Source organism: Manacus vitellinus, unplaced genomic scaffold, assembly GCF_001715985.3.
Source record: "Manacus vitellinus isolate BGI_N305 unplaced genomic scaffold, ASM171598v3 scaffold_10_pilon, whole genome shotgun sequence".
In the NCBI taxonomy this organism is placed as follows: Eukaryota; Metazoa; Chordata; class Aves; order Passeriformes; family Pipridae; genus Manacus; species Manacus vitellinus.
This window is the reverse complement of record NW_021938838.1, coordinates 16610210-16754388: the sequence shown is the minus strand read 5'-3', so window position 1 is coordinate 16754388 and position 144179 is coordinate 16610210. Positions and strand designations below refer to the sequence as shown.

At 40.3% G+C, this 144179-nt stretch overlaps 1 protein-coding gene across 1 annotated transcript; it reads right to left on the bottom strand.

The window, feature by feature from the left end:
• Positions 1–76319: 76319 nt before the first annotated feature.
• ADAMTS18 (ADAM metallopeptidase with thrombospondin type 1 motif 18) lies at positions 76320–127391 on the bottom strand. The gene is made up of 20 exons (XM_029965575.1): positions 127144–127391; positions 123283–123482; positions 122531–122614; positions 121439–121598; positions 120691–120796; positions 116789–116926; positions 115359–115512; positions 114242–114337; positions 113095–113243; positions 107334–107506; positions 105298–105428; positions 105035–105158; positions 103719–103963; positions 93264–93405; positions 91683–91809; positions 86658–86862; positions 84025–84216; positions 83461–83673; positions 81934–82081; positions 76320–78374 (listed from the first exon to the last, which is right to left on the bottom strand). Exons 1-20 carry the CDS (start codon positions 127244–127246, stop codon positions 78259–78261), a joined length of 3006 nt encoding a protein of 1001 aa, XP_029821435.1. The 5' UTR covers positions 127247–127391; the 3' UTR covers positions 76320–78258.
• Positions 127392–144179: the final 16788 nt, after the last annotated feature.

Here is a 144179-nt window from a genome sequence, read left to right as displayed (position 1 = left end):
TTAATTTCATTTGTCCCTGACTCAGCATGCAGTGAAAGTCATTACTGAGTTTGAAACGTCCCATTTTGGTGACAGGTTACTAGAAGATCTGGGAATGGTTTTCTGTTTTCTTATATAAAGACACATCCAGGAAGAGGACATAGACCTGATTTGAATTTATTCTGTTACTATATGATTAGCACTAATTCAAATACCGTAAAAAGCATTATAATAGAGTGTTTTGATTTAGAAGTGCTTAACAATTTACAGTAAATCACAAACTAAGCCACGAAGTTGCAATTCTCCGTAGGTGTGTGTGCCCATGCACACAGACTCACACCATTTGCAAACTATGAGATACTGGCATTAGACACACCATGCAAAGTCAGTTATAAAGAAAAGTAGGTTCCTCTTCTTAATTAAATAAACCCACAAATAAATAGAAGACAGCAGCACTACAACAGGCAAACTGTTCTTCAGCTCCTGAATAAGACATTCAGTGGGAAAGAACTGACAAATACAGCACAATATCTCTTCTCATTAAAAAAATGCATTTTATATACAATTGACAAGGAAAATTAACTTAAAATTTTATCTCCTACTCTATGGAAAGCTGTGCTTGCTTTCTGAGCAAACCAGCAATAATGCCTAGAGAACAGAGCACTCGGGTGCAGCAGCCTGGTTTTGCCCTGGGTTTTGTTTCTGTCCTGGGTTTTGGATAGGATCAGGTTATCAGCTGGTGATTGTATCTCCACCACAAAGCCTTCAGAGGTCCATCTTTAAATCGCATTACAGCTAGATGAAATCATGATTATTATGCAAGGAAATACATTTTTCATTGTCTGTTGCGCATATTTTCACACGCACATTAAAAAGGGAAAACCAAGTTGTTTGCCAATGTCTGACTCTGCTGAGAAACCTTATCTAGGGAAAATGAAGCTGTGTCAGACAGGTGAAGGACTCTCCCAAGCTATTAATTCATTTTGAATAATTCATTAGCTAACACTCTTAAACTCTGATAGTTCCAGGTAAATCCCAGAGAGGGGTTTTGTGGTCCCTCAGCCTTGCTCCTCATCAAATGCATTAAGTTTTACATAATAAGAGGATGCGTGAGTGTTTTTAAAGAGATATTTATTCTGGAACTTGTAATTAGTGCACAGTGCCTAATTGTGTGATAGAAGTGACTGTGTATGGTAATAGAGGGCACTCTGCATGGACTGACAGCACAAACCCAGGCGTGGTTTCTCTCGATAAGTGAGTTACTGTGTCTTCTTCCATCTGAAGGTGTCCTGTAGGTTTTACTCAGCACTCAGACTCCTGAAGTTTAATGCAGTATAAAGGAAAAGTCTTTTCTCAGCCGTGTGCTCCAGCACATCAGTGGGCAGTGAAGAGTCAGGGCCTTACCTGATGTAAATTGGTGTGTATTCACTGAAATCAATTAATTCACAGCCATTGTGAGCCAGGTGTTAGCAAAAGTCCCACTGAGTCACAATGAAGGAGGATCAGTCTTTCAAAAAGCAAAAGAGATGTGAATACAAAATTTACCTTTGAAATTCTCAGAATGTGCTGCAAACAGGTTGCCCAAAAGGGCCCTCTCCCTCTAACATTATTACAGGAAAACTGAATAGGCTACAGTCACTATTTTTCCCATCTTCTTATTGAACCTAAAATGGTCACTGAATTAAACTTTAACAAATAGATCTTTTTAAAACTAAATTAATAAACTTCCTTATTTCTCCACTATCTAAGTTCATAGCCTTTACTTAATGATGATGCACTTGATTAAATAAAATGAAAGAAAAATGGAAGTTCTTTCAGACATTAAAATTAATAATGAGTTTAGACTTAATCCAAAAGCAATTTAACTTTAAACATTCATATGAAATTAAATGAGCCATTGAATTTGCTATATAAGCAAGCATTAATCTTATCAATCTATGAAGACTGGGATGTTATACAGTGACCCATTAATTTCAAAGTCTAATACAAGGTCTGTTTAATGCCTTTAGTCTATTAAAAAGTGTGATCCTACAATATAACTGCTTTTCCATAAACGTTTAAACCCCAATTCATCCTGCTGCTGCTTTGATCATTTGATAATCTGTTCTGACAAGATTATAGTTCCAAAAAAATCTCCAAATACATAATTTCTTTGCATCTGCATTTGCTCCAAGTTTGAACTTCAACACCAACAAAGGATTTATTAGAAAATATAGGGATTTGAACAGTTGGTGTTTGATGTAATAAATGTTCAACAAAAAAAAATAGATTTTCCTTTATCAGGTGCTATTTAGACTAACAACCTTACCTGTATTCTGAACTCTGTCTTTTCCAATGCAGTAGAGAGTTGTGCCACAAAAAAATAAAAAACACCACTGCTCATTCAAAATATCTCTACAAGAAAAAGGAAGATTTTTGTTATGACTGATGCCTTTGGTGTGTTTTGTTTCTGTTCATAGCAGACATGTTGACTATAGTGCCTTATGCAAGCAGGGAGAAAGACCACAAAGTTTGCTTTCAAGGTTTCTTTACCAACAGTGCAAGTCATGGTGATTTGCAAAATTAAAATTAAAAAAAAAAAAAAAAAACAAACCTTTTTGAAAACTGCCCTTTTTAGTTAATGAGATGATTCAATATCAGAATTTAATGGCATGACATCTTAGCTCCTGCCATGGAAGGTCATGGTTTGAAATTTCTGTTTCTAATCAGTAGTTGCTCCCACAAAAACCAATCAAAGGGAAAGGTTGATATTTAAATATGTTTATGTTACTAAACAGGTGTTCCAGTTTGACATACTATACCTAATTCTACCTCATTTTCACAAATCTAAGGTCAATGAGAAATTACGCTTCTTAAAATAAGACAGAAACAGTTCCAGTGTGATTGTTAAATGTAAAGAATAATAAGTAGTTTGATGAATGCTCTGTTCCTGGAGCATGCACTCTAGAAATGTCTGCAAAATGCAACCAGCTTTTTCTGTGTAGGAGTATATTTTCTTTGTCTGTAACACCTTCCTTGACTTACATCTGCTTGCAGAAGCCTGAAATATGGATATAGTAGTACTGTATCCTTGTATAAATAAATGACTGCTATTAACTTTTAAGAGTCTCCACATTTTGGCCCTGTGCACTAATTAGGAATGCAAGGCTATGAGCAGATTACTTGTGTAAACTCATGGAGCTCATTGGAGCATTTCCCAATTTACACTGGAGACTGTATTAAAATCTGACCTGCTAAATGGTAATATATTCCTTCTCAAATACATTGCCGTGCATTAAGAACAGAGGGATCCTATTCCAAGGGCCAGAAGGACAAAATAAAAGGCTGGTACAGTATTTTTTGTTACAGTACAATGGTTTGAGTAAGAGGAAATACTGAACTCAAGAGATTACTCAAGCAGGAGCTGAATCCAGGTAATTACACATTTAATACAAAATCACTGATTTTCCTAAGGGTGTTCATGTCAGGATGTTACCAAAAAGACTTTAACAGTGGCAAGAGGTTGGGAAACTTCTGAGTCTCTTGGCTATTGCCCATTTGCTCTCATCCTCTGTCTTGCCTCTTGGAATCTTATCCACAGTTATGCTGGAAGGTATTTGGAGTGCAACCAACTGTGGCAGTACAGCACACAGAGCTGCAGCTGTGTCCAAGAGGGTCTGTTGGCTCTGGTATCTAAAAGGTGCAATATCAAGAACTGATTGCTCAGAAAATACCTAAGGTATTTTTTAAGTGTTTATTGAAAGTATTTTTTTTTAAATTTTATTGGGAAGTGCATTTTTCTCATACCTAAAGGCTGTGAAAGATCGTTAATTCTGTCGAATTTTAATTTTGGCAACAACAGGGGCATGGGCTGATGAAGCACTTTTTGATTTGCCCAGCTTTTATATTTTCTAACAATATTATTATTTTTTCCTTTCAAATGAGGTCTTCATTTCTATTTTGTATTCTGCACTAAAGTGCAGTTGCAACCAAATGAAGCATTTTGATTTTTGTCAAAATAAAATCTGTCAGTAGCTGGCCCAAGACAGTATTTTGGTTTGTTACGGTTGGAATCTTCTTTCATGGAGATTTTTGAAGTGATAGGATTTGCTTCCTGATGGGCATGAAAACAGTTTTGAAATTACAAATTCTTTAGAAAAATGAAAATGCCATTCTTGTCACAGATCTGGTGCCTTTTAAATTGTTCCCTGTTCACTTGCCACATGATAAAAATAGGATGTTGAGAACATTTGCCACAAGTCAGTGCTAAATGTTGAGCAGATTTCCTTCATGCAGTTCTGCTTCAATTAATACTGTACCCTGATATGGACTGGCTGAATTAATCTTCAGCATATAAATCTAGGCATCAGCATCACCATCAGCAGTCAGAACTGTCATCATTGGTTTAGAGTAATTAAAAGCCTGACAAAGAATCAAATTTCAAAAAAAAACCCACAACATACCCCACCTTGGTTATGTTTGTCTTCTTAACAACTCTAATCTAAAAGGCCATATCTCAGTTCTGGGTTTGTTTCAGGCATTTGGATAGAAGTTCTTGCCTCAGCCCCTCAGCAAAATACAGGTCACCAGATAAAGGTCTTATTCTCCATTTCATTTTCACTGTTGTATGCAAAAAGTATTAACAGGTTGTGTAAGCAACAGGTGATCTGCTGCAACCAGGTGAAAAGGGAAAAAGAAATCTTACCTTTGGATTCAGCCTGCAAAATGCTCTTGGTCTAGAGTTTCTGCCTCACACAGCAAGTTTCCAAAAGAAGTCCCAGACCTGTGTGTTTAGTCCCATCTGTCTAATAAAGGCTGGTATTCCTGCAGCTGGAATACGGTATTTGTTCTGCAGTGTTCACTCACGTGCCTTAAAAATGACTCTTTGGCAGGAACAGATTGAACCAGCAAGCCTATGAAATGAAACCTGTTTTCTGGAGGGATTGTGCAAAATACCAGTTGGAATTTGCCTGAGGCATTGAACTGGTTCTTTTACATATGAAAGAACTATAAACATCCTAAAACCCCACTGCTTTGTCATGTTCCCTTAGTCTTTCAGCTCCCAGATAACTGAATGTAGTTCAAACAGTACATCTCTCAGGATTGTAACCCTGGAGCTTTTACTATTCATTTATTTATTATTTGTCAGCTTCTTCTGCTTTAGGGGTGGATAAGTTTTCACTTATTTTTTTTGTATCCTTTCTTTCTGAGAAATACTGATGGCAGAGTCAGCAGCCAAAGTCCCACGGTCCACAGAGCTGGGAATTCCTTTCTAGAGTGACTCTTTGTGGTGCCTCATCAAAATTTCACAGAAACACAGGAAGAGTCTGGTTGGGAGAGATCACAAGAGGATTCCTGCTCCAACCTCCAAATTCAAACCAGGGCAGACTCGAGAACTTCCACGTTTAGAGACTCCCCTGTTTGACTCCCATTGCAGTGATAATTATCCTTCCTATGATTTTTTTTCTCTCTTATATCAGGTCAGAATTATTTGTGGATATGTCAGCTATGTCATGTTCAGGAACAATATTTCCAGACCAGTGTTAATAAGCAAGGAGTGCCCTAAAGAAGAAAAGAACAACAAAGGAGAAAACAGTCCTCACCTCTACCACCTGTAGGATCCTGAATTGTAGGATCACTTGCCTGGAAAACAGCACAATTCATCACACAATCAAAGCCAGATTTGGGGCCCAGCCCTTCATCAGACCCCAGGTTGTCACAGCCACAGCCCATCTGTGTTTCTGCAGCGTGAATGACCTCAAAAGTTGGGATCCTTTTCCCTCATGGCCAAAGTCCCTCATTTCCCCATGACAACATAAATTGGTGAACTGGGACAAGTAGCTAACAAAGGTTGTTCCCCAACACATGCCACAGCAAGAAAACATTTTTAAAAGTGTTTGTATCGTTTTGACTACTAGGGTTTGGATATAATAATCACTTTCAGACACATTCCTGTTTACTTCCATAAATGTATTTGCATAGCACACAAATTTGACAGATGGATTTGGGGAGTTCACTTTGCTCTGCAAGCAAAATGCATGCACATCATAAAACCCACTCCTTTTAGAGAAGCACTAAAATGAGAGAATTTTCTAAATAATTGATTTCTAAACCAACAATTGAACTCTCATAATAATTATTTTGAAGACAAGAGATAAGGTTCAGTTACTGTCTATGCTGGTTGATAATATAAAAAACTTAATGGAAGACAGTCTTTTTAATAAGAAAGTGAGAATTATAAGCAATAAAACCCAGCATGGGATGTGATTATCATGAGGCAATAATATCCTTGGGCATTTTGCTATATAAAAGCTGAGTGCTCCCCATAAATATGTGTACTTCTTATTAACCACACCCCTACAAGTTGTCTGATTGATACAGAGTTTGGGGGTTTTTTTTAGATTTAAATAGAGATACATCATTTTAGGAAATAGCTTTGGGCTTGAATATTGTAGCCATGAGATTAATAGAGTTCTAAGTTGGAGATGTTAATTGCTTTATTTCTGGTGGGTGATATTTGGACCTTCACACCTCCATTTTCAGGGGAGTAAAATGGTGGTGAGCATCACTTTGGGACAAAATTAATCAATCCCTTCTTAAGAATGAACAATCAATCAGTGTTAGAATTGTGGTAGTGCTGGTGTTGTCTCTCATTTCTTATTTCATTACTTACCTTGCCATTATGAATAACTGTCTTTGAAAGGCTGCACAGTGGCCTTTTTTTTCAAGTTAGTTCCCAAACCATGGCACAATTGGCTGAAGCCAAAAGCCTGTTGAGACTTTTCAGGAGGCACAGAGCATTATGAAGTCCTTTTAAGAGGAAGAGTGTGTAAATGTTATCCTAATGTACATCACCCATCATCCTTCATCTCTTTTATTCATTCCTTTTTGTCCCGCCTGACCCTGACCTGCTTTTTTCAATTGTACATCATCCCCCATTTCCACAAAACGTCTCCAGCTCTCCCTTCACCTGCATTGGCCTTAGGGAGTGGTAGTGAGGAACAGATTGTACATCTTTATCCTTTACACAGTAAGGACAAGATGGAAATGTGTGGCTTCACAGAGAGAATTTGTCCCAGAGTTTTTTTTCTAAGAAAGGTGTTTTTTTCACTCTAAGTAAGGATTATTCAGCCCTGTGACCTGGCCATCCTTTCTGCACTGAGGGAAAGAAAACTTACATTATTTTTAGCAGAAGTCTCCTGAGGCAGGAAGGAGAGTCAGTTCTCTACAGCTTGCTTTGATAGCATACAAATGGGGTGTAGCTTGTGAAGAAGCATTTCACAGCTTTTGCTTGAGGGTTTTTTATGGAGGAGGTACTGGTGAACAGCCCAGGAATTTGTCTTCTTCATCTCTCAAACCTGAGCCAGTGCTCGAGGCAGAGCCAAGCCCTGGCTGAGGTCACGGGTGACAGGACGAGGCTGCAGAAGGATGTGAGCAACCACTGCCAGTGCCAACAACTCTGCCTCCAGGGTGCTGCACACAGGGCTAAAATAAGCTGCTTTAAGAGTACTCCCCATATTCCTTGACTCTAATTTCTCCTCCACTGAGAATCTGACCTGCCAGATCCCAGACATCTGCAATTAGGACACAGAATTCCAGCAGTATTATATCACAATCGGTGTAATTACAGCTCAGTGTAAGTGCCCGCTGTCACATTTGTTGCTTTGTGCATATTAATTGGTTAACCTACTGATGCCTGGCCAAATTCCTTCCTTGATCAAAAGGCACACTGAAACACTTAGCAGAGTATTTAAACAATGGACTTTATTAGTACAGTGTCAGCAACTCAATTGTTCTTAGAAAAAAAAATTGTATAAGCAAACACAAGGCATAAATTCTTATTGGAAATCCTTCTGGAATAACACAGTATAGTGACTTACACATCAATTATTTTTTCACAAAAGCCTTTTTCTAAAAAGAGAGAATGTTATTAAGCAAGAAGAAATATAATTTCTTTAAATGCTTTTTTTCTCTCTCAAGACCAGTATTTTGATCAATGATGAGAGATGGAAATTAGACAATTTAATATTTTTAGAATTTTCTTTACCTTTTGGTATATTTATTTTACTGTTCATTAGAAAATCCTAGACTGACTAGCATCAACTCACATATAAATTAGCATTTCCCCCCCTAGGTATGTGCAACATTCATGGTTTTAAACAGAAAGAGAGCAGGTTTACATTAACTATTAGGAAGCAATTGTTCCCTGTGAGGGTGGGGAGGCCCTGGCACAGGTTGCCCAGAGAAGCTGTGGCTGCCCCATCCCTGGAAGTGTCCAAGGCCAGGTTGGATGGGGCTTGGAGCAACCTGGGCTGGTGGAAGGTGTCCCTGCCCAGGGCAGTGGATGAAACTGGATGATCTTTGAGGTCCCTTCAAACCCAAACCATTCCATGATTCTGTGTGTCTATAAGTTTAACACTTCATTAGCAGTATGTTTTTCGTGCCTGCTTAAGAAGTTCTGGAAGATTAGGTCACCAACCTAGTGGATATATACAATTATGGTATAGCAATACATAAACTTTTTAGATTGCATAATTTATTTTGTATTATAAATTATCTCAGAACAAAAATGGCAAAGAACATTTTATGGATTATCAAAATGAAATACAGTGAGCAAGCTGTGTGGAAAATTATGTACAGTGTACCACCCATTCTTTCATTGTATATCCATAACATCCATAGCATTCTCTTAATAAATGTTTAATTAGAAATAGGGCCAGTGGAGTTGTTCTAGATTTAGTGACTGTAGTGGAAACACTGATGTGCACAGATGTGCAGTAGCAGCAGTGGCATCTGGCCAATAGATCACTTCAGTCACTGGCTCTCAAGTTTAATCTCTGAGGCTAATGCTTGTGATTTTACTGATATCAGCAACTGCTGTTACAGACATAAATATCACGGGGAGGGGCAACACTTTAAAATAGTCTCCAGGCCTTCAATGCTCTTTCTGCTGTAGTTTCCCATCGTGTCATTTTCTAAAGTTTCCATTTCCCCGTTCCTCCCCTTGGACACTGGTTCCAGTCACCATCTCACACCTATCACCAGTACAAGCTGTGGAGTACTACAACAGGCCCCTAGGAATGAAGGTGTTCACCTTAAAAAGAGTGGTACTTTCCCATTTATGTGTATCTTACTAATGCTCAGGAACTATTTGAGTCCATGGCCCATTTGTAGAACTTCTTCAGTGTAGCAGATTAATATCATTTGACTCTTAAGGCTAAACTGTAACAGAATAATATATTAAGTAAAAATTATATTCAAAAATATCCCACTTTGCCACTTAAGGAAATGTTCAAGTTGTCAATTTTATTAATACCATTGAAGTGACTGTTTTATGGGTAGGAATTATGGACATGTGTGAAGTTATGGGGGCTCTGCTTTAGCTATGGGAAACTACATTTGCACTCTGGGGTTTCTGCACTGATGGAATATGTTCATTTTCAGCTGGAAAAAAGTTCTAAAGGGAAGCAAAAAAAAAAAGGTTCATGGTCCCATATTTGTTCTGTCTGTGTGTAGACTACCCATCAGCTTGGAAATTACACAGGTGTGAACAAAGCCAACCATTTCTCAACAGTGACATTCCCCTACTGTCTCCCAGCAACTTCTACCAAGCACACATTTCAAAATAAAGCAAAGGCATGTTGCTCATAGAGTTTTTGCTTTATGTGACAAACTTTGTATCATGTTTAATGGCAAAATATACATGTAAACATATATAAAAGATTGTCAGTTGCTTGCTTTGTTTAAAGATCAGGTAGCTTGTACTTGTCAAGGCTTTCTGCTGTTGGCCTCGATCTTGCCCTTCCCACCTCACCAGTTTTAACTTAATGGTATGTCTGGGCTAGATAATAGGAGCCATGGGAGTAACTTTATAAAGCCAGGAAATCAAAGGCAGATGTTAAACATAAATTGTACCAATCAAACAGAGCTTACAAAAGAGTAGAATTCTCTCCAGTAATTCTATTTGAACAAATGTGTCAAATACAGGGACTGGCAGAAATACCGTCTTCATCAGGTCCCACTCTCATCAGCTGCCCTGCATTTAATCCCTTCCCTGCTCATCAGTGCCATCCCTCCATTGCAAAAATCACCTGGAAAGACACAATCAAGTGTAATGATCCCTTCCAAAGGACAGCAAGCTCTGAACTGCCCACCAGCAGCTTTAGTGTGGCAATTTCCCTGATGGCACCTTCCCGACAGCTGACCTTGGGAGCACATTCTGATTTGCTTGTGTCCTCTTCCCCGTGCCAATCACCCAGTCAAAGCTGCAGAATGCTCCATGCTCTGTAGATGAAAATGTTATGGAGAGTGGGCATATCCAGATGGATTCCCAAACTTTCCTGCTGAGGTGACACCTGTGTTGGTCTGAGGCTGTTCAGGTGCTGTACCCATATACCCCCTTGACACAAGCCCTGCACCCCACTATCCTGCAGGGTAAAATCTCCTTCAGCACCTTTCAATTCCAAACACACTTCCCATCTTCTGGAAAGATAGAAGGCTCTGCCTACTCAGTGTGTAATCCAGCTTCCAGTCTGGCATTTCCTGATCTGTTAGTTTGTCTTTTTTTGTTCTGATAATGTTGAGTTTGCAGCAGGTTATTTATACCAAGAAAAATATTTCCCTAGAAAAACCTCACTAGTTTATTCCAGCAAAGGGTCCTAGCTGACCTGACTTAGGTGGCTTTTTCCACGGGGACTGCTGGTGTAGCCTTTAAAGGGCTGGTTTAAAGGCTACTGAAGTCCACGGAAAGATTGGCATTGTGTGTAAACAAAGCCAAGCAGTGAACTGCGCAAACATCTAAATATTATTAGAGCGTTCTGTGTTGGGGTGACTCCACCTGTAATATTTACAGCAGCATTTCTGAGGATGGTAATTGGGCCTGAGAAAGCCAAATAAAACAGACACAGCTTTTTAGCTGAAATGCATTGAAACTGGAGGGGGTTTGTGTAACCTGAAGAATTGGCCTAATCTCCTTTGTGTTTAGAAACATGAAGACAAGAGAAAGTCAAACCATGGCTGTCAGCTGCATTTACCAAGTGTAATGCCATTTGGCTGCATGGAATAGAAGAAAGACTAAGCTATTCTACATGTGTAGAGCTATAAAAATAAGATTATTGCTGTTCCATGGCCTTACATTGCATCCAAAACTTGAGTTAGTGTTCTTATAATGGTAATAAAAAGAAATTGTAAATCCAGTTGGTTTTGGTAATATGAATGATGCCTGTAAAACACTTTTGTTCTATTAAAAATATTTTCTAAAACAAACAGAAGGAAAATGCTATTCCAGAAAGGCCATAATAGGAAACTGATTTTGAACTCTCTTAAACTATCACTGCCAAAAATGTCATATCAGTAATCCCAGTTCTGATTCTACCTTGAATCTCTACAAGTATAACTCCATTTATTTTTGTGGAACTATCTTGTTTTGTTCTCACTATACAAATGTAAAATCTAGTGAGACAGAGAATTTTAGAGCTTTATTCAAAGCTCATTGAAGTCAATGAGACACTACCCTTTGACTAAAAGCAACCCAGATAATTTCAGAATTTGTTCTAATAGGTGATACTAGTTACACCAGTTGTATACCTGTTTAACTTCATTGATTTCAAATGCATTACTGAGTATTAGGTTAACTATTTTTAGAGTGAGGCAAAGCTTTCAAAATCACCATGGGAAGAATAAGTTCAAATGCAACAGAAAACAGTAGTTGAAGAACAGACTTCTCAATTTTCTTCAATTTAGCATCAGTCCTCATGTGACCCCATCCTACTGCTTAATCCACTTTAAAAATCCACTCTGGTTTCCCAGTGATGAAAGCAAAATAACAGCAGAGCATAACATTGTTTTGCTTTAGATCTGGTCAAGGGAAATATGTGTTTTTAAAAACTCTAAATGTGTTGTGTTGAACTCATTGCATTTTTCTTTTTTCCTCATTTCTGTTTTCAGTCTCAGTGATGCTCTCAAGCTAAACCCATGACAGCTCTCAGCCTCTCATCCTTTCAGATGTCCATAGGAAAAGCACTTCCTAGAACAAGGGTGTTTGGCTCAAGCTGTATATGAGGTAATCTGATCTTTTAGCATTTTATAGCAGTGGAAAGATGCCCCAAATATTAGACATAATTAACAACCACACCAGGACAAATTCGTGATGTGCACAGTGACAGCCATGTAGAGCCTGATCCTGTTATTAGGCTGGAACTACATCCCACAGTCTCCTTGATCCATGTCCTGGGAGCTGTTCTTGAGGTACTGCAAAGCACTGACCAACATTTTCAAAGGAAAGGATAATATTTCTGCAAGCCCAAATCTGCTCATATACACACCTCCCATCCTCGCTTCAGACCAGTACAAAACTTGAATAGATTGATAAATCTGCACAGCTGCTTTGCCTTTATATGAAAACATGCCTGAATTTTACTGCCAGGATTGATGAAAATTTGATTGAAAAACAACATTGCAGAGAATCTCCCCCAACAGCAGGACACAATCTCCCCTCCTCAAATCCTTTCCAGCCAACCAGCCCCATCCCGTGTTCTTATCCAGATATGCCTCTTCCTAAAAGTGTGTGCTGCTGTTCTTAAAGGGAAAACTTTTACTATAAATAACTGTAGATAGTGAAAATTAATGGCTTTGACCAATCCAAAATATGTCAGGCTGCATTTAGAGTGAGGTGTTTTCAGACTCCCACAGCACTGACCCAGCTCTAGCATTTGTACAGCACCTGCAAACAGCTCAGGTACATAAAATCCTGATTCTCTGGGCAGAGCAGAGCTTACCTTCCTGAGCCTTTTGTAGCTTGTCTAGTAGAAGGTCTCTAGATAATGAGGTAGATAACATTTCCCTTCATCATGCAAAGTTTGAAAGTTCTTCCTTGCAATTTGATAAAGGTAAACATTAGGTTGGCCTGTCTGACAGAGAAGAGTGGGACTTCTGTAACCTGTTCTCCATCTGTAACTTCTCTTGACTTTGGAAGTTTTTGTTGCACAGGCATCTTGGGATTTTCCCCTTAAACAACGAATTGTACTCTGTTGAATGTCAATTAATGGTACTAGTATTTAAATAATATATGGTCACGTTTTTAAAATTTCAAATGTGTCGTGCTGGTGACTCAAGATTTACCTGGCAGATAGTTTAAAGAAATTACTTTGCATGCACTGATTCATTTAAATTATAAGTACCCATTACTCTCTATTTCATTTTTAACAAGTTCATCATCCACTCAAAGAAATGCCAGACAGCTCAGGCTGGAAAACTGATTTATCTGGCATATGCAAAAATGGACTCCTTGCAGTTGGGGTTTCATAATCAGAGCAGAAACGCATTAAGGGTAGGTGTCATATTCCTTGATGTTTGCAAAAACTGTCAGAAGCCTGCATGCATTATGGACTCTTCTTTTGTTACATTGCAATCTTTCAGCTCCCAAAGCAATTTATGTGCATATGCAGGACCAGTTCCTGAGCTCTTAACTCAGGTAAGCCCTGTGGATTTCTGCAGCATCTTACCTTAATAAGGACTCCCAGATTCAATCCCTGAAAATAAAAGGAAAAATTCTGTGGAGTGAATATATTTTAGAGTGAATAATTATTCAGGGAATTCAATATTAAAATATTGGTTTAGAAGTCTCTGTACCACTGGAATACCAAACCAGGATCTGGCTAAGTAATATTTGTATTAGCCCAGCATTGCTATTTCTATACACTAAAGAGCTAAGTGGTACAGCCAGCCTTTCTTTCTTTCTTTCTTTTTTTATGTTTCCTCTAAGAATAGCTCGACTCAGAGGACATTAAGACGGAAGATATTTGTTTTAATCTTTGATAATATGGCCCTTTATGTTGTAGGTTTAGGGGAGTCTAAAATATTGAAGGAAGACTTTTAAAAGTGTTTAGCCTGCAAATGATGTTGCTGGGCCCCTGGTGGGGTTCTCAGAAGAACTGACTCAATGTTTCCTACATTTCTCCTTCTGGAATCCAAGTTTATCCTCTGCAACTTCCAGCTGATGGTAGGGTAGGTCCTGACATCCCATCACTGAAAGGGATGAAGTAGCAGAGTAAAACATAATTATTTTGGATTTGCAAAAAATGCCTGCTGTGATTTTAGGGGCACTTAACAACCTGCAGAATTCATCCTGTGTCAAGATTCAGGGAAAATAGTAGGCTTAACTGTCTGAGATGGACCAATAAAACAGTTATTGGTTAAAGAAAAAAAGAGTAGATTTTTCATTAAATTTTCAGTGAAGGAATCACCACCAAACTTTGTAAGTGCTTCTTCTGGCCAGGGGATCAGTGGTAGAAAAAATGACCACAAGAGCAGTAAACAACCTAATCAAACAGCTTTATTTGTAACTGGATATTGCAATACTCATAGGGTCAAAGAAATATGGAATGGTTTGGGTTGGAAGGGACCTTAAAGCTCATCTCATTCCACCCCTGCCATGTGCAGGGACACCTCCCACTAGCCCAGGTTGCTCAGAGCCCCGTCCAACCTGGCCTTGGACACTTCCATTCCATTGTGCATAATTTAAAAAACTGATGGCACAGAAGATTTAGAATTCTGCTGCTGATTAAGTTCATGGCCAGATTTCTGAGACTTAGTTATCCTTGCTAACAGAGTTTCTGTTTTTCCTGTCAATGACTTCCATGTAACTGCCTACTTACCCATGTAAATCAGTGTCCCAGGGTTCAAGTCAATGAACTATGCCAATTCTTTATAAATAAAAGCTTGCCTAGACTTTTAATTGCTTTGAAGACCCCCTAGGAGAGGATTAGCCACAAAACTCATGTAATATCCTGCTACCTTGGGGCAGAACACTTCCCATGCCTCCGCCTTTACTTTGCTGCTCAGCCATGTGCAATCTGGCCTTAAATTGGCAGCATGATCCTCATTTTCCCAAAGTGGAGGACTTTTGCAATCAGCTGCTTCTATTTATGTAGACAATAACAGACATGATCAATGAACAACACTTAGGCTCTCTTTTAAGACAGATCTATTTTCAGCTGTTGCACAAAGAACTGCTTGTCACCATCTTCCTGGCGTTTGCCTGCTCAGCATTACCCAGCCCGGGCAGCAAACAGGAAAGAGCACAGGCTTGTCCTGTTTGTGTCCCTGCACTGCTCCTGGTGGGAAGTTATTTACAGAGCCAGACCCACATTTAGTGGAAAACCACAAACACAAAAACATGAATTCTACAGTACTGAGGAAGAGCTCAATACATTTTCCACTCAGGATAGATTTAACTTGCAGGTAGCACTGTGGCATTAAGAGGCCCAGTTGGCTATAAAAGCCTATGTGTCACATATTAGAAGCAGCCTGAGCAGCCTCTGATTGTAGAGAGTTCTTCTAAAGGGTAAATTAATCCTGTAACAAAGCAAACTTGGGTACTTCTCCATTCCATGGCAATCAGGGTTTAATTCCAACCCTTGCACTGGTAAAAGGCACTGTGTGTCTCAGTGATTTATGGGTGTAGATGGTAGAACAAGCATGTTGTATCTTACCTGTCTGTCTATATACTTATCTTCTCTCCCCCTCCAGAGGAATAAGTCCACAATCTGTGCAGTATCAGAGATGAGCTGCAGTGTAATTCTCTTTTTTTTGCAATTATTGATATACAAGGCAGTCATTGCTCATACATGTGAGAGTGATGCAGAATGGACAGAAGGCACGTGGCTGAAAATGTCAGATTATATGATTTTGGTAGGTGTAAGTACCCATTCAGACTCATATTGTCTTGATTTCAGCTATGCCCAAAACATATGTATAATTCATTAGTCTTCATCTTACACGTTCAGCTACTGAGTAACTTGTCGGTTTTTATTCTTGGTCAATATATCAGGAGTAATGATGTTCTGTGCATAAGATTAAAACAGGATAAATGATATTTAATGGTAATTTAAAAAAAAAATGTTCTGTGGGCACAGCTTCTGTTCCAATCTGTTCTGGTTTTGCTTTTGGCAATAAAATTTTATTGTAGCTTAGGACTCCTGAAAGAAGTAGCTTTATTCGTCTTCCCTCCTATTGGCAGCACCAAAAGCAAGTTTAATGGCTAATGCAGAATGTTAATTTCAGAGAAGTTACTTAAAAATAAACCAGATGAAGGTACACATTAGCAAGTCAGTCCCACTTCAGGTCCTGTTGTGTAAAACCACCAGTTCAGGAGCCATCTCAAAACAGGGAATGCTGCTGCAGGTCTGCCCCAGCTGGCTCCATACCAGTCTCTCCTGTCACTCACTTGGAAGAGGAGACGTTTCTTGGTAGCTGTGTTCAGCTGCAGGACAGAGAGGTTGATGCATCACAAAATGCTGGGCGGGGGGGGTTCTGTGTTCTTCTGGGGTCTGCCCACAGGTTAAGCCATAGGAAGTCTGAGTAAAGGTGTCACAGGCCCACCCTGCCTCTAGGACTGCTCAGAAATTTTCTCAGCAGACTGAGAACCCTCATACTTGGATTCAGATAGATTTAATTTCATAGAATAAACAGAAAGTCTTGAGAATCCATATAGTTTTTGTGTGTGAACATCCAGGGAAACGTTAGGGAATAATGACTCATTTGTGAGGGCTCCAGACTGATTCAGTTCAGTTTTGGCAGAAGGTTCTTCTATCACTGAATACCCAACTCTCCATATCACAATTTCTGTGGGAGATCTGTTAACACAGTTGCTAATAAGATATTGTTCTTTCTTCTTTTTCAGTTTTTCAGAGAAAAGAGAGAAACTTGAAATTTTTTTTTTTAAAAAAAGATTTTCTAAGAGAGTACAAATTAATGTGGAATTTATCAAATGAGAGTGAAGCTAAAAAGGAATGAAGGGAGTGAAGTTAAATGTGCTCGGAATAGGTTTTCTTTTTCTTGCAAAGAAAGGTGACAGCTCGGAAGGGAATAGCTCTGGGACATGATCCTTGCAGGTTCTGTATGCAACACCTGCTCGTACACGAGCACACAGACATCATCTTGAACAGCCTGAATAAAGACCAGGCTGATCTGCAGCCTCTATGATAGACTGGCTTCAGTGTGAGCTATTTATAAATCATTCTTTCATTCTCAACAATGCTTTGGCTGGAGCCAGAGAGGACAGGACTACTGGCAGACAGGCCCCTTGCCTAGTGTGCTGTGACTGACACGTAATCTGTCACTCCCCATCATCTGTGGGGTGGTGATAGGAAAATAATGCTCCTCAGCTTGCCTTAGATCACACATTACTCTCCTGAATACGGCTCCCTAAAGCTGTGAAATGGCCTTTAGAAAGTGTCTTTGTTCATTTTTTTTTATATAGGAGAATGGGAATAAATGATAAGCAGGCTGGAGGGAAGGAAAGCAAAACACACATTAGAGACCTGATGAGAGAAATTGGCTACGACTGAGACTTCAGTGTGATCCAATGACCTTTCTGCCTGGAATACCCACAGTGTGTATCAGAGGCATGGAGGGTGCAAGAGCTGGGCTGGGCACTGACCAGGGCACTGGCTGTGAATGGCATTTCCTGAGCTTTAATTGGGGCTTAACCAGCCATGTTCAATATATCCCTGGGAAATCAGTCTCCTTCCATTTCTCCACTGTTTAGAAAATAAAATTCCCCATGTGACATCCCTCTATAGCAAACGTGGGGGATAACAGGGTCCCACTCCCATCTGGTGAATTGGGAGTTACAATAATACAAATACTATATAATAAATACATTGCCCACGGACACAAATCTTTTGCTAAAACAGATTTTTTTTGGATGACTTGAGGATCACAGTTCTTCTTTAAAAAAAAAAAAATTACACCAAATATTCTTCTTTCAGGTCACTTTATTGTGATGACTTGTTTACATTCCTTTTATGCTATGAAAACTCTCTAAGATTTGCAAAGATGCCAAATTAACTTCCTTCTCTCTCACTCCTTCAGCATCCCCCCAGTTTCTGGGCACCAATCCTCTTTGTTTCATGGTTTGTATACAGTGAAGTTGCTGATGATCTTTAGAATATTATAATGCTCTGCCTGAGGTCTAACCTTGCTGCTTCAAATGACATTTATGTAAATTGCCACCAGAAGTTTAGGGCAACTCTCTTTTCTTCCTTAATAACATGTCACACTGATGTGGCTTTATTTGTGTTTCATAAAGGGATGATTGATTAAAGAGGCCAAAATTAATTGAGATTGATATTCACTGGACTTCTCGTAGAGACACTGCAGTGTCAGGCCCTCATATTTTGCATTTTAATTTGCTTCTCAATAAACTTTATGTCTCCACAGTCTCACTGACCCTTTTGGTCAGTGAGACAGACAAATTCTTGCATGTGGTCCCTCAGTTTTCTAACCATCTCTCCCTTTTACCCAGTCGATGTGTAACAGGAGAACTGGAGCTCCAGGAGGTACATAAGATGCTGTATTTGCACCAGTTTGTCCCAGCAGAAATTAGTAGGTGCACTGTAGGTGATGGGATGTGTTCCCATTTCTCCCAGTACAGACAAGGCAGAGTTGCCAGTGACTGAGATGGAAACAAATCCAGACCAGACCCATTTTATTCATGCAGATGAATGCAATGTCTTCTGAAAACCTATCTCAATTATTCATGTTTGAGTCTACTTATCCTCTGAGCTCCTTTCACATTCTTTATTGTTCTCCCTGTGCAGTTTGCAAATACATTTTAGCTTAGATTTATACTGGCACAGACATCAAAGCACTGACCCAGGAAGCCCAGTGTAACAGGTTGTTTCTTTTGTATACCAATAAAAGACCCTGATTTATTCTCAATTTTCCTATTAAGAGAGAAGAAAATATGGAGGCTAGAACTGCTTGGGTGCCTTCCAAAAATGTGAATGACTCTACTCAGGTCAGTATCCAGAAGCAGTGCTTTAGATATTTTTATTTTATGGTCAATGTCCCCATAGCCCTGCATGGAGCTGAAGCATCTCAGGTGGTACAGCAATTTCCAAGATAACTAGAACCTTGTCTCAAAAACAGGAGTTCCCAGAATGGCTGGGAGCAGAAGAAATTCCATTTTAAAACTGGTCTGAATGATCAAAAATGTTACACAGAAATAAAATTCCCATAGAATAGAAGCCTGGCCATTTCTGGAAGGTGTTTATCATCTTTCCAGACACTTGACCACAGACAGAGGAGCCACCAGGGCAGTTTGTGCTTAGATTTGTGTCCTTTCCTCTTCATTCAGGAAAATTCTAGAAGTTTGCTAAAATGAGTATTTTCCCTGCTCCCTAGCTTATTAAGGACCAGTCTGTTCTCCATGCCATGAGTCCTGTCAAATTCTTGCTTTCTTTTATCCCTCCAGAACCTCGAGGTTCCCTTTTCCCTCCCTGTGTGAGGGGTTGCAGGGAAGAGGGACACACTCACTGCTGGAGACAGCCCTGAACACACGGACTGCAGTCATTCCTAATGACAAAACTGATCCCTGGGAATGTGGAAATAACTAGCTCCAATAACTAGTCTGGAGGCAGCCTCGGTAGTTGGCATTCAGGAGCATTCAGCATTTGTTCCTGTGATTTGCAGGATAAATCAAATACCTTGTTTTATGCTTCATTGTAAAAGGCTTTCTTTTGTGTACAGCTCTTCACACATAGTTCTTAGCACTATTTATGGATTATCTGAGGGCCCATTACCACCTCTGGGCAAGGTAATGAGGAGATGCTGGAAATTCTCACGCTTCTGTGCTCATGTGGAACAGAACAAAAGGGTCAGATAAGTTACTGTAGAGGGTTCCCCATGAAAGAGAAATGCGGGTTATAGGCACAGGATGAAAAAGGAGCTACCAAAAAGAAGTTATACATTTGTTCAGGCTCCTTTCAGTTAAAGAAAAAGACAAAATTCAGCTCTTTCCAGAGGCTTCAAGGCGAGGACCTACTTATTGTCATTAGAACCCACAGGTTAGTGTGGAGTTGCCTCATAACTAAGTTGTAAGTTTTTCAAGTCCAAAAACAATAATTAGGAATACGGTATACTTTCTGGAACAGAATTGAGGGGAGGGTGGTTTTGCTTACAAATCTATGTAGGAAGTGCCTGTTCAGGCCTGTGCTTCTCCACAGTCTTCATTTTTCTCTCTCTATACGCTTAGCTTTCCATACCCAGGAGGGAGCAGCTGTATCCTGCCAGGGACCACAGCTTTGCTCCCCCTGGGCTTTGTTCCCAGACATGTAAGGAGACCCAATTGCTCCTGATACCCAGCTTTCAGCAGGGACCACCTACATTCTCCATTTGGATGATGCGTCATCGTTCACTTCTGACAATTCCATCATGATCACAAGAGCTGGGGGCAAATTTAAGTCCCTTGGTGTCTGAATTTGAACTGTGTCACACCTGCAGTCCCAGATTTGATCTGGGTTTTGCTCTGGTGGATCTGAGTGACAGATTCACAATGCTCTCTCACAAGGACAGTGCTGACTGAAGCATCACGAACAAGAGTCTGTCATACACTCTGTTATTTCTTAATGGCAATGTTTTAATTGCATATTTCATATTTATGACCCTATAAAGAATAATTTTAATCTGACATTAACATCTGAATTTGATTGCCTGAAAGACAATAGCAGCAGTGATAAATACTGATATAAATCAAACCAAGTGATTTTCAATTTCTAATTAAAGATGACACTGAAAATTCAAGATAAGAGACATATGGAGACAAACACATTTCTTTGCAAGAAGAACCAAAACCATATGGAGAAAAAGTGCAAGGATATCAAGCTGAAATCTGAACTTCTTGGCATCTAAAATGTCTGTAAAGGGAATCCTAAACTGATCATCTTCCTATAAAAACTCATTTACCAGGCTCTTTCACAAGCCACTGAGTAAGACGTGAGACATCTCAAGCTGTTCAGAACAACTGGGAATTGATTGTACGTAACCTGTGTTGCAATTGTTTCACCAGTTGAGACCACGAGACAGATGGCACGCATATATTTAAAGTTGGGGACAAAGCTGATGTGACACTGAGCTGGCTTTCTGAAATGAACAGTGCGAGTCACAGATTTGTTATCGGATGAAAAGGACTCAGTTCAGAAAAAATGGGTGCCAGTGTAGCCAGTGGTCTCCAGATGCTGGGGATTGGGAGAATAGCCTGCTACTCCCAGAATCAGCCCCACCATCTGCAGTCCCAATAATCAAAACTTTTAACTGCTCCCTCTGTGCAAATAAGCCTTGGAATAGGTATGGCTTTCATCGTGTTACAAAGGGGGTTTGAAATGTGCACAGAGGGCCAATAAGGAACAGCCTCGCTACAGGCTGCCCATGCAACTGTTATATTCCAGGCTATTTCACAAGTCAAATATTGGGAATTGCCTTATTAAAGTGCCAGTGAAAGAGGGAGAGAAATTTTAAAGGTTTTTAGAGGCTTTAAATGATCTTGTGCAATATTGCAGTCTTAACTTGCCTGTTTGTAAAGAGCTCATACAACCTCAGAGCCTGATTTTTGTTGTGCATTGGCATAAAGCCATTTGCAGTATTGAGATTCACTTTTGCTGTGTTTATTGTATCATCAACTACTTGTTTATGTGGGGTGGAAGATGAAGTGGTTAGCTCTACTACTTGTTTGCTGGGCAGGAAAAAACTCTATCTGTAACCTGATGTCTCTCTTCCTTCCTTTTAATGTTCCCTTCTCTCTAAAGGCCTTTATTTTTTTGCTTTAATGACAGTTTAAGCTGCTGCTTTAAAAATGAGTTAACTTCACGTTTAGATTAGTTCCCATAAACCTGATTTTTAAAGGGACTTGATTATCTCCCTAGTTTGTAAACATAATTTTGTTGCAATAACAGAAGATACAAGTTCTGCCAACTCAAAAACCTAAATACCTAAGGAAATGAGGGTTAGAGCTGAGTGCATGGATTGTACCAGGACACTGAGGACAAGCCACATTTTTATTTAGGCCAATGTGAAGCCATTCATAGGGAGGAAAACATACTCCTCAGAAGACAGGAGTACCAAAGGTCATATATTAGCCTTTAATTATTGTTTTCTCTAAAGAAACCTAACAATTTGTATGACACAATGGCCAGGAATGGCCATTTTTACTATCTGGCAGGAAAGGCAACTTGTTCTCACTGCCAAGCTGAGGCAACTGAAAGCTGCAGTTAGAGAAGGATGACATGCAGTTGCCTCAACATGTGGGTTTGCTGTACCTCCACAGGAAAAGAGCTGATACAAACTGCTTTTCCCAGCCCCTCTCCAGTCAGCACTGCTGTGTGAAGCACAGCTGGTATGGTGTGGTCTAGCAGGAGGCTTTGCCACTGCTGCCTGGGGTTGCCATGGGTTTGTAGAGGACCAAAATGCCTCGCTCCAGAGCAGGGTATTGGGCTGAGCCCAGAGGGAACTGAAATTAATGTCCTGCCAGATATAGATCAAATTGGCCCAGCTGCCTTAAATTCTGTGAATATCAAGAGAGTGGGGAGAGAAGTCAGTCAGTGTAATATCTGTCCTCCAGCAATGTAGGCTTTCTAATAAACACTAAATATATTTTCTGCACAACTATAGAACAGTTTTTCAGTAAATTTTCAGTCCAGTCTGAACCAACCTTTGAAATAATGGAGTCTAAACTCCACCCTTGCTGTGTTTCCTCTTGTCTGTTCCCTGTGCCATAGGCAGGTTTCTGCCATAAGGAAGAAATCATCTTAAAATGGAACATCTACTCAAATGCATAATTAGCATTAGAGTATGTAGCTCTACAGCTCTCATGTTCCAGTTTGCTTAATGATATGCTGTGGGAAATTTATAGGAAAAAACTTCATTTTTTTTTCTTTCCAATCTTAAGCATTGTTTCAGCTTGCAAAAAATAAGCCATGTCCCACCACTTCATGAAGTTTTGATGCTGTATTTGTAAACAGAAAATGGCATTCATGGCACAAAAAACAGCCCCATTACCATGACTAATTGCTTATAGGTATCAACAGTGAACACTCTTAAACAAGCACTCCAGAAGAGCTCAGGGCAATGTTAGATGAGAGAATGAAGAATAAAAAATGAAGTAGAAGTTGTCCATTGCTTTTATTATGTGCTAGGAAAGTAGTTCTATTTATTGCTCAGGCAGTTAAGCAGACTGGCTTCACTTCTCTTGTAAGATGACAAGTTCATAGCCCGAGGTAGAAAGTCTGCATCATAGCCTTCTGTTATATCTTACCAGAATAGTCTTAATGACCTGGCATCCCAGATAAAACACATCCAACTCTCTCTTTACTCCTTCTAGTTCTCAGCAATTCCAGGGTCAGCCTTATATAATCTGATGGGTGAATAAGCATCTGTGAAGGAGTTTGATATGTGTCATCCCTGGTGTGGCTGGAATCAATCTCTGCCAAGTCTTCCTGGGACACTACAGTAGAACAATTCAGCAAATCTAAGTCACACTCTTGCCTAACAGCTCTCAAAGTTGAAAGAAACCTTGTTTTTTTGTTTTCTGTAAACCTTGGGATGGCAGGGGAGGGAGAAGTGATTGGCCTGGATGTGATAATGGCAATAATTTGATGGAGTCAGGTGTTACTTCTAAGCTGACAGATCTCTAGAAACATTGAGGTTAAGGCTTTGAAGACGGTTCCATAAGAAAAAAGGCACTTCAATGAACTAGGACTTTTGTTTTTTCTTTACAAGATGAAATCCTCCTGAAGTCCCAGATGAAGGCACATCATCGTGTTAATGTAATTACAGAGAAATAAGGACTTGCAAGGGATTGTGTCAGATGTATTAGAAATCATGCTGAAGGAGTGAGAACAGGAGAGGTTAACATTTCCTTGTGCTAGTCAACATTAAAACCCGACAGAATCAGAAGAAAGTGACACTATTCAGTGCTCCAAGTAGTGTTATATCTCCACGGAGATATCATTGCCAGATAAATTGGGAAAGCTGGTAGAAATGGGTAAAATAATATCAACTCCCCAGAACTTTTTTTTAAATCTGGGCAAATTCTGTGATTTAAATTCTGTGTCAGGAATAGGGATATAATTCGTAGTGTCTCCACTTTTTTTTTCTAAAGTGTGTTTGGCCACCAGCCTCATTATTCTTGTTGTACAAATGAATTCACATTTATTATCTTTCAAGAGTTGAGGTCTTTTTTCCTCTGATTGCAACTGATTTGCTGAAAGGTCCCAGGAATATCATACCAGAAAGGAAGATTGTTAAGTGCTGCTGTTACCAGTAGTATAAAACAGAGACATCAGTATAGTCCAGTGCAAAAAGCCCACAAATCTTTTGTCAGTAAGAGTTCAAGGGAGCATGTAGACATGTGTTTAACTTCTGCAGATTTATATGTCTTAAGCACAGGCTTACTTAGGTGCCTGACATTTGGCTTGTGCCTATCACAGCATCCAAGATGGAGTGTTAGTGAAATACACACTAAGGCAAGAATTTTTAAAAAAAATAATCAAAAATTAAAACTTTATATAACCTAATAGGCAAATAAAGACCTTACATGTTGAGAAAGAAAACAGAATAGAGGATGAAGAGACACAATTAGAGACTTTGCCAAATGCCTGGATTCAGCAGGAACGTATCTGATGCGAAATACTCCTTCCAGTTTAATAAGAGATAAGGGTAGAATTGGGAATTTGCTTCGCTGAAGACAAAAATCTTGCAGACTAAATGAACCTGGGAAGTTTGTTGAGAGGTTCTGACAGTGTAGTCAATCAGTGTGTAATGGGAGAATACTGGGAGATCCTGGAGGACTGCACATAGAAACTGCAGTGGACTGGGTTTGAACCGGGGAGTGAAGCTCTGAAGAGCTGCCAGCTAAAAGAAATGAAAAGAAAAGGACAACCGTTTTTGTTGGAGCCTTTCATTAAAATATTGGCAGCTGCTGATGCATAACAAAAGCTCTGCTTGTGCTATGAGATATTAGAGTGGAAAACCAAGGAGGCAAATGTTCTCTTCAGCTGCAGTGCAGGAGTAAATGGCTCCCAGCCAGCACAGAACACCTCAGAAAGGAAAAATTTCAACTATGTTCTGATCAAGTATTCTAATCTTTCTCCATTTTGTTAAGGAGCAGTTATTTTCTCATTAACTGGTTCCAGAATACTTTTATGTTTGTTTGTTTGTTTTCTTTTAAAATTTCTGGTTTAGTTTTTATTCTAAAATTTCTGTGTAGCTCCAGATAAACTTTGTAGGGAGCTTCTCTGTTATAATGATAACTTCCCATATGAAACTGGTCATAACTGGAGAGGCAAAACAGGGTGGACTTGAAACCTACAGCAGGAATTCAAACTCTTTATTGTATTTGAAGTACAGGGAAATGTTAATTTTATTTAATGACCTTTACTGTCCTTAGTATTTGCAGATGTCTTCTAAGTGTAATCTTAATGTGGTATTCTTGCAACGTATGGCTTAGGGTATTAACAATACGCCTCTGATATTTTATATCCTTAAATGCCTGGTACACATGAACCTGAATTCTATCTCCATATGATTATTCATCAGGAAGTAACACATTATAAAACGACCATAAAATAAAATAAAAGCTAACTCGGATTTTTTCAAGATGAAAAATGCTTCTTTTAATGAAATTATAGGAAAATATAACATACAGAGAGGGTTTTTTTTATTTTAGACATTACTAATTCTTACGTTATGTCTTTGTGAGATCATTTCCTTGGTAAATTATTTTTCTCTATGCTCTGGCCAGAAGGAAATAGGACATGAAAGCCTGCTCATATAGATTCTCTACTCACTTTGCTTAGCTCTCCAAATTACGGGGATAACTTATATTTCAGACAGACAGGGGCCTCCTCAGTGTCAGCAGTATAAATTTCCATTTACTCTTTGCTGTTCCACAGCTTCTCAGCAGAGTGGGGAAAATGCAGCTCCGGAGGGATGGCAGAGTGGGCTCTGCTGGCAAGGAGCAGTGCCAGCAGTGCCTAAGGTTATGGCTGGGAAGCAGGAAGAGGGCTGGGAATGTCAGCAGTGGGGCTTAGGGGGTCCATGACAGAGAAAGGCTGGAGGAGGGAGGTCAGCAGAACGGCTCTGGCTGGAGGAGTGTGGCTGAGGGGTCCTCAGTGCCCACCTGCTTCAAAGCTTTTGTGTTCCTCTCCTCTGTCCTTCCTGGGATTTAGGGGAAGCTGCCCTACATCAAAGCTTTGAAGTGCTTGCTAGGCTTTTGGAAAGGAAAGGTGCCAAGCTGGGGAGACTGCTAAAGTGGAACTTTTTGGGGCTGTTGCTGCCAGGATGGAGCTGCACGAGGTGGCTGCCAAGGCTGGCAGGGAACGTGGCCTGTACCCGAGACTGTGGTGGCAACACAGCATCTGCCAGAGCAGCTCGGGCTGATCCACTGCTGCAGAGTGAACAGACACAGCAAAGGGACAGTCTGACACTTCTCTCAGTCTGTCTTGCCTGTACCTTAAGCAGGCCTGGCATTCTGAGCCAGGATTGACGGGAGCTGCCAGGGGGCTCCAGCACTGAATATTGGCTCTTGTTTTTCTTCAGCCTCAGTTCTTGAAGGCAAGTTCAGCTCCTTCTAGTTAATGTCAGGTCATCCCTGTTTTAATTTCTGCTTTCAGTTAAAAAAAAATAAAAGAAGTGAAAGCAGGATTACCTAGAATTTAGAGAAAATTATCCGGTTTTTTATTCACCAGATATTACTAAAACATCAGCTAAGCTACTGAAATTACGATATTTTACTGTCATCTGCAGCATCTACTTTGACATAGGATGTCAGAAGACATCCTTTAGATGATTCACAATTCCTTTTCTCCAGAAATCAAACAGTCCATTCCATAGGTTGCTGATCCTGAAAGAATATTGTAATTCCTGATAACAAACATTTCATCCAAGTGGTTTCCATTCAACGCTCCTGACAGGGTTTCTCATGAGACACTCCCATGGAAACTAAGCTGTCACAGCATAAGAGGGAAGGTCCTCTCACATATTAGAAACTGGTAAAAAGATAAGAAATAAAGGGTAAGAATACATGGACTGCTTTTCCATTGAAGGAAGGCACTCCAAGGCTTTCAGCTGGGATTTGTACTAATCAGTGTATTATCAGAGGTCCTGGGGAGAAGGTTCGTGTGTAGTGGCAATAAAAAAATTATCAGGATAGTCAAACTGAAAACTGAAAAGCTTAGGCCTTAAACTCAAAGAACTAATAAAATAGCAGATAAAATTTAGTACTGAAAAGTCCAAAGCAATGCTCAGGGCGGAATATTAAAATAGGAGAAAGGCAACAAGAATGCTCAAAATAGGAGGAGAGATCACACAGATTAGGAGTCTGTGGGTTAGAAATAAATGAAAGGGATGCATGTGATGGAAGCTGATAATATCACAAACAATATAAAGGAAAAGCAGCAGGAATTATTACTTTACTGCTTTTCAAGATGGGTGTGCAAGAACATAACCAGCGATCTTACTGGTAAGCACATTTAACAGGAAGAGGAAGTTCTTTTTCACAAACTGTATAATCAATTTGTTAAACTCATCCCTACAAGATTTTTAGAAGATGAAATTAAACATGGATTCAAAATGTGATTAAACTCTTTAAGCAGAAGCATATTAGTGGCAAGACTGTTCAAACTTTTTGTCACAGAGACTGAATCATCGAGCGCAGTAGGAGAAGCATTTTCCTGTGCATTCCCATTGCTCTTTGGTTGCTCCCAGAGACTGAGAACAGAACTAGGTGGGCTTTTCACCTAATCTAGTGCACCAGATTCTCATGCCTGTGGAATTGTGGAGCACAGAGTAGCTGTTTATTGTTTTCCCTCTGTTAGGGCTTTTTTCCAGATCTGTGCAGATTAATTCCTAGTGATCTGGGCAAACAAATCCAGCCTTTCTATTCCCAAACATGTGCACACCAGCTGAAGACACAACATTCACTGATACAGATTTTACCTTCGTGGTAGCACCTTTTGTTCCACTCGCTGAACTAATCATTGTCATCCCATAGACTTGACCAAGAAAGACTAAAATTAAAAACAAACAAACAAACAAACAAAATTCGTCTCCTACAGCAAAGCACAGGAGGAAAGCCAAAACTACAAACTGGGCTTTTTTTTTCATGTCTGTTTCAGATAAAAAGATTCAGGCAGCAGTATCTGAATGTGTGCCATTTCACCTGTAATGTGATGCTCATCACACCTTAGGTTTATTTCTTTCCCTTCTGCAGGAATATATATGATTGTCTGATCTTATTTTTAAATGGCCTTTCAGAAATTATATTTAGGGAGAAATATCTTTGACTGTGAATTAGGGATTACCATAAAGGGATTTATTCCGTGGTTGGAAGATGATGCTGCATTTCCCACGGCAATGATTCCATAGTAACTCTGTGTTTTGCAGTGCTGGCCAACATTGACAGGTGAAGCAAACCCATCCATCAGCCCTGGAGACCTTGACATCTGAAGGCATTTGGGAGTATTCCAGGGGGTGGGAGCAGTGAAGATGAATGCTGGTGAAATGGCTCTGGAATAGGAGAAACTGGGAAAGGAAAGGGCTCTGCTGAACTTCCTAATGGCTGAATATTTAGCCCGAATTTAGAGATTTCTGATGTGGGGTTTGAGTTGGTTTTTTTTGTTTGTGTGTTTATGACCTTTCTCGTCCCTTCCATTTATGGATTTTTGAATGTGCAGATAATTGTCTTCACTTGCTGTTCTCCTTCCTCACTGCTTTCTGTGTCTGCCCTGCTGATGCCATGCCCAGGTAGGTTTGGGCAAGCTCAGGAAGGGGCTGTGGGAGCGCCAGGCAGAGGCTGTGCCAGTGACTGAAGTTACACATGAGAGAAACAGGTTTCAAGGAGAGCAGGAGAGCCCCTCACATCCTGTCCCAGCCTATTTATGCAAGATAGGTGTATTTTTCTCCTTTCTTTTGTTATGCAAAGTTTATCTCATTTTCTTCAGTTTAATTAAATCCTTTTCTTTGTGGAACTGTCAAAATCTCTCTCTGCATATCCAGCTTCAAGAGAATAAAAATCACTGGCTAAAAAACTCTTTGTAGCTTCCAGTTGTAAACAGATCAGCTGATCCTGTTGTTGATTCCTCTCAGGTCTTGTGTTTGTTGCTGCCTCATATAAAGTTAGCCACTGCATGTTGAGGAGGTTCACACACTGATATCTTGATTTCTCCGCTGATGATAATTGAACAAATATTAAGTATATCAGTGCTTCAAATAACACACTATCAGCCAAACCAGACCTGTTTGCATCAGTCTGTTTAGCCACCTACTGCTTTGCAATATCACCCTAATTCTGTGAAAAGAAGCTGCCATTGATTAAAATCAAGTGACCCTCACTGCTGGTGAAGGTCAAGTGGGGGCTAATGCAGCAAAATGCATGTAAATGTCACAGTAATGTTTGTGGGGGTTTTTTTGCCTACTTCAGATCAGGAACTGAATAAAGTATTATGCCTTCCATGAATAGTTTACACATGACAACAAAAGGAAGAAAGAAAGGATGAAATGGTGCGTCCAAAATCACTGGGCAGTGACACGTCCAGGTTTCCTGATACTCTGCCCTGAACCACCTGCTTCTCCCTCATTGCTAATGATGTTATTGCTAATAGTGGTATTATAAGTGTGATTACAGTCATCATTATTTTTAGTCTATGCCACTGCATGCATGACCATGTTTCGCTTGGAAAAAAAGTAAATTATTTAAATAGCTATTTAATTGGGACTTCTGGTGACATAGAAACTCCAACAATTATCTACAGCATGTGAGAATACATGCAGCCCTCAGCAAAAGAGAATGGGCCCATCCCCAAATTATTCCATCTGGCAGAGTCAGTACCTGCTGTAGTTCACACATGAATAGCATTAATTTGCATGTAAATAGAGGCCTACATGCTTCTGTGGAGCTAAAAGCTGTATTTCAACATTTCACAGTGGAATTAGGCAGTGGGCACAGCACTACATGATGGTTCAACCTTGTAGTGACGTGCCAGCTAAAATCATTTTAAATGCTCCTCTCCATATTTCCCAGTAGGATTATTTATTGAAGTAGTGTGTAAGAGCTCAGAAGAATCCTCTATTGAAATGCTGCCAGCTCCCAGCTATGATTCCGACACTGATGTTGTCAACTGAGATTAAACATTGGTCTTAATGAATGCTGACAGTCACGTTTCTTAGGTATTGTCCTGTACTTCCTTTCAGCAAAGAACCAAAATAGAAAGGCTGGACATGCAGAGAAAGATGCAGTAGCACTGATGTTTACCTGCTACTTGAGCTTCTTTTTTTCTATTCTGCTTCTTTTCCTGAGAGGTGCAGCACTAACAGCTAACATTTTCATATCAAGATGTAACAGCAGATGTTCCTGTATCACTTTCAGGTAAAATAAATATATACACTATGTTCCTCCAGCAATGCTTTCAGAGGAACTTGGAAATTCCAAACAGACTACACAGAATAAAATCATTCCTTCCACTATGTTGGTTCAGTATTTCCTTTGAGAGATTGGTTAATAATTCCCTCTCCTTGCCCACAGAAATTCTAGCTTTGATCACATTGCCATTAAGGGGGTTTTTTGACCCTTTTCAGAAGTATATTTTGTTGGGTTTTTTCGTGAGTCTGCAGATCAGTTAAGTCCCAGTGGTGTTTAGAGAGATGATTGCTCAACTGAGGCTCCATTTCAGAGCCTGAACCTTTATGTGTTTTTAAATTTTAGTTCATTTACACCTAACTCTTGGGACATCCAGAGTCTGGAAAGCCCCTTGTCTGTGATTGCAGGGAGTACTTTACTCTGCCATTGTACAGACGTGCTGTTTTGTTGCAAAAGGAAGGTGACACTGTTAAATTCAAAAGCATCCCTTTCATGTTAATATCCCACTGAGCAAAATCTCGAGACAAACTCTTCTAGTTACTAAGCAGGGAAAAAAAGAAGCATGTGACTAGTAACTGGTAGTTGCAGAGTGCAGGGAACTGTGCCCCGGGGTAAAGATCAAGGGTAAGCGTTTAGCAATGGAGGAAGCAGACAGGCCCATCAGTCTGAGTGCCAGCAGTGAGGAATTCTTCACCTTGGAAGACAAAGGGTAGCGAAGGCAGATCGCAGCCAGGAACAAATCCATCTGGACTGACTGGCAGGGAGGGACTGGATGCACAGGGGGATCCGCCTGCAATAGCTCAGGCAGTGCTCCCGCATTTTCCTTCACAGGAAAACTCAAAAAGAAGTTGCACTGAGACATCAGGGATGTGTTTCATTGCGAATTTTTATTGCGGCTCAACAACTGAAACGAAGCAATTCAGTGATGGCAGGATTGAAACCCGAGTGCATAATGTGTGTTTAATACTTCTCCAACCCTCTGAGCTGACATGCTCCGTGTGTCAGCAGCTGGAAGTGGATCAGGACAGGCTTTTAGGTATATCCCTTTAAGTAAAACAAAGAGGTTTTGTAGCCCTTTTTGATGCTTGTTATTTGCAGCCTTGCATAATGAAAAAAAACCCAATGAAGGAGAAGAAAAAAGTAAGCCTGGCCTTCCAGAAGGAAGGCAGATATGTGGTGAGGGGTATAAAATGGCCCATGTAAGCACATGGCCGTATCACTGGTTTACTGTGAGATGCACAATCCAGTGTGAGATAACGAGGTGACAAAAAGCAAACAGCAGGGTCGTCGTGATGGGAAATCGGAGTTATAGGACAATCAGAGTCTGACTTCCACAAGACATCGAGGTGCCAAGCGTTGAATTTGGGCCACTTCTGTACTTCAGTGAACGCAAAAGACCTCCTCTCCCTCTTTCCATTACTTTTGCAAGGACAGGGTAAAAAAGCCGCGTGGTAAAACCCCGCGAAAGGCACGCACATTTACAGCTGGGTGTGCCTTTCCTTGAGCGCAGGAGGAGCAGCTCGGTGGAGCAGAGCAGGTTAAGAGTGAAAGGGCTGCTCTGAGCATTGCTGTCAATAGGCACTTGTCCCTCAGACTGCTCTTCCTGCACCGGCACTCACTTGTCACTGGTATAAAGTGACAACCTTGGGAGCAGCCCGAGAAACAAATGCCCCACCCACAAAGCTGCTTCTGTTGTTGTTTATTGTCATTGCCGATCTGCTGCAGAAGGTAAGTGGATGAATGAAACGCCCTTATTGACACTAAACTTGCGGGAATGCCACCAGGTTTTCATATTAACAAAATTCCTTCAAATGCAGGGCAGTAATTGACAGTTCTTTAATATATATCTTGGAGGCAAGCTCCAGGTCCTTACTTTGTCTTCCTTGAATATATCACACTCTTGCAGAGCCAGGCTATTTTCACAAAGAAATGAGTTGTATCTTTATACCAAGTGCTGTTAAAGAGGATTATAAATAGGCTTTAGACTACAGGCTATAGCTTTGCTTTGCAGTTGAAAAAAAAACATCAATCACCTGGCTGAGACTAAATCCTAACATCTCACCTTCCTAACAGATTTTAAAGGTCACTGATGTATAGAAATGTTCAGCTTAATCTTAAATGTATTGACTAGTCTGGCAAAAGCATTTTAGGGTCTTTTCCTTTTTATTTTCTGCCAGCTATTTAAAATGTGAAAGAAGTGTCACTTATAACTAAAGAGTGGATCTTCAAGAGAAGGCAGAGTATATTAGATCAGACTTGAATCTCAGAAAGGTCTCTGCAGCTCTGCTCTGCTTTTCCGTCAACCTGATTCGTAATGTTTGCAGATTGCACTGGTCCACCCCCACTCCCCCAAATAGGTTATCAGCAATCAGCTACATGCTGGGGACACAGAACAACCTCAAATGAGCTCTAGCCTAAAAATAGCCATTTTCACATTAAAATCTTGAATCAGGCAGGAGAATGGGTTGCAGCTGGGACATCTTGTATTTGCTTACGTCGCCAATGGCAAACACCTACAACAACAAAAATCTCTGGTCCACACTGAAATTGTTGGGATTCTGCTTATTAAACATATTCCTTGTTGCAATGATGTAATAGATACACAAATTAAGATGCAAGTTGATTTCAGATGCCTGTCAGTAGAATAAATAGGACCATTTTCAGTCTGCACTCATCTAGACACAGCTATGATTAATGCTCCAGTTCACCCCACAAACCAGGTAAGGAGTTTACCTGCCCTCAATACACTGCTCTATGTTGGTAGATGCAGAGAGGGACCTAAAGAAGAATCAGAGCCTGTGATCTGGGTTCTGATGTTTGGAGTGATGGGTTTGTCTTCCCAAGTCACCATTCCACATGGTGGAGCCCTGCTTTCCTGGGGATGGCTGAACTGCATGCCCATGTGAAGTGGGGAATGAATTCCTTGTTTTGCTTTGCTGGTGTGGGTGGGTTTTGCTTTGCCCATTAAACTGTCTTTATCTCAACCCACAGTTTTCTCACCTTCTCTCTTCTGACTCTCTCCCTCATCCTGTTGTGAGGAGTGAGCCAAGGACTATGTGGTGCTTGTTGCTGGCTGGGGTTAAACCATGACACACTCCTAAAGTTCAGGGTATTATTTTCAAAAATTTCCAGTGGGGGCACAAGACAAATCTGAGATATTTTCACATTCTTGCCCTTTGTCATTTTGCCATCTTCACTCCTCCTTCCAATTTCTGCTTTGCTTTTCAAATTTCTCAAAGTTTGCAAAAGAAATTGGGATAAGATCCAAATGAGAAGTACTTCCTTTGTTAGATCGTGATCCTCTTGTTGACTGATTTCTTCCTGCTACCCCAGTCATCATTTCTGAAGAGCCACTTATCTCCCTGAGTAAAGGTAGAATTCTGGCACGGGGTAAGGGCAGTGGTGTATGGAATTCTGTCACAACAGCATAAGTTTACCTTCCCATCATAGCTGGATTCACTTCCAGCAGTAGGAAATGGAAAAGAAGATGGCTTACTGGGCTCTGTGCCTAACCTTGTAAGCATTATAGGATGGAAGGAAGCTGGATGCCCTCCTGAAAGACATGCTATAATTCAGCCACAACTTACTGGGTCTAAGGATTGCTCGCATGGAAGAAAGAAATAATTCATTTGATAGCGGGATTTATTGGATGAAATTCTTTGGCCTGGGCAATGCAAATCAAAGTGAGTAGTCATAGCTCTCTCTGCTTGCTTTGAAACCCATGAATCCTGCAGGCTGATTGGGCTTGTGTTTGGTGAGATTGTGTTAAATTCCTTATCTGCGAGACTTGCTGAAATAAGACGTTAGGAGCTGGCATCTTGAGCTGTGTGTGATTGTGTAGCATCTGTTTAGGAGCATAGATTTATCTTGCTGGCTTTATCTAAAATTCCCCCTCTTTTCAGTTTTGTTTCCTTGATGTGTCTGAAAGGTTTGGTAATGGTAACAATATGGACCTGTTAAGAGTCTAAGTGAAAATATTCTGAGCCAAATTATAATCCATTTAAAGCCAAGTTACACAGAATGACAGTACCAGAAGAGAGGCTGCTGACAGTGATGTTCTGTCTGCTTATTGAGGAGCAGTTTGGCTGTGGTGGGGTTCTCACTGTGCTGCTCCAAAATGGAATTCATTCAGTGTCAGAAGTGGGTTATCATAGATATTTTTCCCACGTACCTTTTTGCAAGCACGAGATCAGTTCAGCCATTAAGATTGCAAAAGCATCACGTGAACTTCCTCCTGGATGGTCTGTCTGCCTAACTGGGAACTATAAACAAGCACTAGTAATTTGCTAAAAAATGCAGCTTCAGGTTAATAAACACAATTGCTTTCAGCTTCAGAAGCTTCTTTGTCTAAAAAACGAAAACTATAAAGAAGGTTAGGTTTTATTTCTTACATTTCAGAAAACACTCCTTTGAATTAGTTTACAGATAAACTCACATAAACATAATTTAGAAGCTTACGAGGAAAAAAAATCCTGAGAAATAAAACCTGAAACATTGGTGTTGTGAAATGAACTAAATGTTTCAATTGATCCAGGAGAATTTTCTCATTTTGAGAAAAAAAAAACAATCCATAGGTGATTTACAATTTTCAACTAAATGAGAAAGGCATTCTCTCTGGATATTTCTGTTTGGCTAGAATTTTGCCAGCTTTAAAATATTAATGGTGGGGAAAAAAGAAGTTAAAGACTGTGTAAGAAGCATGCAGTATGAAAATGAGAGGAAAAATAAGAAGATAAGGATTTTTTTTAGGAGCTCCAGCTTCCTTGAAAGGCAGAGCCAAGGTGGGGGAGATCTTCACTGGGTAAAGCAGTTGCTGCTAAAGAAAGAGCTCCTTGACCTAGGAGAGGAAAAGGTGTGAGTTGACTACAACCTTCTCTAGGTGCAAGGCAGAGTATCTATAAACATGCACTGAAGTCTATGATTAAATAAGAATAAGCATGTAAATAGATGGCTTGTGTTTGGTTTTATTTTTATTTGCTTTAATTTCTTGCTACATTTGCTAATAATGTTCTTATTTAATAAATGTAACATTGGGAACAGGATCCTGAGGAGGAAAAAACACGTATCTGGTTTGACCTTCACATAATAATCAATAAAAGCCAGGGCATATACAACAGATCCATACGAAAAATTAGATATCCACCCTAAAGGAGAATAGGTACAGGCATGGAAGTCAGTGAGGAGATGAGCAGGGTAATTAGTTCTATAACCCCAGTGCTTTACTAAAGTCATATTTAGAATATTTATGTAAACAAGTAGTTGTTTAGATGCCCTCATTTTCCACAACAAGCTCCCAGCACTACTAGTTCCTGGTACACTCGTGGAATAAAAATGGATATAGCCTTGAGCTGCCATCAGTTACCACTGCACTCGGAGAACTGGCATTTGCTTTGCAAAGCAAAAACAACATTGCAGTGCCCTTAGTTTCAAAATTACCCTTACAACCATTGTACCATGCTTGGGTCAAAAAAGGTGGAAAGGCTCCTTTTGAGGTTCTGTCTTCTCTCATTCTGATTGATTCTTCTCTTATTCATATTGATTTCCACACCTGGTGTGTGGTAAGTGTGTGTATGAGGTCAGAAAGGGGTGATTTCCCATCCATGGAAGGGGAAAACCACTTGGATTGACTTTACCAGCTTAGTCTTCTGGCCATGATGCAAACTGTGTCACTACTGTTTGCATGTTCCACGGCATATCCTGAACCAGCTGTTCTCAACTAAGACATGACACTTTTTATAGGAACAAAGCCTCTAAACCTTAGAGGAAAGTCATAAAAATAGGTCTTCCTTCCCTGCAAATCCTCTTTGCACTATATAACCATAACTGCACTTGCTTGCTAGATATCCCTCATGAAATAGAGCTTTCCTCTCTCCTCTGGGCTGGAGTGGTAACCTCAACACAAATCCTCTTCTGTGAAACATCCTGCCTCCAGAGAGAGCAGGGTGGAAGATGGGACTGTTTAAGGAATATGTGTGTAACAGTGAACCTTTTCCACTCATCCAATGGGTCAGACTTGTTGCTGTTGCAAGAGGACTTTTGCATTTAGTCCAATACAAAAAAGTCTCTCTGTTAGACAGACAAACACAACTGTCTTTCATATTCTCCATAACATTAAATGATACTGAACTCCATAGAGTAATTGAGCATTCTGTGGAACAGTCCTTTCACTTTGTCTAAGAATCTGCTGCCAGCCTGATGAAACACTGAGTATCCAAGTCTCTAGTTTTGTCTTTTCTACTCCTGGCTTTCTCTCTGGTCTGCCAGAAATCTTGTGAGTGGACCTTCAGCAAACTACTCAGACTCACTCTAACTCAGTTTCTCAAATGGAAATGGAGGTATTAGCAGGTCCACACACCAAAAGAAAGAATTGTTTATTTACTGTGAGGGAAAATAAGCCAAATGGCTACACCACTCAACTATGAGGGACTTTAACATATGCAAGGGATGTGCTCACTGATCCACTTAGTACAGCCAATTTGTGTGCCAATGACAATGGATTAAAGTCAGATTTAAAGTTTGTGGACACCTAATCCTATACAATTCTCCACTTCTTTCCAACAACTGGTGATAAAGGCTATAATAAGGGGAGAAAAAGGAGGAAGAGATGGGATGGATCCCTAAGAGCTGATAGGAGAGCCATTTGCTACCCTGTCATGAACAGTCCACATGCAAACCTCAACGCCTGAGGGGATCCTCTTAGTCCTGGCACGAGGCAGCAAATTCCTGTGGAGAGGTGGCACAAATGGCTGGAAGCTGTAGCTGCCTTCCTTGCCACAGGTTAATTTACAGATGGCAGTGATGCTGAGGTGGATCTCTGTGCGGGCTCTCTGGCAGGAGTCAGCCAAAGACACTGAATCACACGGGAAGGAATTTATGTTCTCTGTTGAGTAGCTGCTACCCTGGGTGTGACTGTGGCAGCATTTCCTCAGGAGCTCAGCTCTCACACTGCTTGGGGAGTGCGGACTGAGTGTGCAAGTCAGGGTTACTTAATGTGTAAGAAGTGTGACAAACCCTCAATAAACCAACTAGTTGAGTCAGCCTGAAAAAAGTACAAAATATGAGACAGATTAGCTAACACACACACAACCCAAAAGGTAAACTCACCCTTAGGGGTGGAGCAATACATGAGTCTATTAAAATGATGCAGCAAAATGAACAACTCTGTTTTAGTAAAGTGGCCTTTTGCAGACCCTGGTGCAACTGGAGTCAGTAGCAAAAGTCCCACTGCCTTCAGTAATTCTTGGATCACACTCAAACTAGTGCTACATTGCTTTATCCAGCCTCCTTTAACTCTTCACTACAAACGTGTCATATTGTGGAGGGGAAGAGAACGATCTCATTGGCTCACTTACAGAGAGAAATAGCTGCAGTTAATTGGTCTGTTACACAGTTAATTCAGTAAGTGGGTGTTATATACCAGCACTCAGATCATATGAGGTAAATTGTCTCAAGCACAAAGAGAAGCTGTGGTCCAAAATGTGAGTTCATGTCCAGGCCCTCCAGGAGCGAGCAGTGCCACCACCGAGCACAGGCAGAGACAGACCTCTAGTGGTGCCTTGCCAAAAATGTGTGACAGAGCTGCTCTGCACAGCCACACCAACAGTGCTGATCGCTCTCATTTAGCACTTCCACGGCGCCTTCAATACAATACATCCAAAACCAGCTATACATTCTCCAGTATAAAATTATCAGCCAGAACTCCCATTTCTTCTCTGCTGCATAAACACCACTGATGGGCTGAGGCTGTTTCATCAGAGGAGTCTGAAGTAGTCCTGAGGTAACTGAGAATCAGAGTAACAGGGAATCAGACATACATTTTTTCAAGTAATTATTCCATTTAATGTGGAATCTTAACATGAACACATTATTATGGCTTGTTTCTTCTAGCAAGCCATCAAATTACTGCCTTGCTAGGTGTGGAGGTTTTTCAGCTCAAATAATTGTAGTATGGTATGGATTATAACAAACATTTCTCAATGTATTTTGTTTTTAAATGGTAACTTTTCATACTTTTAAGTTGGCTAAAAGGTGTGATCTTCATTCTCCCTGTAAATGTGAACAATTTTCTGTGTGCAGTTTGTCTTGTGGCATTATCTGCATAAGAAAACTTGGATATTTGACATTATATAGGCTTACATGGAAGCTACTAAGACTGTCTTACTCTTATTGACAATAATGAATGTCTGTGTTGGCAATTTTCAGAATTAGGCCACCTCCTAATATATGCCCTGCTGTAAATTAAAGGTCTGACCTTGATCCAACAGTGGATCACATAGATATGAATAGGGACATAGACGAGTAAAGAAGAAAAATATATTAAGGAGATCAACATGTTCTTTCATGTTCAGAAGACATAAAGAAGAATCTATGGGAGTATTGAGAATATACGAGTAATATACGAGTAATAATGCAAATTCTTATCAAGTTTTATAAACACGTGTGTCTCCTCCTGCTGAGTCTCTGTGTCAGCAGTGGTGCCCTGGCTGCTGTGTCCTCTTCTCTCCAGAGGTTCCCCTGGGGATCTCCTGAGGTGAGAGGATGCTTCCATGTTTGCCTCAGCATGGGTTGCTGAGAACAGCTGGCTAGAAGAGATCATACCAGCTTTCCTAACTTTCCAAACCTTGTCTTGATATCTTCATGTTGCTGAGGGTCATTAGAAAATGCATACTAAACCCCTTGGAAAATGGATAGAGAAGGAGGAGGTGAGGAGTGTCTTAAAATTCAAATAGCTCTCCAGGATCCTGTTGAGGACTGGCTGTTAGTTTTCAGCCCCAGTAGTCCCTGTTAATTCACTTGCTCCCACAGCTGAGGTTTTAGATTACTCAAAACCCCTTCAGGTCAGCAGAGTTCCTCTGCTAGTTGTGTTCTGTAGTCTTGGGCAAATGCTTGGTTGATCATCCTGGTTGACCATCCTCATTTTAGAATAAAGTCAGTTAATTCAATGTGAAGGTGAAAAATCCCCTTGTGCCCTAACTCCCTGCTTCTGTGAATACCCTGAGGATTTGTTTCTTATCCTTCAGAGATAACTGCATTTAAATAAATCACTGAACAGGAATAAAATTTGCTTATGATGCAGTTCCAGGGGATTATCTTAACCCACAGCAGACTGGGTGTTCTGCTTCCTTAGAAATGTGCAAGTGTTGTAACAATTGAGAGATCTTCTATTACAAAGGGAATGTCAGCCTGATATTTTCAGTAGGCTGATGGTATGTCTTGGAAAGTGAACCTGGTTTTGTTTGCATTCACCCAGTAGTGATGTTATTGAACAGTGGGTTGATCATTACCCAAGTTCAAATACTGGTGAAGCTCAGCTGAAAACAAGGCTGAAATATGAGAGAGAGTGAGCTGTGATGTGAGCTGATAGCTGGGCAACAGTGAGGAGCTATTGCTACTCCTAAAATGAAATGTAATCAAATAAATTTAGCCATTTGTGTTTCTATGAATGTGGTTTGTTGAGGGGTAGGTTGGTTGTGTATTTTTTGATCCTGAAATCTCTCCTGTTCTTTTCCTGTTGTGTTTATGGCTTTTGTTCTTTGTCTGCAGGTGTAGAATTGGTGAGAAGTGTTCAGAGGTGAACAGTGGTATGTGGACAAGAAGTCCCGTGGCATTTCCAAACCAGGTATCTGTCATATCTGTCATATGCTTCAATAACTCCAGCCCTCTGCCATTCTGTGCTTTTAAATATACTATTTTTAGTAGATGAACAAACAATTGAAAAGATTGGAAATGTTTTGGAGAAGAATCAATGAGGGTCTTTTCCTTTTCATCTGTCAGATGCTTCTGGTGGGTTAATAACTCCATCTACAGTTCATCTCTGAAATAGTTCCAGAAATACTGGAAATATGAGCCTGACCCAGGTGATTAATAAGGTACAACCCAGATTCTGTTCACATTTTAAGCAATGGACAGTGAGGAGAATACAGTAATGTGAGGGTAAAACTGCACAATTTTGATGTGCTTTACTGACACTGCTTTTCAGTGGCACAGAGAAAGAGCATTCACACAGAGCTGAAGCTGTTCTGCAATGGCTTTGGGGCAGTCTCTCTTCTGGTATGGGAGACTTCAGGGCCTGTGGAAAAATGCCAGTGGAAATGGGGCTAATGGGCTTTCTCCCAGGGGAATATGAACCCCCTAAGTTACTCAGGATGGGCAAGAGGAGCAGATCTCATCCCAAAGTCCAGGGGCAAAGTTGGAAGGGAAAACAAGTGGAAAAAAAGCTCTGATCAGCTGCAGGAGGATGCACATCTGCTTTCCCCATGCCTTGAGGGGCCAGACAAGCTGGTTTCTTTCTGGCTGGTCCTCCTTCCCAGCCAGCCAGCTCAGGGACTGGAGGTGCTGATACAGCTCCAGGTGCTGTGGTCCAGTGGAATATGAGCAACAGAGGTTCTGATAAGGGTCAGGGATATTCTCATCTTATGTAGAAGTCAATTTTCACAGATTATTCTTCTGGTTTTGCTGTTTTTACTTGTGGCAGCAGACCAGGGTAACAGTAAACAAACATAAAGTCCTTGTACATGAGCTACAAAGAGAGTTTGTGTGAAGTATTTATGTCAGTGTGTTCATCTGTTTGTGACCCGCTTTGCCATATCCAAAATAGACATATTAAAAATTACTGCTGTCTATTAGTGTAAAATAAAGAGGCAATGGCAATGAACTCCAGAAAGAAGCTTAACTACTAATCAGTTATTATTATGACAGGTGTATGACAGGCTTTGTGGGCATCACTTTTAGTGTGCATGACCACATGTGGGCAAAGGCACTAAAAGAGCTCTGCTGTCAGAGCTGTCACCCCCTTCTTTGGAAGCTATGGGAGCTCTGTGCTTCTGAGGGCATTACTTTGTAGGGATCTAGGTGGGCATTCTGATGTATTCATTACTTCAGGTTCCTACATAATTCTTTTTTTTTTTTTAATTTATCTGTCAAACCAGCCATAAATTTATTAACAACGGACTTATTTAGTAAGTGATCTGCTTTAAAAAAATCAGCTAACAAATTAAGGACAGAAATACAAAAGTGGTTTCCTAAGCTCAAAAAGCAAGGAGGAAATAGAACCAGGATATCATGGCACTCATAGTATTTTTAGCATGTTACAAATATAAATGTATTTTCTGGCACATAGGATTTTTCTATACAAACCATATTGTAAGTGTGGAGGTTAGATGCCTGTAAAAACCATGATCCAATGCCTTTCATCTTTGTGACTGGTGAATTCTGACTGTTACACCATCTTCTTCCTGTATGATTGTCATTCAACACTGTTTGCTGGCACCCTTGACAAAATCTTCTGTCAAAATAACTCCAAAACCAGTATTTGAACTAGGCATTTAAGAAAATAATGTAGTTTATTTTCAATGATCGTGATAGCTAAACATTTCTTTGTGAATCAATTTTTTCCTAGTGTTATTTGCTCTTGAAATCTTTGGAGATTATATTCTAGTGACATCTGTTAACACTGCTACACTTAACATGTAATTAGGAAGGGAAAAAAAAAGCAAACAGAAAACAAAAGCCCATGCCAATCTAAATGTGCTTGAAAGGTGCCAGATTGATAACTCTGGAGAATTGAGTCCTCTGTTTATCCTCTGAATTAGTGCAACAAAATCAATGGCAGCACAAACTCGCTCATGTCACCCTGAAATGTCTTGTGCTCGCTCAGCTGTGAGGGCAGCCTGGGCTTCGTTTCACCCACAGCCCTCAGGATCCCAGTAGGAATGATATGAAGGATGTCATCCCATGGTGGAAGGACTGTACTGAGAACCCTAAACTCATTTCAAATAAATTTCTGACCATCCATCCGAGGTCAAACTTTTGGTTGCACTTTGCAGTTCGAGCATGGATTACAAATGGTGATTCTGAATTAAAAGGCTTTATGGTGCATTTCCAATCTCTTAACTATCTAATCCCCTGGTGTGTTTGACTTAATGCACAAACTGCCTCTGACATGACAGAGCCAGAGGCATTACAATCTATCATGTCAAGGCTTCATACATTAACAGCACTTGTTAGCACACACTGGCACAGCGCTGGAAGAGTTCTGAGTTATGCTAATGATCCATGGATAATGGGGCACAGGGAGCTTTCTGAACCACACCTTTAAACCAGTGCCACAGTGCTTTTAGGATGTGTCAAAGTGCAGGGAGGCTTGGCACTATAACACGCTTTAATGCATCTTCAGAGCACCTTATCTTGTATGCTCTGCTTTAATTGAGATTAAATGGCTTTGAAGGTCCAAACACAATTTCAAGGACAATGCAATATCTCGTATTCTCAGTGAAAGGTTTTTAATGTATTTCCTTAAAACCAAGACAAATATACCATACAAACACATTACACCAGACTGATGTTAAAGGTCTGTCTCAAACCAAGAGGAGCCAACACAACTTGAATTTAAAACATGGCATAGTATTCCCTAGGCTCCGACTGGGATGGGGTGAGAGAACTGCAGAGGAGCTTGGGTTCTGCAAGAGCACCGGGTAGCAAAGTAACAGCAGAAGCAACACTTTCTAAAAAGGAAAATAGAGGAACCTGGATCCTGTGGAAAGTCAGATGGAATTTGTGCCAGTGAAGGCTTGTGAGAGTATTCGTCTGGGGGTACATAGTCTGAACTCTTTGCACGGTGTCAAAGCAGGAGCAAAACCATCCTGAAAGTTTGGGTTAGTTTGTCCCCCTTGTCTTTACAACATTTCTGTAATAACGGTTTAAGAAAATATAAATAGATGTCACATGAAAAGAGAAATGACAAAAAAAGAGAGTTAGCCCCCCTCCTCTTTTTTTGTAACTTCAGTTTAATACTTAGCATTTTCTTTAGTTGCAAACTTGCCCTCTCTGCCTTGCTTCAGTGATGATATAAAGGTGCTGCAGTACCTTGGAAGATGTTCCTGCATTCCAATAACAATAACTGTGTAGTTTCATGACCCTCCTGAGCTTACATTTGAGGACTCACTGGAAAATCTGCCGTCATATCACAAGGATGTGAAGTCTAATACTGCCAATTTTCTGAATTATTCATTAGTCTGAAGGAAAAAGAAGCAACAAAGACACAGGCAGGTTCTTTTTATTTATGGTTTTACTACTTTTCATATTTTTTTAAGGGAAGGGAATACAATTCTTCCCTCTTTTCCACAACAACAACAGAAAAGAAAACAAAATGTGTATGCTTGAAAAGTTGGGATTTCTGGGAATACATTTTCCTCTTTTAGCTAGCATTTTAACATAAGGTAAAACATTTTTTTGACAAGGTAAGTAGAGTAAACAAAGATCAGTGAGAAAGCAGAAATTATTGAAGTACTGGAAAAACTGCTGCAGGCTACTTTTTCACACATTGCTGCTCAAGTCAGGATTATGCTATGACAGTTCTAACTCTCCTGCTGACATCCTTATAGACTCTATTACATTATTTACTTCTTGTAAAATAACATTCTATTACAGCTCCTTCATGTCCTGCTGCTAGTCTAAGTTCAAGGGGAAGAAATTCTGCTCTCCTCACTTCCAGCTTGTTAATACAGCTCTGAGGAGATCATTATTAAGAAGACTGATATGCAGCCCCTATTTCGTGCCCCATATTCTGTTGCAGAAACAACTGTATTTCTGGGGTGTTGGTCTTCACTTAAATCAACAGCACAGGTAAAATGTGTCAGCCTTTGTCTGGAAGGATCAGGGAATTATGCCCCACCCTGTGCTGAAGATGTAATGTCATTTTTATGTCTCTAAGGGGGGAAAGCTTTCAGATATTTCTCTTGCTTTTTCATTGCAGGGAAAAGTGAAGCCAAGCATGCAATCATACCTGATTTCAAAAGGAAAGAGTTGATTGTCAGTAGACTTGCAGGAACATCTGTGGGTAAACCAGGGTTAAAAGCAGACAGGTTGCTTGAATACTCTCTGAAAACTGGCTTAGGTCTCTTTTTCAGTGTCAGGACATAATCAAACACATAAGGCCCACGTAAGGAGTGTGCTGAAACTTGTTTTCTGGGAAGACATACTTATTAGGGCCCAGAAAAATGAATTTGCCTCCTATCTCTGAATTCTCACTGTAAGTCAAGCTGGCAACTAGGTGTACCACTAGAAAAATACTCCCACAGTCTGGTAGAAAGCTCCCAAAGCATCAGCCTTTGAAAAGTCCTACTTTCATCACCACCCAAAATCACCCTGGCAAGTCAGTCCTCAGCCCTGCTGCTTGCAGTGTGAATCTTGAAAGCATCACTTGACACTTGCAGAACTGGCATCAAACCACACTTGACACTTGAAGAACTGGCATCAAGCCACACAGCAGTGACCACGTGCTTTGAGATGGTCAGAGGACAGGGCACTGCACTCACAGTTCTGAGCAGTGCACTTCATCAGCCTTCAAAACCTGTTTGGACCATCCCTAATGAAATTTGGGGTGCATTTCATCAGTAATAATACAGATAACGTGATAGTTACCTAATTATCCAGTCCTTGGGAAGAGATACTTAAACTTCCCAGTAAAAAGTGAATCATATGTGCTCTTTCTTGAAGGGAAACAGTAAAACAACTGGAAAATCAGCACTGGTGGCAGCAGCATTTCCTTATGGATGTGGTGGGTGCAAAGCATTTGGCCACTGATATCTGAAGTTTGGCAGGGACTGTGTGGGAATTAAAGGTGATTTTTGCCACTTTCCTCTACCAGGGTTTCAACCACTGTCTCTTGTGTTTTCACTGTGCAGCTTTGAGTTATGGCACTGAACTCAGGGATTAAGTTACATATGTAGGTGTGCTGTGTCAGGAGCTGGAGATTGTTAACTCTGCTTCATGGCCATGGCCATGGCTAATTAAATATCTTATTCCTCATGAGAAGATTCTCTAATGATCCTTCACAGAGATAACAAGTGAAAGTGGCAGGAGGTCCAGTTTAAATAGTGTAGTTACCAATTCTCCCAGAGTAATCTCACAGGATAGACACTTGCTATTTCTTTCACTATGGGGCTATTGGTTAATCTAAAAGAATTATTTTGATCCTTGGAACTCTTTGATTTCGAGGGAGTTAGGGACAGATTCCCACTATTTTGCTTTACAGCTTTATTGGTGTGTTGATCTGTGACCTGGGTGGGTCACACAGGCACTGGGATGGGCCACAGGTATTACTGGCAAATTAAAAAGCAGCTTGCTCACTGGTGCTGCAAAATTTCATTTCCCTTAGGTGTGAAAGATGATCCTCTTCTTCATCCCCTTACTCCTCTATCTCCCCAGTCTGACCTGCTTTTTTCCAAAAGAAGGGTTGATTATTCTCTGGAAAACATGTTTTGAAGGAATTTCAGTAAAATACCATGAATATCTGACCAGCTGTTGAAGTCATTTAGTTCAAGTGCCTGTAGAATGTTTTTAAGACCTGGTGTCCTAGCTCAGTTTGCTAGCACTGGTAATTCAATCTTTGAACCAGGGAGTCATTATATTTATCTGTTTGCATTTGGGTTTTATAGACCCCCAATTACTGTTATCAAAATATGTTAAATTAACTGTGTTCTAGGAAAGCAGATAATTTCAGTGCAGAGTGGTAAATATCCGATTATAAATGAAGCTACCTTTTATTTATTGCTAAGGCTAGCACATTCATCAGCATGCCTAATTAAAATTTAACAATTAATAAGCAGTGGCAAACCCTGTACGAAGGTCAGTAGCAACCTAAGCAAACTTATCAAAAATGCAAAGGGGTTTAGAGTTTTTAAAAAGTTCATTCTGTCCTTAATTAACAGATCTAATTACAGCTCTGCCATAGCAAAATGTAAAATGATCTCTTCAAAAGACGAGAAGTCAAAGGTTTAATAGTGCAGATAACCTTCTTCTTCAGTACATACTGACCCAAGTGTAGAAGGGAATTTCACCAAGCAGGCAACAGAGTTGATTGGATGGCTTTGGCAGAAATTTAAGCTAAGCAATACATAGAAATCCCCGAACAACAAAGGAATTGAGAGGGAATAAAAACTCTCTTGTGTCTTGGGATTTGAAATAACACCAAGTCAAGACTTTGGATAATCTCCTTTCTTAGCAAGTTGTCAATGTATTTATTCTGTGACCTTTGCTGGTTAGTTTTGAATAACACTTTCTGTTCTTTGGACTGCATGTGTTTAATTATCACCTCATTCAACAAAAATGGACAGTGCAAAAATCAAGGATAATCTAGAATAGCAGAGCTAAATACAAGAGAGCAAAACACTTAAAATTCCTGCAGTTTATAGTCAGCATTTAGGGGCTGAAGGGCAATTTTCCAAGTTTCACTGAAGTGTTTAGTTCTGCATTACTTCTTCAAGAAGACCAAGAAAAAAGTGAGCATTCTGTTCTGAGTTTTGCAGGAAGAGACTGGAAATGAACAGAACTGAGTTCATCAGTAAGGGAATTAAATCTTCCTGGCTGATTTATGTGGGCAAGGGTCATTACATGTGGGTAATAGAAAGTGGCTGAAAGAAAAACTAGACTGCTTAAAATTAATAATATATGGCTGGAATGAATTGTTACTCTTCATCTTTACGTTTGGATTAGCAGAAGGAGCACTGGTATGAGAGGCAAGATCTCTTCAGGAAACCTGACCTGTGTGAATATCCTTAGTGTTGCCTTTCATACCCTGCCAGAGACAGAGGGAGTGCAGACCTATGAACACAGGTACAGAAAGTAGAAACAAAGGGATCACAGTAATTGTCTTGGACGGGCTCTGAAACACCGGAGCCACATTCATCTTATACTGGAACTGCAGTGCAGCACAACAAATTTTTCAACCAAAAGGCTCATTAAATGCAACAGGAAAACAGAGAGTCTGTTCTGAGCAATCTCCATGAATTGGCCTCTGGCTTTACCACGGCACTGTCATGACCTGAATTAATTTCATATGACATGATAATTTCCTATTGGCAGTAGGAGGGAAAAAAAAAATGAAGCCTGCTCAGGCTGATGAGCATTTTAAGACTTCTCTTTAATTCCTTTTCTTAAAAAACATATCATTTTGTGTTTTTAAGCTGCCTGGCTTGAACTGATAGGTATCATCCCCCACTAATAACCTGCTGTAGCAGTGTGGCCTCATGCTAGTCTTGTGCTGCATGTTTGAGAGCAGAAACAGAGAGGATTTCAAATTTAACCAACATACCCTTTTTCTACTCAAAGGAGCCAGACACCCTGTGACATGGGCCATGACACGATCCCCACCTCACCTTTAAAGAAATTACAGTGATCTATTTAAAATGTGGGTGCTCAAGAAGAGTTTTGGCTGATATTTGGTCCTTCCCTGCATCCTGCCTCAGTACAGGAGACAAAACTGGTCCTGCTATGTGGCTTAAAAACACAGATAGTTGCCAACATCCCATTATCACATTCCTTTCTTCGGTAACACTTTCTTTAAGATAAGAAATGAACATAATTACTTGAGTTCTGCTGATGGGAAGTGAAATATCAGAGGTGGGCATTATTACTGTTACTGGTGTTATTATTACTGAAGTAGCAGGAAGTGCAGTGCTATAAAAACTCTTCTAAGCAGTCACTCCCTTTAACAGACCATTAAAGGTTCACTTCACACTTATATCTCTTTCTTCCAGACTGAATCCTGAATCATTAATTTTGCACTTGACGTTCCTTAAAGAAAGATTTTTTTTTTTTTCTGAAGCAAAACCTTCTCTTGATGTCTGAATGCACCCTGAAGATGTTAATCACCAGAGACAGGCATCCAAGACAAAAAGCCATCCAGGTTCCTTGAATTTATTGAGACTTGAAAGCAGCAAGATGTGAAGATTTTTGTTTTATTTTCCAGCACTATAGAGTGTCCAAGCTTCAGACAGTATCCTTTTCTAATAGCAACCTGAGGGAGAGTAGTTGTTACAGGAGTATGTGACCCAGGACACTGGAGGAAAGTGTGACAGATCAGATTCAAGAGCAAAGAGAACCAAACTAAACCCTTCCTCCCTTCCCCCCTTCCCTTGTCAAACTTGCAGTTTACAGATCAACTGGCTTTAAATAAAAATCTTATGGAGACACTCAACAGTAAGGAAAGCACAATCTTTGGGTTGTGCAGGTAACATACCTCTACTGAAAAGATTATTTTTTAAAATTCTACCTATCTCTATGAACTTTTTTTTCCTCTTCTTTTCCCCTTTTTCTTTCCCTTTTTCTTTTTGTTTTCCCTTTTCCCTGTTCTCTCCTTTCCTTTCCAAGACATTTTTCTCTGTCTGTGCTTCACCAAAACATGAAATAAGTTCAGGGACTCTAATAGGTCCTTTAATATTTTGTTTGGAAGAGACACCCTCTCCCTGTATACAGACCTCCTTCCCAAAAGAGTTTCTCACTTTCTTTTAAGAATATCACAGCACCATGAAAGCAAGTGATATTTAATTTTTGGTCTTCTGTGAAGCTTTTTCTTCCTCTTTTCCTATCCCAGAACAAGTTCTTTCTAAAATAAGGCAAACATGTGAAGCAAGTGATGAATTAACAAATGAAGACCACTCAGATATTCTCAGGCTCAGAAATCCTGAATATCTCATGCATTATTGCCCTCTAGTGTTACTGCAGAATCTGTGTAGAAGATTCCATCTGCAAAATTGAACAACAAATGTACATTCCATAGAGGCCAGAGCTGACCCTGAGAAGAAGTTATCATATATCCATGAAAAGAGGCATTTTGCAATTCCTTGATTTTGGTTGGGTCAGTTATTCAAGGGCTTGACTGAGAACCAGTGCTTTGAATATTCATTCCCATACCAAGGGAGGGGGGAACACAGGGGTCTTTGCTCTCCACAGCTCTGTTTGTACTCCAAGGAGGATAGCCCTGGTGCTGTATGGACATTTTGATCTAATTCCAGTTTTCCTGTGGCTGCAAGTTTCTCTAGGAGTTTAAAATGCTTGGTTTAGCAGTTGGCCAATATAAATAAAAGAAATAAACATGGCAGTTTAAGCTCAAATCAGCATTTTTGTAGAATGGCATGAACAAATTGGAACATGATCTGTTACTATGTCTGGTTGATGAGACTTAGATGTGCATAAAAGAATGAGAAAAAAGTAAATACTTGTCACTTTTTATAGAAATATCCAAGGTTTTCAAATTTCCAGGGAAATTTGCAAGTTGAAATGAAAAGAAAAGAAAACTACTAAGTCCCAGTGCTTTCCTTATGTCTAAAAACTTCTTGATGTAAACAGTCCCAGACTGTGAGGGAGTGTGGATCCAGATCTGTCCTCTCCATGAAAGTAGGGACTAAACACCTACTGTCCCCTGCCAGAGAAAAATTTATATTAGTAGACAGGTAGTTTGCTGGAGTGGGTGCTGAAAATTAGGACCTTGTACCACTATTTCAGTAATTCCTTACTTTTAAGTAAAAGTGGCCAACAGGAATGTTCAGTTTCTTTGAAAATGAGACCACCAAAGTCATGGTTTGGTTGATATTTAAATGGTGTTCAGTATTATTACCATCCAGGTATTAAATACTGGACATTTCCTCATTTGCTGGAGTTCTGCTGGAAGGCTTAGTGGGTAAAGGATCTCACTAACTGTGGGATGCTAAGAGTTCAAATTTGGGATTTCCTGCATCATCTTATTCTCCTGTGCTTCACTTTTTCCCATCTAGAAAATAGGATCATGAAATTATTCTCTTATGTAGAATTTTTCCTGCAGATGAAAATGGTCCATTAGAGTTTGGGTTTTACTACATAATATCCAGAATTCCTCTGAAAGTTCTAAACACAATAGGAAAAGTTACTAGTTTTTTTTTTTTCAATACTGTCCAAAATCACACTAGCTTTTTAGAAAAGTTCACTAACCTTCCTGAAACTGTAGAGCTCAGATCAGCAGGTAAATGCACTTTCTTCAAACCATGCATCACATTCATTTTGCTGCCATTCAGGGGGTGGTTTGAGAGAAAAATCCAGAGAACTCAAATCAAGAGTCCTGAAGTGATCCATGGAAAGTACAATGTCCAGTTCTCTCAAGGGTGTTTTCATCCTGTTCTCATGCAGGAGCTCATGTGCACCTCTGGAAAAGATTTTGCTGGGAACATGCTGATGAAATCCAGCAAAGAACTCTGCTCATTTCTTAGTCAAAATCCTGAAATCCCCAACAAAAGGTGGATCATGACATCCCAGTGAGTTTACAAACAAGAAATGTTACTATGGCTTTTACATATTCGTGTTGGGCCTGATTTTTGTCTCATCCTGATTTCACAGCTGTCTCCTGCAGTCAGCTCTGTTGACATAACATGATCCTAATAAAAGAAACAGGGTCAGAGCAGTGCAAAACATCCCATTACATTGTGTGATCTATTTATCTGTTGCTTTAAATCTGTAAGGGGTCTGTTCTACTTGTTCTTTTGCCAGCCATTTACAGGCAGTGATGATTAGACTTTTAAAGTCACTTGGGCTTTTGCCATGCTTGGTAACTCCTGGAATTTTCAAAGCAGCTGAGATGCTTCTGGGTTTTAGAAAATTTTGACAAGAGTGAGACACTAAAATTTTTCAAAACTGTCAGTAAGTATTTATATGCATCTTTAAAAATGAAATGTCCATCAAAATGTGACCCTAATCCCTTTCTGAGAAGAGAAGACCGTGACATCCCAGTACCGGGTCTGTCACACCACACTTTTGAAACACATTTGCCAACAGTTTTTCACATCTACTTCCCCTGCCTGCAAGAAGTCAGCATTCAAACAACTTAGAGAGGATGATTTAAAGCCTGATCTTGAACAAGACACCATTTCTCTAAAAGATTGTGAATGTCTTTAACATTTCATGCTCTGAAGCTCATTTTTTTAACGATCCTCATAACTAGATTTTTATGTTGAATCTTTGTGATTCAGAGAAATCAAATCTCAGAGTGATTTGTGTGTCCCCCCTTAACTATGCTTACAGCTTTATAGTAATCTTAGGTTGTGCACTAGTTGGGTTTTTTTATATTCCAGGCTTTTTAAAGGATTTCTCTCTGAAGGTAAATGGGTGGATGTACTGCAGGTTGCAGTTTCCTGGGACATCATGAGGCTGATGGTGTCCATGTATGTGGTTAAATGGAGGCATTTTCCAGAAAGGAGTTCCACTAGAGCAAGGGAGGACTTCAGAGCAGCAGCAAAAGCTCTGAAGATTAAATTTATAGCCCATGGCCACTGCAGCACCCATGCCCATGGAGGGATCTGTCAGGGTGAGCACAGCACAGGGGTGAGCACTCTAAACCTACTATTGAGCCAGTCACAGCAGGAGTTAGGTAAGAAAGATTGCATCTTTACCTCTGATTTGAACTGGACACAAACAGGATGTTTCTTATGGTCAGAATACAAGGGTTGTTTAATTTGGGGTTGCTCAGTTTTTGCATAAGCAACCCAGAAAGGTGAGCTGCTGAAGAATATGAGAAAATTCTGTAGAATCCTATAGAATCAGGAAGTAGTTTTGATAATTTTTATCTCTTACATTAACAATAGAGTTTTAAGTAAGACACCACTTGGGAAGAACAGCAATGAAAGGAGAACACAGCTGTGACTTTCAGAGTTTGCAGGGCTGGCAGTGAGAGAAAATGCATCTCTACCTGTAAAGTGGGCAAATTTATTCTGTAAGACTTTGAGAGAAAATAAATTTGGAACTTCACAATGCTATTTGTTCAGTCACTTTTCAGCATATAACCACTGCTGAAAGTTCCCATCATAGTCAGTAGGAATCTCATAAGCATCTCAATGCCCCTTACATCCCTGCCTCTGTCAAGAGTCAGCAACCAAGTCGATAACTAGACCCATCTTCTTTTATTTTGCTGGAGGGACTCTTAATCAGTTCACAGCTGCCTGGTATGTGTCTAATTTTATGTAGCAAGATAAAAATGAGCATATCCATATCCGTACTGACTTAGCAAGTTCAGAGGTATTTTGCTTTCAAATTTACAAACAGGTAGGATCCATGACTGGAATTGCAAATGTAGATAAGCATAAAACATTTTGAATTGCATTTCTTTTCTTCTTAAGTGTTCCTCTGCAGCTTGTCATTACTTGTGTAACACATCAGCAGACTCTGGACAGGCACAGCACCACGGGTGCCACGGGGTCACCTTCTCCAGGATGCAAACTCTGGTTTCATATATGCAAATACGTATTTTGAGATTGTTCACATTTTAAAAGAAAGCTGTCCCTGAGATATACGGGGGAATAACAAGAAACAAGAAAAGTTAAGCATTTAAATGCATTTTGACCTCTATGTCTGGAAAATCTCCACTGCATTCTGGAGAGTTTAAATCTGTACTGAGAAGAAAATTTGGCCCTGGAAATAGCACAGACCACTAGGTAGGTCTATCCAGGAGCATGCTGAGCTAGAAGGAGAATTGGGTCTATGTGGTCTGAGATGATGGTTTCTGCCTTGAGTCCCATAAAGCAGAACGACAGAGAAAAGCCTATTTTAAGTGTCACTCTTTAGCTCAGGAGCTCATCTCTTAAGGGAGGGTGGTGGTGTTATGTGTAACTCCAAGCAGGTTCTCAGCCCCTCATTTGGTTCAATACTTTAAATGTTAAGTGATAGCTCATATAGGGTTTTGAAGTAACTTAAATCTTTCTGGGTTTGGTACCTGGAGTCAAATTCCTCTTCGTGTTCTCAGAGTCATATCTGTTCTTGCTGCCTGTAAGGGCTGAACACAAGTGTGAACTGGTCTCCATGTGCCTGGGTTTTCTCTAACTGTTCCTATCATAGTAGAGTCAGGGTTCAGATCTTTGAGGGGACATGGCTTGCAGCTGGCATGAGATGCAATAGCTAATAGGTATTTAAGCTTATTTAGGATCTGGACCTCAAATGTTGGCTCTAATTAGCTCATTAAATCACTGCTGAATGAAAGAGCAGAAGGAAAAAAAAACAAAAACATTTTCCCCTCAAACATAGCCCTTTCCAAATTAGGATGAGGTGTTTGCTGAGGGTAGATAATACCTTCACCATGCAGTCCCTGCACTGTACCTGCTCTGAAGCTGCACAGAGAACATGCAGTTCTGGCACCTCTCCCAGACCCTGCAGCATGTTCACTTTCAGTTTCAGCCAGTTTAGTGGTAAAAGATCTTTCCTTGGCAGTGGCTACAAATACCAGAATTCCCACTGTGAGGAAAAGTTTAAATATTCAGAATTCACCTTCAAACTATCAACTGAAAAGCACTGTAGGAAATTCTGCACATCTTTGTCTTTTATTCTGTGAAGAAAAGCAAAGTCATAAAATCTCTAAGAAACAAAACCTGTCTTTGGCCTTACCCTTGCCTGGATTGGGCATGTATGGAACACATATGGAATGAGGACCTTGTTAGTCAGCAACTGAATGTGTTTGCAAGGTTAGTGATACGATGTCCAGCCTATCCAATTACTATACTAGAGCTTATCACACTAATAACAAGCTCTTAGAGGTCTGGAAGCCACATTCTGCTCCTGCTTCTTTTCTTTCTATCTGTTACAGTGCACCTGGGCATCTGCTAGTTTTGGTAAATTCAAGCTGACATTGTCTTAGAGAGGCAAGAGAAGACCACAGCTGCATGATCTAATGGTAATTCCCTGAGAACCTGAACTGGGCTAGTTATGGAAAATGAAGTCATTCTCCTGGTCCAGCATAAAAAGAATCTGAAAAGTGCTGTTCTAGTTGACTGTTTTTATGAGGAGAGGCCTTTAGGGGAAAGCCTTTAGGTAAAAACACTATTAGTAGAAGTTCTTCAGGTAATTTCAAGCTATATGTTTTGATTCTCAATTACATTTCTTTAGTGTCCCTTTGTTCTTAACTCTGACTTTAGAATATAGGAAATATTCTTGTCTTTCCACCAGGCTGTAACTGTAGGCTTGGAAACTGTAGTTGACTTGATGTGTTCTTGGCTTGCTGACTTTGCCTTATCCTCTTAACAGAATAAGTGTTCTCATGTAATAACAAACCTGACAGGTCTTCATAATTGATCCCTATCCCTGACATATGAAGGGCACAGGATGCAGAATGAAGCACTCTAAGTGTCCTGCAATGGAAGTATTGATTCTTTCAAAAGCAGTACTGCCTTTCTCTGTAAGTGCCCATCTCAGCAAGAAGAAATTATGGGGGCAAAATGGACACGGGAAGTAAAATTAGACTTAATTGAAAAAAAAAAAATGTGCAACTGATAACTCAGTGAGAGCTTGCCTAAGGATTCAGTTTTACATAGAGCCCTTAACTGTATCAACAAATTCCTTTTGGACCACTGAAGGTTAAAACAAGTATAAGTTGGGGAAGACCAATAAATCAACCCTGCTTTTACTAGACACAAGTTAGTAGTGTTCAAAACCCCTTTATACAATTAGAATGATTTACAGATGAGGGATTGGCATAGGCTGAGAGGTGCTGTGGGTAATGGGGGAAGTGATGTGAGGAGCACTGCTCACACCTCTTACAGCAAAATTATAATCAAGCAAGTTGTTCTTTCAAAGCCTTATGTCCTTGATAAACAAGGAATGGCAAGACTTATTAAAGTGCAGTGAAATCATTGTTATGCCCTGATACTGGAACAGATAGGTGTCAGGTTCTGTTATTGCTGAAGTTTTCACAGCATCCAAATGATCCCTTTGGAGGTGTGTGAGGAGGCACTTTGGCACATAATATGTGCACACCTATTCCCAAACCTGCAAAACCACTGCAGGAACCCTTTAACCTGTTCTTTCATCTTCTTTTATACATCACTGTTGTCTCACAATCTGCTCCCACTGAGCATGCTGCAGTTGTCTAACGAATTTCACATTCAGATGGTTGAGTCACATTACACTCCACAGGGTCATATAAATGTTCTGAAGCTGACAGTTGTGATTACAAGTTAGTTGGGTAAGAAGAAGACCCCTGGGCACAAATCTCTGATGTACCTGAAAATTTTTTTGGCAGGAGTGACTAAATCTATCCCAAGCCTACAAGGTCAATTTGCAGCTCGGTTGCCATCCATATTTATCTGCCTCACACATTGAAATTTTACTACGACAGTGATAGGATCTCTAGGAAACACCTCAAGGAGATTGTTTTTGTGGATAGCCTGTAATCCTCATTCTTTTGAAACAATCTTCCAGGCTATGTTATTCTCCTGGTGATGCCATTTTATGCTAAGTTTAAAAAAACAAAACAAAACAAAGCCAAAACAAAAACAAAACCCCCACAAAACAAACAAACAAAAACCAAAATAAAACAAAACCAAAGCCCAAACCAAAATATGTTCTTAAAGCAATAGAACTCCCCTTAATTTCAAATCTCAGTGGCTCATAACATGGTAAACCTTGTTTGCAGCACTGTCACCAAAGGTAGGCATTGTTCTGCTAAACAATAAAGTGGTGGCTGCTAGAAGGGACAAATACAGTGTAAGATCACTAAGTAACTTAAATTTCTCATGTTATCTCATACTGTGGAAGGACTCAAGAAAAGAAAAAATACCAAAGACGTGGAAAATCCTGTTACACACACAGCCTCTTTGCTCCTAAGCACTTTCAGTTCCTGATGATCTCCCAGTAGGAGTTCCTGATCAGAACTAATATATTTAATCACAGAACTAGTATGATCAGATCAGATAACTGCAGTTACAAAAGGAATTCAGTCCTACATGTATCATGTGGATTTTAGAAGCAACAGCAATTTTAGGCACACGTCTTTGTGGTGGGAAATCAGATTGTTGGAACTGGTTTTAAAGTATTCAGCATTTAGCAAGTTTAAAGGTATTTAAGCTGAGGTGATATTTGGGAAGTCTTCAGCTGAGTCTCTGGAGAGAACTGCTTCCCTAGGTCCATGATCAAGGCAGTGCATGCTTTATGTGACACAGGGACATGCCTGAGATAGAAGAAGGTTTTAACTAGGATTTTGGAATTTACTAAATGAAATGGCTGATTCGTTTCATCTCTCAACACAATCCACTTCTGAAGTGCTAAATATTGGAAAAAAGTAAGACAGCCCTTGCTCTGAAGTAGCTGTTTAATATTGAGACAGTGCAGCTGATAATTTTGTCTGACTTTTTTCCAAGAACAAAGGAATGTAAAAGCAAGGAGAGTTGCTCAGTGGCTTGGAGAAGCTGGGGGTTTTTTGTGATAGACTCTAAAATGAGCACTGAAAGGGAAGGAAAACAGCTTTCTCTAGCTCTGTTTTTCTGTTCCTTAAATTGTGAAGTATCCACATAGCAAAAGTGTTCAAGAACTTCAGCGTTCAAACTCTGTCACTGCAGCACCAAGGGCCCAATATAATGCACGCTGAAGTCACCAGGAGTCTTTCCACCAGCAGGAATGGATGTTGGATCAGGTTCAACACAACAAAGAAATGCAAACTCTGCAGCCCTGGCTCTCAGAGGAGCTCTTTAGGATGTCAGCTGAAGTAAACTGCACTGGCTGAGCTGGTATTGTCACCAGAGATACTGAACACAGAAGAGATTCTGCAAAATTAACCATATGCTAAAGGGTGGCCATGGCCAGTAGATGCAGGTCAGTACATCTCTTCAGAAGCACCAAATCTGTGCCTTAGAGGTGCCATGGTATGCATTGTGCAAAGTGTCTGCTCAGAAGAAATTAGTCTTTTCTGTATTTAATTTTGGTATTTAATCAAAAGACTGTATTTCACAGTTACTCCACAGAGTGTTCCCTAAGATAGGTAACTAATATACAGGGAGATGGAGATGCAGAGGTTTTTTCTCAGCCTATACACTGATCTCCCTTGGGACTCAAGGCAAAGTTGCTGTAGCTCCCTCCATCATTATTCAATTGCTAAAACAGCCAGAAAGTGATATCAGTGTTCTATTGTAAATGTGTCCTCTTGCCATTCACAACCTGAATATTAGTTCTGCAAAGTTTTACTTTTTATTTACAGCCCTCTAAGTACATTTCCAGAGCTGGATAATACAGTCTTTGTCAGCAATACAAGCAATAAAATATTACTGTATAGCTGGCATCTCTGGAGCTAGAATACAACCCAATCAAACTGACACAACTGATAAAATTCAGTGCTGCAATTCTTGCAAAGTCTTTGCAGCACTCTGAAATGCTTGAGTACAGAATGGTCTGGAAATCAGTATGGGTTTGCCATAAAAACCCACTACTCAGTGCCAGGGAATAGTGTCCTTTGTTGCACTGATTTAGTGCTCCACGCCAGCCCCATTCTCATTAGGAATTGGTCTCCAGGGACAACTCAGAAGTGTTTTGCTGCTTTTAAGTAAGAAATCAAAATTAGTGAGAGCTTCAAGTGGAGGTGTATGTTTTCTTTTGCTGCCAGAAATCCTTCTGTCCTTTGCATCAATAAAACCTATTGATTCTAAATTTGCTAATCCTGTTGAAAATGGTTTTCTTGTACTCTCTCTGAGTCCAACAAATGGGGATGGAAAGTGATAGTTACAGTAGATGCAGGGTCATGTAAACGGTGAGTCAGAACTCCTGAATGTTGGGCTTGTTTGGTTTGGCTTGAGGAAGTAATCCAGGGCTGCATTATAGATAGATAAATAGATAGATAGATAGAATATAAACTTATTTCTTGAAGAACTGACTTTATATTAGGTACCAAAGTACTCCTTCCTATGCAAAAGAAGAAAGGGTTTTGGTGTCATGCTAACCCTGCATATTTGATAACAGAAGGAAAAATTAACCCTCTGTATCCTTGCACTGTCTGGTGACGTGGTACATGGCATCACAGGCACCAATCCTCCTACAGAAAACCTGGTACAGAATTAGACTGACTCTATTGAGCCTGGAAACTCATTCAGTAACTACCAAGCTTTTAATCGCTCGGGGTTTTTTGTCTTCCCTTCTCAACACAGGAGCAACATAAATTGAAATGGAGAATGATTTACAAGGTTTTGAAATAACACAGTATATGTTAACTTGTAAGTGTCAAATATCATTAGACCTGATGGGAAGGATGAAAAACCCTGTATCCTGTGCCATGCAAAAAATGTATTGTTTGGAACACAAGCTTGCAACCAAAATCCCACCCCAGCAGTTCCCTCCTGCTTCCCTACGTTGCTGCAGGGGATACCTGAGAGAAGGACAAAAAGAAACAGATATTATTGTTTCAAAGCTACATCTTTCCTTTATTCATCTGCTCTCTGCTTATCTCTCGCTGATCTTCAGACCCCCCTTTAGGAAGGAGATTAAACAACAACATGGGAGAACAAAGGAAACACAAGATTGTTTTATTTTAAAGAAATCTTTCTCAGAAGTGTCTGCTCTCAAATGCTTTCCTTCAGATTTTAATTTTGTTGGTTTTTGTGTATTTAAACACATTCCACCCTGTCGTAAACACTCCTTGTGCCATTTCCAGTGTCAGGAAGGGAGATCTGGGTCTTGAGTTGATGTTGTGAAGGTACAGTTATAAAGAGAAGCAGATGGAAGATAAAATGTTGGGTGAGATTTTCTGTCTGTCTCGCCACCCGCTCATTTATTGTCTCTTTCCATCTGTCTTTGCCTGCTTTCCAAGATTTCATTGTGTACTTCTCTCACTGCTCCTAAGTGCCAGAGATTTAACTGAGAACCACTCAGCTACAGAGCTGATGTCAACAAGAAATAGTATTTAGTTATGCTGGATTGGGTTAGTATTCAGTGTTTCTTATCAGATTTTTTAAAATACAGTTGCTCATGGGTCTGCAGGAGGCTTTTATGACAGATGTGTAGCTCATTTTAACCAAAGATACATTACCTACCACCTGCTTCAGAGGGTTTTTTTCCTTTGGTGCTCACATCTTTATGGTTTGCAAGTTTTTAGTCCTTATTCTCACTTTTCAACTGGTTACCTCTTGCTACTTTTTAATCCCTTTCTTTAATATTCATTCAGCAAAATGCTTTAAGGTTTTGTTAATAGGGAAAGGATTCGGCAAGGTAGGTGGGACTGAATACAATACAAGGTTTTAAGGTGACTTTCCTGAGCTCTAAGCAGAGCTGATCCTGATGTTAGATGTTACTTTAGGAGGGACATAAACTCCTTGCCTGTCTCCCCAGCTTGAGCACAGAGATGCCAACACTGCCCTCTCAGCTGCAAGTGGCAGGGGGAAAAGGACAATTAAACAGTAATAGCTGCTGACTGGTTTATACACCATGCTGATAGTTTCAAAGTGCTGCAGCCTCAGAAAGACATATAAAACTGATGGTTTTAAGCTCACTTGACACTTTGTTCAGATAAGCACCGGTATTTTCCATGTCAGGGGAAAATCTGTGTATGTGTGTCTATAAATCAGAAAGCAAAGTCTGTTGTTCCATTTACTGGCAGCCTCAGGTTAGAGGACTGAAATGGCCCAAAGCAAAACCACTAAAATGTCGTAGAATCCTGCTTAGAATAATGATGGAAATGCCCAGTGAACTGCATGATGTGATGCTGACAATTCCTGGGTATGGACAACGAGCTATAACTGCTGTAAAGGCAAGACAGCCTGAGGTAAGGACCAGGTGCTGGCATCAGGAGTTTTCAGGAGAGGGTATGGAAAATGACCCAGGTCAGCTCTGCAGCTGAGAGAGGATGTATGTTTTGAAGAAAAGATTGGGAGATGGAGGTGAGGGTACTTATCTTTGGGTCATCAGAGCAAGATGGTCATTTTAAAGACATAAAATACATCCCAACACCTTTCAACACCTAGATGTGGTTACTGGTTTGTTCTCAGTGTGGTTCTTTTTTCACTGTTCATCCATTCATTCAGCCTTTCTCTGATTTATTGTCCTGAAACCACAATTGTGTGAATTGGCTCCATGAAGTTATATAAGGTTTTAACAGATTCTCAGCCCCGGGGGGTGGAATCCTTCTTCCTCTCTATTTCCATCATCCCTGTCCTCTCCCCTTAAGGATAGGTGCATTCATTTCCTCTGTTAGCTGTTTTTGTGAAATAGTTAAATGCTGCCAGGCATTGAATCAGTTCACCTGTGATATGTCACAAAACCCTGGCAGCAGATGCTATCCTGTTGTGAAAAAAAAAATAATATGCAAGTTATTTCTCACGATCCTCTCAAGATAAACCTCTCATTTACTGTCTCAAGACAAACATCTATTTCTTTGTGAAGCTTAAATTATGTTACTAGTTTGGTCATTATTATTTTTATTATTTTTCATTCACTTAAGAATGCTTCTTTATGCAGTGGACTTCAGTGAAAGCCATTTTGGTAAGAATTATGGGATGAACAAAGGTAGGATTAGAAATTTTCTTAATAGAAAAAACAAAGGTCTTGGGTGTTTTGGTTTTCTTTTCTTTCCAAGCAATTATTTTATGGGAGTACAACTGGAAGTTCCTCAAAACTTCACGCCTGAATTTCTGAAAAAAATAATTCCATCATGATCATTCCCATATGTTTTGTAAAAATAAATAGTTGTCTGTACTCAATTTGCTTCAACAATAGGCATTAAAATATTTGTTATATATTTATAGTGGACGCAGCTACAACATGTGTCTTCATGTCTTGTAAATAAATGCTTTTTCTCTTTGCTGGCCAATTCCCCACTAGAAGTCTTTCTGAGATACCATCCTGTTGAAATCTTAGCTGACATGTTTTCTTTCCTGCCTTTTTATAACATTTCAGTGGTCTGGGACCTGAATTAAAATACATTCCTCAGTCTGATTTATTGTGTTATTTCATTTTTAAAGTTGCATGGTCACTGCACTGCTACTAATATGTACAGAGTGAAAAGGAAAAGAACCTAAAGCTTTTCTTCAGCCTGTTTTGCAAACTTAGGAACACCAAGCTGCACATTGGCATCAGCATGTGCTGTTCTCCAAATATTCTCAGGGGTATTTATTGGTGTAAGGAGTCTCCAGTCTGTGTAAAAATACCACAGCCAGCTCCTTTGCCATATTCCCTTAGGGAATCAGAGGACATAAGAAAATTGTGTCTGATGTCTGCTGAACTCTGACCATCTGGTTATGGGAGATGTCACGTTGGAAGACACCCATTGTAGATTAGACCAGTTGCTTTGGCTCCCTGACTGTTAAGACACAGGAACTGGGTTGCTGGTTTCCCCAACACAGTCAATCCCATCTGCAGCAAATGGCTCCATGTAATGCTCCCATCAAGCTGTGCAACAGCCAAATCCATCACCATTTTCCTTGGCACCTCTACATGCAGATGCAGAGATAACTGTGCTATCTGGGATGTTCCTATGAGATCCCTTAGGGTAGCACTAATTCCTTAATGACTACCACAAGTGATTCCAATAGCTCATTGCCACGTAGTGAGACACAGCTCACATTGCCTGTTTCCTTTTTCAGAGAAGGGAATGTTTCTGTTCTGAGAAATGCACTAGATTTTCCTTCAAGTGTTTCTGAAAGAGCAGGACAAAGCCATTACACTGTCATGTAGGCTGCTTTTCCAAGCCCACACTTATCTGGCAATAAATACTTGGATGGGAGTAAGATGAAGTTGTGAAATCAAATCATGATATCTCAGCAGATGGTAACAAGCAGCCTAAATACGAGGTGAGTGCCTCAGATGTTTGCCTTGACTCTGAGAAGAAGATTTATACAGTTATGTTCTACCTTCAAAGGAAATACCTAAATGCCTTTGTTAATCTAGATCTGTGCTACATTAACTTTCATAGGCAGACAAGATCTCTGTTGCACTCTGAGGTAGATTATTGGTCCTTCTGAGCCAGGAGGCACGTAAAAGATGACAAGAGGGAATAGGCTTCTCTTGAATTTACCAGACAAGTTGATAAATTGTATGTGAAAAGGGAGGTTGGAAGTATAAATATGTTCTACATCCTTTCCATGACAGGCTATGGAATATTTATTATAAATGGAGACATAAAGCAGGAATAATCTTCCCCATGACCTCACTGTGACAAACTGGCTTTCTAATTCTTGCTGAGTGCTGATTATTACTTGGCTAACACTCTGAGCTGAAGATGAAGCATGTGCTAAGTTGCAAGAATTCTTACAAATAGGCTGAGCTATTTCCAGAAGGGCAATTTTAAGGACACATTCATGTTTTTACTTGCTGGAGTATTTTTTCTTAAGGCATAAGAGGGGATCCACATATGCTGAAAACCTTCAGGCAAAACCAATCTGAATGCAATTGCTCATTTATGCATTGTGTAGTGCCTGGCCCAAGGAAGCAGTGGGATTGGTAGGATTGGTTACATGCCAGGAAAGGCACTCTCATTAAACACCTTTTGGAGGTGTATATTAAGGGAACAGGTATAACACTAATAAACTTGCTTCAGTTTTTATCGTCTCGTGGCAAAGGTAGCTCAGAAATACATAGGTATAATATATAAGAGTAGAGGTAAGGGGTTCCTTGTTGAGTTTTATCACTTGCTGGGAACATCCAGGCTGTGTTTATGTATAGACTTTGCTCATGCTTTGCAAACAGCTCGAGCCAGTCAGCTCTACCTGTCTTGTTGTTCCACACCTCTCTTATGTTGCATGATGTGCTTTTCCAAACCTCATCCCAACCCTTGATCAGTTCCTCTTACACAGCAACAAGCTCCAGCCACGGGACCTCGACAACATCTTTGTTCCCCTGTTTTCAGGGCCTACTAGTGGGAGCCTTTTGCAATTTTGTTCCACAGCCATCTTAATGTCTGGTTATAGGAACAAGGGGGAAAAAGGTAAAAACTTTTCAGGCATTACTCCTGCTAAACAGCAAGGATAGTACACTTCTGAGGATGGTTGTTTATAGCATTTCTTCTAATAATGTAAAAAAAAATGTATAAATGAAGGATTTATCATTCATTTTCTAATAATCTAAACGCCTGTAGCTTGCTTTCAAAGATTTTCCATATGACATAGGACTTTTTCTGCAACTAATTCTACCATCTCACCACACAGTCTGCTTCTGTGGTACAACAATTTGGGGCTGAAATTAGGACCACTGGGGGAGATCAGTGGAGGGGATTGTCTCACATGAAGAGTGTAAAACACAATAGAATGAGCAAATACCTCTTTTAAGTTCTAGATGAGCTGTGGGAAGTTTTTGCTTCTATGAAGTTTCACAGACTACCTGAATTTAAATCTCCTAAATCTGTGAAAACAGAGTAGGTTTTTTTACTTCTTTCAGATCAAAAATATGAGGCTTTCTCCAAAACTAGATAGGCTTAACCCTGAGCAGCACTGACAAGACAGAAACACTATCTGCAGGCTCAGTATTCCATTGGCTCTGTCATCTGAGCCCTGAGGTATTATCAGTGCAAGCACAGGGCTCATCCAGGCCATGGGATGAACCAGCAGGTGTATCTCACTTTCTCAGGTGGGTCAGCCTTTCTCCTGTTTTACAAAAACTGTGACAACTTTGTGTCTCTGAGGTTGTTTTCAAGAAAAAATGGGAAAAATCGGGTTTTTTCAAGCAAGTCATCCAGCAAATGTAAGGGTTTGTTTCTTGTATTCTTGAAATGACTTTGAAACTTTGCTTCCTCGGGCAAGTCATGCCTGCAGAGCACCTTTTGCCTGCACACACTGCATTAGTGTGGTTGATTGCTGACTTCATCAAAAAACTCAAGCAAATTTTAATTGTTAAATTTGTGCTCTCATGTGCCTCATGTTCAATATCATGTATTGACACAATAACAGAAATTTTTACAGGACATGCAGTGAGGATATAAGCACATGCTCTCCTACTACCATTGGTTACTCTGCCACATTCTGTGCCAGCATGTCAGATTTGAAAAATTAAAAGCATAGTAAAAGAATTTCCAGTACATGTTTAATTTCATAGGCCTGTGAGTGTTCAGTTGATGTACAATGTGACTCCTGTAAAATGGCTCTACTCTGGCACCAGAGGTGAATTTCTAGCAGTTCCATACTTCAAGTTTTCAACAGCTTCAGCTATAATTTTATGTTCCTGCCTGCCTTCAAAATTAAAAAGTTAGTTAATCAGGGATAGAAACAATAAAATAATCCAAACTCAGTTTTGTGAAGGGTCTATGAAGATTTAAAAGGAATGTTTCTGTAGTTAAATATCTGAGAAGCAATAAAAACCCACCAAAATGTCCTCTGCAAGAAAATTCATGGCTCTAGTTTTGCCAGTCTACTTAGAGTATTTTCCAGAGGCTTTGGGGGATACTAATTTTCAATTTCCAAAGGTGGTAGCATTTCTTCCTAAATCAGAAGTCCCTGGAGAGATATTTTTGCCCTGAATCACTGAAGGTTAAATCCCTAATCACAAAGATATTCAATCAAGTTCTGTCCTTATTTTCAAACAACAGACAGATGGATGCAGCTTAATGGTCATTCATATGAGAAGTCAGTTATTTTTCCAGGGATATAGAAACTTGGCTTGCTTTTGGTCCCTTGGATGCTTTCCCTTCCTGCCAAAACTTTTCACTTCATGCAGCAGAGCAATGGTATTGAACAAATTGTCAAATGCATGAACAGAACTCCCAGAACAAAATTGCAGCTGTGCCCAAACCTATCTAGGTTCAGAGGTTGTTCACAACACTGTTTCTACAACCTTAAATTCTGCAACGCCTTGCAAATTGTCTTAAATTCTGCAATTCAAAAATGTCTTATGGTTACTAATGGGCACCTCAGGAGGTGATTCTGGTGACAAGGTTGTGCCAGAACAAAAGGGAACACACAGATTAACTGCTCCAGGGGGTTCAGGTTCTCAGAAGGATGTTTTTAGGGACCATCACTGAAAAGATTTTAACCAATGTAGAAATTAGTGTCGTGCAGGTATTACCTGAGAGAAAAAACACATTTGCATGTCTAACATAAAGAAAATATATTTTCTAGAACCCCAGGTGTTAAGAAGCAATACCTGCTGCATGGTCTGATAGGGATGAATTTTGCCAACAAGTTCTGTGTGGATTTCTGTACTAAACTGGAGAAGTACCCTGAGAAATCATGGAGGCTGTGGAGACTGTCCCCTGAAAGAACCTTTGTAACTAAACTACTGCTGGATGCAGGTTTCTGGATAAAATTCCCTGCAGTACTAGAATTACAATAAAAAACAAGCAAAAAAAAACCCCTTAGCACAGAGGAAGTGAACTCCCAGCACAAAGCTGGAAACCTCAGAGGCTGCAGAAGTGGCTGGCAGAAGTTCAGACCCAAAAGTCAGAGGCAGCACCTGCAAATGTTGAATTCCAGCAGCAGGGCAGTGCTGGGAACCAGTGGCCACTGGTAGGTGACCTCAGGTGGAGGAGAAGTATGACACTGCAGTGGAGATGTTCCAGAAGGTCTATGTTCCATGCTGTAAGTCTTTCCAACAGCTGGAACTTAATGTTGTAAACTATAATTCGCCAAACTCCCTGATTTGACATTTAAAAACCAACCAACCAACAGAAAACATTCAAGAGCTAGAATGAACCCTTGAGATGTCAGATAAAACACTGCAGTGAACACAAGCCATTCAGGGCAGGTTGAGGCTTGTGACACTTGTGACACTTAATACTGTTTAAATCAATGGCACATACACAAAAAATATCAAACCAAAAGCCTATGCTTAAAAATACTCAGGACCAAGAAAGGAGAAATCCCCCAAGAAAGAATTGCAGGACTCTACTAACCATGACAACCAATATCTGTTATACTGAAGTGGCTGAAACAATTCTAGTATTTGTAAATATCTGCTCAGAGCAAACTGGATATCCATATCATCCCAATTCTCATGGAGCATAAATTTTGCTAACTATTAATAACCAGGGCTGGGAAATGGGGAGGTTGAAGTCTGTACTTTAGAGATGCCCCAATTCTTTAATGCAAAAGCCTTAAATATCTGAGTGAGGCACTGAAAATGCTAATCTCACATGCCTGGGCGCTGTTGCAGGAAAGCATGGCATCAAATTCCTCCCTGGGTACAAAAGAGAGGAAAAAGGAGGTTTATGGAGGCAGCAGTGTGAATTTGTGAGGATCTCTGCTGTTGGGGTGGTGTCCACCCTCCCTCTGGGGATGCACTTCTGGTGACATCAGGATTGAACCCTTCTAGCCCTCTGAGTGAGATCTGAGTTCTCTGATACTCCAGTTCTGGTGGCTGTGGGAGGATAAACTCTGTAAGGCTGTAACTCTGCTCTGGAATAAATGTACACTGTTTCTCCTCCTCCACAGATTTTGTGTGGAACCTTTGTGCATATGTTCAGCTTCCACACAGAAGCAAGCCATATGTGCAGGCGAGCTCTTTGGAGGTGTGGAAAGCAAGAAACCAGTGAATGACCCCAGCCCCACATGTCTGGGGAGTTCAGAACTGGAGCTCTGAAGGCTGGAGGGCAGTGAATTCCTAGGGAACAGGGAGAAACTGGGACAGAAGAGCAGCAACCAGTGTGAAAGGGAAAGGAGGAGAGGCCTGGAGCACAGCGTGCCATCTCAGTGTGACCCAGTGCTTTTTGAGCCATGTGAGGCAAGGAAGATTTTGAGTGAGACCTAATTAAAATCATCTGGCCCTCATGAGAGAGGTTTCGTTTCCTTGCAATTATTTTTTTTGTGTCAAGGATATTTAATTAGGCATGTAGAGCTATGTTTCTGAGAGGAATTCAAAGCGCATTCATAGCTATTTTTAGGATGTTATTACATTGTTAGACTTGGGGATTACAAACACTGCAAGTCCACAAGAACAAAGAAACTGTATGTCCAAGGCTGCAGTGGTTCAGGATTGACATGATCTGTACCTCAGGTCGTTCTCTGTATCTAAGTTCTGGGAGGCAATAAATATTTAAGTAGAAATTCCACAGCATCCCAAAGGGTACCATCATCAGGGTTTAATTGTTTCTTCTCTGACCTACTCACTCCCCTGCAGCCAATCTGTGGCATATTGATAGTAGAAGAAACTTTGGAGAACCACAGTTTTGGTAAGGTTTTCCACTAATGTCTTAATTTTTTGTTTCAGCTGATCTGTTTTTAGAAATTTTTCTTTCAGTGATCACAGTTATAAAAGCAGACCATCTGGGAGCTTCACAGCAAAAAGCAATTTACTGAGCAGCAGTTAATAGGTAACTGCTGGACTGATGAGGTGCTGGCTCTGGCTGCTTCATTATAATTCCACACATTCTGTGTCCTCCTAACACAGGGATAAAGTTGCATGTTGTGGCTCTGTGAGCATCCAGAGCACCAGCAGAGGTGTGGGACAATAAGTGTGTAACTTTGTCAGGCAGGTCTCCCTGGAATAACTTTGCACAGGCAATCTCAGAAATCACACCTGAATGTTTTTCTGTGGACCCTTGTGGTTGAGAGATTTTTTATTTCCTTTTCTTTCATAGAGGTGGGATTGAGCACACACAATAGCAAATGCAAGTGCTATTCCTGAGATGAACTGGGCTCACAGGTTCTCTTTTCTTACTTGAAAGACCACGCTATTTTCACAACCATATTTAAATTTGGGTTGACAGAAATGGCAGGATACACCACACCAGTGAAGTAGGCTGTCTGTGCTAATAGTGGAGTCACCATCCCTGGAAGTGTTCAAAAACTTGTGGATGTGGCACTTGAAGATGTGGTTTAGTGGTGAACATGGTGGCTGATGGTTGGATTTGGTGATCTCAGAGGTCTTTCACAACCTTAATGATTCTCTGATTCTATCTCTCCCTCTGGACTTTGCCCCTTTTGTAAGAAAAAGGTAAGGTGTATATATACATATATATATATATAAAAACCATATATACATATACTTGTTCCTAAACAAAGTTTTGAAATTCACTTAAACCTCAGACTTCTCTTTTAATACTTGAACTCTCACCCAAACATTCATCTCTAGAATCAAAAAGTGATAAGAAATCTTGTCTCAGAGCTGCTCAGTAATTGAAGAGCCCTTTTGATCTGCTGCTGCATTGACTGAGGCAAAGCCCCTCTGAAATCCATGCTAAGTTTAGCACTGTTTTAGCACTGTATTTGTAGTAACTCCAAAATCTCTGCATTTTCTTCAAGCTCTTGATTCCTCCCTAAACTCACTAGGTGGCTGTCTAAGAACACACATAAGTCTCTTCCTTGCTCTGTACTTGTTCTCTTATTTGGCTGTCGGGTCTGTGCCCTTCTCTGCTCTCACACTGGAGAGCACCCTTTCCTCAGCCACAGCAGGCACCAGGTGCCCTGCACAGTCAGGGCTGAGGAAACCCAGTCCCACATGTCCTGGACACTAGATCCCTTCAATTAAACCAGTTTTGTTCTGCAAGGCAGAATTATGTATTTATATCAACTGAGCCCAAGCCTTGCTTGAATTATTTCCTTGCAACACCAGTATTTCAAATTCTATGTGGTATTCCTAAGAGTCACGTAAAAATAGGGAATAAGGTGCATAATGAAGGCTACTTTGTTCTTCCAGTAAGTTAGGGGGGTGAGGCAAAGCAGCTTCCAGAATCTGGTAATTGTGGTTTGCATGTGAGGGGACAGGCTGAGAAAAAATCTGTGCTGTTCTAACATTCTTCTTGTTCAAGCCCTTGTTACCAGATGTGGCTTGAGTTTGGCTTGTGCACACTGATGTTGTGTGGTTATGAAGCCTTTAACTTAAGGGAAATAATTTCTGATCGAGATGAAAATTGGACCCCAAGGCTCAGGCTGAGATGAACTTTGGGCACGTATCTCAGTTTTCCAATGCTTCTCATTGGAAACCCTGACTTAGGAAGGAAAGTATGCACGGATCTATCTCCAGTCCATGTGTCATCCTATTGTCTTCAGTTCTGCAGAATATAGAGCAGGGAATTAGACCACACAGGAATGAATGCATCTCTCCAGAGCACCTCTGGATCTGGCTTCCATGGTTTATACTCCTCTGGACTATCCCAGAAAGAGGAGGCAGGGAATTGGCAGTGTCTTGTCTCTTTGCCTTACTGGGACTGCAGCAGAGCTGAATTGGCACATGGTTGGGAATGATTTTAATTGCTCATGCATGGAGGAACAAGGGAAAGGATGGGAGGATAGAAAGAAATATAAATGTTATCTGTACTTAATCAGTTTTTTCCCATCACCGTGTTTTCAACAGGATACTTACATTCCACAAAACAATAATTTTTCCTTTAGTTCAGCCTTGTTGAAAAACCTAGATTTACCTGACACTTTAACAGTTTTCAGTTGGAAACACTGAAATGAGATACTTAGTCTGAGGGCTGGGTCAACTCCATATCTTCCAGAAGATCTCAGACTGTGAAATAGTTTGTTTCCTGTCATCAGGACACCAAATGCTGATGTACAACTCTCCAGTGCCTTCTGGGAGTTGTAATTCCCTTGTTCTCTGCCCAGCTCTGGTATTTTTTGGCACCTTGCAACTACGTGATACCTTTTCCATATGAAGATAAATGCACAGTTTTAAGCCTTCATTTGCCATAAATCTTAATTTGCATATTGCAAGTTTAGCTGGAATAATAACAAATTGCCAAAACGTTTTTTGCCTGGCTGTCAGACGAGTTTGAAAGCTAAATTCTTGGCTCAGAATCAGCAGGATTAATATGAGACGCTAAAACATGATACTGGAGCTGATCAAACCGTGCAACCTACACCTGAGGGGAATTTTTCTCATGGAATTCATAAAAATGTCCTTATTTTCTCTTGATTAGATGTGACTGTTAAGGTTTAAATAGAAAGCAGCAATTCCTACGTGGACAGCAGTGGGAGCTTTACTGTTCCAAAGCCATAACTTTTAATCAGCACAGTTCCCTGTCAGAGTGGATTACCCCAGGACACTTCACAACCCACTCTGCTCCCACTCCCTGATGGCTTTTGGGGGGAGCTTTGGAACAGGAGGAGGGAAGCAGTGAAAAAGGGGATGCAATTGTCCGAGAGAGACAGAGCTATGTGCCAAAATGTCTGAAGGTTTCAGGACTGTATGATTCTCACATTATTGGTACTTTATTTTTTAATCGACCGCTGTTTCTACAAAGGCAAATCCACTGTTTGCATTCCTCTTCTATGTAGTTAGTGTGCCACAGTAACCCAATTTGGAACCTGAGGTGTAAACTCTCCTTTCAAAGAGTCCTTTAGTAGTGGAGGATGCTGGCTGGGATCCATCCAGCAGGCATGAGGTTCACAAGGTTAATGAGAAGTTCAAGGAAGAGCATTTACAAAAGCCAGCACCAAGAACAGCCCAGTTCTTGCAGCACTCTGTTCATGGGCAAAGTGGGATTGTGCAGTCTAGGAAGCTGAGGAACTACCTCCTTCTGGCTGTTGCCTGATAAGAAGACTTAGCATGTATGAAATATTTGGGGGGGGGGGTGGTCCACCTTAATTAAGATCCTTATATAAAAAAAAAGAGCCTGTAAGAAGTATACAATATGTATTGTATACATGTGGACATGTATACAATATATATGTATACATGTATACATGTGGACAAGTGGAGTTGGAGTAGCAGCTTCTAAAATTGGCTTTATCAGAGGAATCTCTAGCCTAAAAGGAGAATAAGACTTTTAGTCTCCCTTTAAGTCACGCTCTCTCAGCAGATCAGGGCTGTACTTGTCAACACAAGGACCCCATTGCACTTGTGTTTGTAAAACATGAGGTATGAGTTGTGCCTGCACTAAATAAAATTAACCATTTAACCAACTTAATCAAAGAGGATACTGGATACAGTGACTTAGAGAGAGGTGCTTAAAGGGCTGAAAGGGATCACTTGTTTTAGCAAATCCAGTCTCTTACAACAACATGCTATGTCACAGGTGTACAGTCCAGAATGAATTCAAAGAGGATCCACTTTTCTCTTCTCCTTCTCCTATTCCTTCCTCAGAGCAAGTGAAGAACTTGTAAAAACACTATCTGCTTCCTTACAGCAGACCAGATACAGAACATAAAAGATTCAAACCCTGGTAATTAAAAGAAGTTTGTAGAAGAGGTTAAAATATGTGCACTGATATCAGGAATCTCTCCAGGGTGACCTTATTGCAGCTTTCCAGTATCTAAAGGGGCTCCAAGAGAGCCAGAGAGGGACTTTGGACAACAGCCTGGACAAGAGGGAATGGCTTCCCCCTGCCAGAGGGCGGGGTTAGATGGCATATTGGGAAGAAATTCTTCCCTGTGAGGGTGGGGAGGCCCTGGCACAGGTTGCCCAGAGAAGCTGTGGCTGCCCCATCCCTGGAAGTGTCCAAGGCCAGGCTGGACAGGGCTTGGAGCAACCTGGGCTAGTGGAAGGTGTCCCTGCCCATGGCAGGGGGTTGGAGCGAGGTGAGCTTTAAGGTCCCTTCCAACCCAAACCATTCCATGATTCTATGACTCTATGGTTTAAAAGTCCTCAGACTAATAAATCTGGCAGACAGACAATGCAGAATCTAAATAAAACAGAGGAAATTTAACCAGCACAAGCTGTTGGACAAATCTGGGGGAGGGAAGGGGGGGGTGGAAGAGGATGAACTTTAAGGTCCCTGCCAACCCATTCCATGATGCTATGATTCTCTGAATGCATTTGAAAATGTCCAGAAAATCTTAACTGGGTGAAAAAATCCTCCTTCTTGACCGTAGATTTATTGGTTATAAAAAAAAAGAGTTGAGCAAATCACTCAACCAAGAACAAGAGAGTACTGGCAAATCTTGTACAGTATCTCATCTCTCCTTTTTGTGAGTCAGAAGACAAATTCCTCTCTATTTTGTAATTCCAAGTTATGCTTCAAGATGCAAACCCCACTCCCAGCCCCTCCTGAAGACCAGAAGAAACACCAAAGAGTGGGCCAAATTAAATGTAAAGCCAATTCTGTGCAGCAAGCACAGGTCAACCTGGCCTCGCTTCAACCTTGCAGTTATTGATCACAACAGGGCAGAGATCAGGAGTCCTGTAATCCCAAACACTCATTTATAGCTCTGGCTATCCTCTCACCTGTTCCATAAGCAGTTCTGTGAACATCTGCCTTCTCAGATGACATTTTTTTTCCACAATGCTCACACCCAACCTGCAGTGCTGCACTGAGGCAGGGAAGCTTTAGCTCTGCCTTCCTATTTGTATCACTACCTTGCTATTACCCTTCTCTACCTTCTCTTCAGGAGTATGACTGGTGAAACTGGGCAGGATTGTCAACAGTGTGTAAATTCTAGGGTAGAGTCACTGTGCTAAGGAGTAAATAAAGGGCTGATAGTGTTTCAGATGTAAAATGTCTTAGTGAGTTCAGTGTTCCTACAAGCCTGTGAGGGCTGTGTTGGTCTGCCCTCAAATCCATGTGCCTGATATCACACAGGTCTGCTGTAGCTGGAAGTTAGTAGACTGTTGCTGACACTTGAGCTTACCTGAACAATAACCTTATACCAAGTTCATGATTTTCCTGACAAGTTCCATTACAACTGAGAACCAACCAAAAAACCTCAGCATTAGCTGTTAATTGACCACAGGACACAGGTCCATGTAATATGGTCACTGTGTATCACAGAAGCCCTTATACCATCTAATGGCCTCACTCAATGTCTGGATGCTTTTCAAATGAGATGTTCCAGTATGTTTATACACAATTTTGGGTTTGCAACTAGTATTTTGGAAGTGGACACCAAAACCCTCCAAATGAAACTGTGGGAAATGATACAGTTTGAAGAAGTATATCCTATATTTAATTGGGAGAGAGCTGTGTTTATGGCCTGTTATTGTCTGTGCTGCTTGGCTTTCCCCCAGCAAACACCAGAATGAGCAAGTCGTGGCAGTTCTGGGCAACTTGGTAACTGCAGTTTAGTTTTACAAAGCCTGAGCTGATGAGCTTTCTGCTGACAGGCAGTATCTCTCTCTAGAAATTAAATGTTCTGATCCAGTTAAAATATCACCTATCAGTGAAGGATGCTCTCCATTTAAAGTCTTTGAAAGTTAAAATTCCTTTAATGGACTTGGAATTACAGTATCTTTTTGCGGAGGGTAAAATAATGATTTGTATATTGAAACTTAGCTCCTGTGGATAAATGACATACCACTGATACATGAATATGAGCACTTTCTGCAGTGTTTTTCTGTTTATATCATTTTGGGGCAAAACAATACCAGTGAGATGATCTGTTTGGATATTAAAAATATATCTAGAATACTGATTTTGTCTTTGTCCACCAAAAGTTATATTTCAGCTATCAAAGCCCCCAAAAAGAAAACTACAAAACACTTTGTTTACTAGCTTATAAAAGTCATTTTTTGGTGATGAATTTTGAGGAAATAAAGACCTCAACTACTTTTTCCTTGCTCAACAGTTACATTGAATGTACAACACGGAAATGTGAGGGCCATTATTTCCATGGAAGCAGAGTGTTGGCAGGGGAGAATACCTGCTTTAGGAAAAATACCTTCCCTTTCTCCTATCAGACAGACCAATTCAGATGTTGAGGTGATTTGAGAAGATGAAGATCCCAAAGAAGAAGTTCTTGTGTGTGCTTTCCTCCTAGATCTGTTTGCTCCCCCATAGGTAAGACCTTCATGAGTAAACATTTCCCTCATAAACCCTTTCAAATTCTTTTTGAATGAGCTTTTATGTCAGCTCCCCTGTGTTATTATGAAAGGATTAGTGAACATTATCACAACAGAACATAATTGTTGGCAGCTCAAGTCACCTAAGGGATACTAAAGACCTGTCTTAAGTTGCAGTAGGCACACTGCAGTGTTCAGTGTATGGGGACAATAGCTTGACTTAATGTTTAGAAAGTAAGCCTGGAAGTTAGGGCTTAGCTGAAGGTTCCTGCCTCCGTTGGCAGAATCCAGAAATTAAAACAGGTTCTGTTGATGACTGAATAATTCTTATTATTGGACAGAAAGTACATAAAATATTTAGCAGTTTGAAGCATAGGTCGTGTAATAGATGTTTTTCTTCAGGGAGCATAAGGAAAACTGCTTTTGGTGTTACTACATTGCACTGTGGATTGAGATATTCAGGTTTTGTCCCTAGTTCAGCCCCGTTGGGACATTCAGTCTGTTTCTGCCCTGGTATCTCTCATGGAAAATGTTTACATCCCTTCCCTTAGCCCTGCCTGGTGTGTGCTGGCTGTTAGAAGACAAGCTCTCAGGCCAGAGGGTGATTCTGATGCCTCTCCTTAGGGTACAGGCTCTGGCTTCCCACGGGCACTGTGAGACAGATGCTGTAAATACCCCCCTGCATCTGTGCCCTCTGCAGGGCAAGGCTGGGGATCAGCTCCACACTGACTGTGCCCGTGTTCAGAGTGTGACAGACATCCAAAGACGTGTTCCAGCCCAACCTGGACCTGGGTTGTTCTGAAGAGGAGAGGATGAAGAATATCTACCATGGAGGTTCACAGCAAGTAGGCAGGAGGGTTAGCTTGATTTGGCTGATGTTCACACAGTAGTGCCTGGGGAGGGATTTAAAGCACCTTCTAGAAGCCGCACCTCCTTATTTCAGGATTTTTTTGATGGAAAGAAGGCTTTGCCAAACCCTCACATCTCTGTAGTCCCCAGTTACTGGCATTGCTTTCCTCTGGGGACAGTCACTGTCTTGGTTAGGACTCGGCACCGAACACACCTCATTTCTGATGCACCCTCAGCAATGCTCAGCGTCTGCCTTCCAAGCAGAGGCAGGACAAAGTTCCTCAGTATTGCTCTTCCAGATCTTATCTGCATGAAGCTGCCTTTGAGACGTTCTGCAGTGGCCAGACAGTGAGCCACCAGCAGCACTTTTCCTCCTAATCACAACGAGCTCCCTGATAACATGTCCTTTTCCTGTAGTTTCTTGTTGCACACTCGGGACTGTGAGCTTCTCACATGTGCACACAGTGCTGCACACAATGGGATCCCAGTGACTCAGTAGGGTTGCACTTCAATTACAATGGAAATAATAATGTTAATTTATTTTCTTGATGCTTTTGACTAGGATTTGCTGAAAAATAAAGGAAATATAGGCTATGGATCATGTTACCATAAAACCACATGCAGCGAAACATTCATCTGTCTCCAGCATTTCATGTCTTCTGGGCATCCGAGAGAGTCGAGTTTGATTTACACAATCAAGCTATTCATTAAATATCTGTTTGAGTTTTAGGCAGATGCATCCTTTACCTGAGTGATGAAATCTGACTACAGGAAATGGAGCTGTTCCTTTGTGAAAAGACCCCCATTCTGCTTTATAAAGTGAGCCTTGCAGCAATATACTTCTAGAAAACTGCCAAGCTTTGTATACCAAATACTGTTGTAAGGGTTCAGCAATAAAACAGTTGTGGACTTGGGGGTGATCCAAGCACACAATAGCACATCTTTATGCAATATTTCCTCTTTCAACATCCCTCTCCAACACTGTAATTCACTGACAACCGTCGGTTCATTTTAATTCCAAAATTCTAGCCCAGAACACTAAGCAGTTTATAGAGTCTGAATTCTTGTGTGGGCATATTAATTATTTAAATCACTAGTCTAAATCCTGTTCCAAAGAGCTCTTGCTGGGAGTCCTTCAGGAGCAGACTGATCTATTGCTTATTATCGCCTACTGGGTTGTACTGTGAGTCAGAGGCATGTTCAGTATTTCCTATCAACAACCCTCTGTATAGCTGGCTGTTGTGAGGGCACTGAGTGATTGTGAATGAAGGGGAAAGCAGCAAATATATGTTAGAGGATATATATAAAATGATCCAGTGAATTGATATAGTCCCTATTAGGGATTGGCTTGGAAACTTCTCAGACGAGTCATTTTTAGAAAAATAAAGTATCCCCAGGCAGATGGGAGAGGCTGTAAAACCCAACTGTGTTGAGTGAGGCTCCTTATCTTGCAAACCACCTTGCAGATAAACACACACAGGGAAGAATCCTGCTGGTTCAGGGGTACACACAACTTTCCACTGCCTTTGGTGAGAGGAGCAATGGGTCAGGTCTGTCTTGCACAGAGAGGGGCAGCTGTATTTTTGTGCATTTTAGCTTTTGTGTTGTTATGAAAATAAACCCATGAAGTTTTGTCCATTTTGCCTTTTTGGACCTGAAATGGGCACATGTCAGCTGTTTCAGTGGCAGGGCAGGCGTTCAAATGAGAAACACCTTCTGCTCTTAAAAAGCAACTCCAACATATTCACTGCCTGAATAACGAGCCGTGCATTCCTCACCAGCCAGGATAATGGGACCTTCAAAAGCAGAGAAGTTTCACATGACCTTAGTACATACGCCTGACTTTGAGTGCCTGAAAGGAGTGACCTCCATCCCATTCATCATCATGGCTTGTTAACACTCAGATCCACTGTTCTGTGGGTTCCCCCCAAAATTAACCCACCCCAGACCCGAATGGCAGGGCCATGGCTGGGCAGGGAGGTCACACTGAGCCACGGTGCCTAAATGGCCACTCCCCAGAGGACAGACTTTTCTTGTGGGCAGCTCTGCCCCTCCCCAGAACCAGCTCAGAGTCACAGACCTTTGCCAATTACACAGCAGGAGATAACAGGATAATGTTCTCCTTAAACCCACTACGGGACAGTCAACACAGATGCAAAGGAAGGCATACAGCACTTATATTACTTGATATTAATTATAACCTCCATATTTTATTCATGAATTTTACAATTCCAAATATAATGAAACAGTTAGAGTATTTTATTACAAAGCTTATAAAATAATTAAATATTACACTTATAGTTTTTTGCCTTTTTTACACCATAATTCATATTTTGTGACACTACCATTTTCTTTCCTCAGTTGTCACTTAAGGAAGTGAGCAAAGAAATATAAAGGAAAAGCTATGCATTAATAAATTAATTATTTTACATAAAATAATAAAAAGGACACAATTATAAAAACAAAACAAAAACAACCTTGTAGTTTTCCTAGAAAAAAAAGTTATAATTACACAATGTCCAATATCAAGACAGAGCGGTGTAGGTTGAGATATGTTTCCAATCATCATTTCTTAGAGTATCACAGAATACATGTTTTTAATTTAAATTGTTGCAGAGGGAACTGCTAATTTTAAGTGACCACTGTCTGGCATTAGTGCTGAGCTGGCTAATTTTATGCTGAAACCATACTTTAAAAAAAAAAACAGTCAAACTGAACTACATTCATCAAACAAAGTTGTGGGATTGGGTGGAATTAGATAAATACGTCCCTCATAGGCACTCCCCAGAAAATTACAGTAGGACACAGCTCTGTCTCAGATGGGTTTGGCAAACAGGTTGGGGATTTTTTCAAGGCAGAAACCTTTTGAACTGCACCATTTGATCGTGTCACCGAGCACCTCGATACTGAACGGTTACAAATATCATTATGTTTACAATTCTTTTGTTTGCTGGTGGATTCTGAACTAAATACAAGTATTAGGAGAGTGTATAAAAATAGAATTGACTTTTATTTGGTTTGAGTAAATAATCCACTTATCTTTTTCAAGCGCTTTTTCCGCATAACCTGTGTGAATAAATAACTGTTCAGAGAAGTTCAGCATGAATTAATGGACTGTAATATTCTTATTATTTCCTTTGGGTAATGAATGAATCAAAATTTGCAGAGATTTGAGATTGAAAGGAAGACATTCTTCAGTATCTTGGCATTCAAACAATCTAGCTTCTGAAACAAAACTACTTTAAAATATCAAGTTTAAATTTTAAAATTACATATCTAATGAGCTTAGAAAGTTGAAAACATAACCATTGAGCTCAATAAATCTGAGTTCCTTGAGTTAGTTGAAACATAAAATCCTTATTAATTGTAACACAGCAATATTAAAAGTCCAAATATTCTAACGCTGAGTATTTCTAGGAATACATTTTCAAGTTACTAGTTAACCACCTCTGAGTTTCTACACAAAGCAGAAAATGAATTCTTCAAAATAATAAGAACATTAGCATGATGCAAAACTTGCTTTTCCAGCAGCAAGTCTGATAGAGAAGCACCATAAATCTTTGTAGTGCACTATTTACTTCTGGTGGTCACACGTGTGACACTGTGTTCTCCAGCCAACAGCCATTGGAATGTCTCTCTGTGGCAGCAAACAGCTTCCTCACCCTGGGACAACGGTATCATAAAAAAATTATGAGAGGAAACGCTTTTGACAGTGTGCTCTGTCCTGCTGCCACGCCGCAGCCTTTCTCCTCCAGCTCCCCATCTCTTTTTCGCTTTGCATTCTGGTAAATTAGCCAGAAAAGGCTTCCTTGCCTTAATTTCTTCCTCGTAACATGTGACAGTGCAAAATGACACTTTTAAAGAAAGAAGAACTTCCCCTCGAGTCTCAGTGTTCAAGTGATCCATAGTACCCTGTGCTTTAGTGAGGTCAGCAAATAAAGAAAAAAAAGAAACATTCCTTTTTCAACACATATCCAACAATTACTGTACCTCAGACATTCCCTTAGAAAAAAAACAAGTCTCTTCCATCAGTGGTTTATGTGGCACCATGTCTTGCCTCAAAGTAGAGATAATTCCAACATAAATTGAAGAAGAGAATCCTGTCACTGAAGGGTTCAGATAACTCGCTGCTATCAGTTCTTCTTCGTGCATGATTTACAACACTGCTTGCCATAAAATTTGTGGTTACAGACACCATGCTGGGGCACCAGATGACACCAAGTGAAGAAATCCACACAAGAAGGATCATCTGAAGGAAAGAAATCCAAGCAATATGGTAAGACTGTGTTTTTAGCAAGTCTGCAAGTCGGGCAATATTTCCAAACATTTGTATGCAATTGTAAATATTAAAAACATGGTGGGTGACTCAATTCAAAGAAGAGGAAACATGAGCGAGCTTTCATCTCAAAAATACTAGTTTCTTTTTTTGTTAAGGGATCAAATTTAGTAATTTATAGAGATAGAGCTAATATCACAGGAGGGTCAGAGGCTGAATTAAAAAATTTAGAGCACACTCTGAAGTTCAGGAAAACAGAAGGAAGTTCCACATTAGAGGAGAGAAAAACTTATCTGTGTTTACACCTCTGATTACAAATGTTGTTCTAAAGCCAGGCACTTGCACATATGAGCCTGCTCTACACTTGATGCCAACTGCTTCTTGCCACCACTGTCCTACAGAGTTTACCTGCACCTCAAAGTAGTGTCAGCTCCCAGTGTGAGTGAGTGTCCACACAAACACATGGCAATGGGAATGCCTGGGCCCTGCTCTGAGCACACGTGGGCACACAGTGCTCTGCTCCCTGTCTGTGTCCCAGCACTTTCTAGAGGCACTTCTTTCTGTCCGTTCCACTCTGCAGGGAACCTCAGAAATCTCTTCCTCAGACACTTCAGTTGTGTGCCATGAATCAGGCTTTTAGGACTATGCCCTGTTGGTGAAATCTTAATTAAGTGCAATGAGAAAAGAGACAGTGTTTAGTTCTGAAAAGTCTTAAATTACAAATACAGGTAAATCGTATTTTTCAATTAAGATCTTAATTCTCTTCAATTTCTGTACAGATCATTTATACACACAGCTCTGCTGCTTTAAAAACATTTCGTAGCTTCTCCTCTCTCCAGTTTTGTAGAGGATGCTTTATGTTTCTTTAAATGAGCAGAGTGATGATTCATTTGGATGATTTATAAACAAATTCACTGTGTCTGAGACAGCAATAGGACTCAATGAGCTTCAGCAAAATTTATAGCTAAACTGAAATCTCCTGTGAGCATGGGAAAAGATTTCATTCAGCTCTCAGAACTACTGTTTACATGGTCAATAAAAGGAATTTACAAGGAGACTGAAATAAAATCTAGCCACCACTGTATTCTCAGGTCAGCTAAGCTGAGTCACAGCAGATAAATGCTCCCTCACATGGCACAGACAACTTCTTCATGTTCCCTGGACCAGGAATCATCTCCATCTCTCTATAGGAACTTCTTTGGATTCATCACCACTGCTTTTTTTTAATTCCCTTTTATATCATGGCAAAGGTGATTTTTTTTTTTGTATGCCTTTATCACTCTCAAATTTGAATTAATAGGAAAACTATTTCTTTTTTTTTTTTTTTTTTAAATATGCCATTTTTTCTCAGCTTTTAAAAACGTAAGCCTGTCTGTAAATTCTAATGGTAGGGAAAGAAAACACTGTTCTTGAACAAACACTTGTCCAGGAAGTGGGGAGCTCAGTACTGAACTGCAGCCTTCCCACTCCACAGCACTGCCTTTCCATTCTGCATGGAGTGTCAGGAGGGATGCAGCTGGAGTTCAGCACCAACCTTCCCGTCCCTTCCCCTGCTGTCACCAGACAGAATCTGGGAGGAACCAAAACAGACAAGAGATGAAAAGCACACACCACACAGAGGAAGGAAAGCTGTTCTAAGTAAGGCAGAAGAAGCTCTCCTGCCACGAAAGGGTAAATTTTTTAAAAATTACAAATTACTCTTTAAAAAAAAAAAGTATGAGGAGGAAGCAACATTAATAAATCTTTATTCCCACTTTGAAGATCAGAGGGCAGTGTTAATATTACAGAGGTATGGCTGAAAACTTTACACTTGGGACCTAATCCAAGGACTGTTGGAAGGAACACAAAGAATCCCACAAAATTCAGTGGATGGGGATCAGGCTGTCAGTCCCTTATTTCTATTTACCCAAGTATTTATACGTTGTTCAGATTTTCATTCATTTAAGCAGTTGGATTTACTAGGAGTCACAGTGACCCTAACTGCATTTAGCAGAGGGGTGGAAATGACCTGGTTTGTCCAGGAAAGTGCAAACTCTCCCTGAAACATTAATTTCTTGCCTGTGATCACTGAGCTGGAGCTGCATGGCTGATAATAGAGACTGATTTGCTTCAATGTGATTCCAGCACAGCTGGTTTCCTCTCTTTCTGCTGGTTTAGACAGAAAGTTAGAGAGCAGTGAGGAGATAATTGATCTCTAGAGCCTGACGACCCAGGTATAATAAAGGGGAAAGGGCTCCTGCAGATGTGAGGAGAGAGAGAAACAGGCCAAGGCCAAAATTAATAACAGACAGTACTTCAAACATGAAATATAGCAGGGGAAAACAGGGGTGAAAGAAAAGTCCTTGCTATGTAACAGAAAAGGGAGTTATACAGGAACTCCAAAGTACAGCAGAACCTTTTAGGAAGGTTAATTTGAAGTGTTAGGAACATTTACTGATAAAAACAGCAGAAGTATTTCTTATCCCTTTTAGGACCATTTCATCTCTATAGACTTGTTTGGATTAAGGTCCCCTGATAGATCAGCTTGATACTCTGCATGTCTTGAGCTGATGCAGTAGAATGGTTAGGATCTCCCAGGGTTTCACAGGGTTTCTGTGCACAGGGAATGCCAGGAATTGGGGCAGACATTGGGGGTGGTTGGCTAATGTCAGTTTACAAGATGCAGGGCCAGAGCTTGACCTCTGCTCCCAACTCCATTACCACCTTCCTCTTGCAATCCAGCTTGGGTTTTATAGAGGTTACTTTCAGCTCCCAGTTTTAAAATGGTAACAAGTCAATTAATGTGCAGTATTTTGAAAGCTAATGTTTAAAGTGCTTTAGCATACCTAGATAACCAGTGTTATGTGGGACAAGCCTGGACCTCCATGAGTTTTTTTCACATAGTTAGGAAGGAATGAACAGTGACCATCCTGTAACCAAATAAATGGGACAGGGTAATGCACCACTCTCTGTCTGTGATGGTGCTGAGAGAATTCCTCTTCCATCATTCCCTGCTCCTCACATGGAAGAGGCAGAGAGGGATAAAGCAGACATACAACTGGGGAGAGAGCTTAATTTCATGTTCCCTGACGGCATGTCTCAAGGACATTCTAGACAAAACATTTGTGGAGTCCCGGGATCTGGGTGCAATCTGAAGCTTGGTCTGACTTCAAAAGACTAAAAGTAAATGGCAAATTCTTATTGTTTAACTCCAGAGTTGCTATTATTAATCACAAAGCAGTACCAGCATAGGATGCTTCTGTTATTCAACAAAGAGTATAAAGGTGCAGCTCAGAACCAAACAGCATAACTATTTCACATACTGTTTTTAAAATCTCCTGTGTCAGTCATACTCTTAAGTTTGCTTTAAGAGGGCTCAATTTGAGAAGAGACATGCTGTAGTATCAGACAGTTACTGTCAATCTGGAAGCCTGGGAAAAAATCATTTATGAAGGAACATGCCAAATCAGTGAGTGTAACAAAAAGGTGGGCTTTGCTGGCTATAGAATTCTAAGGAAACAACTCTGCTGCAGCATGTAGAGCCGAGGTTTACCTCTTTTCACGGGGACTGGGCAGAAGTTGGTGTTGCAAGCTCTCAGGACAGCTGGTTTCTGGTGGGGCAGGCACCCAGACGCTGGTCTCCCCTGGCGCAGGCACTGCACACTCCGGGTCTGCACTCCCCCTCCACAGGTCACCGTGCACTGAGGAGAAAAGGAAAAGCTGTCTTTCATTGCAGAGACTCTGGAAGCCCATGAAAGCCAAAGTGGGGAGTTTCAAGGGCTTTGGATGAGACTTTCAAAGCAAGAAAGGTCAGGATCGGATGTGTCGCTGTTCAGTAACCCCCACCAGGACCAACTTTTCAGAGACGTGTCTGTCTTTTGGTTATTTAAGGACTCAGCTGAAAATCTGGTTCCTTACTTAGGCATTGAGACAGAAATTGAACATTTTAGAAAACCTATTCCTGACTGCCTGCCCCGATTTCTTTTGATCTCTGGGCCCAATCCTGCTGCCTTAACAGAGATAAAACTCCCATTGGAACAATAATTATGGCAGTATCTGGGGAAAACCACTATGCATTTGCAGGAAGAGCTATGAATTATTTTAACATTAATAAGCCTTTTACTTGTATGTGTTTCATGAAGAGTTGTCTTTAAGATAAATGTGATCATTTTCATCTGATTGCAATTGTCAGGCATACATTGTTTCATATAAATGTTATTAAATGAGTGTGTGTCTCTTTGATATATGACTCGTGAAGTAGATAAGTTCCAGAAATACAGAAGCTTGTTTGCAAGAATGTAGAAACAAATACAGACTGATCCCACAATTAATCATAGTATTTAGGGAATTCCAGGCAATCTGTGCAGATGCTCAAATACATTGTGCACAGAGATATGCAGCAGTTCAACCACAGTGCACTTTGAAGATGGAGAAGAAACTGTTGGAAAATGAGTGTGGAATGTAATGCCTCTCAAGCACGAATAACATTTTTAGGTGACATTCTTCAGTTTCAGGACAAAGAAATGAGCTGCACCAAAGTACATGATGGATGTGGACCAGCTGCATCATGTTTCAGTGGCTGAGTGGTGTGGCCTTCTTTAGGGAATGGCTACGTGTAGGAGACACCTGGGAACTGTTAGTACTGGGGATGGCTCCAATGTACCACTGGACTTTTGACTCCAGCAGAATGTAAGGCTGGAGCTGGCTTTAATCTGGGCAGCCTGGGCTCACCCTGCCGTGGTCACAGGGGCATGGCTGTCAGCATTTTACAGCCACCAGCTGTTTGTGCCACTCCAGCCAGTGTGCCTTCTGTGGGATATGATGGAGCATGGTGCTCTCCAAACCCAGCACAGACACCTCACCTGCATTCCAGGGCATGCACTGCCCAGGAGGCAGCAGTCACACTGCAGTTGTGTTGTTCTGCAGAGCTGTGCAGGGAAGAGCACCAGGGGATGTGACTTGAGCTACTGTACAGAGAAACTTGGTCCTTCTGCAAATTCCTTAGAGTCAAGACATGAAATAGTGCTGAAAGAGCAATAGCCAGGACAGGGAGAGAGGTGAGAGAGCTTTCCATTCCTACCTGCTGCCAGGGTGAGGAATACCAGCCAGACACCATGTTATACAATGTCTGTGATGGACAGGCTCCCTTGTTACAAGGTTCCTCCAGCTTGGTGTTTGGTTTCTTGAGGTTTCTGCATCTCCTCTGAGGGAAGGTGAGCAGTTTCCCGTGGATGCTTTTCTCACCACATTTGAGTTCTCGCCTTTGCACGCCTGGGCCGCAGGAGGCTGAGCACTGCAGAGGCAAAACACACCTCTTACATCTACAGGAACACGGTCAGATAAAGGGGAGTGTGCAAGAGAACCCAAAGTGTGCATTATAAAAGCACTGTAGAACTAAACCCACAAAGACCATGCTCGATAATGTGAAAACTGAAATACGAATCCAAGTCAGTGAAAGTCCTGGATAACAAAGACAGCAGGGTACATTTAACTAAATCTGTGTTTGGTGGAGGCTTGCCTAGAACACCTGATTTTCAAATGACAGCTCAGCTTTCTGTCCTCCCCATGGCTCGTGTGTGTCCCTGAGTCAGCATTTCCTAGAGCAGAAAGGCAGGCAGTGAGCCATGTAACTGCACCACTTTACCTCACTCCAGGAAGAAATCACCCACTGGAGCCGGTCATTTTTGGGACAGCGTCCTAGCACACAGGTCTGCTGGGATTCGGGTCTGTGGTCTCTGCTGCACATACTTTCAGGCAAGATTTTCACCTTGGGAGAACCAGTACTTTTGCAGTAGACATCCCGTTTCTTAAGACCTCTCCCACAAGTCTTGGAGCACTGTGACGGAAAGAAACACTCATTTGAAGCAGAGGAAATGAAAATTGGCATTATTTGTATTTTACAGCAGAATGTAGAAGTCATGGCTAACATGTTGTGTAGCTGCTATTGTATATTAGCAAATTTGAAATTCTGCTGGTACATAAGTAACAGTAACATCTGTATGTCACTTCTACAATGTTGCTCTAAGTGCTCTCTTAATGTAAGCTGTGAACTCTCACAGCCCCCATATAGAAGAGATATGAGTAATATCTCTTTTCCATAGATGAGGTAAGTTGGACTTGTGAGCAAAATGCTTTTGTGAGCAAAGTGCTTTCTCCCTGCTCAGCACAGCTGAAAGTTGGTCCTAACCTCCCATGGCAGAATCTCCCATGGCAAGATGCTCTCAGCTATTTGTTATTTTGTCCTCACCTTGGCCTAGAGGGATGAGATAGAGGCAGAGAAAACCACCCAGGGAATTGATACATAACTCCTTCACCGAGCGGATCTCACCGCAAGACAGAATCTGATACAGACCGTGGTTAAGGAGTTACACCAAAGATGTTTTAATTGCCAACTGCAGCTTAGGACAAGTCACCAGTGAATAAAAAAGCATTGCTGAACCGTAGCTCAGTGGAACAGGCATTCTGCAGCTTTCACTGCCTTAGCATACAACAAAATGCCTGAACGAGCCATTTCTGATGAAATGAAGGAATAAACACTGTCAGCTTCCTACTTTCTTGCATCCTCTTCTAATTGTTCTTCTTTCTACTAATAATTATGGGGCATGTTCCAAGGCAGAATCACTACTTGTGTCAAATTACAAGTGCTTTTAAAAGATTTCATGAAAGCACAGTTGTGTTGAGGATGTAACAGAAATACCTGCATGTTGAAAATCTGTGGTTTTAATCCTTCGCCAAACAAACAAAAAAGTTCTTTTCATTTAAAATGACTCTGATTTGTGTAGAGAGGCTGGGTTTAGATTAGATATTAGGAAGAAATCCTTCCCTGTGAGGGTGGGGAGGCCCTGGCACAGGTTACCAAAAGAAGCTGTGGCTGCCCCATCCCTGGAAGTGTCCAAGGCCAGGTTGGATGGGGCTTGGAGCAACCTGGGCTGGTGGAAGGTGTCCCTGCCCATGGCAGGGGGGTGGAATGAGATGAGTTTTAAGGTCCCTTCCAACCCAAACATTTTGTGATTCTATGATTTTGCACTTTTTCCTCTTAACTCCTTTGAACTTGTGATCTAACAGTTTTCAGCTGAATCTTAAAATCTTTACTAACTTGTTCAATAGGCCTGTTAAACTATATTTCAGCAGGACTTGTAAACTTAAAATCTCTACACCTCTTAAAGAAGAGGAAAATGGATTTTTCTTAATTGTCATTTTTTTATTTTAGAGGAGTAAAGTCTGAATGTGGGAATGTATTTGAAGATCTGGTTTTTACAATCTCCTGCTGCACTCAGGTTTCCTTCAGATACACTGTAAGAAACTCATTTTGGATTGTTAAAACTCTGTTTCAATGGACTACTGAGTGGTTACTCGACTGTCACATTCCAGGGCACTGCCCTGGAGGGGCAGTCTGTGCTTCTCAGCTGGGAATGCTGAGGTCAAGGTGTTCTTGAACACCTAAAGAGTAACAGTGCCAAGAACAGAACACATAAGTAATACATTTTTCAATAAATTTAAATCCATCTCGAATCCTTTTGATATAAGTGTACTGCCAGCTCTCCCTTAAATCCCAGATTTCTCATTACTTTGCTTATCCTTACATTAACCATTCACAATAGCACCAACAGCAGTGAAAGATGGAGCAGAGCTGAGGTTTTTGTGAGCATCTGTGTGTTTTTTAGCTCAGGTGGTTCAATGTCAGGGACCTCTCAGGTGTGTAAAGCAGGGTGTGTACACACAGAATCTGCCCACAGGCCTCATGCCCCTCATGGCAGTATCTGCAGCAGCACTGCTGGCAGTAGAGTAGCTGCTCTAACAGTGGCAAAAGTACAGAAGTCATTAGTGAACGTGTAAATCACAAATTTATCAACCCACAATCCATATACATGTGTGTAACTCTAAGCCCAAATACTTCTTCATTCCTTGACTGTCTGTCACCTCTGAGAGAACTTAATATTGCTTGGGAAGTAATCTCAGAGGGGGTTAATGGCTTGAAGAATTCATAGAGCCGTAAGTTATGAAATCAGAAAGAATTATCTATCCATTTATGTGCACCACCTAAAAGAACACCACCTGTCTGCTCCTGGCAAGCCCTCCTGTCTGAGCACTGCTGAAGGCTGGTTACAAAGCATATATAGCTTACATGTTTATACACACATGGTTTACACATTCTCTTCATGAATGAAGCCACTTGCAAAACACTGAACTCCACAGAGTTTGCACTATTTTTCTTTTTGAGGAGAGTTTTTTGCAATGTTTTCATTATGCCAGCAGACTAAGATTTCTCCAAATTACCTGAGACCACGGGCCAGGGCTCCATTCTGGTGGGCAGTCCTGACTATTGCACATCTGCACCTGTGGGGGGGTGCTGACAGGACACAGGGAATGGGCCACGACCTCCTCTCTTTGGAAAGCCCTTTTCTGGACACACCGAATGAGGCGACTTTGCTGCCCTCCTCCACAAGACTTGCTGCATGTGCTCCACTCACCTGCTGACCAGCTTAGAGGAGGGAAGGCATGTTAGAAACACGGGAGTGCAATTAGCTTTATAAAATCCATACACATGAGCCACCTATCAAATGTGAATTATTTAGGGACCCTGCTCAGCCGATCTCCTGATGGACTGATATCTGCTCAAGCAATCAGAGAGCTGTAGTTACATTATCTACCTTCAAAGCATGGAACATTTTGCAAGGGATAAAATATAAGTCACACAACTAGAAAAACAAGTACTGCTTATTTACAGTTCTCATCTACTAGAACCAGCTTGCCTATCAATCTGACTTGGAATCTGGAATTCCACGGGGACTGAGAGAGACGCTGCCGTTGAGGCTGGTGGAGTATTTAGAAAATATAAGGGTCTGGTTAACAAATCACCATTCCTTTTTAACCCTGTCTATGCTGTTTATTAAAACGTCTCTCTCACACAGGAAAAGAAAAACGTTTTCTAAATAGATTATTTAGAAATGGATGATCCCTTCTGTCACCGTAGCTGCTGAAGAGACACAGACTAACAGAGGCCAAAGGAAGGAGACAAATAGATGGAGAGACTTCTGTAATAAGATAAGGTTTGATATTGCCCTTTGTTGATGACTTTTCCTTTTTACATCTCTCTCAGAAGACAGGATGAGGGAGGAAGATTCACCTAAGCTGATGTAAGGAAAAGTTGGCATGGAAAGGAAAGAAAGGCCAGTTTAGCTGAGCATGTACCTACCAGGTTTGTGCTTAGATACACTCACCCAGGGAGACAAACACGAAGATATTTCTGTCAAACCCTACCGGTATATATTCACCATAAAGAACTTGCTTGCTAAAAGCAGCAGTCCTGTCACCAGTGTCATGAGGATTTGAAAAGGCTCTGAAAGGCTGAGAGAGTTGGGGTTCTTCAGCCTGGAAAAGAGAAGGCTCAGGGGTGACCTAATTGTGCCCTCACAGTGCCTGAAGGGAGCCTGCAGGAAAGATGGGCAAGGACTTTTCACAAGGACAAGCTCAAGGACAAAGGAGAATGGCTTTGAGCTGAAGGAGGGAAGGTTTAGATTAGATATTAGGAATAATTCTTCCCTGTGAGAGTGGGGAGGCCCTGGCACAGGTTGCCCAGAGAAGCTGTGGCTGCCCCATCCCTGGAAGTGTCCAAGGCCAGGCTGGACGGGGCTTGGAGCAACCTGGGCTAGTGGAAGGTGTCCCTGCCCATGGCAGGGGGTGGGACAGGATGAGTTTTGGGGTCCCTTCCAACCCAAACCGTTCTGGGATTCTATGAATCTATGACTCTATGATTTAAACGTCCTCAGACTAATAAATCTGGCAGACAGACAATACAGAATCTAAATAAAACAGAGGAAATTTAACCAGCACAAGCTGTTGGGCAAATCTGTGCTCGAGGCACAGACATGCTGCAGCTACACGTCATGTCCCTGAAGTGACACAAAGTCTGAGGAGTTACTGCCAGTTGTTTGGGGTAAGTTCAGTTTTGGAATGCCAAGAACTGCTCAGTACTTCTATTCTTGAAGCCCTGAGTGGGTCCCCAGCCGTTGTGGAACACTTTGGAAACATTCAACCAAGTGTCTTTGTCCTCGAAGGCTTCCAATGTAAGACCATAAATAACAGCTAGATAGGAAAACAGAAGTGAAGAAACAGAGGAAATTCTGAATGACTAAACCATTACTCATTGAGAACTCTTATTCAAAGACCCAGCACCGAAATTAAACTGAGGATTTTAGAAAAGTTTTACAAGTTTTTAATTATTTATTTCACAGAAAGGTTCTTGTCTCAAATCTGACCATTTGGCCTATCCTGCTTCCACAGTTTCTCACAGCATCAGTCCTGTGACCATTGGAATAGCTGCTTACATACAGTTTTAATGATAAGAAAGCTTTTTATTTCCTGTGTGAAAGATGCACAGCTTCCCACTTGCCTGTCTGTTCACATCTGCCTGAAAACAAAGCTAACTTTAATTTGTAGAAAATGCCTAAAAAAGCCTATTTTTGCAAAATCCTTCTGGGAATAGAAGAAATCCCAGCTCTCAGAGTCTAAAACTCCTGTAACTGCCAAAAGTAGGGGAAATATAAAAGGCACTAATTTAAGGACAAAGAAATATTAATGTGAAAAGTCAGTAGTTATGTAATTCCAGAAACACATCAGAAGTTTCCTTTTTGTCTGATTTATAAATATTTGGACCATTTCACTACAAACTTCTGGGAAAAGAGTTTTAATCCATTTTACAACTTTTAATTAGTTTGCCTTGATGTTTCTGACAACGGTGACTGGTAGACCAACCAAAAGTGTTCACTTTAAGAGTTTATTCACCATCACTGCTCAGAAAGTTCCCTTCTTCACAGAGGAGCGGGCAATAAACCTACTTTAATGTCCTCTAGTAAACTGCCATTTTCCAAGATTATCTGGGCTGTGATCCAAGAGTATCTTTCATTAGCTCAAATAACTAAATAATTATGACCAGGTTTGGCAGCTCTGAAACCCAACAAGAACAGTGTGCAGCGCTGGTGCCTCTCTGTGTTCTTACTGCTGGGACAGTAGTTTGGGCCCACTCAGACTAATAAGCCTTTGTTCTTATGCAACAATTATTCCTCACTGACCCTTACAAGTCTGGAGCCTCTTTTATGTCCCAAAACTGACACACTTGTATCTCATCTGTTAGTCACCTCCTTCCCTCGCCTGTTCTGTCTGCTGTACTGGGGTTTGTGTTAATTGTTGGCTATTAAGCATTCCTCCATGTGATTTATTAATTAATCCTACTTTTTTTTTTTTCTGTTGGCAGTCTCAGGTTTATGGGAAATATTACATGCTACGACTTTCTGGGCAGATCCTCAGCAGAGAGATTCTGGCATAGTTTCACTCAGCTGAATGGCATGATCCTACATGTAGATCCTCCATGCATTAATATATCCTAAGGATTTTATGAATAATTAATTAGTGAGTTGAACTGTTTTTCCCTAGAGGTGCTTGGGGCTTTTACATCTTTTCTTTTTGTACTCTTTTTAGGGTTCAAGTCATTAAATGTATTTTAAATAGTAAATTATACAATAGCTGCAATTTCATCATGAAAACACTGCACTGTGTGTCAAAATGGATATTCAGCAGTTTCACTGATAGGTATATCAGTGGATGTTCAAAGTACATCAGGATCTCAGGTTAATAGAAATGGAAATTTTGTGTGTGGTCAGTAGAAGTTAATGTGATTTGGGTGGAGCTTTATAGCATAATGATGCCACATCAAAATGAAGGTAGGCATAAAGAGCTTAAAAACACTCCTGAGGACATCACAGACAATACATTTCTGTGGGCACGATACTGAGTTCATTGGATAAAAATAGTTCTGGCAGAAGATAAGTTGCATATGAAAAGACTGGGTTTGGCTACAAAGATTACTTAAAATTGGTATTGAGAAAATCATGTGGCTAAACGCAATGTAAAGAAACTGCTGAAGCAGGAACACGGGGCTCTCATGTCACATGTCACCATTATTTAAACCTTATCTCTATCGTTTTGTGGTCAGAGTGTATAATTTGCCATTTGGGTTTTGTGTACTCTGCTGTAATCATTAAATTCTGCAGGAAATTCCAAACTATTACTGGACTATTTTTCAGTATGTTCAACATATTGCAAACTATGGATTTTTAAATAAAAACAAAGTCACTGCAGAACATATGCATCTTTTTGCTTTGCCCCATCATCCTCTTCTGGACTGGGGGAGAAGAGGAATGCTTTCTATTAAACTTCATTAAATGTGTTATTTTATGAAGTATGGGCTTAGCCAACTGCTTTTACTGCCCCGTTGCTTTCATCACTGGAGAGTAAAACCAGCAGATGACACCAGGTCTAGACCCTTCCTGCATTTCTTCTGCTTCGGTGCATCTTCAAATTTATTTATTTCCCACTGACTGAAACACTCTCAATTTTTTCAACATATCACTTTAGAAAATCTCCTGCTCTGGAGTCCAAATGTCTTGTCCAACATAGTACAGCTTTTGTGATCTTTAGTATAAAATTAAAATAATGCAAAGGTTGCAAAATCAGGAATCCAAAAGTGAATAAAAAGCAGAAGAAAGATGGCCATTTATATCCCAATCTACCTATTTATACTCTAAGCCACATAATACTGTGGTTAATTATATAAGCACACAACATTTTTTTTTTCAAAAGGACCCCTACTACAGCTACTATAAATCAGTGCAACTCCCTTGGTTTTTAAATTGATTTAGACCAGCTGGATTTTAAGAGCTTATCTATATGTCAATGTCTTCCTTTGCATCTCACCTTTCTTTTAGAAAATAGGGTTGTTCACATAGGCAATGCCTTCATATTTATTTCTGTGGGCACCAGGAGCATTGCTGACAATTTGTTTGGTTTAGATAGTCCTCTTCTTGGTATCACAATACTCCGTGGGGCATTTTGCCCAAAAATCACTAATTACACTTCACAAGACTCTTTTAACCTAATCTAACATGTGGAATGTGAGCCGTGGGGGCCACGCTTGCACACAGGGAGTAGCACTTTACTCAGGAAATGGGCTTAGTGGTTCAAGATGAGTAAAGGTGGCAGAGGAGGCCTGTGAGCGAGCTGGATTTGCTCTGTGTCACAGGGCTCACCCCAGCACGGTGACAGAGCTCAGCAGGCCCTGCTCAGACATCAGACACACCGACACTGTTATCCTTGGGCAGCAGCCACACCACTCACGTCTTTAAACAATCCCTGGTTCACATTACAGAACACAAAGGGGGTCATCTAGCAGGGAAACAATTCCCTGTGCCTGGCACACTCGGGCACAAGGCACAGCCAGCAGGTACAAAAACACAGAGAACTTACTATGCTGGGCATGGATTGGTGTTGCACAGTTTTGTTTCAGTCAAGGGCTTCATCCTTGGGCCGCAAAGGGAGGTGTTGACTCGTACACGATGATCTTCCAAACAAATTGCTTTTGCTGTAATGTGCCCTGGGGAAGCATTTGAAAAAAAATTACACTACAATAAACATTTATTCAAAATGTAAGAGAAAAAGTAGTAGGCAACAATTTTAATTAAACAAGTCCAAACTCATCCTTGGTAGAATTCCACTGACTTCAACTAAAATAGGTTTTTATCAAGCAACATGTTTTTAACATTGATTTCCTTCTTTGTACTATTGCAGTCAGATGAAAATTTGAGTTATAAGCAGCATATTTGCAGAATCTTCCCTCAGCAAAAGTTAGTGATTCTTCAAATCTTAATTCTCTGCAGACACTAGCAGGGCTTGTTTAGAGCCCTCCTCATGCCCCTACAAACTGCAAATAGACATTCTGCACACTTTTTACAGTATATGTTTACAGACTCCAGAATTCTGCAGGTTCCTGTACCTACACTCAATCTAGTGTCAGCATCAGGACAGGTTACAGAGAAGACTGCAAATGCCTTAAGAGATGAAGTGATTTTCTAGATTTATCTTTTAACTGAGATCTATCATTCACCTCCCACATGGTTCATTTGGCACAGTGAGTCAAATTTGGAAGCACAATTGTTTCCATCATTTTTATATTCATGCTGCAACCTTTTAAAGGGAAGGAAGAAAATACAGTTGTCATATTTTAGGGCTGCAGTGCTCCTGGTGGCTCTTTCTTCCATGAACTGTTTACTGAGATGCTGTGAAGTCTGACAACACTCTGGCAAGATATTCCTGAGTTTCACCTGGATGGACTATTTTGCCAATACAGGAGCACAACGTGGCATTTCCTTCATTACCCAGTCCTGTTCTCTGGTATTAAAGACTTCCCACATGCCAGTTTTCTGCTTTCATTACACTCCAGAATTACTTTCACTGACAGAACATCCAGGATTCAGAAAAAACAAATAGATGGTCTGTGCAAAGCAAGAGGAACATGGCAATAGGAACTCCTTAGCTTATATGGAATTCCAGACTTTGACCTGGCAGCATTAAAATATTGGTAATTAAACAGTGAGAAGATTTGGTGCAACTTTCAGTGAAGGTCTTGATAATATCTTAGTCTTTTGTTGCTCTCCACAGATAGAATAGATTTTCCTCATTTTACCTAATTTACCTCTATTCAGGATCTTTCAATGTTCCCCAACTGTAACTTCAAAGCACATATTTAATTCCCACATTACTTCAACATCAAGATTATCATATGGATATGGATTGACCTAAACAAAAAAGACTGAGTCACAGTGACATGAATTGAGCCTGGCATGGATTTTTTTTTTCTTTACTATAAAGGAAGTACAAAGGTACTTCATCTGTGTTCTAAATTGTCAGGTAAAAAAATAAGGACCAGGTGTTTGCTGTAACCCCCTGTATGTATCAATACACATTTGCAAAATTAAAGGCAGCTGAAGAGTTTGAGATGCTTTAAAAAAAATTAAACAGAAGAGGCTTGGCAATTGGAAAGTTACCTACCACCACCACAGGTAGCTGAGCACTCAGACTGCACTGTCACCCAGGAGTAGCTGTGTTTTCTGACAGATGTCTTGTTTTCAATGTTGGTTTTGGAAAATGTATATTCCCAAGCAATCCCAGGATTTTTGCCTTGTAACAGGATCTACAGAGGGGTATTTGGGGGTTGTTTAAAAAAAAAAAAAGGGGGAGGGAGTAAAAACAGCATTCTGTCAGTCTGAAGGAAGATGAGCTAAACATGATACAAACACAGTATACATATACACACCATGCTTGTGAAAGGATTTTTAGGCTGGCCATCAAAGCAATAAACACCAAAGTGTTGCTTTGACTTACAGCTGCCTATAACAAAGGAGTGCAGAAACACACAGTCCTCCTGTAAATCAGGGGGCACCTGACTGGGTTGGTGAAGCAGCAATGCCTTCAGCACACATGGAATATCACCCAAAGGCTCTTGGCACTGCACTATTTGTGCTGCCCCCGTGCAGCTCTCAGTGCTCTGCTCCTGGCCCTGACCCAGCTAGTCCCTGCACTCACTGGGAACCCACTGGCAGGGGCTGGAGTTTATCCACAGGGGATGGATTTGGGTTTTGGGGGTGGGAGACATGTCCTCTCTTTCACTAAGCAAAGTCCAGGCTGATCCTTCCACAATGCCTTGTAGGAAGGAAGAAGCTTTTGCCCATTAAGGAGGACTCAAAACACTTCACTACAAGAAGCAAAGCAGTAGTAAAGCTGTGTGGGGTTGGGAGCAGAGGTGGTTGGAGGTGGCTTCCTCAGTTCTTGAGGCTGAGGGTATAAAACAGAAGTTTCTTTCTTGTAAAAAAACTCTCTTCTATGCAGAAAAATTTTTTATGCAGATAAATTTTGCTTGGAAGACCCTCAGCTGGTATTTTTCTCATGATGATTGAAGCTGATAAAGCTTCAGTCCAGGAGAGAACCTGTCCTTGAGTGTCTACGGAGAAAGGATTGGAAAAATCTTTTACTTCATGACTTCAGCATAATGTGTTAGGAAATTTACAGAAAGTGTGATTACTGACTATAATAACAATCTTTGTCATTCAATTCAAGAGCCCAGCTCTCAAGGGTGTACTATTTTAGTGGTGAATTATATTGCAGTTTTCATGCAGGCAACTTTCTAAAATTCACTGTATTCATTTCAAGGCTGAATTATAATCAATGCAAGATGGACGAACATCTGACACACACCTAAATTTGGGGAGAAATTTCTAGTTAATGACATTTATTTTAGAAACATTTTGGCAGCAAAGTGCATTTATATTCTTACTTAATAGAAACACTGCAAGAGTTTACAGTTACAGAGCTCTATGGATCTTGTCATACTAACATAAAGAGCAGGTGCAGTTAACCTCAGTTCCTAAATATGCTTTTTGATAAGCATTAGCATTTCAAGTATAATTCAAGTCTATGTTAATGATTGCCATTCAAATCATTAATAAAGTTAAGTTCACATGATGTCTGACCCAAGCACTTAAGCAATCCATATAAATAGAACTGATCTCTGTATAGACTGATTTCATAAAAAAGCAACAAACTTGCATTTATGTTGTTTGAGACACAGGAATATAATAACATTTTGAAACCTAGCCATGGGTTTTAAAGTATTCTGAAAATGTACCTATTGGTAACCAGAAATTGCCCATGACAGTGAAAATTCAGACCAAATTTACATGACCTCCATGTCAATAATGTTGAACACATGAAGGACCTGGACTGCATACTGTTTACTTTTCTAGAAGAAAGAGTATTTTCCATTTTTAGTAGCCAAAGACTTGATTTCAGTCAGGGAACCTCAATAATGATCCAGACTGAGAATACAGCAATTAAGGTTGCAAAAGGCAAAATACTTCCAGAAGAATTGAAGAGTACGTGTCTCCTCAGGACAGGATTCAGATTAGAAGCTCCTTCAAGCCCAAGTAAATGGAACTATTAGATGTGAATATTTTCATCTCACCCATCCAAGCTTAATTCATGAGCACATTAGAATACCTGTGAGATTATGGAAGAAATAGATCTGAGAGTAGTTGCTGACCTCTTTATTTTTACTGAAAATTCTGGGTAGAAATGGTACGATGGGATCTGCTTTAGGGGTAAGTCACAGACACAGGTGTATCTCACAACTATTTTACAAGAACAGGATTAAAACTGAACACTCTGAAATTAGGAGAAGTTAGAATTGAGACTGCTGTGAAACTTCTCACTGCCCTGCAGGGATGCACCCCAAATCTCTGGATCTCCTGCTGGCTTCCCAGAAACCCTCTACCACGTTCAGTACTCCCAGCACATGGTACCCCCTAATGAGCACATCACAGAGCTCCTGTGTCTGACTTTAGGCTCGTTCCTCAATGTGTGGTTCTGTGTCCTTTTTGCTGTACTCTATTCAAACCATTCCCAAGTGTAACTTTCTTCAGGACCTTTCTTTTTCCCTTGAATATTCATCACTATCTGATGTAAATGATTTATAAGATTTAACAGCCCCTTAAGATGAGGGAAAACATCTCTTCTACCTAAAATTTTTATTTTTAGAAAGCTATCAGACTGCTGATAGCAAAAAGTCCAGCTCTGTTAAAACAGCTGTTCCACTTTGAATCTTGAACCCCAAGTCCATGGGCAGTAGAGTTTCCAGGTAAAACAGGGTGCAATAACCTGTTCACTCTACTTTCTTATCTCAAGGACAAATTGAGACAAATATCTAAAGTGTAAAGTTTCAGAACATGTGCTTCAGGGAAAAAATGGGGGTTGTTAACTGTAGTAAGAATTGAGCCCTGGAAAACTATTCTTCAATTAAAACAATTCCTTCTTCTTACAGACCAGACCTCAAAATGTTTCAATTTGCTTTTACTCATCCGAAGGTCCTACGAGTCCAAGGCATTAGCACAGATCTCAGCATCTCAGGCAGCCAGAAACACTTTCTCCCATTTCAGTAGGTGCTCTGTGTTCCTTCAAGCCCAGAGACTGAAATTCTGTCTGGCCTTTTAATACACAGTGTCAAAAGAGGAGGAGGTTTTGTCCACACCACAAAACCTCATGTAAGGGTTAGTCCTCATCTCATTTCATTCTGACAACCGTCATAAAACCGTGCTGTGTCAGTGGCCAAAACCCCAGTAAAGTTTAAAACCTTTCTAATAAAAATATCTTGAAGCATTAGACTGAACATTTGTCTTCTGAAAGCGCTCATTATTTTGTGACAGTAGAGGCAAGGAACAGAACGAATGCATCCAGAACACAGGATTCAGAGCAGGAGAAAGGGAGGATGAGAAGGTAAAAGCGGCAAAAGGTTTTACTCCTGTTAAAACTGTTTTCTCCTGATGCTTCACCTGAGTGTAGGGAATGAAGAGGAAATGATCTTGGACAAGTAAGAACAAGACACCTCAGTATCTATCACTTCAGAGAACAACCACACAGCGGTGTAAGCAACTCACAGCCTCCAGCTGGGTGAGTGCCTGGGGGGTAAACCCTGGCAAGTTGGGCCATATGTATTTTAAGACCTTGGGCTACACCCCCTCCTTGCACATTGGGAAATAGCCACAATTATAACAGGCAGGTGAAGGGAACTTCCTCTCCATTTCCTGGCTGGCAGCCAAAGCTGGAGCCCCTTCCCACCCAGCAGACCGCAAGAGGGAATGTTTACCGAGCGAGAGCTGCACCACAGTCAGGTGTCTGTCCTCCTGTATCATCCCAGCTACATAGAAAAAAGGTAAAATCAAACTATGGAATAGCACTGGAAACAAAATATTGCAGGGCACAAAACCATATGCTTTAAAGTCCCTGGCACTCAGCTGAAAAATAGTATATTATGTATAATGTTCAACCAGGTTTTCATCAGGAATGCAATACTATTGCAAAGTTGCAATTTTGCCAAAGTAACGAGCATATAAAAAGTTTTCTATCGTATTTTCAAACATTCATTATAAAGCCCTTTCTTAACAACCCAATAACTGAAGTCTGCATATTCAGCCAAGTTATCAGACCTACAAATTTGGAAAGACCTCCAGTGCTAGTCTACTTAACTGGACACATTCCAGCATCTTTTCAGCCAACTGGCATTTGCTCCCAAATTTACAGCTGGCAAACAACCTCCTTAAACATTTCCAGTTCCTCAATAGAACTGTTTAATGTCTACCTTTAACACACCAACCACCTGACTTCAGACACAACACTCAGCAGCTCTGACCGCAGGGCGCAGAGTTATAAAATTTACAGCTTCTTGAGTTGGAAAACCACAGGCTCTACGGCTGGAATCTGCCGGATCTATCCCCAGGAAAAAGAACTGTGGCTTTTGCTTAGGGCACAAAATGTTAAAACAATGGATAAATTGAACTCTCCTGAGTAAAGAACCTTTTCCTTTTGCTGCTAATTTTGATGTGAGAGCTAAACCAATAAATTCTCCAAACTAGCTGTGCATCTGCTCCTTTGTTTGAGATTTTATTTTTTTCCCATGGCCATCCTAACTTTCCAGTATAATACCTCTATTTTGCAGGCAGATTTTTAAAGAGTCTACCAATGTTGCTTTGTTAGGATTGACTCAGTGCTTTTCAGGGTTTTTTACTGTAAGATGTGTATGTGAAGTTACTTGCAGCACGCTGAATTAAGACAGATTAATTTACACAAGCTAAATTCCTCTTTCTTCCACAATATTTTGTCCAATGTACAGGAAAGCATACTAGTGCCTGGCTTGTAACAAGCCTAAAAAAGACTCATTAGGTCTGTGGAGGACTAACAGACATTTACAAATCACTTATTGAGTCAAGATGAGCATAGAGGAAAGAGCCAGGTAAATGACTATTTTCAGCTGCACACATTCTGCATGTGCCCAATTTACAAAATGGGCATGAGCCCCAACTTTGAATCCCAGCATCCGTGGGAGCTTTTATCTGTGTCTTCAAATTGCAGCTACACTTCCTGGGTCAGTCCCATGCTCTGTAAGTCTTTGAAAATTTCTTTAGGGGGATGTAGCCAGTTAATCTGTCTGCATGAGGGCAGATGGAGAAGTTTGTGTGGAAGGCAAGTGCCTGGTGTGCTCTGCTTGAGACCTGCAGCTTTCATCCCCTGTGGATGTACACACTGTTCAATAAATATTGTAACATCCAACATCCTAAGCCAGATTCCGATTTCTCTGTTCAGTCAAGATTAATTCCATTGACTTCTCTGAATTTACTCTGGTTTCAGTAGGATAAATCTAAGCATGCAGCATATGGTGCTGGTGGAAAACTGCTTAAAACAAGTTTTAAAACAAGACCATTGTCTTGAATGGGCAGTTATTGGATGGGATCCTTGACAGTGGCTAACACCAGAGCTTCAAAGGAAAGTGAGAGAACACCTGTTTGGAAAGCAGTAAAGGAAGAATTACCCACTGAGTACTTAAGCCAAACCTTAAAACAAAAGGGGTTTTATCTCTTCAATATTTCTAAAGTAACTTTAAACACAATCCTAACTAAAAGCTTATGACAAACTACTGTTTTTCAAGAAAGTCCACTAAGGTCATTAAAAGGAAAAAAAAAAAAAAAGAAGTATCCTTGAAAGGTCCTACATGATCTCATTTCTACTTCAGCTGTTTCAAATTTATCTTCGTTGTTATAGTGTCTCCATTTTTTCACTGTTCACATGCTAAATGTACAACCTTCAGGGACACTGTCCAGCTAATCTCTCCTCACTACAGGAGAACCCTTTTATCCATTGTATTGCATCAACATCTGTATCTTATAAGCACATCTTAGTTCTCTTTAGCCTACTTTCTCTTTAGGGGAAATCAGTACAAATTTATCATCTAGTAGCTAATAATAAATGTAATCCTTTATAACTGCAACTTGGCTTTCTCCCAGTGGCAGCTACATCATCAGTAAAACCATTCCACCTGTTGTACTCTATTGATAAAGAGGAAGTGATATCCTGGATTTAATTAGACATATTCCTGCCTTGAAGCTCCGTTCACCTTCTCTTCCCATGGATGTCTGCCTCTTTACAAAGCATCCTTTCCATCTGTTACTTATTGATGTCAAAATAAACTCTTCTTTTTTTTCACAAAGATCTCACAATTTCTTGATTCAGCAAGACTGAGGTCAACTTCAGTGAGGATACTGATCCTGTCTCATCCTGGAAAACTTTACAGTGCTTTCTCAAATCATATTTGACTTCTCAAATCAGTCAATTCTTCATCTGTTTACTGATAGCATGGAAAACCAAACTATAAAACTCCTGTGTTTCTAAGTCAGTTCATCAATCCCTGGCCATGCAGCGTTTTTCACGCCCACATAATAGTTCAGTTTCTTTTGCTCTTTCAGAATCTCTCCCAGGATTTGAGTGAGTTGTGGAGGGTGAATATTTCACCAAATGGATCTCACAAGTGAGTTCTGAGTTCTGTAGTGACAGAGCCCTGTGAGGGCAATGTCCCTTGGCCTCTGCCAGCCTCTTCTCCAAAGGATTTTGGTGCCCACTGACAGCTCTTGTTTGCAAAGCTGGATAAATGAGCGATAAATATACTGATTGTTTCTCCCCAACTTAAATATTTTTCAGTTAACAGAAAAACACTGGCAAGGTCTTTAAATTGGAAGTGCTGACCTTGGATTACCTAAACCCAAACGACAGATAAATGAGTTGAATATATTCAACTACAATAAAAAAAAATTCCAGCTTATTTCTATTTAAGATGAGATAAATATTCTACAGAAACTGTATTTTAAAAGGCTGGTATCAATTTCTCATCCTAGATTAGCATCTAACTATCATATTTCTGACCAGTGATTGTTATTTCATGTAATCTAAATTGGGCTATTTCAGGAACTGCCTTCTGAATCCATGAATATTTTTCATTTCAGCTGTTACTGGTTTATAAATACCCACAATCACCAAAACACTACTAATATTAACTTCAGAGGGGCACTGACACACCAGTTCTGAAGGACACCATTTTACTGGTTTCCCCTTGCTTCCACAGGTGAAACGAATTCCTGCAATCCACATGTGAAATGAATTCCTGAACAATCCAGAAAGATCCTGATGAATCCTAAAATCTCATCATGTATTTACCCCTCCTGTAGTTGTGCTCAGGAAATACCAGTCATACATATTTAATTCCACATTCACCTCACAATGTTCTTCTCCTCCTCTTCTGAAAAATATTTAGCCACTATAATTTGTACTTCTTCTCCCACAACCCAGTTAAATTACAGATTTTGTCTGTCCTTTGTCTTTTGGAAATGGGCATGACCCATTTCCATAATTACATACACTTAATATACATAAATATATATAAATATATGTATGTGGTGGGGAGGGGTTTTTGTGAAATTCTAGGTTAAGTAAGAAAAGCACTTTTTATGTCTTTTTCTTGTCTCTTACCCATTTTTAAATAGTGTTGAGGACTTCAAAGTCCGATTACATGATACGTGCTCAGCTGAACTACTGAAAAGCCTGATAGAAAAGTAGATGCTCAGGAACATACTGTACAAGAAAACAGAAATACAAACCATTTCATAGAACTGCAAGGCTGAACTTGTGGTATGCCAGACAATAGGGAACTTAAAGATTTTTTTCTTTCTTGTTTGCATCTCCTCCTTCTCTCTTAACACACGCTTCAGATGTCTCTTTCAAGAAAATATTTTGGAGAACGACTGCATTTCAAAGGAAGTGATTGCCTTCAGCACAGACTTGCCAGACCTGCCTGGTCCCATCCTCTGCTGGGAATGCTGCTCCAAGGACATGCATAACCTGAGCTTTCTGGATACACACAGATTGGTTTGCATGCAGAAATGGAGCAGAAAACCTGAGCCATTTGAGTCACCACACCAATGTGGAATGAAATTATAACCACAGAATGAAGTGGGCACAAGCTGTGCTAATCTGTCTTTCAGTCATAGTGGAATGGCAATAAATACAGCTACAAAACCTTATACTTTCTGCCCACCTGAATAATAAAAGTTCCTGTATTTATACATGCAATTTATTTACTCAATACCTGCAGTGTGCATTTTTACAAGGGCTCACACTGAAGTATTCTGGGGGAAAAAGAAAATATCAACAAACCTAATCTAGAAAAGAAGTATTAAATATCATTTGAATACAACCTAATTACAAAATGAAGAAAAAGAATCTAAAGATTACAGGAAGAAGTTGAGGTCCAAACCCTGGAAAACCTTATCTTATCAAAACCTTAATTGAATAAAAAAATTGCTGGCATGACTTTTCCCGTATGCTTCTTTGAAAATTACAGATGAGATAAAAATGAAAACAAAGCTACACTGTATTATGCTTAAACACTCCTTTTTTCAGCCTTCTATCAGTTTCTGGTATTTATAGTGGAAGTAGGATTTGTTTCATTATTACTGCTCCAAGCAGATCTTCAGCAATACGTGTGCTTTCTCATCAAAGTATATTTTCTTCAGTTTTCATTGGCATTTTTGAGTCTTAGAGTTACTGGTGAATCATAATTAATGCAGATCTCTGAATACAAAATTTGGCATTTTATTTCACAATTCAGCTTGTTGAATGTTGCTTTAATTATTAAAAGGGAAAAAATCCTTAACTGCAGTTCATAGATATCCATAATTGGGGAATACATAACAGTAACATTTTCAGTCAGAATCCCTAGCTACCAATGCCAGTGGTGTAGGTATTTCAATAAAAATACAAGGGAAGCTTAAATAAGCTCTGAAAGGAGAAACAGCCTCCAGTTAAATGTTACATCTTAATAAAACAGTTTAGCATAATTTGATAGGATGAAAATAGAAGTGTTATTTGGCATTAAAATTTTTTTCTTTAATCTTTATTCTGCAAAGTATGTGCAGAATATGCAGCCAAGTCATCCTGCAGGAGATTTATTATTCATACTTTAACTCCATAATAACACAGCCCAAATCTACTTTGTGTTATGACAAATAAGATTCCTGAGAGCTCAGCTTAACATTTCACAGTATTTGTAAGTGTGGTTGTTTCTCTGGTGTAAGGCTGTTTTAGAGCTGATTTGCAGTCAGGGGAGCATGTCTGTAACTTTCAGACTAAACTCTTCCTTGGACTAAAGGAAGATCCCTGCTAACACACATACCTAAAATGAATTTCTTCAATGGAGAAAAATGTTTTAAAAAGGCATTGAGAGTTATGATGGCAATTTGTGAAAATACACACCCTTTGCCCATGTCAAACTGTCCATTCTAAAACATGTGTTCACCCTGAAGTGCTTTAACATGTGGTCATGGTCCATGGCCCTCAGTGGCTCTTAAAGCCACGGTTAAGTACATTACTCAGTCAGTATGAATAACAGTAAAGCTCTTCAGCATTCCAAATAAACACTTTACTGGATACTTGTGAAAGTTTATGCAATCCTTGAAGAATATATTTCATGTCACAGTCTGTGCTTGTTCTCTCTCTTGGTTCAGCAGAACCAAGCTGGGTAAGGAGGTGGGATGGAGAGATCTGGGCTCCCTGCTGAGGCTGCAGGGAGTGGATTTCAGTGGGATAGGGGATGGGGGGAAGGACTGCAGGATGCTGCCTCAGACAGGGGGTACAGCACTCGCTCCCCTGCTCTCCAGGTGCACTACACCAGCCTGAGTATTGCTGGAAGGGGTGGGAAGGAACTGAATCCCTTCTGGAGAGGACTCCTTCCTTCTCACAGGGAAGGAAGGATTCATAAAACAGACATAACAGCTGAGTTACAAAGCCAAAGACCTGTCAGAGCTTTCCAACAAAGCAGGCAAACTAACAGAGCTAACAGGGAGCAAAGACTTCAATGATTCAGCCAGAAATGGACCCTCACATGTTCTGCTGCATTTTAAAAGAAAATCCAGTTAAGTAAACCAATGCAGGAAGAGATTATCCTTAGAACAGCAGCAGTAGTGGCCAATTTCGAAATTGTAAAACTGGAACGAACAATGTAAGTACCAAATTTCCTTTCTCCTAACTATAGTTTCAACACAGGACATCTGGCAGACAAAGCAGGTGATACGAATTTGATTGTGAGAGAAACATATATAATAAAACAACTGAATCAAGGGAAATTCTACAGGAAACTATGTGTGGTACTTTGACTGTGTTCCAAGGTGGATGTGAAAACTGCTCCATGCACCTGCAGTTTCAGAAGCGTTATTTGAACCTGTTACCATTGAGTTGTTGACATAATGTTACATTTAATTTTTACATTATTAGGTTTTATTGTATACCATGCATTTATAATCTCTATCACCATCATGCAGCAACTGAGAAATGATGCTGTACGGTGTGTTTTATGCCCTTTCCTTTTCCCTGAGTTTGTGACAGTTTACTAAACTCCAGACGTTGATAAAGCAGTGAAAGGCCTTTCAATCCAGTGGGACCACACAATTAAGTCTGAATGCTATCGTGACTCAACACTATTCTTTAATCTTGCTGAGAGCTCCAGTGCAGAGCTCCAGCTGTCGTTATTAATTCTGTAATGGACATCAGGGGAAGAATAAACAGAAGAAATCTTACTTCAAAGACCAGCGTCTCATTAGTCGGTCCTGCAGCATAGAGACTCTCTGGATGGTTAAAAGAGCGTTGATAATCAAAAACTGTCCCAGCAAAAGGGAACTTTCCTGGCCAGTCAATTGTCCAGTCCCCTGTCAGATAGTACTTTTTGCCCAGGTTTCTGACTGCAAGGTAGCTGGTGGAGATCTGCAGCTCCTGGAGCTGGATACTGCGCGCTCCGGCCGGGACCGTCACCACCGTGTAGTAGTCTGGAAGGAAAGAAGTAAGCAACGTGTTTGCAGCTGTCATACAGACAGAGGTGGCTTATCATCTGTGAGCCAATCTGAAATTATTGCAGTTTAATTAAGACAGCTGTTCTGGTCCACCAAGTTTTCACAAGGAAAAACCAGTTCTGATTTTAACCCCGCTATGTTATGTAGCCTGCAACCAGAGTAACTCTGAGATATTTCAATCCCTGAAATTTTTCTTTGTGATTAAAGACAAGAAAAATCAAGTTCACCTTAGAAAAATGCAGAACACACTGAAGGTGGCTCCACTGTAACTGTTTTACCAAGTTTTCCTGGTAGTTCCCTACAGCAGTTGAAAGGTACTGCTACCATCACAGACAAGATGCACTGGGATGTACAGAGCCTTCACAGAGCCCTGGATACCACAGGATCTCCCTGCTGCCAGCCAGTGCTCTATTACTATATCCTGACCAATTTCCTGGCCTATGTTACTGCAGTATTGACATGTCTTATGATCAGAAGTAAATGGACCCTCGAAATACCCCCTTGGGTACAGAAATCTTATCTTCATTTTATGCCTGAGAAACTGCAGCACAGTGAGATTACTTCCCAAGAAGCCTGTGACGGTTCCACTAAAGAAAAGTCCACCTCCCAGTGACTGGATCTTCCACTGAATCAGCTGGACAGCTTCCAGGCAACTTAATTTGAAAATAGACACGGAAATACTGTCATGTTTGGCATTATGCTCTGTATTGCTTTTTATATGTTCTACACTCCCACTGCAGTCAGAGCTGCTGACAGCTATTTTTTTACTTGTCTGAATACTAAAACCTCTTTTAAGAGGAAATTCACACGTACAGGGAAAATGTGGCTTAAGAAACAAGAGGAATGTTCAACTGACCAAGACTTACGCTCATAGCTTTTGTGTTACCAAGAAACAGGAGACATGTGAACTCTCCTCTCACTCTCCCTGTGATTTTCAGCTCACATCTGGACCCTCAGCCACTGCCCAAATGAGCAAGGAGTCAAATATATTACACGGGGATAGAGCAGAGCAATGAGTTGATGATGATGTGGAACAGTTTTCCTTACCATTAGCTTTGTGCTGGATCAAGTATTGGCCTTTAAAGAACTTGCACGTTGAATTATCTCCTTTACAAACTCCACAAGCATCCAACACAGCTTTGGAACCAAGTCCATGATCACACCCTACTTGCTGCAACCAAAAGGCACAAGTGAAGGACTCAGACACAAGGGAATTTGAAGAAACAGCTGCATTTTCCATAAAGGAGTCAACTGCCCACTTAAAAAAAAAAATAGACAATAGGATTGTAAGAAACTTAATTTTATCTTACTTCACATATTCCATCAATACAAACATCAAAATTATTTGGAGAACACAGAGTTCCATCCTTCACTTTGCTGGACATTGCGAAGAAAAAGTCAAAGTCTTCAGCTGTGCAGTACAATTTACATCTGTCTTCCTCTGGGGAAAAACAAACAAACAAAAAAGGACAAGGAAGCATCAGCAGACCTGCAGCACAGTTTTAAAGGAAAAAAAAAAAATCACCTTGTTATTATTTCATGTGAATCCTCAAGGACAAGCTACAAGGATTAATTGTGCGTGGAGACATCTTAGGACACCAAGATGGGCAGAAATAGAATTAAACAGAGTAGCTTATAATATGCTATATTATATTAAAAGCACACGTGGGTTTGCTTGTCTGCACACAGAACCAAGAATTCAAACCCAGCTTGAAAACATGCACATTGCCTCAGCTCTGCTGCTGTGCCCTGATTTCAGTTCCACAGGTTCAAACTACATTTTTATTAGGAGAAATGGGAGACTGTAATAATTTTATTTGAAGTTCAGTTAAAATTTGGAAAACTTATAACACGGTAAAATGATCAGCTGAAAATTTTCAGCTGAAAGCTAGGACCAAGGCCAGATTTCCCCCTACTAAAAGCATTTTTTCCTCCAACAAATCCCAGCCATTGTCAAATTTCTTCTTACACATGGATGGTGTGTTATGCTTATAAAGGGCTGGTTAATTCTGCACAGACAAAACCAGTCATGCAATTGTAAATATTATCACAATTTTAATACAAACAGTAAGTGCAACAAATAAAACACACAACTAAGTTTCGAAGAACATGAAATTGGATTCAAAATAGTATCTTTTTATTCCTGAGTCAGCAGCTGGATTTCCAATAGCCCTTTCTAGAGAGGAAAAGCACCTGTAACACTTTTGAAAACGAGCTCATGTTTTCGGGTCTATAAATGTAGATCTTGGGGGAGATTTTTAAAGCAGCTGAGAGAGCAAGGACAGGCATTTTCAAGTCCAGAGTCACTTGGGGGACACCTCACTTTGGAAAATTACATGTATTGTCCCCAGTTTTAAGCTCCTTTTACTAAATGCAGCCCCTACCTTTAAAACCAATGTAGGCCACCTATATTTCTATTAAACAAGATGCATTATTCTGCCTATTATACAACATCCAATGTTTCCTCTGTTCACATTGGCTGTTAGGACACAGGTTTCTAAATACCCACAAAACTGTCTGCAAAGACTTTTGAAAACAATACAATCAGGCTATGAATGAAAGTTCCATGTACTTGTATGTGTATATATATTTAATTATATACTTATTATCATCAAAAGCAAATTTGTACAGGTGCTAAACAAAGCAGCTGCAATGTGATATAATCCACACGCTTTTATTCAAGTATTTGCAGCTACAAATTGGGCTTTCAACCTGGAGAAAATGTTTGTTTTCTCTGATAAAAGTGAATACTGACTCAAAATACCCACAAAATTAAGATGCATAAAGTAAAAATAAACTTGCTTGCACAAAGAAGAATAAATAGTTATTGAGATCTGAACTTGATAAAGATCTCTTAGCAAAGGATGACTTTAAAAAAATGTATGCCAGTACATTGTTTGTTTTTCCACTTGCCATGGGACTATACCAGCAGAAAAGTCAAAAGGTTGACTTGCTGTTACGTTTTGAAATCTGAGAACATTCCAAAGGAAGGAAGATTCTGGTAGTGTTATTGTGGAAGCTTACATTTCCCATGCTGAAAAACCCATGGAAATTGTTTTGGTTGGGTTTCAGACTAACCAATATAACATAAAATGAAAGAGGGGGGCAGCAACAGCCAGGGAGTCACGCTGAGGACAAGGATTAGGATTCCCAACCCAAATCAGTTCTGCATGTCCACACAGGATCACACAGGAGGCTGGGTTCAGCTCTGCTAGAAAGCAAACACATCTCAAACAAAACCAACTGGCTGTGCGTGTTTGCTTACACGGGGTGATATTTGCCCAAAGAACATGGGTGAATTAGGGCTCCCTGTGCCTGGGTGTCCCTCAGAGAGGGGCACAGTTACCTTCCACTTTGGTGTACGGCTTCCACTTGTAGTACCAGCCCCGGAAGGGTTTGCTGTTGTACTCTGCACACTGCTGGGCACGGAAGTCCAGGCTGTTTGCTGGGCAGGGCTGGTGGTTACACAGCTGATAAACACGACTGGAGCCTTGGCAGAATTTGCCACCATACTGTGGCCTGAAAAAAATAAAAAAAAAAAAAAAAAAGAGAAAAAAAATGATTTTTTTCAAAATGTCCTTTTTGTGTGATTGGCATGTTACACGTGTATGAGAATACAAAGAACAGCACTGGATGGGCTGTCCTGGGAGATCAGTATTTCTTACATGGGCCATTAATTTTCACGGTTCCTAAAACCAAGCAAAGCAGTTGCCATGAATTATCTTCTTGGATCACTGCAAACTCAGCAAAGATGCAACCATTGAGGTGAGTCATGTTTTCAGTAATTTAAATTTATAGGGCTATTTGGTATTGGCCTGGTTCAATCTTGTTATAGAGCTATTTTTACTCTGCTGTAACCCAGGAACATGTGCAAAGAATTACCTATTGCAATTAGAGTTAATAAAGGATAACAAAACACTGGTCAAACATAAAGAGAATGAATGATTACATTTGCTTGTTCATTTCTTTTGTAAACTGTTTTGAAAAAATGTTCTTTTAAACACAGGAAACAAAGACTGTGCATGGCCATGCTGCTTTAGGAAAATGCTGGAATTCAGGGATAATTTTAAACATGTCACATCCACTTCAGCAAACCTTACCTGGGCATTTCCCTTCATTTTTGACAGAATGGAAAGAGTGTATTCTATTACTTTGCTAGTATCTTACATTATTTGAATACTAATTTTTTAACTCTTTGGTCTGGGCACAGGCACTGTAAAACAATGCAAAATGCAAGAGCTGCACTTTTCAACTTAGGAATTCACTGATGTCACTTGTGCAGTTTCACAATGCTCAGATACACATCTGCAAGTCCTGAGCCAAATCTTCAAAACATCAAGTTTTAGGAACTGCTCGTTGTATTATATGACTCTTGCATCAAGTGAAAAGAAATGTACCAAAGCTGCACTAGCATTCATTTATATAATGATTTTTTAAAAATTAGGGAACATACACACTTGGAAGACAAGCTATAAACTTCCATGGACAGCTTGCCTATATTACAAACAAGGAAAAAAACCCTAGAATAATATAAAAGATATTGAAAAACAGTAATATATTAACTAACAATATAAATTTAAAATAATAATAGTATAAAAGACATTTGCAATGTATTGTTTGTTTAAATCCCTAAACACTATGTTATAACTATTCCCCACACTCAAGTATCCCATGCAACCCTCTTGACACGATCATGCCTTGAGTAACATGGAGACAGTTCAGTGGAACATGGAGGAGAAAATCCAGGTGCTTCTGTTTGCTTTATTATAAATTTTAACCCTCCTATGTCTAACCCTCTAACCAAGCTGGGACTTGCTTTTTTACGTTTTGAATCGGCTGTGAATACCCAGTATCTGCCTTTTCCAGAATTCTGGGGGGAAAAAAACAGTATTTCAGAGGAAGAGATGGAAACCCACCTGCTGCTGTATTTAAAACTGGGTTAAAGCAAAATGTGCTGTGGAAAAAAAACCACACAACTTCCCGTGATTTTTCTTGAGGCCACCTGCTAGCTACTGACACTGGGTATAATGGTGAAAGTCTTAAAATAAAGTCAAACTTTCTGTCCTAGTTGGTGGCAATTCAGTCTATGAAGGGTTGGGAGGATATGAAACATCAGTGAAGTCAGGGAGTATCTATGTTGACTTTGTGCAATTGGTGAGAGCTTTGAGTTAAGGCAGCCAAACCCTTGGGTCCTGACTCAATTCTCCACAGACTTTCTTTACAGCTTCAGCACATGTATGATTTTTGACCTCCTTCAGCTCCAGAGAACAAATCTGCTCTAGTGTAAGGAAAAGAAGCAAACTCCTTCCAACTAAATGCCACCAAACAAGCAATATAATAGAATTATTTATGGCTTGATCATGATTTCTAGCTGCACTCAGGCATTTGAGGATGGGATAAAATTCCCTCAAACTAAGGAAGCTCTGAAAGAGGCATTCTGTTTCCCAGCTCTGTTACAGCATTTTAACATTACAGTACACTCCCATTACTGAAACTGTTGGCTAGAGAATGATGGAAACTTCCCCACCTTCATTTTTACAAACAAGATGTCAGTAAGAGTTAAGTAATTCACAGGAAACTAGAAGGAGATCTACAAACCCAAATTTCTGAGACAAGATTATTATCTACACTGACAAAATCACAATTCTGGGGGGATGTTTCTACCACCAGTAGATTTTGAGTTGACTGCCTCCAGAAACTGTTCATGGAGCCACCCTTACAATGGAATGCCTTGCACTTGGAGGGTATGCCAATATTTTTACAGTGGTACTGTGCTCCTAATCCAGACACAGCCTAAAGCTTTCATCCCTCTGTGGACTCCCCAGTGCTGGCATACACAGGTTGACATGCATGAGGCCTTGCTGAGGATAACTGGAAAAGGGAGAAGTTTAGTGAGAAAGGCCAGCAGAAAAAAACCCAATCTCCAAAGATGGATTTGGAAAAGGACTACAAATGCAAAGATGTAAATACTCCACCTCATATAAGATTCAACTATTAAAATGTTACAAGAGCAGCTTAAATTAATCCTGCAGTGTCCTTCTGAGGGCAGACTTTATGTGATGTGCTATTCACTGAACACAACATAGAGAGTGAGAAATCCTGGAATTAATCTGATCAAGGGAAGTATTTTATGCAATACCAAAGGAATTGAGACATCAAAATTCTGGACTCCCATTTTTTTCATGTTTTGTAATCATTTAAATTCAAGTAAGAACAATTCTGCTCATATTGTGGCTGTATTAGGATAGTATCATGAAGCTACTTTATTCTGTATTAATCTGAAAGGTCCACAAGGTCTTTCACGGCCGTCATTTTTCAGAAGCATTTTAAATGGCATCATTACTTTGCATCAGTTTACATCTGCATTGTCTGTAATCACTGTTACAGATATTGTACCCTAAAGATTAAAATGTGTTTGAGCAATTTTGATTGCATATATGCCCATAACTCCATTCTGCTCTTGCTGAACAATGCACTATTGTGAAGTGGTAGGATGCAGTCCCACAGATATGATTTAGGTATTAATTTAAATCTCTCGGGCACTCTTCAGGTTCTTTCCCAGCTAAACTATTAAATTATGCAATCAATTTCTATCTTGGAAAAGCACCTCAATTGTAAAGTGTTGTGGTGTATGAAAACCAGATCCACGAAATTACACTGTGACAATTTACAGAAACATAATGATTTTAGCAAATCTGCCCAGCTCTGTGCACTACAGGTGACCCCCATGGGTGTTTGTTGGTGTGAATGTGTGCACAACTCTGGTGGCAATTCCAAAGCCATACCCAAAACTGTTGTGGGTGTTGCAACAAGGGCTGTCTGCAAATTGGCCAGAGAAAGGGAATTGAACTGGTTGGATATTATTTGCAAGAGGAGAATTTCACAAACACACACAGGTAACAAGACTTTCCTACACAACAGCCTGTGTAGTTCACCTGTCTTTAACTTTCTGGTAAGATGGGTGACCCTTAAAATCACCAGAAACTGAGCAATTTCCCTTGATGTTCATAAGAATTCGATTACTTAGACTTCATTCTAAGGTCCACTCAGTTCTTCCTAGATCCACACCCTTTGTTCTTGTCTCTTACAGAAATTTCATTATTTGTCATTTACAAAATTTTGCTGTCCAAAATCGTCTATGAAACTTTTGAACAAAATAAACATTAGCTCCTACACAAATCTGGATTAGAAAAAGTGAAATAAATATATCACATATAAAATAATATACATATATGTACCGAAACACATAAACATCTGAAATATGTTTCAGAAGCTCAAAAAGAAAGGAATCATTATTCTGTGTTTCTGTGTTGCTACAGAGGTGAACAATGAACAGGAACTAGGCTGTAAATTGTTCCATGTGGTGTAACACTGAAAATGGATGGTATTATTTTTCTTATTATTCCACATTTATACAAAATGCTGTGATGGGAAATACAGGTACTTGGATATTTGAGCACTGTTGTGTGGCTTAGTTATAGTCCTGTCCTTCCATCACTGTAACTGAGAGAATTATACTATCTTGTCTCTGCTCTGAGTTATCACTAATACAATGAAATTAAACCTGGTGTAAACAAGATCCAGTTCTGGCATCAAGCTGACTTGGTTACATCGAGCCTTGCATCAATTTTTACTTATATTAGAACAGATAGAATACTCTGACTGCAAGTTCTAAATGCATAATGCTACAGGGACTGACACACTTCACTTTGAAGAGCTTCTGTTTGAAGACCTTAGAAATCCTTACCAGCTATAACAGTGCACCAGATTGAACCATTTCCATGACTGGACATTCCCCTGTAACACCAGGAGAGCAAGGGAGGGCTTATGAATAAATGCAAAGAACAGTGAGCACACATACAAATTTAGCAAGGAAAACAGGGACCAAAAGAGGAAGACCAAAATATACATATTGATACTCTCAGGCACATGATGTGACTCTTGGGGATGGTCCTGTGCAGGGCTAAGGGTTGGACTCGATGATCTTGTGGGTCCCTTCCAACTCAGCATATTCTGTGATTCTGTGAGATATATATATATATCCCCCTGTAATTGAGACCCTGCATTCTCTTGCTAAGCAGTTTAATAAAAGAAACTATCCAACTAATTTTATTTATCAAAATATACTGAGAAACAACAGAAAAGGTTGAGAAAATGCTCTGCTATGGATCTGCAAAAATTGGCTTGACTGAGGGTAATAAAGGCTATTTTAACTAACTCACATTTTCCTATAACATAGTATATGAAGCGTGGATATTATTACTGCAGCACTGTATAGTAGGTGTGAGGCTTCTTTACAGCCTCATATACACTGTGTCATATTTTCTCTGTTTTTTATTACTGCAGTTTAAATGCTGTTTTTATTGTGTGCAATGAGGAATACATGTGTCTATGCCTGCTGAATTTGAGTATGAAATAAAACAGTGACATCCTTTTTTTTCCTGTAAGTTGCACTGAATTGAATACTTGGGAAAGATGCTGGTCAGATAACACTTTACCTCTACTTTGAAATACCATTATAAGGAATAGCAGCATTTACAGTGATAAGAAATCAATTAGATGCAAATACCAGAAATGTTTCATGAGTTAGCACACAATTCCAGGGTTCAGCACTTTTAGTCTGACCCACGAAACATAAAAGGATGCCAACAACATGACAGACATACAAAGACATCTGTCTACAACCATTTTGATATTGACTTCAAACATTTTTGGTTTATTATCCTGGATAATATGATCTCATTAGAAGCCTTAATAGCTTTTAAGACCTTTTCCCCTTGCTCTTAGACTATTAGGTGTGAATATGTCTGTATGGTGCTTCGTTACTTCTGCAGGTATTTCATGAAATGTAGTGTCACAAAATAAAAGGACAAAGTCAGGCTGCAGATGTTCTGTACTCCAGCAAGTCTCCAGACAGCCACTGCTTTCTAGCACCAGGACACAGTTCTGTCGTCCAGCCACTGCCTGGTCATACTGGACATGGAAAAAAGGTCATACAAACATATCCACACACATTATTCCCTAAGGAAACAGATTCTGTTAATGTATTGTTCTAAAAACATAAATAGTTAGTATAAAAATAATACCTTTTCATATCTATGTCTTACTTTGGATTATTGCAGTGTCTTTCTTGGTACGTGACCCCACCTCCACAGGAGCGAGTACACTCTGACCACTCGGCCCAGGCTGACCACTGGCCATTCACAGGCTTGGGGCCATGATCCCCGTATTTCACACACTGTCCTCTTCGACACCACTGCCAAGGGAATGCCAAAAAACACCCCATCAGAGTTAGCACTACTTAGTAAATGTAAAACGCTAAAAATCCACATTTAAAATCTCCAGTGCCTGACCTAAATAAACGTAAGGTCACCCACAAGGACTCTCCATACAATGGTATAGGTAAGTAATGTCCTAAAATTTTTCCAAGTTCTGAGTTGAAGATCTCTGAGGTACAAATTTTTCAAAACTGTTCTCTTGGAGAGTGGTTTTTTGGCTCACTCTTCCCAAGAAAAATCCATGTTATTTTATGGTCCTGTGCTGCAGAGCCTCAACATTTCCCATGTAATTTACAAACAGCCTGCTAGAATTTCTCCCTTTTATGATTCAATTAGGAAAGACTGCACAAAGAGAAAAAGCAAAATAGAACATTTGTCAGTAACTTGAAAATCAAAACAGTTTTCTAGTGGGAGAAACGTTATAGGAAAAGAAAATATTTTGTGTAACTACAGATGAGAGTAAATTAGAAGGTTCCACTCAAACAAATAACTCGAACTCAAACAAACAAGATGAGAGGAAATACAAACAAATAAAATGAGAGTAAATTAGCAAGTTTGGCTCAAACAAATAAGTGCTTTTAGTGGAGATCACTGTTGACAATAAAAAGGCATGATGGCCTTAGTCTGTATAGCAAATATTACAGCTTAAGGAATGCTCACATCAGAGTGGAATTTGAAGCACTGATCTGACTTCTGTTATAATTGATGTATTTTCTAACTGATTTAGATATGCCAGAGATACCTTATCCCACAGCTCCGTGGGAGAGGCATCACACCTGCCATCAGACAGGTACCACTGTGAGGACCTGTCCTGACTATGCATCTCAAGGGAAGTTTTTACAGAGCAATCTGGATGTTCACAACAGCAAATCTGAGGGTGTATGGATAAAACTGGCTTTGATGGGAGCTTGTATTTGTCCCAATACAGTCTAAAGTCACGCTGGAATGACACTGTTGTATTTATAAAACAACTCACCATGCTTATACCACAAGCTGTTCCTTCTGCTGCAGGCATGAACTTTGTCTCACACCTGTGCCCCACTTTGTGACACCAGAGAGATTTGCATATATCCTGAAAAGGAAGAAACACTCACTACAGTACTCATAATTCCCATTATTTCCTGGTGTTTAGAAAGATTAAAAAATGATACATGCCTTTGCTACCTTAAAAGACATACAAATAAATTCCTGAATTCAGAAAAGCCCTGGTTTAAGGTTCATAGCACAGTCATATCCTGTACATTGCCTTCTTGTTTATGCACCATTTCACTATATATTTTTAAAAACTATTTGAGTGTGAGATTATAACAGAACAAAAACAGTGTTAAAAAGCTCAAGGCAAAGTTCATCAGGTCTACAGGGACTATATATAATACTGTGAAGACACGAGATTTTCTAAACCACACAAGATATCTGGAAAGGCAGTCTGTGCACAGTGCTGTTCACTCTCTCTTCTTTGTCTATTAGCTGTAGAAGAAACACAGCTGCCATCACCTGATAAATGTAGTTAGCATAAAATAAATCAAAATACTCCTGGATAATAAAAGAACTAAAAGAAATTACAATATTTCTTTTCAGAATGAGCATCCCAGATTATTTAAAAAAATGCCTTCTCTGAAGAGATCAGTGAGGAGTGTAACAGTCGCTAAAATAATGAGTTAATCTAAATTAATCCTTCATCATGAAGTCAAGAATATTTCGTTGCTCTAAAATAACCCTATAGAACTCTTCCAGACTTTTTGCTGTAAAGGCACAAAAGTAAAACACAAGAAACTTAGTCCTTCTTACCCCACACCCCACACAAGCTTTGATCAAAACTGCTAATTTCCCTTAGCATAGCAGGCACGGGCCCATGGCTCACATGCATTCAACTGCACTCCTTATGGCTCCTGGAAAGAACACATTTCCTTCTGAAACTCCCCCGGGACTGTGATATTCCTCAAAAGAGGCCAGTACCTTCAAAGCAAATTGCCAAGCAAGATAAGGCAGGGAAACAGCCCAGGCCCCTGAAGAACACTGTATGACTTGTACTTATTCAGGGTACGTCAGTTCTCCAATGTCATTTAACTTCTCAAAAGTATATTGATAGGTACCTTTACAAAGCTGAGGTTGCATAGTTTTGCTTTCATTCCAAATTGCCATTTGCACTGGGTATCAGCATCATAGATCTGCCCTGGCAGTTTGTCAGGGTATTTATACTGTCCTGTTTGCTTAGGTTCATCAATCAGGCAGGCAGCTTGAGCTGTACTATAATGAGAATGTAAATTAATCATGACTATGATCTTTATATCAAAATATTTTAATTTGCTACAGACCAGCACAAATACATAATATGGTATACAGTACCTTTAACTAGTTTTAGAGGTATGCTCTGAAATGAGAATATCTGCTCGCAGGAGCCAAAAGATCTTGACATCTTGTTGGTAGCCTGACCTGCAAAGTTTTAAGGAAGCAGGAATTTCCAGGCTTTGGGACTGTTGTGACAACAAGAAAGAACGATGTCAAATTCTTTTCCTCCCTTTATTCCTGGGTAACCAAGAGCAAGGTGACCTAGTCTGCTTCTTTCCCTTAAATGGGTTCCCCAAATCAGGGATCCACATAATCAGCAGACACACTGTCCCACTCCAGAATTCGCTTTCTGTGCATTGACTGACCCGTGACTTTTTAGTTTGCAATTTTCTTCTGTACTCAGAATATGTTGCATCACTGCAGCAGGAAAAAAAATCTCCAGAACTCTGTTACCTTTCCTGGCTGCTACTCAGTGATATTGACTGGGAATTCAAGGATCAGACCCACAGAACAACTTAGATGCCTGATTCTCACTCTAAGGAATTAACTTCTAAAATACCTGTGTTGCTCTTGGTCACAGCACTGCCTACACATTCCTCAGTAATTGTGTAGTCTACCCACATATGACAAAAAAAAAATAAGGGAAAGTTTACTGTAATGATGAATTAAACACTAACTGAAAAACAGTTCCTTTAAAAGCATCACTGAGTTATGTCAACATGCTGGAGAAATAATTGGCATCTTTCTCTTTTTCCTTTTTTCTTTCTCTCAGAAACAGGATGTGAAAAATGCAGAATGTCCTTTACTCCTGTCAGGAGTCAGATCAAGAGAGAAACTCCAGTGAGAAAGGCCACTAATGTTAATTTACATTTTGTAACGACTTTGGTACCACTGTGTCTGCCCTCCTTTGTGTACACTTCCTACTAATTCTCTAATAAACTCAGCTGCTGACAGGAATGCCTGGGAAAGAATGATATTCCAGTCATTACTGCAGGGTATTCCTGGAGGGTGAAATTTATGCTTTTGAAACAAGGCAGGACAAAAGCACTTACATGCCAACACCACCTCTGTGCTTCAGCAGCCCGGGTGTGTGGGCTCACACACCACATGAGCCAGAGCACATCTGAAAAGAGGTGTATTTCACACTTTAGTAACTTTTATGCTGTTCAAGAATTCAAGCCCAGTCACTAAAGCTGCACTCCCTGGCACCAGCCCAGATTTACACGTGACCTACCTGAGAAATTTGTTGAGATACTGCCTGCTGCAAACAGACCAAGAAAACACGCCGTTGTTCCCAGTGAGGGTGGGAGACATAATATTTCCCTCAGCTTTTCTACAAGCATTCCCTTCTCCATCATGAATCATACCAAAGCTGAAAAGAGAACCAGGTGGGAGAGCAAAAGTCTAGATTAAACAGAAGCAAGACAAAATTTGGGGCAAAAGAAACACTTTCAGGGCAACAGCACTATGCTTGAACTCCACGGGGAAAGTGGGATTCATGCCTTTCATTCCAAAGGGATAAAAACATAATGCACCATACAAATGACTACTAGTATGAAACAAGCTCAAATTAACACCAAATTTTTGTCATCACACAATTGTCTGATGAGAAAGAGTCAGGTTCCAAGGAAGACCCACACTGGTGCTGCACAGGAGCTCTGCAATGGGACCAGGGACAAGACAGTGCCCAGAGGTACCAGAGCTGCAGACTGTGCCCAGAGTTGCACAGTTTACCCATTTCTCATTCCTGAAAGAGAACTTGATGAGATGGAATGAAGTTGTGGAGCTTATGTTCAGCCACATTTGTACTTGCCTATGAATCTGTCAGCTTAAAACACACAGTGTGAGCCTGTCTCTGCCCAGGGATAATGCCTGTTAGCATAACTGGCATGGTGACCAGAATCCAGGGAAATATCAGTGTTACACAGCCACAGGAATATACCTAAACTGCCCTCCTAACAGGAGGGAAGAGCTATAGAGCTGCATTCAACCTCTAGCAGAAAAAATGGGCATGAATGAATAGAATACAAGGTGTGAATATAAAAATATTATTTTTCTAATTTTGGCCATTAACTTGCAATATTATCTCAAGCAAACCACTTTTTTCCCCTCACCTTTGTTATACAGTGTCATTCACTTTGTCTAGAATTTAACTCTTCAGTGGGAATACTGCTTCTTATGGGGTTCTTTGCTCAGTTTGAGCATCATGAGGCCCTGCTCTCACTAGGAGAGGTGTTAGAATGATACAAAGAATAATAAGCAATAATAAAAAAAACCCAAGTTATAATGACAAATTATGGGGATTTTATGTATATAATAAAGCTAATTTTCAGGCTCTTTCCTTTCACTGTTCTGTATTTACTCACTGTATGGGACATCTGTGGATTTCAAAGTGTTTTGGAGAGAAGTTTCATCATCTGTTACTTCAATATTGTAGTACATTGGCGACTTTATGAATGTAGTCTGTGCATGTGCAGGGAATATCTAATTTACTGGACTCAATCCTCCACTGCTATAAATCACTACAGGCTCATCAGTGTTACTGCACGTGTTGCCACCAGCTGAGGCTCCAAACTTCCTAAAATATATGTCTCTTTCTATAAATGGACAGAAGAAGTACCAATTGAGTTTATATTTTAGAATCCTTCATAAAATACTTTGTTCCCATGCACTGCAGTCAGAGAATCCCCAGTTAATACCCCACTGACACAATGGGCTCTGAGCATCCAGAGGAACTGTTAACCTTTCAGGTAAAAACAGAAAGTAAAGAAAACAATTAAAATGTCTAACAAACCACTAAAATGTCTAACCACTGAAGCTTGTCAGTGGACCACAGAGTGTGTTCTGTACATTATACAACATTCCCCTCCTATGAAACCCTTTGGTTAATATATTCACAGTGGACCTCCAAGGTTGTCACAGGTTTGGGTTTTTTTTTTCTTCCAGGAATCTCTGTATCACAGAAACCAAATTCTGTTGTCTTACATCACATACTAGGTAGTCTCAGGAACATAAACACAAGCAAATGGTCATAAAGACATTTTCTATCTGGCACAGGCTTTTCCCAGGAGATTCAATGCATTTTATTAGACAGGAGTATGGAAGTATACCAAAGAAAGGTTGAATAATATGTGAATCAAAGGCAGCAGTGAAAAAGGAAAAAAAAAAAAAGGAAAAAATAAAAAATTTTAAAATTTCCATGTATAATCTCTCAAAACAAATAAGAAAATAAAAAAGGAGGAGACTATTAAGGGATTAAATGGGATAATTCTTGAAAAATAAGCTACGGGCCTGATTCTCTCCTAATATTGATCAATAAAAATGTACTGAGGTCTTGAAATTGCATTAGTGTGACAGGAGGATCAAACAATACATATTTTACATATTTGGTCCCTTTGAATGCTTTGCCAAAAGTCCCACAGGCTTCACTGGTAGCTGGATTATTCTTTAATTCCTTATTTCCCTTCAGATGTACAGAAACCTGTGAAAGGGTCACTCGTGTAGACATTAGGTCATAGTATGTACTGCAGAGCATATTTGTACAATGAAAACTAAATAGTCCTGATTCAGTCATGCAGAATCAGAAGGCTCCATGCCTTGACCAATCAGCAGAATGCAGTACCACTGCTTTTCAAAGATATTCTGTGCATTAATGTTGCTGCTCAAAATAAAGTTTCTATGCTTTATCTGAACCTAGATTTTGGGTTTGTACCACACAGAGAAAACTATGCTCCTCTACTGCCACTGGGGAGACAGACTCCAGTCTGAACTACACTAAAACTGAAAACCAAAACCACGCCCAAAGTTGTGAAAAAGAAATTCAAAATTTATTGGAAAAAGACTGCAGAGCAAAACCTAATCACCTTCTTCAGATTTAATTCAACACTTTGAAAAAATAGCTGAAGCTCCATGGAAGATTATTACTGATTTTGCATGAGAGACAGCAGGTTCTTAAGAAAATTACAGTCTTACTACAATAGAAATAAAATGGAAACCCAGTGCCTAACCATTATATATTTCTCCATAAATCAGAGTCATAGAATCATAGAATCTTAGGTTGGGAAAGACCTTTAAGATCATCAAGTCCAACCACTTCCCCAGCACTGCCAAGGCCACCATGAAGATATGTCCCCAAGTGCCACATCTAAGCACCTTGTAAGTCCCTCCAGGGATGATGATCCCACCACATCCCTGGGTAGCCTGTGCCAATGCCTGACAACCCTTTTGTGAAAGAATTTTCCTAAATTATCAATCTAAAGATCTCTGCACAGCTGGGAGGCCGTTCCCTTCCTCCTGTCCTTGTTCCCTGGGAGCAGAGCCCGACCCCCCCCGGCTCCCCCCTCCTGTCAGGGGGTTGCAGAGCCAGAAGGTCCCCCCTGAGCCTCCTTTTCTCCAGGCTGAGCCCCCCCCAGCTCCCTCAGCTGCTCCAGCCCCTTCTCAGCTCCGTTCCCTTCCCTGGACACGCTCGAGCACGTTCATGTCCTTCTCGTTGTGAGGAGCCAAAAACTGCCCCCAGGATTCAGGGTGTCTCAGCAGTGCCCAGGAAACAGGGACAACCACTGCCCTGGTCCTGCTGCCACACTATTCCTGATAGAGACCAGGTGCCCTTGGCTTTCTTGCCCACCTGGGCACATCCAGCTCATGTTCAGTCACTGTCAACCAGCACTCCCAGCACAACCAGCACTTTCCAGCCCCTCTGCCCCAGCCTGGAGCTGCAGGGGGTTGTGGTGACCCAAAGGCAGGACCCGGCACTTGGTCTTGTTGAGCCTCACCCTGCTGTCCTCAGCCCATGGATCCAGCCTGTGCAGATCCCTCTGCAGAGCCTTCCTGCTCTCCAGCAGATCAACGCTCCCACCCAGCTTGGTGTCACCTGCAAACTTTCTGAGGGGACACTTGATCCCCTTGTTCACATCATTGATAAAAGTACTCAACAGGACTGGCCCCAGTTCTGATCCCTGGGGAACAGCACTGGTGACCAGTCACCAGCTGGATGTAACTCCATTCCTCACCACTCTCCAGCTTTCAAATGATCTATATGTAGAATCAGCCAATCCAAATGATCTCTATTTAAATGATTTATATTAACTGTGACGTTTCCATTCACTTACACATTTGTTTATAGAAGAAGAAACTTACTTGTGTCCAGATTCGTGAGCAATAGTAAAAGCCAGTCCCAGGCCTGTATCTTCATTAATGGTGCAACTACGGTATTTGCTGCACATGCCACTGATGGGTGCAAATCCTGAAAGAAGGAAGCAGTTAAATAGCTTGTTCCTCTACAGAATTCCAAACACACAGATCATCTGCACTGGTCCTAATAAGCCAGTTTATTTCGGTGCATGAAGACACTTATTTACTTTATCAGGTTTATCATGGAGGAATTACAGCAGACTTTTATTGGACAATAAAGTATAAAATTTAAATTATAATATAACACAATATAAAAAATAAATAAGAAGTTTAAGTCTAACCTCACCTCTCAAACTACACTTTACTTGTAAAGATGATTCTCATCCCACCTCCCATGCCTTTACTGCTCCCAAATTAGGGAGGAATCCCATTCAAAAAGGGCAAGTAGTCACAAAAAGGCGGCGGGGGGGGGAAGAGTGGCTCAGAAATAATCTCAAAATCAAAAATATTCCTTGAAGGGGTGACAATCCAAGAGAGTGTCCTCAGAAAGCTTATTTTGCCATTTCTGGGGCAATGATACCAGCAATACCCTTTTTTCTCTAGGTACCTCAAAGACAAACATGCAAAAATAATACTGCTCTTCCCTCTTCAAGGAGGCTGACAGCATGTGCAAAAATCAACTTTTTAAATTTTAAACCATTTCAGTTTCTGCTGTGGACACCCCCAAGTTTTCAGCACGTGCTTGCTATCATACCTAGGGTATCACAGGGCTCATTTTTCCAGGAGCAGATATCAAATCCCGTGAGCAGGATGGCGTGGTCGTGGCGCTTCCCGTTCTTCCCGACCAGGGCAGATTGCCACTGGCAAAAGCTGTTCAGGGACTGGTCTGCGTGGTGGTTGATCAATAACCCACCCTGCAGGGGTGGCACAGACACAGAAACAAGGTGCTTCCATCAGTACTCAAGAAAGGGGGTTGAAAGAATAGAATTTGGTTAGGGAAAAGGGAATTATTTTTTTGTATTTGTTCTACATAAACTTATGTGTTCCCATGTGATGACTGAGTCAGTTGATGAGTGAATGTCTTACAGTTGTAAAATAAAACTGCACCTCTCCCAAGACACACAGATATTTCCAAAGTTGGTGGTTGAAATTACAGTGCACAAATATATTTGATTCCTGAGAAAGCTGAACACTAAGCCATATTCAAATCTCGTGATTAAAATGTTTGGTGATTTCTGGGGAGGAAAAGTATAATCCAAGTAGATCAACCCATCACAAATTTCTTTTCAGCAAAAGAGATTTTGTCTTCTTTTGTCTCAGTACTCTTGACACAAGAATTGGCTCCACTCCCACCTTTTGTTTCATGCTATTTTCAGTTTGGGAATTTTGGATCCTTACCATTTCTGATCATCACTTCCTGGAAAGCCCAGTTCAAAATCTTTCTACTTATTTAATTACTTATTAAGTAGATTTCTTATTCCAGCCACTTCTGATCATAACACCCTGGAAAGCCCAGTTCAAAATCTTTCTATTTATTTAATCACTTATTAAGTAGATTTCTCAGTCCAGACATTTCTCTTCAAGAAAACTCTGGAAATTGTTAAGTTTTGTCTTACTGGAAGCATTTCAACGTTTCTAAAGAACATTTACATGAAATGAAGGAATTTAGTATCAAAACCCAAGAAGCAGTGAAATGCAGAAAGTGTCATTTTGAAGGTTTTTGTGATATTAATCCATTCTCATGTTTTATATCTTAAGAACCTTGTACATAACATGGGAGCACCCAGTGCTCCCAGTGAACAGGAGCAAACAAAGTAGCTGAGACGAAAATTCCAACACAACTTACCGGCTCTTGTTCCAAAAGAAGCAGGCTTACAACAATAATGTTTATATCACTTCCAATTGTTCCATCTTTAAACAGACTAGAGACCTGCAACGATTATTGAAGAGGAAATATCACCTACATGTGTAATACTTTTTAATAGATTAAACATATGTACTGAGTTATTGCTTTGGACTTGAATTTTCAATACAAATTAATGGAGTTATATACCTTGTAGGATTAATCCAAAAGAGCTTAAGCCAGAAGAATTATGCCCCAAACCACTACACTTATTGAAAAACTTGAAAACCATCTATTGACTTCAATGGGCTTTGTTCTGTCCTTGGTCTCCTGGATCAAATGTAATCAAGGTCAAAGTTCAAGCTCAAGTTTTGTAGTACAAAAGTAAAGAGCAAAGCCACACAGGAAAATATATTTCTAGTTATATTATATTAATTTTATGAACACAAATTTGTGCTCTCTCGAATAAATGCTTGTTTCAAGGAGACACATCAGATAAAACAGACAATTTCAGAGTATCTGCCTTTTTTGTACTACACAGGAAACTTTAAAATTTTAAATATATTCCAGTTTTTTTACTCTGTAGTACTGTTGCTAGAGCTGTGATAATCTAAAGATCTATTTATAAAGGCTTTTTTACATTAGTAATACATTAGATAAGGCTGCTCTTTTTGGTGTCACTACTCACAAAAGGACCTGCTCTGACATAACATTATTCCACAGAGAAAACACACTTCAGTTACACCACATCTTACCATGTTCATGACTGTTAAGATGTACGTTGTTACATTTTCCTTGCCATGTTTCTCCAACATTTTCTTATCCGCCACAACAAGGGTTTCAACGTTTAGACTTCCATTTTTCTGAATTTTAGCAGATGATCTCTTGAACCTCGCAGAAGTCCCGTACTCGTCCGAGCGAATGTACATCTCTGCTGTGGGTGGCTTGGGTGCATCTAAAAGGAAATAAAACTGTTTTGGAAAGGGTTCAGATCACCCATGAACTGTTTCATCAGAAAATGAAGTATCACAGGTTTAGAGCCTTAGATTATTTTTACAGCATGTGATTTAATACTTCTGGCTAAGTTCTTCCATGTTTATTACAAAAGGCCCGATTCATTCCTGAGGGAAGGATGGCTACAGGGGGAGAAGGAAATGGGAGAACCACATTCGTATGCAATAAGCAGTTTGAAATAAGGAATTAATCTAATAAAATGGTAGCATCTGTGCAAAAAAACACAACAGAATTTTTAACAGAGTATCTACATTTTTTCTGTCCTTTTGATAACTTCCTGAGGTGTTTGGCATGTGCTACTTACACAGCAGTTGGCAAAAAAGTCCTTTCCAGAACAGATGTCCACGGTCAGTACAGAAAGCAGATACACACCACAAGTAAGATTCCTGCCAGCCTGTTACTGTGACTGACATCAGCCTTCTATGCGAGTCTGCCACTGAGATTATTCCTGCTGGGAATATATTTATTTAATACAGGGAAATGTCAGGCAGCAGCAAGGAGGGCTTGACAACAGGCAATGCATATCCCATTGCCAGGGTGCACTTTTTCCCTCTGGCTGGTATTGCATGGCCAATGGCACAGTTAGAGAATGGTCTCTACTCCATTTACTCAGACAGCCAGAAAGTGGGAAAAGAAATCTATGTCCCATATCCTGCAGTGCTCCTGCTATCCACAGTTTCTGCTGCATAAACCTACACTGCCTTTGCACCAAGAAAGTGGCTCAAAGGCCACTTCAACCTAATCTTTGGATAACAATAGGGGTTTTTTTTGACACAGGGTGTAACACCACACAAGTCAGGGAGCCTCAGGTAATGAAAAAAATCCTGTCTGTGCCTCATCAGAAAGTTATTCCAAAGACAGAGTTAAAACACAGATTACTTCCTTCCATGCCAAACTGGGAAATCAAGGATACCACAGAACGCTCAACAGTGGTCTGCCTTCAAGAACTCAGTCACTCTGAAGTACATTTAACATTGCAAAGGACTGTGCTAGTAAGATTTTCAAATGTATCACATTATAAACAATTGTCCTATACAAGCTCAAAGAACATTTCTTTTCTGGCAGCACATCAAGACATAATGAGAATCCTGACCCAAGAGAGAAGAGCTCAGTTCAAGGCACATCAGTGTCCAAATACTGTTTGGAAGGCAATACAACTTCAAGGCTTTGGACACAAATATCCATGACCAGTGAAGTTTTGCTCTTGAATTAACTGCACTGCTACTAATAAGACATAAGCAGTGGCAGTGCTTCATGCATGATTTACTAATTACAGTCCAGCTAATTCTCATGATCTGAAAACACTTATGTTGTGAAGGAGAGTTTGGAAGATGAGTGACTGGCTTTTCTAATGTTTACCAACTGCCAACACATGAAATTTTTAAAGATGGTGAGTGGGACAAGCTATTTTTGTAACACCAAAAGTGGCAACATGCTCTTTCTTCTTACTGTTCAGCAAGTTTGATTTCATTCTTAGGTTAGGATAAATTAACCTTGACTAGGCAGGGTTAATAGCAGAGGACTGCCTTCTGTCAGACTGAATTCTCCATCCCTTTGTTCATTTGAGCTGAAATCTTCTATTCCAGGTGACTAGACTGGATTTTGCTGAAAATTTCAAACTGATATGACTCCAGATCTCAGAAGAAGACCAGGAAAACAATGTAAAAACTTAAAACCACCTAAAAAAAAAAAAAAGGAGGGGGGAAGAAAAAAGAAAAAAAAAACAAATACTCATAGAAGGAGTGTTCCCTTTAGTGGAGTGATTTCTTCTGCATCCTATATTTTCCCCTACTAAATTAAACAATGACTTTATTTGTAGCACTGCATTCATTTAGTGATTTGTTCTATAGATTAATCAAGGTTGGATCTGGAAGTACGTTGTTTTGTTTATAACTCCTTCCTTTCTCTCAGAAGGTTATAGGTATGTACTGCATGAAGTTAAAGACCACAAGATGTGAAAAGAGTTTTGTGGGTAATTAAATGCCATCTTGCTTAATCAAATCCTTACAGTGTGTCTGACACAGAGTTCCTAAGATGAGTAAATCACTTGCACTAATCACAGTTGGATGCTGATTGCATGTTCTGCATTTAACATAAACCCAGTTTGAATATGCAGCTAAGAACTCATAACTATAACTGAAATTAATGAATATACATATATATATATATATATAATTAAATGAATTACAAAAGCATGTATATGATAAATATTTTAAAGAAAAACCCGGTTTCTTGATTTGGTACCCAGAAGCAATGATTATTTTTGACCTCTCCAGTGCCTGTGAGTCCCATTTATAAGACAGGAGTAACAATAATATCTTCTCAGACCCCTAACCCAGGAGGTTATGAAAATACAGTGTTCCAAATGCTCTCATTTATTATAGGAATAAGCACCGTGTAAAAGCTCAAGAGGACATGAATAATCCTGAATTTGGACAAGCAGTCATGGAAGGAACAGTAAGTAAGACACAAGACCATGGAGGACAATGCAAATAAAACTAACCAGAGCAGAGGAGCTAATTTAGCACCATCACCCCCTGCTCTGCAGCAGGAAAACCAGACAGGAGGGAAAGGGAGGATGGAATGAGGCAGTTTTGGACTACATTAGAATGCAAATGTTTACAGGTTGACTCACAGGCTTGTGCATCTGGCATTTGAGGTTTGGCTTTCAAACCTGGGGGGAAGGATTTTGGAGTTTTTAACAAGCCATTTGTTTTCAGGGCTCAGATAGGGCTCAGTCTCAGCCAGACACCTTTTCCACTAACTCCTTGCTCATTCCTTCCCTTCTGTTTATTTTCTCTTTCTTCCTTACACACCTTTGGAAAAGGAAGTTGCTCATTTTCTCAGAACTTGAGCAGGAAGTTGGAAGAATATAACTGGACTGAGACACTGTTTGCAGTCCAGGAGACCCTCATTAAAAATCGCAGCTCCAAAGCTGATCAGCTTTCAAAAAGCACCAACTGAATGCTGAAAGTACAGATATAGGGACCAAGGGGGCTCTAAAATGTTCTGCAATATGAGGGCCTAAGGAAAGACTCAGAATAGATCTTGGCAGGATAATATCTTTCAATGTATTTTTTAAGACGTGGTTCCAAAATCTTATTAAACAATTTACATGGGAGGTTCTTTTTGAAGATCTTAGTTGCTGAAAATTTCATTATCAAATGGTGAGTTCTGAAGGACTTACTCTCTATCCTCTCAGAAATTAACGACTTTGAAGACTTTCTCTTCATTTGCAAGCCTAATTAATTTTTGATCCCCAAACTAACAGAGAGCAGTTCAGGGACTTGGCCTCCATCACTATGCAGAATTGCTTACTGAGAACTATATCAATGTAAAAAAAAAAAAATCAAGCAAGGGATCTTTAAATCTAGGTAAAGCACAAGGAAACTAAACAGTGATTCTGATGGCTTAACAAAACAGATGATTCTGTGAATGTCAAGGAAAACTCAAGTTCTCATACGTGTTTTACTTTAGAAATACATAACTTAAAATTATTATATCCTCATCCCAAAGGGATGTGAAGAGATGTGAAGCACACCTCAGGATCACCACACAGCCTGTAACAGCCACTATCTAAAGAGGAGAGAAAGTTTCCTTACATACATTTCTTGCGACGTCCACAAAAATGCTGCTTTTGAAACCTTCCATGGTGGTAACCATTCGCCCGAGCATGATACTTGTGGGAAGTGTGCATTCTGTCATGGCCAAAAGGGAAGGATTTGGGATGGGACTCTACTGTGTACCGGTGCACCTTCTCTTCTGCAGTTCGTTTGTACAGCACGTGAGGATGGTGGCCAGCGGGGGACGTGTAGTTGTGCTCCTGTGCCAGCTGCTGAGGTAATGGGGATATAAGGAACTCGATCTTCCGTGTCCTTATCAAACCTGACTAAAAAAAGCAACACCACCACAAGTTAGAGACAAGACTGTCAAGGCTCACAGCTGGAAAATGCTAACTCCTGCAGTGATCTCCCTGCAAAGCCCAGACGGGTTGCAATGTGCACCTCTAAATTAGATTTACTCAAGTGATGAGCTGGACAAGTCTTCCCAATTAAAGTATGCATCGTTGCACTTTGGAGATGACCAGGCCTCACATGTGGTAACACACAGAACAGGAATGTTGTGGGACTGGCAGCACAGCACCTTCACACAGCACCATGGATAATTTCATATGCAATATTAACCCATTCTTCACAGTACAGGTTTATTTGTATGTCTGTTTGTGTACAGGATATAGTCTCACATAAAAAAGGAAATGCTTTTGGAAAATGTAACTTCTCATAAAAGCATAGATTAGTAAACCAAAATATTTCAGTTAAGATTCAGGGGGTTTTCAGAACAAGGTATTACCAAACTGGAATCCCAGACTTCAGGTTGCTATAAGTAGAGATGTACATTACAAGACAGTAGCACAAAGTTGAAGCATCTGAACACTTTTGCACCATCATTTAGTAATCAACTCTCTGCAATTTAATCATAATAAACACAGTTTAAAATTTATACCCTCCTATAAGAGAAAGATAATCAGTGAAAGCAAGTATCTAATTGTTTTCCTTCTTGGATCCCTGAAAGACAGAAGTAAGTATGGGAAAACTACACTCTAGTTTTCACATAGTATCTGTGCATAAAACTGCACATGTGATGAAGTGTTTCCAGGATCAGGGCCAGGGAAATGTGGGTGGCACTGAGGAAGTATTTCCATGCAGCTCATTAATCAGTTATGATTTTATTTCATTTCTTGGTTTTGTAAAACATGTTGTAATAAACACTCCTTTTTACCAAGTCAAAAACCAAGGAGAAGTTTCATCAGGTAATTCTACTACATTATATACGTAATACTAGACACAGATTTTTGGTTTGGATCAGTGAGGCTCTACCATGTGCCAACACCCTCCTGCCAAAATTGACATCCCACGAGGACTACATATCTCTTATGCTTCAGAAAAATATGTGCAGACAAACAAATGTCAATTGCAAACCATCTTGCCTGACATCTCGAGTCCTCCCAGACCATGATTCCACCTCCTTCCCCAAAAAGTCTTCTTTGGAAATGCAGGTAAGAGACGTATATGACCTGTTCCCTTCTGAAAGGGATGCTCTTCTTTAGCCTAACTTCCTAGGGCCAGAATGCCATGGGTATCAGAAGGAAAGCAGTTCCAGTGTCTAACGTAAGCACGGTATTTTTTAAGGATCTGTGGAATTTTCTACACTTTAAGAACTGTTTCCCATGAGGAAAACTTAACAGAAAATAGAAAGTTACACACGAAATCTTCACAGCTTTAACTGTTTACTAAGCTAATGCTGACAATGATTTTAAGCCAATTCCAGCAGGAGAGATTTATCAGAGATCTACAGGTCCTCAACAGTCTACAGTCATCTACTGTGCTCTTTTCATGGAAATTCACTTCTGTTGTTCCAAATCAAAAGCAACTTTGCAGTACTCCCCAATATAAGCACCTCTCACATGGGCCTAATAATGATGCTCATAAAATCATACTGTGATCTTAATTTTTACAACAGAAGAGATCTCACATTATGAACTGAGAGTGTCTAATTGCCCTCTGAGTAATAATAAGAAAACAAACTGAACAGATATTCTGATCAATGATTTGTCCCCTCTCCTTTCTTCAACATGAATTCGTAATTACGTATCTCAGCCTGTATCTACTTAACATTCGAAATGAAGGTTAAAATTGCCTCCATCAATAACAGACAGGATTCAAATAATTGACAGGAATTTAACTTGCCTGCCCACTGCAATAAGTTGGCATATTTCAAATGTCAGATCACATTTGGTCATGACAAAGTACTTTCCTGGAGGGAAGAAGACTTATATTTTAATCCTTATGATGTGTGTCATCACACAATTTACAAGTGGTTCTGAGAGGCTATCCTTATCTACTAGAATGCACTGATAATTGGGTGCTGCTAAGTGGGGCTTTTTTTCAGCTGGAAAACAGAAATGTAGTGAATCTGTTTTTTATTTCCCCATTTTAAAGGTTTCCACATCTGAAATTATTCCTGTAGGATTCATTTAGTAAATGATTCAAACCATATGGAAAAAAAAAAAGGGGGTCCTACATTTTCCTGTAAGAAACTGCCCCTGATGTACACCAAGTTTCAGCCTCAAACATAATTTCTATACTTAACTTTATAGGGGCGGATTGAGAATTCAGGGGGGGGGGGGAAGAAGCAACAGAATTCTGGGCCCTGCATGTGTTTTGCTGCACCTTTACAGAGGCTGTAGATGACTAAGTGCCTTATAAATGTAGTCACTTTTTCCCAGCAGAAATGACCCTAAATCTCCACTAAGACTTCTTTCCTTTGGGTTTTACATCAGGCTCATCCACCAAATTGAAAAATGCTGTGTGAATGAAAGATACCTTCTTTTTGATAACATCCAGTTTTATGAAGTTGTCAAGAAGAAAGGAGAAGTGCCACAGAACAGTTTGGACACTCATTCAATCACAGACTATTTTCCACTTCTTCCAGGTATGGGACGGGATAGTTTCAAGGATTCATATTGAAATAATCACTTTGGGAATTCCAAGTAATGCTGAGAATGCTGACCCGGCTTCAGACAGAGCTGCAGACCTCTGGAGAACTGCAAAGGGGGCAATGGGGCAACAACTGCCAGGTACTTTCTTGCAGGTTCTTGAATTTTAGTGTTAGGTAAAGCAAAGTGACCCCATGGCTATGGTTGTGTTGGCTGGAAAACATGCCAGCTGGGAAATGCCACAGCACAGAGGAAGGAGACCAGCCCAGAGCCCTCTTTTCTAACTTTACACAGCCAAGGAATTCCAGATTCTTGAAGCCCAGATTTTGGCTAGTCTGTACTCCTGGGTGTTCTGGTAATTTTTTCTACAAATACATGAAACATCTCCATAATTGTGAGTTGGATGAAATATATTTATCCAGCTCAAATACTTCAGTAGTTGAACAAATACTGTCAAAGTCGTCATGGAAAATTATGCATTGGGTCTCCTATTGTCAGCACAGATTTCAGGATACATATGATTTTCCTCAAATCAAGGATGTCTTTCCAGTAACCTTGATGGGCTTAGGACACAATGAGGACAGGGTCAGATAGGTCAGACCCCCATTTTTATTTCAGAATCTCTGCAATTATAACACCATGAGAGGAAGCAGGATGACAAAATCTAACATTCTTCTAAGTCTAGACAACACAGCATGAAAAAGGCCAGGGACTCCTGTCTATTCCTTCTGTCTCCCACTGTGGCTATCACTAATAATAGCAATAATTGTGAGAATATGGTGGGAAGGAACACCCAAGAGATTGCTCAGTTGGAATTCACTGTTCCCTTGTTTTTCCCTCACAATACATATTTGCTGTCCTTCTGCAAGGGATATCCCATGCCATTGGAAAGCAAATGGAAAGACATACATTGACCTGTGTGGTTAGCAAATAATTTTGCATCAATAAATTAGAGGAACTTGTAGTTTGTTTGCAGAAAAGTTGAGAAGAGATAAAAAGGTAACATTCCTCCCATTCCTTATTTGTTATAAAACATTTGCTTAGCTCTGGGCTGAAGGAATTTTCAGATCCAATATATCTTTGTGAAATTCCTCAGTATCCAGGTGTTATCACCAAGGTACAGCACTTGTTCTGTTTTCTTGGTGTGTCTCAAAAGGAAAAAGAATATCAGAATTAAATTTGGACAAGGGAAATGATGACATGGTATCTGCTGCAAGATTTTTTTTAATTGAAGATGGATTATAAGTTCAAAAATAAGGACAACTTTTTAAACCACTGAAACAGTTGATCTTAGCTACACAAAACCACAACCTACATGGAACAATTCTGAGAGTCACACACTAACATATCTGTTCCTAACAGGTCTCATTGGCCTCTTACTGGAACAGCACAGAGGCTGCTCCCATTTGCTCCCCCTGTGTTCTTAAACTCTGAGTGAAGCCTTTGGCTGCTTTTCCAGCCTGTAAACCTCATTCAGTTGGAGGTTTCAGCATCTCCAAAAAAACAGACCCTCCATAAAAACCAGAGCAGTGACAGGGAGTGAAGGACTTTCAGAACTTCCATTTCTCACCCATAATTTAAGAAAGCTGAGTGCTGAGATATCAGGCAAATCCTCACTACATCAGCAGAGCCTCATGGCTGTGGGTTCTCTGTTTGCATACAAGGCATTTTCATAACATGCTAATTAAATCAAAGGCAACAGCTTTAAGCATATTAAAGCTAGAGGAGTTTCAGAAACCAGATGCAAATAATGAGGTCAGAAGCACAATGTAAGTGAAACTGAGAATTTAAACAGATGAATAACTGAACTGCAATGTCTCTGCTAAATGTAACTACTGATGTAAAGTTAATTACAGTTCATACAAGAACAAGAGTATCTCAGCTAAACAAAGTGCTAAAAAATATGCATGTATTTTCTAAGGAATACTACTTATATCCAAAATGCCTTATTCAATGCTATGAGCATATAGATAAAATTAGGTGCTAAAAACCCACTGTCTTAACTGAGCAGCTAAAACAATGGCCAAAGAAATCAATGAAGTCTACACCAAATTTCTCAAAAGGAAGAGTTAAATCTTATTTCACACCCATTAAAATAGTTCCAAATATTCATGAAAAGTTTTAAAAGACTTGACAAAAGGCCAACTGAAATTGGCATAAAGCTTTCCACAGACTTCAGTGGACATCCATCCAAGACTTCTGCTGTGTTATTTCCCAAATGTCCAGCTCTTAAAAAAAAACAAACCAAACCATTGACTCAAACACATCCTAACAAGAGTTACAGAATGTACAGAGACAAAAAGTACAGTTTTTAGTTCTACTCAAATCAAATAAAAATTTAAATTAAGAACTTCCCTGAAATACAAGGAACAAGGAGAACAGATGACCTAAGAACGATGGCTGCTGGTTATTTAAGATCATCTGAGGTCAAAGATTCCCAGAAATCTAGTATTCACATCACATTGTTGGGACCATCTCATGTTACAGCATATTGGAGTCTTTCCTTATTCACTTTGCAGGGAAAACTCATGAAATTATCTTGTCTACAGATGAACTTGTCCACAGTTCATTTTAATCAAACTTTTATTTCCTGCCCTGATGCTCTGCTAAATCTCTGGCACTTTGGCACCACAGAGGAAACACAAAAGACCCATCTCTGCCCACAAAGGAGGAGTGACTGCCTTAGCTCAGGTGTCCCACCTGCGGGTTCTGCCTGCCAGACCATTTCCCATACTGAAAAAACAGGCATGTTGGGGGTCCAGAGAATATGAACTTACAACTTAGAGCTACCTGACAACAGCCAGAAGCTGCCTTTGGGCCCAGACTGGCCTACTAGAATTGGGCAGATGTCAATTTTTAAATAATGATATACAGCAACGTGTGCTAGAAGAGGAGAGAGGTCTCTCCATGACTCCTGTACCTGTGCTCAGACTCCACCACAGACTGACAGGGAGATGAGGCCCTTCCCTCAGGTTTTATGATCAGGTAATGGTAGTCCCTTCACCAAATACAGAAATGATCTTCACATCTGCAATCATCCCTCCATTCCTGCCAGGAGCACATGCTCCAAGGCAGCCAGAGGCAGCCCAGCCCCAACCAGGAGCAGCAGATCTGCTCAGAGCCTGGGTCAGCTCAACCACAGCATAACACTCATGTCTAGACACGGTTTTTGTACCAGCCAGCTCATGGCCAGCAGCTTGGAGAGTAGGAGCAGTGATTTCAGAGCCATTTCAAAAGTACCCCTGGAGAAACCCGTGTGGAGGTGGCAGTCCCTGTGCTCACACCAGCAGCCTGAGACAGAATCCTGCCGGGCCAGCAGGAGAAGTGCCAGCTGTTTAGAACAGGTTTTGGGTCAAGCCTTGAAAATGTGGTAAATACATCATTTTCTCACACATGCCAAGGAATCCCAGGAAGAATAAAGTCCTGTTAAGTCTGTCAGCATTCATCATATGAATTCCTCTTTCACCCAAAGCAAAAATACTCAACCAATGCTATCGCGAGGCTGTTCAAAGCAATCCTGCACCATGTAAGCAGTTTAAATAAATTATTGTTTCTTTAGACAACGTGTAATGAAGTAGACTCACCTCTGGGGATGGGTTAAATTGGTAGTCTGAAAAATATGTGAGACTATAACCTTACTACAGTCATGAGCAAAACTACTTCCAAGAATTATATCCAGCAGTATAGTACAGCCTGACCTGGAACTGCAGATACCCGATATCACTGACTGACTTTTTGAGAGATGGCTTAACTGAGCCCTTCTCAAGTTAGGGTCAAAATGTCAATGCTCTGGAAAATATAATCAAAATGAGCAAATTAAGATGTGAAATTAGGTAGAAAAAAAAAATGACAAGCAGCATATCTGGAAAGCAGAAAGAAGGAGCTGAATTGCAGAAAAGTGTTGCTGAGGTGAAAGATATTTTTACCCTCGGGAAGCATCAGGAGCAAACAGCCAAGCCAATGGCAGTAAATCACAGTAATTAACCAAGTTCGTTCCCTCTCCACTCTGACCCACAGCCCCTTTTCTGGGAGTGGCTGCAGAGGGGACAGCAGCAGCTACAGAGCTGAGCTGGATTTTGCCTCCACACACAGTTTCAGAAGGGCACTTACACAGTTACCCACATTACTGAAGCACAGGGTAAGTGAAACAAGCCACTCAAACACCGTGACAGGGACACGATCCATGATCCACCGACCAAAAGTGAAAAGCCCGGACCCTAAATCCATACACAGATTGTTAAAGTAATGACAGACTTTTACAGAGTGTTAAGCACCCAGGAGCTCCCATTGAGCTGAACATTGTCTCTGCAAGCATTTCCAGAGTGCTTTTATACCACTTTGGGAAAGCAAATGTTCTGGGAAACTAGTGAGAATGGACTCTCATGAGGTTTCCAATAATACACATGTATTATTGAAGTCAGGAATCCCACGAGTAAAACTCGGAGCATGTTCATTTTTGATCCCATCCCAAACCAGGCAGCACAAAGGCATGCAAACACACCAAAGGAAAGAGAGTTTTTAACTAAACTTTTCCCTAGCTTTTATGTTTGCCGAAAAAACGCACCCATCCTTCAGAAAAGTATCCAGTCTGCAAATGGGCAGCTCCTGATGACTACCCTGGAGTCAAGGAAATACAGAAGTGATGTTTTATTGGACTGGGTCCTTGGCCAATGAGAATAACCTCAGCAGACCTTTACTGATTTTCCCCAGATTGGAATACCTGGCTCTGTACCACAGCAAATGTTTAGGTTAAGTTAATGGCCTTTACACACACTAAAATATTTTTATCGTGAAAGAAGCATTAGAATCACTGGTTGCCTATTCTGACTTGAGAATTGTCAGCAGATGACATTTTTCTTTAAAATCTGACTCACAAAAATAACTCAATTATTCTGTTTTCTAACATAATATAGATTTCTTACAAATGTAAAATGTTACGAGTTCTTAACAATATAGCATTTTATTATTACCTGAGGATCTGACAGAAAGAGAGTACAATGTTTAAATTACCAGTCTGAGTTAGTCAATGAAAGACCACTCTGTTTGGTTGCTCAAAAGAAATGCTATGCAGAACATTCAGCAATTATTAAAACAAGGTAACAAAATTGCATGTCTTTAATTATTCCTATATGAACAAAGAGGGTGTTATCTCTGAATAGTGCCTTTGTATTTCTGCAGTTGACTGAACTTGTTTCAAACATCTTTATGCTACCCCCTGTCAGCATACGGCAAATAAGGAAATATTCTTATTTGTTCCTCCACTTAAGGTAATTGAACCAGTCACCTTGGTATTTAAATGTATTAAACTGGTATTTATTGCAGGGTAATGAGATATTCTAGAACTAACACAAAGTTGATTGCTTTGCCACAGATTAAATACTTGCTTGTCAGTATGTGAGCTCCCTCATTTCTCATATTTTGGGTTTTTTGGAAAAAAAAAAACCACAGAAGTGAGCATGATAAATGAACAGAAGAAAAATACTAATGTAAACTACAGCATTATGGCACTAACTGTATACCAGTAATATTTAAGTGAAGCACCAGAGGTTTACCAAGTTGCACTTAGGATCAGTTAATTTACAATTCCATCAGGAGGGCTCTTTGGCTCCCTATAAAGGTTTTGGAAGGCAATTAGCTAAAACCAACAGCTCAAATTTGGCCTTGGTAGCTGTACAAGCACTTGGGCATGGCCTGTTTAAGCAAATCCCTGCAATTGTAAGATAAAATCTACATCTTTTATTAGTTATGACAGCTCTGAAATCCATCACAAAGCAAACAGGAAACAGAGGGATTATTTAATGAGTGCATTTATGCTTCACTTTTCCTAAAAAGAGGCAGCCCACTATTTGACATGTGCTATCTGACAGTTGATTAGTTACTTAGGATACATCAAGTATAACAGAAAAACTGATTTCAGAGGGTAGTTTAGTTAGTTCCCTAATCTAACATCCCACATAACTAGGTGCCCAGCTTCAGAAAATGCTCAAGGTGTGAGAGGAGGTTGACCTTTTGGAAATCTTCAAAAGCACCCTCTCTCTGTCCTCTCATTCCATGTAACAGCACAAACTAAAAGCACCATTTATGTCCCTCTTAAATATCTGAAATTCAACTTCAAGATGCTCAGGTTTTTTAACAGATCTTTGGACATGGCAGAATTTCACCCTAAGGATGGTTTGCTACGAATTATTTATGCTGCTTAAAGGATGAGGTGAAATGAAGATGTTCTGGCAAGGTTCTCCTTCCCCCTTGTGTACAGCTAATCGATTTTATGTGGCTGGAGTTCAGATGTACAAATATTCCAGGGAAAGTGCATACGTTCTTAATGAAGCTTCTGTTCCTAGAGTGGTGATAAAGGCAAAACCAATAAAATTAGGGCATAGTGACACAGAAAATGAACAGCTTAAAAAAAAAAAAAAAAAGAAAAGAAAAGAACTGATAATAGATAACTAAAATCAGTACTTGGAAATTCCTTTCCATAGGTACTTAGCATTAACAGATGCTTGCTTGAGTGCTTCTGATCAGGAACATTCCTCCCTATCAGACAGGCAACTCCAAACATTAAAGTCATGAATTAGGCCCTGCAGAAAACAACACTATAAATTATGAGATTTTTTAAAAATAACACTGAAGGGCTTCAGTGTTTTATTTTCTTTCTGATTTCTTCAACAATTTTCAACTGAGATTTTTAAGGGGCTTTTTTACCCTTCATAATCATGTGTACTAGAATCAAACTTTACTGGGTTTTGTTTGGGGTTTTTTTAGTGAAAACACAGCTTTTCCAGTGATGACGGGCCATTGGCAGCTGGACCTTTCAGAACACTTCATGAATGAGAGCAGCAGGCAAGCTTGAAATACTCCCTCTCCCTCACAAGACACCCTGTTGAGGCTGCAGGTAACAGAGAAAGACATTAGCCCAAGCCCTGGGTCACCACCTGGGGCTACCTGATGGCAGCCCCTTCCCTCTGTTCAGGAGTTGTGGCTGCACAGTGACTCACACCAACTGCACCAAAGCCCCAGGCAAATGCCCTCCACGGGGGTGGTTCACCACCCACACCCACTTTTCCCCAGTGAAGATCCTCCTGATATAAACTTCAGCCTGGCAGAGCTGATGCAAATGAATTTGAGGGGGCAGAAGATCTGAGCCTGTCTGACCTGGGATAATTTGCATTCAAACAAAATAAATCCAGCTCAATTCCCATAGCAATTTTGCTTTGCTATGAATAGCTCAGGCAGCTCCAATAACGAGGGGCTCGGGTTACATCTGATTGCCAGCTGTATTGCTTACTAAGAAGTTAGGTCAGTGGTTCCCAACCTTTTAATTTTCCTTGTTGGAGTATACATTGCTATGGATTAGTTACATGAGAGAGTGGTCACAAGGAACTCTGTAGGGAGCACAGTATCAGCTTTGCTGATATTCCACATACACAGACATATACATATGTTGAAATATCTATGTGGGAAGGAGAAGGGGAGTGGAACAAAAGAGCTTAGGCCATTAAGGGAATGGAAAACAAGAAGCAAAGATGGCCCAGGAGTGAGAATGTCAGGCTGGCGCCTGGGTTATCTGGATTAAACTCCCAGTTCTTCAGCATTTCAGCTCCTCTGCTCCTTCTGTCTCAGTTTTATAGGTAGGATTCTGTAACCAACCCAGAAAATGCTCAAGAGAGATTTGTGAAGGTTCACATTTGACCCTGGCTGGGTGGTTCTATTAAAGAGCCTCCATGTGCCCTACTCTAAGCTACAGCCCCAGCCTTCAGGATGCCCCTGGGCAGCTTAGCCTGTGCTCCTGTTCTTTTGCTTCAACAGTCTCTTTGAAACAGGCCAGCAGCCTAGGTGCCTCCAAATATCTTTCCCCCCCACCCAAGAAAAGGTAAATCAGTAAAACCTTGACTGCAATTCACATGATTAAACCCCAAATACAGGGCAGCAGCACCCCAAAGATCCACCAAGTTTAAATAAGACCTCACCATTTTCTCAGTTTTCCACAACATTAAGAAACCTGTACAATGGCAACTGCACATAATATTTTGACAGCCATACAAACATCCTTAGCATCCAGAGCTTGGTTTATAATGGACATTTGAATAAGGAGTTATTTACCAAGATAAATGCAGTACCTCACATCTGTGTTCCATGTCATGAAGAACCCTCATATTTGTAAGCCCTGTCCACAGCCACAAAACCTGCCTTCCCCAGATTATATTACCAAGTGTGTCATGGGTCCAGAAAGCTTTTTTTTTAATCTCCTTGTAGCCAAGTGCTACTGATCTGCACTGCTCAGCCTTCCTGCACTCATCTTTGTCCTGCTTTAAAGCTGCACACACTCACTCACACTCCTCTCCCACAAATTAGCCAATGCTTTTATTTTAAGGGGATGATGCCCAAATGTGAGCATGGTATAACTGCTCTGCTGAAGACACTGTGCTGAAGTTAAAAGCAGGAAGCCTGGATTTGTCCCAGACTAGAGAAATTTTTAATACTGTTATAAATGGAAGTTTGATGAGAAGTAATTTTGAGTACTATTTTCTAACTATAGAAATCTCTGTAGTAGAAACAACTGTGATGACATGCAAAAACTGCCACAAAGAGGTCCTGTTGGATATGAAATAAAACATCATGCCATGGCTATTTTAAAATGGACATAGAAAAATACTACCTTAATATTGGTCCAAGTTTTCAGCATAAAGTGATCCATTCTTCAACCTAATGCATCCATTTACATCTCCTGACATCTTGTCTGCTGACTAAGTCAGAGCCCAAAACACAAGCCTAAACCAGTACTTGGAGTGTTAACACAATGGTTTGCAGGTATTCAGATCCATGTTTGAATTGTACCCACTGAACAGGCCAGAAGAACTAAAATGGTCACAAAAGGTTATACTAAAGTCTAGTGATGGCAAAAATCAGTGTAAGCCTGTGAATTATGTGACTGTTTAGCTGGGATGACTCCTAAGAAAGATGATGTGGGAGCATTTATTTATGTCTTTTCATTAAAGAAATCAGTTCAACCTTTGAGAATCAGAGGTGAAAACAGGAGACAAAGAAGAAGGTTAGGAGAGGACAGACACGTTCCCATCTCTCCAGTCCCACAGGAACTGATCCAAGAAGGGAGGGCCTGGATTCCTGTGTCAGCAAGCACACACTGTGAAGAGCATTTCTTCATGAAAGCATTGGTACAATAGTGTTTTTAGCACACTACCTTTCGTATCAGGCTCTCAAAATATAGTCTGTGGAGCTTCAAAGCTCTAAGTAACCCTGTGATGTTCTCTGAGATCTCAGAAAATAGGAAAACTAAAGTGACAAAGGGAAGGTTGTGCCTGAAAGCAACTTCTTTTTCCATGAGATATTCTTGATATTAAATTAGTCAAAGATGTCCAGATATCTATTGCACAGATGTTGCACTATGTTAAACACCATAGGTCTTCTACTGAAATAAAGATGCAGTGAAGACAAGGGAGGTATTTTGTTGACAGCTCAGCATGTTGCAAAGTTATAAAAGGATGGTAAAAAAATATATATCAGCAGAAGATTTAAGAGGTAAAATTTCCTAAGCAGCCTGACCTTGTTTCTGCAATGAATCTACTGAACAGTAGGTTAAGCAAAGGTCAGGTTAAGCATAGGTTAAGAAAAAAAGCTCTAAGGGGAGGAATGTGCTGTCAGGGTCACCAAGGCTCTGGGACATCAGGGAAGTGTGTGAGAGTCACAGACACTTCAGCTTCAAATGTAGATCATAGTCCCAGGGCCTGGGTGTTCTCCCTGCTCCATCCTGACACCACAGGACACAGCCAACAGTGAGAGAAGTGCTCTTGGATCTTGAGCCCTTGCCTAGAAATCAGGACACACCTGGTCTGCTGAGAAATGCTGCACGTGTCAAATAATTAGTGCATCAAAGCCCACCAACATCCATAAACAAGAGACAGTTTGCCTACTTTCATAAGCTAGAACTAGAAAAATGAATGTGAAAAGTGGCAAATGTGGTCCTTCCATTCCCAGTCTCTACACAGCCTCTGATTTAGCATTCTGATATTCTAACTCCTCTGCTAGAGCCTGTCCTCAAGCCCCTGTCCCATGTATAACCATATCCCTGACTTTTCCCCAAAACAATTGGCTGCTCAGTGGCCTCTAAAGGAGCACTGCCTGCCAAAAGACTATTGGCATGATGGTAGTCAAGCACCCTTTGTGACTACACATTTTCCTACAGAAGCTTCCAGGAGTTAAAGCACAATCCTGGCACTTCTCAGTGTGAATCTGCCCCACTTCACACGTTGTGACTAAATGCAGGAGTGTTCCTGCAATCCATCTGGATCATCAGTCAGTCACTCCACCTTTTCTTCCTTCCAGGTGGTAACGCAAACAGAGGAAAAGCCAGAAGGAGCTCTTGTGAAACATTTCCTCTCTTCACAGCATGTTACACCACACACTCCTCCCACTGCAGAAAACCAGTGGTGTTAATGTGCTCTGGAAGTAAATTAGGCACAAATAGCACCATGGGGAACTTAAATATTTTGAGTGTATACCATATAATCAGGAAATGCCCACCCTCTTTATCTGTTAGGAACAAGGAAACTGAAAGCTTTGTAATTTTAAACTGCCCATCAGTTGCTATGAATCAATCAGGCCTCTTGCTGGGGAGAGACAGCACACACAAGGCTGGCAAGATAACAGAGGGTTTAAGCTACACTCCCCATCCTGTCGGAATAATTTCAGCCCAAGATTCCACATCTGATTCCACCCCTCTCCGTGGCTTCACTGAACCCCCCAAGGGGACTTGAATAGGACACTGAACTCTCCTAGATTTTCAGATTATTTATACCATCACTAATTCTCAGAAATGTCACTAATCTGAAATAAATTTAACCTTGTTTTCAATAGCAAATAAATTTTATAAAAATAATTTAGAGATTTACAGTGACTTAGTCCTTTAACATATTTTAACAAATGATAAAGGAAGTCATGCAAGACTGATATACAACCTCTACATTAATAATTTTTTTTGCAATAACCCAACATCCATCCACTTACTACAAAAAATCAAAGACAAATCACAGCTACTTTCTCTTTAAAATTTAAGTCCCTTCCTGGAAGAAGCAAGAAGGTGTTGACTTAAGTGATAATTACTATTTTGCTAGGAGATAATACAGTTATTGAACAGCAGAAGAGAGAACAGCCATAAAAAGCACTGCCTTGTGCAACTTTATGGACATACGAATAGTATTTCACTAACAATGGATGCCAAATTGCACCATCCTTTGTAAGATAAAGATTAAAGAATTGACACTAATTCAGTGCATTGGTATAGAAAAGTATGTATGAATATATAAATTCCTCTTCCTTTTTACTGGCAGTTCAAACACAAGAAGCCAGGTCCAAAAGCTAAGTTATTGTTAAGGGCATGTGGCATGTCCAGGGAGATATTTTGGAGCATATGGGCACCATCCAGGGCAGGCTGATGGTGGGCATGAAACACAGCCCCATGGGAAATCCTCCACATCTTCTGTTAATCCTAACACAGGAGTAGGGCTGTGGAGGCAGAATGACCAAATGCTTCAGTTTGCAGAAGACAGACCTTCATTCTGGATGAATAACATTTCCTTCTGTTTTGTTTCTCACATCAGAGTGTGTTCCTGACTTTCCCAAACTGTAGTCTTTCAAATGACTAAATAAATCATGTGAACAGCCACAACAAAAAAATACACAATTCCCTCAGCCCTCGAGCTATTTGCAAGTAATTTAGTGTTGTGGTGCTGCTCTGCACCAGAAAGCTAGTTTTCAAGAAATGCTTGGGAAATTACAACTAAAATAAACTTCTAAGGGCACTGTAACCCAAAAGCTGAGAACCTGTAAACAGAAGCAGGGCAATACTCAGAGGCCAAGACCACGGTCTGGCATGTTTTTGCTCCCAGCTTCATCTATCTGTGGTGATGTACCAGCCTCTATGTTTGGCTTCTGGTCCAAACTGTCTTTTCAGTGGTATTTTGTCTGTCCCACAGGCTGATGGAGAACATAAGCCTTTGTCACCACCTCACAAACCTGATGTTCCCTGACACTGACTGTACCCTGTGCTGCCCTGGCTCCCACCCTGTCCTTGGGACCACGGATGGTCCTCATTAAGCTGGACCTGCAGGACTGTCCGTGCCTCAGGCAGTTAAAATGACCACCCACTCTCTCTGGCAAACACAGGAATCACTTAACCATTCCTGCCACAGCGTTCTCCTCTCTGCAGTTACTCAGCTCTCCCCGGACGGGCAGAAGATGAACAGGGTCTTGTCCCCTACAGGTGTGCCAGGATGACACGGATCATCTCCTTGCACATTTTTGCAGATCAAACTGGGAAGTCCCTCTGCTGTATAACAAGGGCAACAAGCCTCAAAAGCTACCATTGTCTGTTTCTCTCAATACCAGATGTGCCTTTATCAGGGTTTGATTTGGGTTAGGCCAAATAACCACTTAACGTTTACTGTTGGCTTCATACTTTTTGGTGGCCATCCTGCTTCCTTTACTCCTTCATTGTCAGAATACTCTGGCAGCAGAGTGGAATGAAAACACTTGGCACTAACACACTGAAACGTATCTGGCAACTGCAGGCACTACATGCCAAGCACTTGAGTGCATTTTCTAGCAGTAGCAGCAGCAGCTGATTCTCTGGGAAACTGCCTGAGCTCCTGCCCCATTTCACTGCTGGCTGTCACAAGTCTGAGCAGTCCATGAGAACAGCACAGGGTCACAGCCTGCACATGGGTTTCTTTGCCCTGCAACATCCTGTTTTCCTCCATTTAACTTCTGATTCAGTGAAATCTGATTATACAGCACCCCCTTGGATTATGTACAACATGCATTTTGGGGTCTGCCAGGAGAAACACGCTTCACTTTTGTGATGAGCCAGTGGTGCTTCCCGTTTTCCAAACGTCTTTCTAAACCAATAGCAACTACAGTGATGTTTCCCAAAGAAGTGGTGTGCCTATTGACTCAAGGGCCAAGATGATGTAGGGAATAAGAAAAGAGACCTCTCCCTAGGCCAGGTTCAGATCCAAAGCAGTCAGCATAACACATATTACTCACCACAAGAAGATGAAGCCCATAAACCAGCAAATACCTGTCAATGAGAGTAGGCAATACTGGAGTGCAGGAATCAGCAGATGTCAGCAGCTCCCTTGTGTCTCAGCCTGGAAATTATCCTTTTTCTGTCCCAAGCTTTTGCTGCCAGAGGCAGGATAACAAGCTGACTCGTTATGTACTTACTAGTACATAATGTCAGGACTGCAAAAAAATATCCACATGGCCTTGAGTATGGCTTGTGGTATGAAGAGAACCAGCAAATAGAGAAAAAACCTAGAGGCTGGAGGTCCTGCTGTGGTAGGCTGGTCTCTCCAGTGATTTCAGAGACATTTATTGCAAACAATGGAAGAGTGGACTACAAGGAATTATTCTTTATCAGAAAAAGTAACAAAAAAGTGCCAAAGTGACACAAGCATTTTTCTTGTCTATGCCATAATCATCCACAGTAGACTGAAAAACAAAACAACAACAACAAAAAAAGAAAACAAACAAAAAAAACCCCACCTCAGCCCTACCCCAAGACTGATATTTTTATAGTTAATTTATACTTGCATCTAACAAAATAAGTAACATAACTTTCTGTCAAGTGTTAACAAGAAATGACACTGGGTAGCCATATTTTTACAGAAGTTTAAACCTTCTTCTCTGATGCTGCCTTATACTTGTTATTTATACCTATCCCTTACCATGACCAGCTTATACTTTACTAGCAGTATTAACTTGAATTATTTCTTTAGGTTTAGTCTCGCCTGATTTTAAGACTTACTGTTTTGATGACTTCTTCCTTAAAAAAGAATGAGAGTGTGGCATAAGACAGGCCTGGTCAAAAAAGAATTATTATTAAATGCTTGCTCTTTTCACTGAAGTGCAATAATTTGCACACAGCAAATCTGTTTTTAATTTCATGATTTAAAAAGAACTAATTATATTCTGGTGTTATATAAATTTTCTATCTCATGGCAAGGAAACTGCAGGTCTGAAGAGTAATCCATGTTTCATTAGTTTGTGTATTCTGCCACAGAATATAATATTACATTCTTAAATTAGTTGGAAGCCACACTGTGCTGCAGAGTATAAAAACAAAAG

Bases quoted from the DNA above. Each gene is read 5' to 3' on its own strand.
- ADAMTS18 (XM_029965575.1), bottom strand. From the start codon at position 127,246: ATGACAGAATGCACACTTCCCACAAGTATCATGCTCGGGCGAATGGTT. The intron at 123,483-127,143 runs GTAAGGAAACTT...ATTTCCTTTTAG, and splicing joins GGACGTCGCAAGAAATGTAT to ATGCACCCAAGCCACCCACA. The intron at 116,927-120,690 runs GTAAGTTTCTTC...TTCTCTTTTCAG, and splicing joins GCTCACGAATCTGGACACAA to CTTTGGTATGATTCATGATG.